Source organism: Tachyglossus aculeatus, chromosome 25 (genome assembly GCF_015852505.1).
Source record: "Tachyglossus aculeatus isolate mTacAcu1 chromosome 25, mTacAcu1.pri, whole genome shotgun sequence".
In the NCBI taxonomy this organism is placed as follows: domain Eukaryota; kingdom Metazoa; phylum Chordata; class Mammalia; order Monotremata; family Tachyglossidae; genus Tachyglossus; species Tachyglossus aculeatus.
Window position 1 is genome coordinate 7,071,189 of NC_052090.1, and position 113,406 is coordinate 7,184,594.

A 113,406-nucleotide genomic window follows, 5' to 3' on the forward strand; every position below is an offset into this window, starting at 1 on the left:
CTTTCCGCGGCTCAATCCGTTTCATTTCCCACCCCACCCCCCCCGCGCACCTGCTAATGGTACGGTCCGGCTGCGGAGGACGAGGAAATGGTTCCGCCGCCCGCGGGGGGGGACGGCTGAAAAAAGAGGGTTTTCCTGAGGGGCAGGAAAAGTCAGAAGCCAAATACCATCAGGATCCTTTTTTATAATAGAATTGATCATTAAATCGATCAGATCGGCCCTTCAATCCTGTCCCTGCGGGACGCCTCCCTCTTGCGCTTAGGGTGCACCCCCCCGCGGAGTCCCCGGAGTGGTACGGTCCGAGGGGGGCGGGGCCCGCGCGCCGCCAGGACCACGCATTCATTCATTCATTCAGCCGTATTTCTGGGGCGCTTACTGCGTGCGCAGCATTCATTCATTCAGTCGTATTTATCATCATCAATCAATCAATCGTATTTATTGAGCGCTTACTATGTGCAGAGCGCTGTACTAAGCGCTTGGGAAGTACAAATTGGCAACATAGAGAGACAGTCCCTACCCAACGGTGGGCTCACAGTCTAAAAGGGGGAGACAGAGAACAAAACCAAACATACTAACAAAATAAAATAAATAGAATTGATATGTACAAGTAAAATAAATAAATAGAGTAATAATCATCATCAATCGTATTTATTGAGCGCTTACTATGTGCAGAGCGCTGTACTAAGCGCTTGGGAAGTATTAGTCATTCATTCAATCGTATTTATTGAGCGCTTTCTACGGGCAGAGCACTGTACTAAGCGCTTGGGAAGTACAAGTCATTCATTCATTAAACCGTATTTATTGAGCGCTTACTGCGTGAAGAGCACTGTACTAAGCGCTTGGGAAGTAGAAGTCATTCATTCAATCGTATTTATTGAGCGCTTACTGCGTGCAGAGCATTCATTCATTCAATCCTTTTTATTGAGCGCTTACTGCGTGCAGAGCACTGTACTAAGCGCTTGGGAAGTGCAAGTTATTCATTCATTCAATCGTATTTATTGAGCGCTTACTGCGTGCAGAGCATTCATTCATTCAATCGTATTGAGCGCTTACTGCGTGCAAAGTGCTGTACTAAGCGCTTGGGAAATACAAGTCATTCATTCATTCAATCGTATTTATTGAGCACTTACTGAGTGAAGAGCACTGTACTAAGCGCTTGGGAAGTACAAGTCATTCATTCAATCGTATTTATTGAGCGCTTACTGCGTGCAGAGCATTCATTCATTCAATCGTATTTAGTGAGCACTTACTGCGTGCAGAGCACTGTACTAAGCGCTTGGGAAGTACAAGTTATTCATTCATTCAATCGTATTTATGGAGCGCTTACTGTGTGCAGAGCACTGTACTAGGCGCTTGGGGAGTACAAGTCATTCATTCATTCAATCGTGTTTATGGAGCGTTTATGGTGTGCAGAGCACTGTAGTAAGCGCTTGGGAAGTACAAGTAATTCATTCAATCGTATTTATTGAGCACTTACTGCGTGCAGAGCATTCATTCATTCAATCTATTGAGCGCTTACTGCGTGCAAAGCGCTGTACTAAGCGCTTGGGAAGTACAAGTCATTCATTCATTCAACCGTATTTATTGAGCGCTTACTGCGTGCAGAGCACTCTACTAAGCGCTCGGGAAGGACAAGTCATTCATTCAATCGTATTTTTGAGCGCTTACTGCGTGCAGAGCATTCATTCATTCAATCGTATTTATTGAGCGCTTACTGCGTGCAGAGCGCTGTACTAAGCGCTTGGGAAGTACAAGTCATTCATTCATTCAATCGTATTTATTGAACGCTTACTGCGTGCAGATCATTCATTCATTCAATCATATTTATTGAGCGCTTACTGCGTGCAAAGCGCTGTACTAAGCGCTTGGGAAGTACAAGTCATTCATTCATTCAATCGTATTTATTGAGCGCTTACTGAGTGAAGAGCACTGTACTAAGCGCTTGGGAAGTACAAGTCATTCATTCAATCGTATTTATTGAGCGCTTACTGCGTGCAGATCATTCATTCATTCAATCGTATTTATTGAGCGTTTACTGCGTGCAGAGCACTGTACTAAGCGCTTGGGAAGTACAAGTCATTCGGTCATTCAACCATATTTATTGAGCGCTTACTGCGTGCAGAGCATTCATTCATTCAACCGTATTTACTGAGCGCTTACTGCGTGCAGAGCACTGTACTAAGCGCTTGGGAAGTACAAGTCATTCATTCATTCAATCGTATTAATTGAATGCTCCTGCGTGCAGAGCACTGTACTAAGCGCTCGGGAAGTACAAGTCATTCATTCAATCGTATTTATTGAGCGCATACTGCGTGCTGAGCATTCATTCATTCAATCGTATTTATTGAGCGCTTACTGCGTGCAGAGCACTGTACTAAGCGCTTGGGAAGTACAAGTCATTCATTCATTCAATCGTATTAATTGAATGCTCCTGCATGCAGAGCACTGTACTAAGCGCTTGGGAAGTACAAGTCATTCATTCAATCGTATTTATTGAGCGCTTACTGCATGCAGAGCATTCATTCATTCAATCGTATTTAGTGAGCGCTTACTGCGTGCAGAGCGCTGTACTAAGCGCTTGGGAAGTACAAGTCATTCATTCATTCAATCGTATTTATTGAATGCTTACTGCGTGCAGAGCACTGTACTAAGCGCTTGGGAAGTACAAGTCATTCATTCAATTGTATTTATTCAGCGCTTACTGCGTGCAGAGCATTCATTCATTCAATCGTATTTAGTGAGCGCTTACTGCGTGCAGAGCGCTGTACTAAGTGCTTGGGAAGTACAAGTCATTCATTCATTCAATCGTATTAATTGAATGCTCCTGCGTGCAGAGCACTGTACTAAGCGCTCGGGAAGTACAAGTCATTCATTCAATCGTATTTATTGAGCGCATACTGCGTGCAGAGCATTCATTCATTCAATCGTATTTATTGAGCGCTTACTGCATGCAGAGCGCTGTACTAAGCGCTTGGGAAGTCCAAGTTGGCAAGATATAGAGACAGTCCCTACCCAACAGTGGGCTCACAGTCTGAAAGGGGGAGACAAAGAACAAAACCAAACATACTAACAAAATAGATAGGTACAAGTAAAATAAAATAGCCCTAAAATTCTAGGAAATGCCCTAGAAGTAACTCAAGTTTCACACCGCTCCCATAAAAGCATACGCTCCTGTTGTATTTCAGAAGCATTTAGTACAGTAGAGAAGCAGCGTGGCTCAGGGGAAAGAGCCCGGGCTTTGGAGTCAGAGGTCATGGGTTCGAATCCCGGCTCTGCCAGTTGTCAGCTGGGTGACTTTGGGCAAGTCACTTCACTTCTCTGGGCCTCAGTTACCGCATCTGTAAAATGGGGATTCAGACTGTGAGCCCCCTGTGGGACAACCTGATCACCTTGTAACCCCCACAGCGCTTAGAACAGTGCTTTGCACATAGTAAGCGCTTAATAAATGCCATCATTATTATTATTATTTAGTGCAGTGCCTGGCACACAGTAAGCACTTAACAAATGCCATGATAATAATAATAATAAAAGGGGCAGAGGCAGGATTAGAACCCTGGTCCTCAGCCCTCAAGCCACCAGCACATGCCCGGATGCCTACAGGACTTCAGCAGGGAACCTAGAAGAGAGAGTCCTTAACCACCCAAGGACCTGGAAATTCAGGAAATCAATCAATCAATCAATCAATCGTATTTATTGAGCGCTTACTGTGTGCAGAGCACTGGACTAAGCGCTTGGGAAGTCCAAGTTGGCAACATATAGAGACAGTCCCTACCCAACAGTGGGCTCACAGTCTAAAAGGGGGAGACAGAGAACAAAACCAAACATACTAACAAAATAAAATAAATAGATATGTACAAGTAAAATAAAATAGCCCTAAAATTCTAGGAAATGCCCTAGAAGTAACTAAAGTTTCACACCTCTCCCATAAAAGCGTACGCTCCTATTGTATTTCAGAAGCATTTAGTACAGTCCCCCACACTTTATTCAATAATTGAGATTGTGCTCGATAAATACAGCCTCTGCTATTGCCGCCACACAACAGTTCGGAGAAACAAAGAGGAGACTTTCATGCTGCATGCGCTTTGAGGAGAGCGTTTCCCAAATCCGGCTTCTGGATCAATTAATAAAATCCTGGTTCAGCCCTGTACCGGTGATTTACTTATTGGCGGGCCTGTGCGGTGCCTTAAATTCCTCGGGGTCCAGTGCAAAGACACGGGCCTTCCTGTCCGTTCTTAATTGGGCTCAGAGCAAATCCCCGCAGGTAAAATCCTTCAAAATACATTTGCTCCGCGTCTCTGTGGCATTTGATAAGTCACTTTGAGTTGCGACTTCCACAGACTTTGAGACAGCGAGAAGAGCAGCAGGCATCATTATTCCTGGCAAGAACAAATCCCCTTTCCTCCTTCTCTGGGAAGAATGTCATTAGCATGTACATATACGTGTATATACATGTATATGTATATATGTTTGTACATATTTATTACTCTATTTATTTTACTTGTACATATCTATTCTATTTATTTTATTTTGTTAGTATGTTTGGTTTGGTTCTCTGTCTCCCCCTTTTAGACTGTGAGCCCACTGTTGGGTAGGGACTGTCTCTATATGTTGCCAATTTGTACTTCCCAAGCGCTTAGTACAGTGCTCTGCACATAGTAAGCGCTCAATAAATACGATTGATGATGATGATGATGATTAACGGCATTCCACGCTAAAGCTACCGTGGGCATTCGGGGTCTGTTGCAGCTAATTCAAACCCTGTGTGCAGTGGAGATGGGACAAATCGATTAACTGGGTTAATTGATCAAACTCCGATGAAGGTGATCTTAAGTTCGTGGAGTTCTTTTTAATAATGTTGGTATTTGTGAAGCGCTTACTATGTGCCAAGCCCTGTTCTAAGCACTGGGGTAGATACAAGGTGATCAGGTTGTCCCACGTGGGGCTCACAGTCTTAATCCCCATTTTACAGAGGGGGTAACTGAGGCCCAGAGAAGTGAAGTGACTTGCCCAAAGTCACACAGCTGACAATTGGTAGAGCCGGGGTTTGAACCCATGACCTCTGACTCCAAAGCCCGGGCTCTTCCCACTGAGCCACGCTGCTTCTCTTCTTTTTGTTTTGTTTCGTTTTTTAAAAGTTCAAAACGAAACTCTATTCTATCCATTCCGGGTTCGCTGCGGTCAAAGCAATCAACCGTATCAAGTAATCAAGTAATCAGTGACTGCTTATCATGTGCGGAGCACTGCGCTAAGCACTTGGGACTTTTAGACTGTGAGCCCACTGTTGGGTAGGGACTGTCTCTAGATGTTGCCAACTTGTACTTCCCAAGCGCTTAGTACAGTGCTCTGCCCACAGTAAGCGCTCAAGAAATACGATTGATTGATTGATTGATTAAAAGCAGACCCTCTCTCAGGAATCTGTGCTAGAGGTTCGCTTCTGAACTCCGGTGTTCATTCATTCATTCAATCGTATTTCTTGAGCACTTACTGTGAGCAGAGCGCTGTACTAAGCGCTTGGGAAGTACTAACTGTCAACATATAGAGACGGGCCCTACCCGATGGTGGGCTCACAGGCTAGAAGGGGGAGACAGACAACAAAACAAAATGTATTAACAAAATAAAATAAATAGAATAAATATGTGCAAGTAAAATAAATAGAGTAATATTTATAATATATAATTTATAATATAATATATAGCTCATGTATCATATGTTATATAATACATAATAATATAAAATGCTATGATATGATATGATATGATATGGTGTGATATAATATAATATAATATGATAATATAATACAATATAATATAATATATGATATGGTGTTATGATATAATATAAAATGACATGATATGACATAATATAATATGATATAATATAATGTAATGTAATGTAATATTTATGTATTATGTGTTATGTAATATATAATATATATGATATGATGTAATATGATATGGTATGATATGATGTAATATAATATAATATAATATATGATATAATATAATATAATATATAATATAATAGAGTGATATCTTCTTCCAAGATGGCCAAGACCCTCCCCATCTCCTGCTCCCACCCCATATCTCATGGTCCGTCATAAATGAAGCTGAAAGCTACTAGGGAGGACTTTGAAATGCCAGGGATGTAGAGAAGCATCCTAAATCCTCAATTGTATTTATTGAGCGCTTACTATGTGAAGAGCACTGTATTAAATGGGAGAGTACAATATAATGCAAAACAGACACATTCCCTGCCCACGATGAGCTTACAGTTTAGAGCGGAAGACAGACGTTAAGAGAAATAAATAAATTACAGATGTGGACATAAGTGCTGTGGGACTCGAAGGCGGGGGGGGGATGAATAAAAGTAGCAAGTCAGGGCGTTGCAGTAGAGAGTGGGAGAAGAGGAAAGGAGGACTTAGTCAGGGAAGGCCTCTTGGAGGAGACGGGCCTTCAATAATTCTCTGATGCTCAGAGAATCATTGTTAGTATTAATAATAATAATAATAATAATAAAGGCATTTGTTAAGTGCTTACTATGTACAAAGCACTGTTCTAAGCGCTGGGGGGATACAAGGTGATCAGGTTGTCCCAGGTGGGGCTCACCGTTTTAATCCACAGTTTAATCCACCCGTCCACAAAGTCAGCATTAATGGAAGCCAGCGGTCGAGACGATGTCTTCCAGGGCCGGGTTTAGTTTTTTGACTGGAAACCACCGACTCGCGACGGTCTGTAACACAGAGAAAAAGCCGTCTTAGTTAATTCCCCCTGGAGTTGACAATCTGATCGGAATGCCTCCAGGGAAAGGTGTGATTTCAGAACTCCAAAGCCATTCCCACGGATCAAACGAGATGTGCACAGGAAGAAATACGGCCCAGGAAACCTAGCGAGGAGGAAGAAGGAGTCTTTTAGACTGTGAGCCCACTGTTGGGTAGGGACTGTCTCTATATGTTGCCAACTTGTACTTCCCAAGCGCTTAGTACAGTGTTCTGCACACAGTAAGCGCTCAATAAATACGATTGATTGATTGAGAGAGCCGAAGGTGCTGCCCTCACTCCCATCCTCCTTAGAGATGTTCCTAATGAAAAATACAAGCTCTCGCACTTTCCTCACAAGATCTCATTCTCCTCAGCCAGCCTCTTGGCTTCCTGGACACCCACGCCCGAATTTATACCCAAAGTCACCCCCCTCAACCACAGTGTTGAGAGGAGCAGCGTGGAATAATGGATAGAACGAAGGCCTGGGCGTCAGAAGGACCTGGGTTCTAATCCTGGCTCCGCCACCTGTCCGCTGAATGACCTTAGGAAAGTCACTTCACCTCCCTGGGCCTCAGTGACCTCATCTGTAAAATGGAGGTTAAGACTGAGAGCCCTGTGTAGGACAGGCGTTGTGTCCAACTCGGTTTGCCTGTATCCACCCCAGTACTTAGTACAGTGCCTGGCACACAGTAACTGCTTAGCAAGAAAGTGCTCAATAAATACGATTGAATGAACGAACAAATTAATATCATTATTATTATTAATGTTACTCTGCTTTTCCTCCCAGCTGAGGAAACACATAGCTGGAGAGGGGCCCTTTACAGAGATAAAGCTGGCAGTCAAAAGGGTAAGCAAAATCATCAAAGTGAAGGTTGATCCCATCTCGGATGATTTTACAGAGATAAAGCTGGCAGTCAAAAGGGTAAGCAAAATCATCAAAGTGAAGGTTGATCCCATCTCTAATGATTTTACAGATTTCAGGCTTGACATGGTGATAACCACCCCCCAAAAATCTAGTTTCTCTGGAACAGCATTCTCTGCTCTAGGTCTTAGGGCACTGATTAGAGTGCATAGTACGGTGCTTTGCAGGCAGTAAGCGTTCAATAAATATGATTGAATGAATGAATTAGAGAAGCCGCATGGTCTAGTAGATAAGCACGGGCCTGAGGGTCACAAGGACCTGGGTTCTAATGCTGACTCTGCCACATGTCTACTGTGTGACCTTGGGCGAGTCACATCACTTCCCTGGGACTCAGTTCCCTCATCTGTAAAATGAGGATTAGACCTGTGAGCCCCATGTGGGACAGGGATTGTGTCCAACCCAATTATCTTGCATCTACCCCAGCACTTAAAGTATTGCCTGGCATGTCATTCATTCAATCATATTTATTGAGCGCTTACTGCCTGCAAAGCACCGTACTACGCACTCTAATCAGTGCCCTAGACTGTGAGCCCGCTGTTGGGTAGGGACTGTCTCTATGTGTTGCCAACCTGTACTTCCCAAGCGCTTAGTACAGTGCTCTGCACACAGTAAGCGCTCAATAAATGCGATTGATTGATTGATTGATTGCCCTAAGACCTAGAACAGAGAATGCTGTTCCAGATAAACTAGATTTTTGGGGGGAGGTTATCACCATGTCAAGCCTGAAATCTGTAAAATCATCAGAGATGGGATCAACCTTCACTTTGATGATTTTGCTTACCCTTTTGACTGCCAGCTTTATCTCTGTAAAGGGCCCCTCTCCGGCTATGTGTTTCCTCAGCTGGGAGGAAAAGCAGAGGAACGTTAATAATAATAATGATATTCATTCGTTCATTCATTCAATCGTATTTATTGAGCGCTTACTTGTTAAGCAGTTACTGTGTGCCAGGCACTGTACTAAGTACTGGGGTGGATACAGGCAAACTGAGTTGGACACAATGCCTGTCCTTACTATAATAATAATAATGATGGCATTTGTTAAGCGCTTACTATGTGCAAAGCACTGTTCTAAGTGCTGGGGGGGATACAAGATGATCAGGTTACCCCACGTGGGGCTCACAGTCTTAATCCCCATTTCACAGATGAGGGAACTGAGGCTCAGAGAAGTTAAGTGACTTACCCAAGGTCACCCAGCTGACAAGCGGCGGAGCCGGGATTTGAACCCACAACCTCTGACTCCCCAACTGTCAGCTGTGTGACAGCTGTGTGTGTATTTATTTTTTAGCTGTGTGTATTTATTGACCACTCACTGTGTGCAGAGCACTGTTACTAAGCGCTTGTGAGAGTACACTATAACGATAGACACATTCGAGAGCAGACTCACGTATGATGCATTTAGCAAAAAGTTTGAAGACCATAAACGGCCATAAGGTGTATTCTCTAAACGTTGAAAAGAGATTTCCTCAAAAGTTTTCTTTAGGGAAATCAATCAATCAATCAATCAATTGTATTTATTGAGCACTTACTGTGTGCAGAGCACTGTACTAAGCGCTTGGGAAGTGCAAGTTGGCAACATATATAGACGGTCCCTACCCAACAGTGGGCTCACAGTCTAGAAGGGGGAGACAGAGAACTAAACCAAACACATTAACAAAATAAAATAAATAGAATAGATATGTAAAAGTAAAATAAATAAATAAATAAATAGAGTAATAAATATGTACAAACATATATACATATATACAGGTGCTATGGGGAAGGGAAGGAGGTAAGGCGGGGGGGACAGAGAGGGGGAGGAGGAAAGTTTTTAATAGGCCAAAGGACAACGATATAAAAGGTGTTAGCAAGTGTAGCACCAACCAAACAGCCAAACTACCTACAAGGAAGAATAGGGATAAAAAAAGCTGTCTTTTTCCAACTTTCAAATTATTCCAACTCTCAAACTGTGTAACGAAACTCGCAGGGGCTGCATTTTTCAAACCAAAGCCAACTCATTTCCACATTTTAATCCCTTCTGTATCCATCAAATGGAAGCAATATTAATATCGAGCTTAATACCGCTTACATAATCCCTTTCATTCAGGAACCGCAGAGTCCTTCACAATTAATTAGGAACGTCTCACAGTATTGCCGTGAGTTTTTATTACCCTTTTATTGAATCCAATTCTTCCTCCAGCATCTGGTGGGTGTGTTAATCTCCTTCAAGTGCAGTTTCTGTCTCCTCCTTCTCCCCCTCCTCCTGTTCCTCTTTCTCCTCCTCCTTCTCCTTCCAACATTTCATCCGTCATTAGACTCTCTCCCACCTCTCCAGCTCCGGCAGGTAGAAGTATCCAAACTCCTCTCCCGCCCGAAGCAGTGAGAGAGTGAAAAGCGAAGCTGAAAGTTACTGGGGAGGACTTTGAAATGCCGGGGACGTAGAGAAGCATCCTAAATCCTCAATTGGATTTATTGAGTGCTTACTTTGACAGTATTCCTTTAATAGGATATTAAAGCTCTTTTTTTCCGGTTTTTGTTAAGCACTTACTATGTGCGAGGTGCTGTTCTAAGCGCTGTGGTAGATATAAGCTAATCAGGTTGGACTCAGTCCCTGTCCCACACGGGGCTCGCAGTCTCAATCCCCACTTTACAGATGAGGTAACTGAGGCCCAGAGAAGTGTAGTGATTTGCCCCGGGTCACACAGCAGACAAGTGACAGAGTCAGGATTAGAACCCAGGTCCTTCTGACTCCCAAGCCTGTGCTCTATCCACTAGGCAATGCTGCTTCTCATCCCTTACTATTTTTATGGTTGCCCTTGTTCTTGGGTTGATTTTACTTTTTCATGTTATTTTCTAGGAGACGGAGCCTGACCGACTGAATGGTATGCAGGACCTGGGTTCTAGTCCCGCCTTCACCACTTTCCACCGTGTGACCCTGAGCAAGTCACAACTTCTATGGGCCTCAGTTTCCTTGTCTCATAAGTTATTTATTTATAGTAACGTCTGTCCCCCTGGCTAGACCGTAAGTTCACTGCGGGCAGGAAACATGTCCACCGACCCTGTGGTAGTGTACTCTCCCAAGTGCCTAGTGCAGTGCTCTGAGCACAGTAAGCGCTCAATAAATATCTTTGATGTTTGTGACAATGATGATGATAGAATGGGATGAAATATCTATTCACCCACCCCATTAGACTGAGAGCTACATTGTTGGGTAGGGATCGTCTCTATATGTTGCCGACTTGTACTTCCCAAGCGCTTAGTACAGTGTTCTGCACATAGTAAGAGCTCAATAAACACGACTGAATGAATAAACAGAATCTGTGTCCAATCTGATTGCTTCGGCCCTTGTGCTTAGCACTTAGCGCTGAACAAATATAATTGTTGTGTCTGTTGTAAGTTACCAACCAATCAATCATTCGGTGACATTTATTGAGTGCTCACTGTTGTGCAGAGCACTGCACTAAGCATTAATGACCGGACATTAAGTCAATCGTATTTACCTAGCACATTCTGTTTCCCGAGAGTAGCAGTAGCTGTACAAATACCATTATTCGTGGTATTTATTGAGCACTTACTCTGTGCAGAGCACAATACTAAGCGCTTCCCTGTCCCACATTGGGTTCAAAGTCTTAAGAAGCAGTGTGGCTCAGTGGAAAGAGCCCGGGCTTTGGAGTCAGTGGTCAGGGGTTCAAATCCCAGCTCCGCCAATTGTCAGCTGTGTGACAATTTGGGCAAGTCACTTAACTTCTCTGGGCCTCAGTTACCTCATCTGTACAATGGGGATTGACTGTGAGCCCCCCGTGGGACAACCTGATCACCTTGTAACCTCCCCAGCCCTTAGAACAGTGCCTTGCACATAGTAAGCGCTTGATAAATGCCATCATTATTAATCCCCATTTTATGGGTGAGGTAACAGGCACAGAGAAGTTAAGGCAAGAAATGTGTCTGTAAATTTGTTATATTCATTCATTCAATCGTATTTATTGAGCGCTTACTGTGTGCAGAGCACTATACTAAGCGCTTGGGAAGAACAAGTCGACAACATATAGAGACGGTCCCTACCCATATTGTGTTCTAGTGGCTAGGACACGGGCCTGCAGTCAGAAGGACCTGGGTTCTAATCCCCGCTCCGCCTGCTGTGTGACTTGGAGCAAGTCACTTCACTTCTCTGGGCCTCAGTTACCTCCTCTGTCAAATGGGAGTTTAGACAGTGAGTACTATGCGGGAACCCGATTGTCTTGTATCTGCCCCTTCGGTTAGAAGAGTGCCTGACACATAATAAGTGCTTAACAAATGCCATTTAAAAATAAAATACATTAAAATAAAATAAAATAAAATAAAATAAAATAAAATAAAATAAAATAAAATGAAAAACTTTCCCTCTCTTCTGTACTTGTAGGCTCCGGCCGCCCTCTGGTGGGAGCCGAGAATCAGGCACCTTGAACAGCGCCTAGGAAACTCCTGAGGAAAGAGGCTCAGATCCATTCCTACAAACTGTTTTTTTTAAATCTTCCGAGAATAAGCATATTTTCCTTTTCTTCTATGATCCTTCCTCCTCTGCTTCCTCCTCGTCCTCCCTCAGATCCCTCGATTCTTTTGACTTTCAAATTCAGAAATGGCTATCCATCCTAATCTCTTCTGAGTAGTAAAACCGAAAAAGCGGGCCTTTAATTTTCACTTGAGGAGCTTGCTGGGCTTGAATATCGTAAGCCAGATCAATCAATCAATCAATCAATCAATCAATCAATCAATCGTATTTATTGAGCACTTACTGTGTGCAGAGCACTGTGCTAAGCGCTTGGGAAGTACAAGTTGGCAACATATAGAGACGGTCCCTACCCAACAGTGGGCTCACAGTCTAGAAACCCAGGACCCCCCGCTACCCAGCCAGCTCAGAATTTTGGCTCTCCCCAACTTCAAAGCTCTGTGAGCCCACTGTTGGGTAGGGACCGTCTCTATATGTTGCCAACTTGTACTTCCCAAGCGCTTAGTACAGTGCTCTGCACACAGTAAGCGCTCAATAAATACAATTGAATGAATGAATGAAAGCACATCTCCTCCAAGAGGCCTTCCCTGACTGAGCCTTCCTTCCCTCTTTTCCCACTCCCTTCTGCATCGCCCTGATTTGCTCCCTTTGTTCTTCCCCCCTCCCAGCCTCGCAGCACTGATGTACGTATGTGTAATTTTATTTATTTCTATTTCATTTTTATTTTATTTTATTTATTCAGTGCCAACTTGTACTTCCCAAGCGCTTAGTACAGTGCTCTGCACACAGTAAGCGCTCAATAAATACGATTGATTGATTGATTGATTAATAGATCGCTCTCCCTCTAGACTGCAAGCTTGTACTGGGCAAGGAATGTGTCTGTTATTTTCATTCATGCATTTATTCAATTACGGATCTGGTCATAAGGGCTTTGGGGCTGTGGGTAGGGAGGGAGTAAATAAGGGGAGTAAATCACTCATTCATTCAATCAGTCATATTTATTGAGCGCTTACTGTGTGCAGAGCACTGTCCTAAGCACTTTGTACTCTCCCAAGCATTTAGTACAGTGCTCTGCACACAGTTAGCACTTAATAAATACGATCGACTGACTATCTCTGGCAGAAACCTTGCCGGAAATCAGCTGGAACCCTGATTTGCTGAATTGCTGTTGTACTTTCCAAATGCTTAGTATAATGCTCCGTACACAGTAAGCGCTCAATAAATATGATTGAATGAATGAATGAGTGATTTACTCCTTTCATTTACACCCTCCCTACCCCCAGCCCCAAAGCCCTTATGACCAGATCCGTAATTGATTTATTTATATTAATGTCTGTCTCCCCCTCTAGACTGTAAGCTTATTGTAGGCAGGGGTTGTGATTACTGTGTTATATTTGTGCTCTCCCAAGTGCTTAGTACAATGTTCTGCACACAATAAGCACTAAATAAATACCACTGATTTACTGATTGATTGGAGGATCAATTCAATTCCATATTTTTCTCTACGTTCAGAGAGCAAATACGAACGTATGACAGTTCTGATCCTCCAAAATATCTGGGCTGCTATTGATTTACCTCTGGAGGTAAATGGTGGCTCATTTTCTAATTGCTGAGATGGGGCCTGTATAATTGCCATCCTCATCTCGTGTTTAATTTTTCAAGGCAAACGCACTCCTGAAACTGCCTCTCAGTTTCGGGAAAAGAATTCCGCAGAAGACTCAGCAGCAACTGACAATGAAGCGATCAAATTAACGTTAAAAACCTTGCTGGAAATAACCGATCCAGTACAATGCGTACAGTAAATGCTTGGCGAAAAATGTGTTGGGTTTTTTTTTCCCCCTCCCCACTTAGTTACTTTATTAAAGCTTAAAACGCTGTGTGGACAGGCTGGTAATGTTACGCTTGTTCTAATCCAGGTTGTGCAGTCTGATGGAAAAAACATTGAACTTGCTATAATAAAAAGAAACCAGCCATTGACCGTGCAAATGATTGATTAGCTAAGGAATAAACAGGGAATTAAAAGATATCTGCTGAATAAAATCTTCTGACAAAATTGATCCTCGTTGACACCTGTGCATATCAATCAGAGGCTTGAGGTGTCCCCGACCATCTGTTGTTTCATGTTCCTGATTTTTGTTGTTGTCTCTCTAGGCTGATAATGTTCTTAGAAACGGCTGCTAATATATAAGGAGCTCAATTCCATTAGGGCCTAGTGGCTCTCCGATTCCATCTTAAGGTATTTGGGAGGGACACCTTTGGACAACTAGGGGACATCCTTAATCTTAATTATTTTTTTAATGGTATTTGGTTTTTGGGTTTTTTGGTGGGTTTTTTTTACGGCATTTGTTAAGTCTTTACTAAGTGCCAGACACTGTATTAAGGATTGGAGTAGCTACAAGATAGGTTGGAAACAGTCCGGGTTCCATAATGGGTTCACAGTTTTAACCCCCATTTTTCCAATGAGGTAACTGAGGCACACAGAAGGGAAATGACTTGCCCAAGTTCATTCATTCATTCATTCAATCCTATTTATTGAGCGCTTACTGTGTGCAGAGCACTGTACTAAGAGCTTGGGAAGTACAAGTTGGCAATTTATGGGAACGGTCCCTACCCAACAGCGGGCTCACAGTCTAGAAGGGGGAGACAGACAACAAAACAAAACATTTTAACAAAATAAAATAAATAGAATAGTAATCAGGTACAGACAGCCGGCAGTTGGCAGAGCCGGGATTAGGATGCAGGTCCTCTGATTCCCAGGCCAATGCTCTGTCCGCTAGAGTACTATTGCTCAATAGTACTTTCTAAGTGCTTAGTACAGTGCTCTGCACACAGTAAGCGCTCAATAAATATGATTGAATGAACTAGGCCACGCTTCTTCTCTGACATCAGTAGTGCTCTGACATCTCACGTGGCAAAGCTGAACCTGTTTCCCTCTCCCACGATAATGACTGTGGTATTTCTTCAGCAGCGTGGCTCAGTGGAAAGAGCCCGGGCTTTGGAGTCAGAGGTTATGGGTTCGAATCCCAGCTCTGCCAATTGTCAGCTGGGTGACTTTGGGCAAGTCACTTCACTTATCTGGGCCTCAGTTACCTCATCTGGAAAATGGGGATTAAGACTGTGAGCCCCCCTGTGAGACAACCTGATCACCTTGTAACCTCCTCAGCACTTAGAACGGTGCTTTGCACATAGTAAGCACTTAATAAGTGCTATTATTATTATTATTAGAACCCATATCACTTATTTTTGTTAGGGATGTTGTAAAACCCTTCATGTCTTTCTTAATCTTTTCTCTGGTTCCAGTAGTGACCAGTTGGCAGATTGTAGCATTTTTTTATGTTATTTGTTAAGCACTCACTATGTGTCAAACACTTTTCTAAAAGCTGGGGGAGATACAAGCTAATCAAGTCAGACACAGTCCCTGTCCCACATGGGGCTCGCTTTTTTTAATCCCCATTTTCCAGTTGAGGTAACTGAGGCCCAGGGAGGGAAGTGAAGTGACTTGCCCAAGGTCACATGACTGACAAGTGGCGGAGGCAGGATTAGAATCCAGGTCCTTCTGATTCCCAGGCCCAGGCTCTATCCACAAGGCCACTGTGACGGTGACTGTGACGTCTAGACTGTGAGCCCACTGTTGGGTAGGGACTGTCTCTATATGTTGCCAACTTGTACTTCTCAAGCGCTTAGTACAGTGCTCTGCACACAGTAAGCGCTCAGTAAATACGATTGATTGATTGAGGCCACACTGCTTTTCCTTCCGGCCAACTGCTCTTTATGGATGACATTTCCAAACTGAGGAAACGTCTGGAGAGCAGACTCATCTCTGGATGCTGCCACCTCCATCCTTGGTTTGCCTGGTCGGACACAGTCCTTAACAGTAATAATAATAATAATAATAATTATTATTATTATTGTTATAGCCTTTGCTGAACTCTTCCGATGCACCAGGCACTGTAGTGAGCACTGGGGTGGATACAAGCAAATTGGGTCGGACGCTGTCCCTGTCCCACGTGGGGCTCGCGATCTCAATCCCCATTTTACAGAGGAGGTAACTGAGGCCCAGAGAACTGAAGCGACTTGCCCAGGGCCACACAGCAGCAGCGTGGCTCAGTGGAAAGAGCATGGGCTTTGGAGTCAGAGGTCATGGGTTCTATTTATTTTATTTTGTTAGTATGTTTGGTTTTGTTCTCTGTCTTCCTCTTTTAGACTGTGAGCCCACTGTTGGGTAGGGACTGTCTCTATATGCTGCCAATTTGTACTTCCCAAGCGCTTAGTACAGTGCTCTGCACATAGTAAGAGCTCAATAAATACGATTGATGATGATGATGATGGGTTCGATTCCCAGCTCCACCACGTCGGCTGTGTGACCTTGGGTGAGTTACTTAACTTCTCTGTGCCTCAGTGACCTCATTTGTAAAATGGAGATTAAGACTGTGAGCCCCCCATGGGACAACCTGATCACCTTGTATCCCCCCCAGCGCTTAGAACAGTGCTCTGCACATAGTAAGCGCTTAACAAATGCCATCATCATTATTATTATTAACTGACGGAGCTGGGATTAGAACCCACCGCCTTCTGATTCCCAGGTCCATGCTGTACCCACTACACCATGCTGCTTCCGCATCCCTCCCGGGGCTCGCAGACTAAGTCAGAAGGAGAACGGCAATCCCCACTTTACCGTCGAGGAAACTGAGGCACAGAGGAGTTCCGTGACAGCAAGCACTTGGCAGAGCCGGGATTAGAACCCAGGTCCTTCTGATTCCGAGGCCCGTGCTCTATCCAAAGGCCAGGCTGCTTCCTTCAGACACACATAATGAACGTTGATAGCTTGGGCTGCTCAGTCCAAAAGACAGATGGAAGAAGAAAAAACTTCTAATTCTACCCAAGTGCTTCTCGAATCATTGGGCAGAGCAGCAACTTGAAGAGATCGTTAACTGGGTTGTTAGCTCCTAAACAGGAAGTACCTTTAAATTATCTAGGTAATTACAGAGCCCGACACTTCTGTAAGAGTAGACAGATCCAGCCAAATGGAGAGTGTGTCAGAAGGATAAATTGAAAATTCATTTCCTGGCGCGTTTTCTTGGCCTGCCTTTAGAGAAACAGAGCAGAGAAACAAGAAAAATTTAAGCAAGAGTAGATTATTTTGTGACTTGCTTTGGGTCAGTGATAGGTAGGAATTGCTAGCCAGATAGGGGATCTTTCATTCATTCATTCAATCGTATTTATTGAGCGCTTACGATGTGCGGAGCACTGTTCTAACAGCTTGGATGAGCACAATATAACAATAAACAAGCGCTTAGTACAGTGCTCTTTACACAGTAAGCGCTCAATAAATATGATTGAATGAATGAATAAATGGACACATTCCCTGCCCACAATGAACTTACAGTCTAGAGCACCAGTCTAGTCGTTTCATGTCTTCTAACTCTATTGCACTCTCCTAAGCGCTTAGTACAGTGCCCGGCACAGAGTAAGCACTCAGTACATACTACTGATAGATTGACTGATTCCAAAAAGACCCTTCAGAGATAAGAGGAGGCAGCAGGATAGTACACGGACCTCTAGACTGAAAACTCCTTGTGGGCAGGGAACGTGTCTTCCAGCCTTGGCGTACTGAACTCTCCCAAGTGCTTATTACAGTGCTTTGCATACATTAAGTGCTCAATAAAAGGGTCATTTACATTTCCCCACCCCTCCACCAATTTTACCTCTCCCACGATGCTTGAGGGTGTAGCCTGGAATCAAGTTCGATTTAGATGTCAACTAGATTCATAATCGTGATCTCCCTGCCATCAAAACTGACAGGAGTCTTTGAAGCCACCAAAATGGGATTTCAGAAATTTGAGAGAGACAGAGTACAATAATAAAAATAATAATAATGGCATTTATTAAGCGCTTACTATGTGCAAAGCACTGTTCTAAGCGCTGGGGAGGTTACAAGGTGACCAGGTTGTCCCACGTGGGGCTCACAGGGTTAATCCCCACTTTACAGATGAGGTCACTGAGGCACAGAGAAGTTAAGTGACTTGCCCAAAGTCACCCAGCTGACAGTTGGCGGAGCCGGGATTTGAACCCCTGACCTCTGACTCCAAAGCCCGGGCTCTTTCCACTGAGCCACGCTGCTTCTCCAAGGGAGGAGAAACATGAGCAGAAGAGAAATAATGAGTTCAGCCGGGCACTGTCTATAAAACCTCCCATTTGGACCAGACCAAATGTCCCCCACAAATTAATTAATTGTCAATCAATCTTATTTATTGAGCACTTACTGTATGCAGAGCACTGTACAAATGATAATAGTTTGTCAATTTAGGCTCTTCCAGAGGGCACAGGCAGGGAACGTGTCTGCCAAGTCTATCATACTGTACTTTCCCAGGCACTTAATACAGTGCTCTGCTATAATAAGCGCTCAATAAACACCATCGTTTGATTGAAAAAGCGAAGAAGCCACAAAAGAGATGTTCCTTTAAGGTAGACAATAAGAAGTGGCTTTTGTGTTTCAGTACTTGGAGAATTGCCACCTGCCAATCATTTACCCAGTGCTTAGAACAGTGCTTTGCACATAGTAAGCCCTTAATAAATGCCATTATTATTATTCTTTACTGCACATTTTTCTAGAACAAATAAATCAACATATTGTAGAACCTCACAGGTTGCTTTATTGAGTCTGTTCATTTTCCGATGCCTTTGTTCTAACGCTTTGGAGTTTGTCTTTAATCCCACAAATCAGACCCAGGTAGAGATTGTCATTGTCATTCCCAAACAGGACATTTCAGGGACAGTTGATGACAGGCATAATCTACCCCTTGAGCTAATTATTTTTGGTGGTCTGTGATGGATTTAAATCAGGTTGAAACTATCTACACGTGTTTCCGTGTTAATAACTTTGCAATGTCTGTTTGAGCTTAATAGGGAAAAGGTTCATACTTGGAAGTGTAATAGTATTTGTTGGAAGGCCATTTAGTACAGTGCTCTTTAATAAACTTTAGGAAAATACAAAAAGATACTCTAATGATGGAGACAGATATGAAAATGTTTACCCGCAGAATTGTCGAGATAAATAATTGAACGTACAATTGAATGAATGAATACACTAAAGTGCTTATCTCCTCTAGGCTGTAAGCTCGGTGTGGAGAGGGCAAGTGTTTTTTGTGGGGGGTTTTTTTAATGGCATTTGCTAAATGCTTCCTATGTGCCAGGCACTGTACTAAGCGCTGGAGTGGATACAGGCAAATCAGGTTGGACACAGTCCCTGTCATTCACTCAGTCAATCTTATTTATTGAGTGCTTACTATGTGCAGAACACTGTACAAAGCACTTGAGAAGTACAATTCAGCAATAAAGAGAGACAATCCTGCCCACACTGGGCTTACAGGGGCTCACAGTCTCAATCACCATTTTACAGATGAGGTCACTGAGGCACAGAGAAGTGAAGTGATTTGCCCAAGGCCACACAGCAGACAGAGCCGGGATTAGAACCCACACCTTCTGATTCCCAGGCCGATGTTCATGGCCCAAACCAAAGTGGGCTGTGGGAATTTTATGGCATAAGTCTGAAGACAAGGCAACGTGCCGGGGGTGGCGGCATCCAGAGATGAGTCCGCTCCAGGGGTTTCTTCAGAGTGGAAATGTCGGCCATTCGGAGCAGCCGGGGGGAAGAAAAAGCAGTGGGACCCTGTGGATACAGCACAGGCCTGGGAGTCCGAAGGACCTGGGTTCTAATCCCGGCTCTGCCACATGTCTCCTGGGTGATCTTGGGCAAGTCACTTTGTTTCTCTGTGCCTCAGTTACCTCGTCTTTAAAATGGGGATTAAGACTGAGAGTCCCATGTGGGATATGGACTGTGTCCAACCAGATTAGTTTGTGTCTGCCCCAGTGCTTAGTATAGTGCCTTGCAATCAATCAATCAATCAATCATATTTATTGAGCGCTTACTGTGTGCAGAGCACTGTACTAAGCGCTTGGGAAGCACAAGTCGGCAACATATAGAGACAGTCCCTACCCAACAGCAGGCTCACAGTCTAGGAGGGGGAGACAGAGAACAAAACCAAACACACTAACAAAATAAAATAAATAGAATAGATATGTACAAGTAAGATAAATAAATAGAGTAATAAATATGTACAAACATACATACATATATACAGGTGCTGTGGGGAAGGGAAGGAGGTAAGATGGGGGGGATTGAGAGGGGGACGAGGGGGAGAGGAAGGAAGGGGCTCAGTCTGGGAAGGCCTCCTGGAGGAGGTGAGCTCTCAGTAGGGCCTTGAAGGGAGGAAGAGAGCTAGCTTGGCGGATGGGCAGAGGGAGGACATTCCAGGCCCGGGGGATGACGTGGGCCGGGGGTCGATGGCGGGACAGGCGAGAACGAGGCACGGTGAGGAGATTGTCTTGCACATAGTAAGCACTTAACAAATGCCATTAATAATAATAATAATGGCATTTATTAAGAGTTTACTATGTGCAAAGCACTGTTCTAAGTGCTGGGGAGGTTACAAGGTGATGAGGTTGTCCCATGGGGGGCTCACAGTCTTAATCCCCATTTTACAGATGAGGTAACTGAGGCCCAGAGAAGTTAAGTGGCAGAGTCGGGATGTGTGCCCAAAGTCCCACAGCAGACAATTGGCAGAGCCGGAATTTGAACCCATGACCTCTGACTCCAAAGCCCATGCTGTTTTCCACTGAGCCACGCTGCTTCACTCCTTGGAAAAAAAGGAACAGATTTTGTTGCTTTTCAGTGGCCCATTGTAAAAGATGCAGAAGGATGAGTCTTAAGGAGATTCCGTGTGGCCAGGGAATGTGTTTACCAATGCTGTTAAATTACACTCCCCCAAGAGCTTAGTACAGTGCTCTGCAAAGAGTAGGTACTTAGTAAATACCACTGATTGATTAATTCTGGAGTGGCAAAAACAGATAACATCAATGGATCTCAGAGGTGAACAGATTAAAACAGCTTCACCTTCTCAATAACAATAATAGTAACTGTAGTATTTGTTAAGTGCTGACTATATGCCCAGCACTATGGTAAATGCTGGGGTAGACACCAGACAAAGAGGTGGGATACAGTCCCTCTCCCCACTTGGGCCTTACAGTCTAAGTAGGAGGTAGAATAAGTATTGAATTTCTATTTAACAGTTGAGGAAACTGAGGCACAGAGAAGTTAAGTGACTTGCCTAGGGTCACACAGCAGGAAAGTGACAGAGCCGAGATTAGAACCCAGGTTCTGTTATTCCCAGGCTCATACTTTTTCCACTAGGCCATGCTGCTTCCCTTCTCAAGACAGCATTGTCTTGGTTTTAACATATAACATAATATATATATATAACACAATATATATACATTAACATAACATAACATAATTTAACATGTTAAATTATATATATGGTTTTAACATATACCATAATATATATAACATAATATATATACATTAACACAACATAACATAATTTAATATGTTAAATTATATATTATAATATATATAATTTAACATAACATAACATTATATATAAATATATAAAACGTATATATGTTATATGTATATAACATACATACATAGAGTGAAGTAATCTTATTATTCAGCCCACCTTTAGCTCCACAGTCCTTAGGTACATATCTGTAATGGATTTATTCATATTAATGTATTCTCCCTGCCTGGACTGTAAGCACCTTCTGGGAATGTGCCTACCAACTCTATTCCATTCTACTCTTCCAAGCATTTAGTACAGTGCTCTGCACATAGTAAGCATTTAATGAATACCGTTTATTGATTAGTAGTATTAGTAATAGTAATAATTGTGGTATTTGTTACAATAAGTCAAGCATTAAGAGCTGGGGTAAATCCAAGTTAATAATAATGATGGCATTTGTTAAGCGCTTGCTACATGTGAAGCAGTGTTAATCATGCCTGGAAGCTCTAGAAAAATAACCTTTGGATCTTTTTCCCAAGGGGGTCTAAGAAATTCATTCATTCAATTCATTCAATAGTATTTATTGAGCGCTTTCTGTGTGCAGAGCACTGTACTAAGCAGTGCTTTGCAAGTCGAAACTCTTCCTTCTCGGGGAAGCAATCTAACATTTCATTTAGCTAAATTGAAGCTGTGGTGTTGCTATGTTGTCTCAGAGCCTCTTGAATTTCTTCCAAGTTCTCACTAGCCTCGACTCATCTATCAAAGACATTAGCTGGTTTGCAGAAAAACCTGATATTCCCATCTTTAGGGAGTGAATTAAAAAATATTTTGAAAAATACCGGCTCATCTTATTTTCTCATCCTCGTTCTGAGGCAGCTCTTCCAGGCTCTGTTGTCATCGAGATTTGAAATTACCCTAGACTTTCTCCCCATCTAGACTGTAAGATCCTTGTGGGTAGAATAAGTGCAATCGACTCGTATTGTACACTCCCAAGTGCTCAGTACAGTGCTCTGCACAGAGTAAGCGCTCAATAAATACCATTGATTGACTGCTTGGTTGGAAAGTTAAATTGCTCCTCTTGTGTTTTCAGTTTTTAGTTTGCTACGGCAACTTTTTTGGAGTGTAAATGGGAAAATGTGTAATGTTATAAACAAAAGGAACCTTGACATGTTGGAACGGATAACAAGGCAAGGGCCTGGATTGGTTTAGTGTGAAAATCAAGAAACTGCACTTTTAAGAAAAACAATGATAATAATAATAAAAGGATTTGTTAGGGGCCTATTATGCGCCAAGCACTCTGGTAGACACAATACAATCGTATAATAATAATACCATTTGTTAAGTGCTGACTGTGCTCCGAGCACTCTGGTAGATACAATGGATTTGTATCATCATAATAATGACGTCTCTTAAAGCGCTTACCATCTGCCAAACTGATTCAGTACAATCAGATCAGGCACAGTCTCTGTCCCAAATGGGGATTGGTATTAAGGAACACACAGCGGCACTTGGATTATGTTAAGGGTTGGAAAACGTGGTCTGCTCTGAGTAAAATTTGTGAGATGGAATAGCGGGGAAGAGACTGCCTAATAACAACACAGCCTTATCTTGAAATAAAAAGAATAGCTGTGTACCAGAATGAGTGCTTCTCATCACCTTGCCTCCTCCTGCTCTCCTGCACCCTTCGCTCCTGTAGTACTAACCTTCTCACTGAGCCTCCATCTCTTCTATCTCACCCCCGACTCCTAGCCCACATCCTGTCTCTGGCCTGGAAGTCCCTGCCTCCTCAAATCCGACACACAATTACTCTCCCCTTCTTCACAGCCTTATTGAAGACACATCTTCCCGGACTAATCAATCAATCAATCAATCAATCGTATTTATTGAGCGCTTACTATGTGCAGAGCTTGGGAAGTACAAGTTGGCAACATGTCGAGACAGTCCCTACCCAACAGTGGGCTCACAGTCTTAAAGGGGGAGACAGAGAACAAAACCAAACATACTAACAAAATAAAATAAATAGAATAGATATGTACAAGTAAAATAAATAAATAGAGTAATAAATATGTACAAACATATATACATATATACAGGTGCTGTGGGGACTAAGCCCCCTTTTGCTCTTCTCCCACTCCCTTCTACATCACTTGGACTTGATCCCCCTCCCCACTCCCAGCCCCATAGCACTTATGTCCAATCTGTAGTTTTTATATATATATATATATATATTTCTCCCCCTTCTAGACTGTGAGCCCGCTGTTGGGTAGGGGCCGCCTCTATATGTTGCCAACTTGTACTTCCCAAGCGCTTAGTACGGTGCTCTGCACACAGTAAGCGCTCCATAAATACAATTGAATAAATGAATAATAATAATAATGGCATTTATTAAGCGCTTACTATGTGCAAAGCACTGTTCTAAGCGCTGGGGAAGTTACAAGGTGATCAGGTTGTCCCACGGGGGGCTCACAGTCTTACTCCCCGTTTTACAGATGAGGGAACTGGGGCGCAGAGAAGTGAAGTGACTTGCCCAAAGTCACACAGCTGACAAGTGGCGGAGTGGGATTTGAACCCATGACCTCAGACGCCAAAGCCCGGGCTCTTTCCACTGAGCCATAATATCTGTCTCCTCCCTCTCCCCCCACAAGACTGTAAACTAGTTGTGGGCAGGGAAGCAGCGTGGCTCAGTGGAAAGAGCCCAGGCTTTGAAGTCAGAAGTCGTGGCTTCATTCATTCAATAGCATTTATTGAGCACTTACTGTGTGCAGAGCACGCGGGTTCAAATCCCTTTGAACTTTGGAGTCCCTCTGGAGTCAGAGGTCATGGGTTCAAATCCCACTCTGCCACTTGTCAGCTGTGTGACTTTGGGCAATCACTTCACTTCTCTGGGCCTCAGTTACCTCATCAGTAAAACAGGGATTAAGACTGTAACCCCCCCCGTGGGACAACCTGATCACCTTGTAACCTCCCCAGCGCTTAGAACAGTGCTTTGCACATAGTAAGCGATTAATAAATGCTATTAAAAAAATCCCAGCTCCACCATTTGTCAGCTGTGTGACTTTGGGCAAGTCATTTAACTTCTCTGGACCTCAGTTCCCTCATCTGTAAAATGGGGATTAAGACTGTGAGCCCCCCCTGAGACAACCTGATCACCTTGTAACCTCCTCAGAGTTTAGAACAGTGCTTTGCACATAGTCAGTGCTTAATAAATGCTATAAAAAAATCCCAGCTCCGCCATTTGTCAGCTGTGTGACTTTGGGCAAGTCATTGAACTTCTCTGGGCCTCAGTTCCCTCATCTGTAAATGGGGATGAAGACCGTGAACCCCCTATGGGACAACCCGATCACCTTGTATTCCCCCCAGCGCTTAGAACAGTGTTAAGCATTGAGTGCTTAACAAATTTGTTAATTTGTTAACAAATTATTTGGTACTTGTTAAGCGCTTACTATGTGCAAAGCACTGTTCTAAGTGCTCTCCCAAGCGCTTACTACAGTGCTCTGTGCACAGTAACCACTCAATAAATGAATGAATAAAGCTCTGAACTGAAATTTGGAATCATATGACCTGAGGGAAAGAAAAAAATCAGAGAAGGAGCAGGGAATTTATCTACCAACTCTGTTGTAGTGTACTCTCTCTAACGCTTAGTTCAGTGTGCAGCACACGGTAAGCGCTCAATAGATCCCGTGGTGAGCAGGGAGAGTGTCCATTTATTGTTGTTTTGTCCTTTCCTAGGCGCTTAGTACGGTGCTCTGCACACAATAATCGCTCAATTAATACGGTTGTGAGCAGGGAAAGTGTGTTTATTGTTGTTTTGTCCTTTCCCAGGCGCTTAGTACGGTGCTCTGCACACAGTAAGCGCTCAGTAAATACGGTGGTGAGCAGGGAAAGTGTCTGTTTATTGTTGTGTTGTCCTTTTCCAGGTGCTCTGCACACGGTAGGCGCTCAATAAATACGATTGAATGAATGATTGATTGATTGATTGATTGTTTGGGACCAGGTGCGGACGTTTGCAGCTGAATTAGATTAGCCCAATTTCTAGGCTGTGAGCACGTTGTAGGCAGGGTCTGTCTCTATTTTTTGCTGTGTTGTCCTTTCCCAAGCGCTTAGTATAGTGCTCTGCACACAACAAGTGCTCAGTAAATGTATCTGTTACGAAATTGTACTTTCCAAGGGCTTTGTACAGTGCTCTGCACACAGTAAGCACTCAATACGGTTGTGAGCAGGGAAAGTGTGTTTATTGTTGTTTTATCCTTTCCCAGGCGCTTAGTACGGTGCTCTGCACACAGTAAGCGCTCAATTAATACAGTTGTGAGCAGGGAAAGTGTGTTTATTGTTGTTTTGTCCTTTCCCAGGCGCTTAGTACGGTGCTCTGCACACAGTAAGCGCTCAGTAACTACGGTGGTGAGCAGGGAAAGTGTCTGTTAATTGTTTGTATTGTCCTTTTCCAGGTGCTCTGCACACGGTAGGTGCTCAATAAATACGATTGAATGACATTGATTGATTGATTGTTTGGGACCAGGTGGCAACGTTTGCAGCTGAATTAGATTAGCCTAATTTCTAGGCTGTGAGCACGTTGTGGGCAGGGACTGTCTCTATTTTTTGCTGTGTTGTCCTTTCCCAAGCGCTTAGTATAGTGCTCTGAACACAAGCACTCAGTAAATGTATCTGTTACCAAATTGTACTTTCCAAGGGCTTTGTACAGTGCTCTGCACACAGTAAGCACTCAATACGGTTGTGAGCAGGGAAAGTGTGTTTATTGTTGTTTTGTCCTTTCCCAGGCACTTAGTACGGTGCTCTGCACACAGTAAGCACTCAGTAAATACGGTGGTGAGCAGGGAAATGTCTGTTTATTGTTGTATTGTCCTTTTCCAGGTGCTCTGTACACGGTAGGCGCTCAATAAATATGATTGATTGATTGATTGTTTGGGATGAGGTGGCGGCGTTTGCAGCTGAATTAGATCAGCCCAATTTCTAGGCTATGAGCACGTTGTGGGCAGGGACTGTCTCTATTTTTTGCTGTGTTGTTGTCCTTTCCCAAGCGCTTAGTATAGTGCTCTGCACACAACAAGCGCTCAGTAAATGTATCCATTACCAGATTGTACTTTCCAAGCACTTTGTACAGTGCTGTGCACACAGTAAGCGCTCAAAAAACACCCCCTTTTTCCTCTCTTCCCCATCGCCCCCTTCCCACAGCACTTGTGTTCATACTTATAACCCTATTTATATTATTAATCATGTGCATATAGCTATAATTCTGTTTATGATGGTATTTTGAGAAGCAGCGTGGCTCTGTGAAAAGAGCCCGGGTTTGGGAGTCAAAGGTCGTGGGTTCTAATCCCGCCTTTGCCACGAGTCAGCTGTGCGACTTTGGGCAAGTCACTTCACTTCTCTGTGCCTCAGTGACCTCATCTGGACAATGGGGATTAAGACTGTGAGCCCCACATAGGACAACCTGGTTACCTTGTAATAATAATAACAAGATTATATTCTATCCCCCCAGCACTTAGAACAGTGCTTTGCACAGAGTAAGCGCTTGACAAATACCATCATCATTATTATTATTATTATTGACACCTGAATCCTGACTCCTCCTCGTATCAGCTGTGTGACCTTGGGCAAGTCACTTAACTTCTCTGTGCTTCAGTTCCCTCATCTGTGAAATGGGGATGAAGACTATGAGCTCCCCGTGGGACAACCTGATTACCTTCTATCTACCCCAGCGCTTAGAACAGTGCTTGGCACAATAGTAAGTGGTTAACAAATACAATCATTATTATTATTGTTTTGTGTTGTTGTCTGTCTCCCCGTTCTAGACTGTGAGCCTGTTGTTGGGTAGGGACCGGCTCTATATGTTGCAGATCTGTACTTTCCCAAGCGCTTAGCACACAGTCAGTGCTCAATAAATACGATTGAATGGATGAATGAATAAATACAGAGAAACAGCATGGCTCAGTGGAAAGAACACGGGCTTTGGAGTCAGAGGTCATGGGTTCAAATCCTGACTTTGCCAATTGTCAGCTGTGTGACTTTGGGCAAGTCACTTAACTTCTCTGTGCCTCAGTTCCCTTCTCTGTAACATGGGGATGAAGACTGGAAGCCCCACGGGGGACAACCTGATCACCTTGTATCCCCCCAGCGCTTAGAACAGTGGTTGGCACATAGTAAGTGCTTAATAAATGCCATCATCATTATTATTATGATTATTATTATTATTATTACAATTGAATGAATGAATGAATGAATGCTCTGCACAGTGCTGTCAATACGATTGAATGAATGAATGAATGCTCTGCACACAGTGCTCAATCAATACGATTGAATGAACGAATGCCATGTACACAGTGCTCAATCAATATGATTGAATGAATGTATGAATGCTCTGCAGAGCACTCAATCAATACGATTGAATGAATGAATGCTCTGCACACAGCGCACAATCAATAGGATTGATTGAATGAATGCTCTGCAGTCAGTGCTCAATCAATATGATTGAATGAATGAATGAATGCATGCTGTGCACAGTCAGCGCTCAATCAATACGGTTGAATGAATGAATGCTCTGCACAGTCAGTGCTCAATCAATACTATTGAATGAATGTTCTGCACAGTCAGCTCTCAATCAATACAATTGAATGATGAATGCATGCTCTGTACACAGTCAGTGCTCAATCAATACGATTGAATGAATGAATGCTCTGCACAGCCAGCGCTCAATCAATACGATTGAATGAATGAATGAATGCTCTGCACACAGAGCGCTCAATCAATACGATTGAATGAATAAATGCATGCTGTGCACACAGTCAGCGCTCTATCAATGCGATTGAATGAATGCTCTGCATAGTCAGCGCTAATCAATACGATTGAATGAATGAATACATGCTCTGCACACAGCCAGGGCTCAAGCAATACGATTGACTGAATGAATGAATGCTCTGCACACAGTCAGCAATCATCAATACGATTGAATGAATGAATGCATGCCCTGCACACAGTCAGCGCTCAATCAATACGATTGAACGAATGCTCTGCACAGTCAGCGCTCAATCAATACGACAGAATGAATGAATGCATGCCCTGCACGCAGCCAGCGCTCAATGCATACCCATGTCCTCCCCCGGGCCTGGAATGGCCTCCCTCTGCCCATCCGCCAAGCTCGCTCTCTTCCTCCCTTCAAGGCCCTCCTGAGAGCTTACCTCCTCCAGGAGGCCTTCCCACACTGAGCCCCTTCCTTCCTCTCCCCCTCGTCCCCCTCTCCATCCCCCCGTCTTACCTCCTTCCCTTCCCCACAGCACCTGTAAATATGTATATATGTTTGTGCATATTTGTTACTCTATTTATTTATTTATTTTACTTGTACCTATCTATTCTATTTATTTTATTTTGTTGGTATGTTTGGTTCTGTTCTCTGTCTCCCCCTTTCAGACTGTGAGCCCACTGTTGGGTAGGGACCGTCTCTAGATGTTGCCAACTTGGACTTCCCAAGCGCTTAGTCCAGTGCTCTGCACACAGTAAGCGCTCAATAAATACGATTGATGATGTAGATATGTTTGTACATATTTATTTATTTATTTATTTTACTTGTACACACCTATTCTATTTGTTTTATTTTGTTGGTATGTTTGGTTTTGTTCTCTGTCTCCCCCTTCTAGACTGTGAGCCCACTGTTGGGTAGGGACCATCTCTAGATGTTGCCAGCTTGTACTTCCCAAGCGCTTAGTCCAGTGCTCTGCACACAGTAAGAGCTCAATAAATACGATTGATGATGTATATGTTTGTACATATTTATTTATTTATTTATTTTACTTGTACACACCTATTCTATTTGATTTATTTTGTTAGTATGTTTGGTTCTGTTCTCTGTCTCCCCGTTTTAGACTGTGAGCCCACTGTTGGATAGGGACTGTCTCCTAGATGTTGCCAACTTGTACTTCCCAAGCTCTTAGTCCAGTGCTCTGCACACAGTAAGCGCTCAATAAAGACGATTGATGATGTATATATGTTTGTACATATTTATTTATTTTACTTGTACACACCTATTCTATTTGTTTTATTTTGTGGGCATGTTTGGTTTTGTTCTCTGTCTCCCCCTTCTAGACTGTGAGCCCACTGTTGGGTAGGGACTGTCTCTAGATGTTGCCAACTTGGACTTCCCAAGCGCTTAGTCCAGTGCTCTGCACACAGTAAGTGCTCAATAAATACGATTGACGATGTATATATGTTTGTACGTATTTATTTATTTATTTATTTTACTTGTACACACCTATTCTGTTTTATTTTGTTGGTACGTTTGGTTTTCATCATCATCATCATCAGTCGTATTTATTGAGCGCTTACTATGTGCAGAGCACTGTACTAAGCGCTTGGGAAGTACAAATTGGCAACGTATAGAGACAGTCCCTACCCAACAGTGGGCTCACACTCTAAAAGGGGGAGACAGAGAACAAAACCAAACATACTAACAAATTAAAATAAATAGAATAGATATGTACAAGTAAGATAAATAAATAGAGTAATAAATATGTACAAACATATATACACATATACAGGTGCTGTGGTATGTTTGGTTCTGTTCTCTGTCTCCCCCTTTTAGACTGTGAGCCCAGTGTTGGGCAGGGACCGTCTCTAGATGTTGCCAACTTGGACTTCCCAAGCGCTTAGTCCAGTGCTCTGCGCTCAATAAATACGATTGATTGATTGACTGAATGAATGAATGAAGCAGGGGGCGGGTCCGGGGAGCCCCTCCAGGCCCCGGCGGCCCCGCCCGGCGCACGTGTCCCCGGGGGCCCGTGACGTCACGCCGCCCTCGGCCAATGGCGGGGCCCGGCGGCCCGGGCGCGTGCGCGGGCTCCGCGCGCCCCCTATAAACCGCCCCCCTCCCCCCCGCCCCCGACGCGTGTGCGCCTGCGCGGAGCGGCCCGGAGAGGAGCGCGGCGCGGCGGGCACGTGGGGCACCCCGCCGGGCACACCCGGGACAAGGTGGCAGCCTCCTCCTCTTCCTCCTTTTCCTTCTCTTCCTCCTCCTCCTCCTCTTTCTCCTGCTTCTCCTGCTGCTCCTCCTCCCACGTGCGGGTGCGGGGAGCATGCGGGAGCCCCTGGCACCATCACCACCAGCAGCAGCAGCAGCATCCTCGGGCAGCCCCCTGCCATCTCCCTGCCCACGGTGCAGCGGCGGATAATCCGACTCCTCTGAGCGGCAGCAGCAGCCTCGTGCAGCCCAGCAGCGGAGCCGCCCCCGGGCCTGACCCCTGACCCCTGGACAGCCCAGCCCGCGTTGCAACGGGGGTCCACCTGCCCCTTATGAGCAGGAGCAACCAAGCAGCGGAGCTTGGGTTGCCCTTGTTCCCTGCCCTCCTGCCAGCCAAGCCTTCCATGCAGCGGGGGACGATCTGCTCCCTTTGAGCAGGAACAGCAGCAGCGGCAATCTCGTGTAGCAGCCTCCTTGAGTAGCTACTCGGCCTGTCCCTGCCCCCTGGTCCTTGTCCATTCCTTGATCTGCCCCTGGGCCAGCCCTTGCCCCCTGCCTTCTGGTCCTTGCCCTGTTACTGAGCTACTCCCTGGTCCTTACCAGCTCCTTAAGCTGCCCCTGGGCCAGCCCTTGCCCCCCGTCCCCTGGTCCTTGCCCAGTTATTGAGCTGCCCCCTGGTCCTTACCAGCTCCTTAAGCTGCCCCTGGGCCTCCCCTTGCCCCCTGGTCCTTGCCTGCTTATTGAGCTGACCCCTGGTCCTTACCAGCTCCTTAAACTCCTCCTGGGCCTGCCCTTGTCCCCTGCCTCCTGGCCCTTGCCCGCTTATTGAGCTGTTCCCTGGTCCTTACCAGCTCCTTAAGCTGCCCCTGGGCCTGCCCTTGCCCCCTGGTCCTTGCCTGCTCCTTAAGCTGACCCTGGGCCAGCCCTTGTCCCCTGCCCCCCTGGTCCTTGTCCGCTTATTGAGCTGCCCCCTGGTCCTTAGCTCCTTAAGCTGCCCCTGGGCCAGCCCTTGCCCCCTGCCCCCTGGTACTTGCCCACCCCTTGAGCTGCCCCCTGGGCCTTACCAGCTCCTAAAGCTGCCCCTGGGCCAGCCCTTGCCCCCTGCCCCCTGGCCCTTGCCCGCTTATTGAGCTGCCCCCTGGTCCTTACCAGCTCCTTAAGCTGGGCCTGCTCTTGCCCCCCGTCCCCTGGTCCTTGCCCCTTGGCCAGCCCAGCCCGTGATGCAGCGGGGGACGATCCGCCCCCTGTGAGCCGGTCCTTGCCCCCTGGTCCTTGCCCCCCAGCCCCCCTGGCCAGCCCAGCCCGCGATGCAGCGGGGGTGGATCCGGCCCCCATGAGCAGCAGCAGCAACAGTAGCAGCAGGAGCAGCAGCCTGGCCCCCTCCTCTGCCCCGGGGCCGCCGGCCAACGCGACCCCCCGTGCCCCCGCGACGGCCGGCCGGGCACTGCCCACCACCACCACCACCACCACCATCCAGCTGCCCGCCAACTTCCACATCCCTCCAGGTAAGGCCCCGGCCCCAGGGGGAGCGACAGCGGGACCCCCCCTGCCCTGCTCTGCCCTGCCCACCCCTCTAAAACCCATGGCCTGAGAAGCAGCAATAATAATAGATAATAATAATGGCATTTATTAAGCGCTTACTATGTGCAAAGCACTGTTCTAACCTCTGGGGAGGTTACAAGGTGATCAGGTTGTCCCTCGTGGGGCAGCCCACTGTTGGGTAGGGACTGTCTCTATATGTTGCCAACTTGTACTTCACAAGCGCTTAGTACAGTGCTCTGCACATAGCGCTCAGTAAATACGATTGATTGATTGGGAGTCAGAGGTCGTGGGTTCTAATCCCACCACCGCCCCTCGTCAGCTGGGTGACTGGGCAAGTCGCTTCTCTGAGCCTCAATAATGATAATAATAATGGCATTTATTAAGCGCTTGCTACGTGCAAAGCACTGTTCTAATCGCTGGGGAGGTTGCAAGGTGATCAGGTTGTCCCCCGGGGGGCTCACAGTCTTCATCCCCATTTTACAGATGAGGGAAGTGAGGCACAGAGAAGTTAAGTGACTTGCCCGAAGTCACACAGCTGACAAGTGGCAGAGCCGGGATTTGAACCCCTGACCTCTGACTCCTAAAGCCCCTGCTCTTTCCACTGAGCCATGCTGCTTCTCCAGGTTCCCCCATCTGTAAAATGGGGATTAAGACTGTGGGCCCCACGTGGGACAACCTGATCACCTTGTATCCCCCCAGCACTTAGAACAGTGCTTGGCACGTAGTAAGCGCTTAACAAATGCCATCATTATTATTATAGTGGGTAGACCATGGGCCTGGGAGTCAGAAGGTCATGGGTTTTAGTACCAGCACTTCTCTGCTGTGTGACCTTGGCCAAGTCACTTCCCTGGGACTCAGTTTCCTCATCTGGGAAACAAGGTCAGAGACTCTGACCCCCACGTGGGACAGGGACTGTTCCCAAACCTATTTGCTTAGATGATGATGATGATGATGGGATTTAAGTGCCTACTATGTGCCAAGCGCTTGTGGGGATACAGGGTAATCAGGTTGTCCCACATGGGGCTCACAGTATTCACCCCCATTTTACAGATGAGAGAACTGAGGCACACAAGTTGTCACAGAGTCAGAGCTGACAAGTGGCAGAGCAGCATGGGTCATGGGTTCTAATCCCGCTGCCGCCACTTCCCGGCCGTGTGACCTTGCCCAAGTCACTTCCCTGGGCCTCAGTTTCCTCATCTGGGAAACAAAGACAGAGACTCTGAGCCCCACGTGGGACAGGGACTGTGCCCGACCCGATTTGCTTTAACGATGATGATAATTGTTAAGCGCTTACTGTGTGCCTAGCACTGTTCTTAGCGCTGGGATAGGTACCGGGTTGTTCCACGTGGGACTCAGTCTTAACCCCCATTTTGCAGATGAGGTAACTGAGGCACACAGAAGTTAAGTGACTTGCCCAAAGTCACACAGCTGACGAGTGGCAGAGCAGGGATTAGAATCTATGACCTCCGACTCCCAAACCTGAGCTCTTTCCACTAAGCCACGCTGCCTGGCACATAATGAGCGCTTAATAAATGCCATTATCATTAAAGCGCGCTGAGGGTTTGGGGCTCTGTACTGGCTGCTTTTTGCAAAGGGAGGTGGATTCCGCCCCCGAGTAACTCAGGGAGAGTGGGAGCCACCCATGCTGGGCCTTGCCCACCCGGACCTTAGTAATAATAATAGTAATAATAATTGTGGTATTTAAGCACTTACTATGTTCCAGGCACTCTACTAAGTGCTGGGGTGGTTGGACACAGTCCCTGTCCCATCTGCGGTTCGCAGTTTTAATCCTCATTTGACAGATGAGGGAACTGAGGTACAGAGAAGTTAAGTGATTTGCCCAAGGCCACACAGCAGACAAGTGGCAGAGACTGTGAGCCCGTTGTTGGGTAGGGATTGTCTGTTGCCGAACTGTACTTTCCAAGCACTTAGTACAGTGCTCCCCATGTAGTAAGCGCTCAGTAAATAAGAATGAATGAATAAACCCATGACTTTATGAATCCCAGGCCTGTGCTCTAGCCACTACACCATGCTAATTGACCACCCAGACCTGCCCCAGCCCCAGGGAAAATGGGGTGGTCACCTGTTGGTGTGGTGGGGGGCCAAACAGACTGTGAGCCCGTTGTTGGGTAGGGACCACCTCTATATGTTGCTGACTTGTACTTCCCAAGCACTTAGTACAGTGCTCTGCACACAGTAAGCGCTCAATAAATACGATTGAATGAACGAACGGACCGGGCCTGCCGGGGGTCCACCGGGAGCCGGTCAAGTTCTCCATCAGTCCATTAATCGAATGTACTGAGCACTCTCTGTATGCAGACCACTGTAGTAAGCGCTTGGGAGAATTCAGTAAAATAGTCGGTAGACAGTGTGAGGCGGGCTGGGGGTGGGGGGGAGACAGACCTTAATAGGAAAAATGAAGTTACAGCTCTGCAGATCAGTGCTGTGGTGCTGAAGAAAGGGGCAAATCCAGATGCAAGGGTGACACAGAACCCGTGCAACTTGGCAACGTGATGGGCCCCAAGTTAGCCCTGGGGAGAAAACGTTTCTTCGTAACAGTTTCTGGATCCTCTCCAAACGAACGATCAATTGATGGTGCGTGCGGAACTGATTTGTCCAAGTAGGCCTGGAGTTTTCTTTAGGACGGCGGTGGCGTTTAGGTTTTACAGCAGGCTGGCAATTGCTTTTATTTAAACTTACGGTAGTACTGGCAGAATTAAGCATCACTCTTCTCCAGGGAATCAGGCCACTGGGGGATTCCAGGTGCTCTGCTGCAGTTTGTGGGCAATAATAATAATGGCATTTGTTAAGTGCTTACTATGTGCAAAGCACTGTTCTAAGCGCTGGGGAGGATACAAGGTGGTCAGGTTGTCCCTCGTGGGGCTCACAGTCTTCATCCCCATTTTGCAGATGAGGGAACTGAGGCCCAGAGAAGTTAAGTGACTTGCCCAAAATCACACAGCTGACATTTGGCGGAGCCGGGATTTGAATCCATGACCTCTGACTCCAAAGCCCGTGCTCTTTCCACTGAGCCACACTGCAGGACCAACACCGCCCCCCCCGCCCTGTGATATCATTCATTCATTCGTATTGAGCACTTACTGTGTGCAGAGCACTGCATTCAGTCATTCAATTGTATTTATTGAGCACTTACTGTGTGCAGAGCATTGGACTAAGCTCTTGGGAAGTACAAGTTAGCAACATATAGAGATGGTCCCTACCCAACAATGGGCTCACAGTCTAGAAGGGGGAGACCTACAACAAAACAAAACAAGTGGACAGGTGTCAAGACGTCAGAACAAATAGAATTAAAGCTAAATGCACATCATTAACAAAATAAATAGAATAATATGTGCAGTGTTTATCAGCAGGGGTGGAAGGGCACCCTCCCTCTGGGTAACCTGGAAGTTGGGAATGCTCAGGAGCTTTCTCTTCCAGCCACCTGGAGTTGAGGCACCAACGAAGAAGCAGTTAAGATCTCTCAGGACTTGGGACCGGGCAGAACAGAGAGTTCTGTTCTTGTCCTGCCGGTGTCTGGGAAGACGCATGCTGCCCAGGTCTCTCTTGAGCATGGGACGTGTTAGCCTCTTCCTCGGGGGAAGAAATGAGCTTGGAGAGACGGGAAGGGGAGAGGAGAGAATTGTAGGCAGAGAGAGAAAACCTTAGGTGGGTTAGAGAAGCAGTGTGACTTTGGGGGAGAGAGTCGAGTTTGGCTTGGGAGTCAAAAGGACTTGGGTTCTAATACTCATCTGTAAAATGCAGATCAATCAATCAGTCATATTTATTGAGCGCTTACTGTGTGCAGAGCACTGTACTAAGCGCTTGGGAAGTACAAGTTGGCAACATATAGAGATGGTCCCTACCCAGCAGTGGGCTCACAGTCTAGAAGGGGGAGACAGAGAACAAAACAAAACATATTAACAAAATAAAATAAATAGAATTAATATGTACAAGTAAAATAAATAGTGTAAGACTGAGCCGCATCTGGGACATGCTTGTTTTGCTTTATGGTATTAGTTAAGCACTTACTATGCGACAAGCACTCTTCCAAGCACTGGGTTTCTATTTTTAGCTTTTATTGTCAAAGCTCCTTACATTAGTTATTTTTATTTACTTATTACTGTATTTATTTAGAGAAGCAGCGTGGCTCAATGGAAAGAACCTGGGCTTGGGAGTCAGAGGTCATGGGTTCTAATCCCGGCTCTGCCACTTGTCAGCTGTGTGACTTTGGGCAAATCACATAACTTCTCTGGGCCTCAGTTCCCTCATCTGTAACATGGGGATTGACTGTGAGCCCCACGTGGGACAACCTGATCACCTTATATCCCCCCCAGTGCTTAGAACAGTGCTTTGCATAGTAAGCGTTTAACAAATACCATCATCATCATTTACTCCCTACAACACCCCTGTGAGGTCTTCTTCAGATATTACTATCCCCATTTTACAGCTAGGGAAACTGAGGTAGAGAGAGGTAAAATGGCTTGCCCAAGACCACAAAGTATCAGGTGGCAGAGCTGGGACTAGAACCCAGGACCTTCGACCTCTGGGGCTGCATTTCTCACCCTACACCATACTACCTCCTCATGCACTGTGCCCCACTCGATAAGCTTGTATCTACCCCCAGTGCTTAGAACAGTGCCCGGCACTGTAATGGAAACTGTAGAACAAATTTTCCCGTGATGTAGAGCATACAGTGAAAATGATCTCTTATTAACTCTCTCCTCCCTTCCCACCCCTGTCCGATTCAACTCTTTCCCCCCGACCCAGCACGTAAGTACATAACTGTAATTCATCTTGAAATCTGTCTTCCCATCTTGACTGTAAGCTCCTGGTGGTTAGGGAATGGGTCTACCAACTGTTGTATAAATCAGTGGTGTTTGAGTGCTTACTAGGACACCTGGGGGAGTAAAATACCAGAGTTGATAGATCAGGGGTCATAAAATGTCTTTCTCTTCCCTTGACAAGAGTGGAGATTTTGACAATTCCCCAAATATGCTCCATTGACTCAAGTGGCTTTTCCGTTCTGACAGGGTAAGTGTCAAGAAACACGCATCGGTAGCCAGATTCTTGTAGTTTTACTTGATCCACTTTAGTGTCTCAGTTTAGCTTCCTGACATTTACATAACACTTTTTTCCTGGACAAAGGTAGTCGTTGTGGTGTTGCGGTGTTGCCCCCAAGTGAACGGCAACCCCCTCTAGGCTGTAAGTTCAATGTGGGTAGAGAATGTGTCTACCAACTCTGGTTATAATTGTATTCTCCCAAGCGCTCAATACGGTGCTCTGTACACGGTAAGTGCTCAGTAAATTCATTCAATCGTATTTGAGTGCTTACTGTATGCAGAGCACTGTACTAAGCGCTTGGGAAGTACAAGTCGGCAACGTATAGAGACGGTCCCTACCCAACAGTGGGCTCACAGTCTAGAAGAGGGAGCCAGACAGCAAAACAAGTAAGCAGGTGTCGATCGTCAGAACAAATGGAATTAAAGCTATATAGGATTGACTGAAAGCAGCAAGCGACAGATGAACCCAGGGGTCAGGCATCTGGTGGGAAAGGGTTGCTTTTTGCCCAGGCTGGGTTCTCTCTCCTCGCAGCTGGATCTCACGGTGCTCTCTCGTCCAACAGGAACGGTTCTGATCCGAAGTAACAATGGTCAGCTGATGCTAGTGACCCAACAAGCTCTGACGCGTGCCGAGACCCCGAGCCCTGTGAATGGACGCCCGGCGGCCGCGACGGGCACGGCCCCGGTCAGGCTCTGTGCCGTGCAGGTAACCCACCCACCACCCACGCGACCTGTGAGGATCGCCTCCTTCCTTAGCTACCATGCCGTCTGCGGAGCCGATCCTAGTCAAACTCTCCACTGGGACCATTCTTGTCTCTTTTTTTTAACGTGCCAGTCAATGTTCTAAGCGCTGGGGGAGTTACAAGGCAATCAGTTTGGACACAGTCCGTGTCCCACGTAATATAATAATAATTATGGCACTCGTGAAGCACTTACTATGTGTCAAGCACTGTTCTACACTCTGGGGTAGATACAAGTTAATCAGGTTGGACACAGTCCCTGTCCCACATGGGGCTCACAGTCTTATTAATCACCATTTTGTGTTGTGTTATCAAGTCATCTCTCACCCATAGCGACTCCATGGACATGTCTGTCCCAGAACGCCCCACCTCTACCTGCAGTTGTTCTGGTAGTGGATCCATAGAGTTTTCTTGGGTAAAAGAATGGAAGTGGTTTGCCAATCCCTTCTTCCACGCAGTAAACTTGAGTCTCCACCCTTGCTCGACTCAGTCCCATGCCTCAAATGGGGTTCACAGTTGTAATCCCCATTTTGCAGATGATGTAACTGAGGCCCAGAGAAGTGAAGTGGCTTGCCCAAAGTCACAGAGCAGACAAGTGGCAGAGCCAGGATTAGAACTCATGACCTTCTGGCTCCTAGGCCCGTGCTTTATTCACTAGACCATGCTGCTTCTGCTCACCACTGACCTCTTGCTCACTCTCTCCTTCCTGACTTGAACTCCCTCCACCTTCACCTCCAACAGACGAGCATTCTCCCCATCTTCAAAGCCCTCCAAAAAAGATCAAATCTAATAATAATGATGATGGTATTTGTTAAGCGCTTACTATGTCAAGCACTGTTCTAAGCACTGGGGTAGATACAAATTAATCAGGTTGGACACAGTTCCTATCCCACATGGCACTCACAGTCTCAATCCCCATTTCTTAGCTGAGGTAGCTGAGGCACAGAGAAATGACTTGACCAAGGTCACAAAGCTGATGAACCACGGAGGCAGGAGACAGACAGTAGTATAAATAAATGAATTACAGATACATGTTGTGGGGCTGAGGGAGGGGTGAACAAAGGATGCATTGTCTTTGAATAATGCTAATGATATAGTGCTTGACTTGGAATAGAGAGCTATTCTGCACTCCCCCTGCCCTGGGGTGTTACTTGGGAGGATAGGGTGGAAGAATGCTAAAACTTTATCTGATTCTCCTCCTCCTGTCTCCTGCCATTTTCTGTTACTTCCAATCTTCCTGGTGTTTTATGTCTCCTGGTGGACCTTGGATTGGCTATGGAGTGTGAGCTGTGGGGCTGCTTTGTGACAGTGGGTGTGGGTCAGCTCTTCAGGACCCACAGTCAAATAGTTTTGTTTATGGAGTGCTTACTACACTGTACTAAGTGCTTGGGGAGAGTACAGTTATACATTATAACGCACATTCCCTGCCCACAGCGAGTTTACAGTCTAGAGGAATGTAAGTGGTCACCCAGGAACTACACTCGGCAAGTGCCTGTTGCTAGCCTGTGTAGGAAGATGCAGGGTGTGTTAGACCCATCAGATAATGGGGGAATGAATGAGGGGATGCCTCCCCCTTCTTCCCCCTCCATTTCTGGGAAGCTGTACATTGGTTGGGTAGTGAAAGCCACCAAGAAATTTCCTAGTTTGGCACATCTGATTACCTAAGTTTGTGTTTAAAAACCTAACTGAGGCCCAGAGAAGTGAAGTGACTTGCCCAAGGTCACCCAGAAGGCATATGGCAGAGCAGGATCAGAACCCAGGGCCTTCTGAATTCCAGGCCCATGCTTTATCCACTAGCCCATGCTGCTTCTCATTGTATATTTACATTAATGTCTGTCTCCCTCTCTATCCTGCAGGCTCTTCGTGGGCAAGAAATGTGGCTCCGAGCTCTACTCCTCCAAGTGCTTAATACACTATTTTGCACATAGTAAACACTCAATAAATGATTTTTTTTTTTAAATGTAAAGCAAGCTTGTTGAGAACTTAGCCCTCTCACTAGTTCCTCCCTCACCTGTCGGTTTTTAGGCACAAAGTGCAGTAATAAGGAGTGTCTCTATATTTTCTCTTCAAGAACTCTGGCTCTCAGTTAATCAAGAAAGTGGCAGCACCCATCAGGACGGTATCTCCTTTGGGAAGCGCCGAGACTCCACCTGTTCAGAAACCTTCTGCCGTTCAAGTAAGTTGTATTCTTTCTCTTCTAGCCATTTATTTGTCGTTGTCTATATCTGCTCTAGACCGTAGGGAACATGTCTCCCGGCTCTGTCGTATTGTACTTTTGGTGGCAAGCTTTTAGTTCAGTGCTCTGCACATGGAAAGCACTCAATAAATACTCCTGATTGATTGGTTTTGTCATCCTCAGCTCTTCCCTAATTTCCCCTCTGTCCAAATTGAAAAGGAAAGAGCAGGGCACGTCACGTTTGGCCTGGGGAGCAAGTTTCTCCGGCTCAGAAACAGGGCACTTTGGATACCTTTTGACGCCAGGCCCATGAGAGGAGCCATTCAGTTTGAGAGAAGCAGCATTCCCTAGTGGAAAGAGCCTGGGAGTTAGAGACTCTGGGCTCTAAACCTGGCTCTGCCTCTCATCTGCTGAGAGACTTGGGGCAAGTCACTTCATTTCTCTGTGCATCAGTTCTCTTATCTGCCAAATGGGGACTCAAACCCTGTTCTTCCTCCTATTTAAGCTTTATCTTGCATCTACCCCAGTGCTTAGTACAGTGCTTGACACATAACATGCACTCAACATACCGTTATCATCATTATTATTACTATCCCCCCCCAACACACACTCTCTCTCTCTCTCTCTCTCTCTCTCTCTCTCTCTCCCTCTCCCTCCCCCTCTCCCCCGCCCCCCCGATCTTTTATTGCTTCCTCTTCATTCATTCATTTTATTACTTCCTCTTCATTCATTCACTCAAGTGTATTTATTGAGTGTTTACTGTGTGCAGCACTGTGAGAGTACAATGCAACAGTAAGCAGACATATACCTTGTCCTCAATGAGCTTACAGTTTGTTTGCAGGAAGACAGACATCAATATAAATACATAAATTACAGATCTGGACGTAAGTGTTGTGGGGCTGGGAAGGCGGAAGAACAAAGGGAGCAAGTCAGGGTGACTCAGAAGGGGGTGGGAGAAGAAGGAAGGAGGGCTTAGTCTGGGAAGGCTTCTTGGAGGAGATGTGTTTTCAATAAGGCTCTGAACTGGGGAGAGTCTGTCGGATTTGTGGAGGGAGGGCGTGAGGGTGTGCCAGGCCAGAGGCAGGATATGGGTGAGGGGTCGGTGCAAGATAGATGAGCTGGATGCACAGTGAAAAGTTAGCATTAGAGGAGTAAAAGCTGGGTTTTAGGAAAGTAGCAGATGAGGAAGGAGGGAGCAAGGTGATTAAGTGCTTTAAAATCCAGTGGTGAGGAGTTTTTGTTTGATTTGGAGGTGGATGGGCAACCACTGGAGTTTCTTGAGGAATGGGGAAACATGTCCTGAACATTTGTTTTTAGAAAAATAATCAGCACAGCAGAGTGAAGAATGGACTGGAGTGGGGAGAGGCAGGAGGCTGGGAGGTCAGCAAGAGGCTGATTTATTCATTCAATCATATTTATTAAGCAATTACTATGTGCAGAGCACTCTATTGAGCGCTTGGGAAAGTACAATGCAATAATAAACAGTGACATTCCCTGCCCGCAACGAGCTCATAGTCTAGATGGGGGGAGACCGACGTCAATACAAAGAAATAAAATTACAGATCTATACATTAGTGCTGAGGAGCTGGGGTTTGTGGGGAGAGGAAAGAGAGTAAGACAGGGGAACACAGAAGAGAGTGGAAGATGAGGTAAAGTGAGGCTTAGTCTGGGAAGGCCTCTTGGAAGAGATGTGCCTTCAGTCAGGCATTGAAGGGGGAGAAAGTAATTGTCGGATTTGAGGAAGGAGGACGCGGGCCAGGGGTCGGTGGAGAGACAGGTGAGATGGAGGCACAGTGAAAAGGTTAGCACTAGAGAAGCGAAGTAAGCGTGCTGTGTTGTAGAAGGAGATGAGCGGGTGAGGTGGAGCAGGGAAGGAGATGGAGGGCTTTAAAGCTAATGGTGAGGAGTCTTTGATACAGAGTTGTATAGGCACCCACTGGAGATTTTTGAGAAGGGGGATGACAAGTCCTGAATGGTTTTTGTAGAAAGATGATCCGGGCAGCGGAGTGAAGTAGAAGCAGTGAAGCGAGAAGCACCATGGGTCAGTGGAAAAGAGCCCGGGCTTTGGAGTCAGTGGTCATGGGTTCAAATTCCCGCTCTGCCAGCTGTCAGCTGTGTGACTTTGGGCAAGTCACTTCACTTCTCTGTGCCTCAGTTCCCTCATCTGTAAAATGGGGATTGACTGTGAGCCTCCCATGGGACAACCTGATCACCTTGTATCCCCCCAGCGCTTAGAACAGTGCTTTGCACATAGTGCTTAATAAATGCCATTATTATTATTATTAAGTAAGGACTGGAGTGGAGAGAGAGCAGGTGGTTGGGAGGTCAGCAGCGAGGCTGATGCAGTAATCTAGGCGGGATAGGATGAGTGATTGTATTAATGTGGTAGCAGTTTGGGTGGAGAGGAAAGGGCAGATTTTAGCGATGTTGTGAAGGTGGGACCGACAGGATTTGGTGATTGAATATGTGGGTGGAATGAGAGAGGAGTCAAGGATAACATTAAGGTTTCTGGCTTGAGACATGAAGGATGGTGGTGCCATATATAGTGATGGGAAAGTCATGGGGAGGACAGGGTTTGGTTGGGAAGATAAGGAGTTCTGTTTTGGATATGTTAAGCTTGAAGTGACAGGAAGGCATCCAAGTGGAGATGTCTTGAAGGCAAGAGGAAATGCGAGAGTGTAGAGAGGCAGTATTATTACTGCTTTTACTACTAATAATTATTTTTATGGTATTTAAGTGTTGTGTGTTGAGCATTTTTCAGTCACTGGGGGAGATACAAAGTATTTCTTACCCCATATTATGCTCACAGTCTAAATCAAAGGGAGGAGGATTGATTTCCCCATTTTACAAATGAGGTAACTGAGGCAAGGGACGTGATTTACCCAAGGACACGCGGTAGCGTGGCAGTGGAACTGGGAAATGTCCTTATCTGTCCTCCAAAAGCTTTTTGTGTGTACAGTTTGCCTGGCTTAATATAGGAAGAAAGGCTTACTGTTATTGTTCAGGACTGAGCATATTGAAGGAACGGCCTAATGTAAAGTGGAAAGACCTGGGTTCTAATCCTAGGTCTTCCACTTGCCCGCTGTAGGACTCTGGGCAACTCACTCCGGGCCTCAGTTTCCTCATCTGAAATGTGAGGATTCAATATCTGTTCTCCCGCCACTTAGACTGAACCCCATGTGGGGCAGGGATTCTATCCAACCTGATTATCCTGTGTGTACCCCCATCATTTAATACAGCACTTAGACCGTAGTAAATGTTTAACAAATGCCACTATTATTATTCTTAATATTTTTATTAATCTTAGAAAATCAAATGCTCCATCAAGCTTTACTCCAGGAGGCCTTCCCAGACTGAGCCCCTTCCTTCCTCTCCCCCTTGTCCCCCCTCCATCCCCCCCATCTTACCTCCTTCCCTTCCCCACAGCACCTGTATATATGTTTGTACATATTTGTTACTCTATTTATTTATTTATTTTACTTGTACATATCTATTCTATTTATTTTATTTTGTTAGTATGTTTGGTTTTGTTCTGTGTCTCCCCCTTTTAGACTGTGAGCATACTGTTGGGTAGGGACTGTCTCTATAGGTTGCCAACTTGTACTTCCCAAGCACTTAGTACAGTGGTCTGCACACAGTAAGCGCTCAATAAATACGATTGATGATGATGATGAACGATCACAAGCTTCTTGAGGGCAGGAAATGGGCATCTCCCCCAGGCTCTTAGCCCGGTGTTCTTGAATCAAGGCTCAAATTCTCCTGAATAAAGCATGCGTTTGTTATAGAAAATGAATCCACTCTTTTCTCTCTTCTCAGCCCGTGGCCACCCCCAAAAGCATCGTGTCGGTTACTCCGGTCACCCCGCTGAGTACCGTGGCTCCGTTAAAATCTTCCGCCCCTGGAATGCCCCCCGCCCCCTCAGCTCTGCCCTCCGCCAACGCCCTCAAAGCCGACGTTCCCGGAGCAGCCCCGACTGACTTCTCCACAGTAAGGCCCAAATGCTCCCCGTTTTTCTTCAGTCGGGGGCCACCGGGATGGATGGGGTGGGCACCAGAGCTCACGGGCTTTCTTGACTTCCGTCCCTAGGAGATGCTGGAGAACGTGAAGAAGTGTAAGAACTTCCTAGCCATGTTAATCAAACTGGCCTGCAGTGGCGTCCAGTCACCGGAAATGGGGCAGAACGTGAAGAATCTGGTCCAGAATCTGTTGGTGAGTGGTGGCTGTGGACCCTGGGTGCCTGTGCAGAGAGCAGACCATGCATGGATGCTCGATAACTCGGTGACTTCTCAGGAACTGCCTGAGAAGTTGGGCATTGGCGGCGGGTGAAGGGTGCAGAGAAGGGGTCACGCTGGAAGAGGAGAGTAATAACTCACCTTCGTACCGCCTCCCGCGACTGTGATGGTCCTCAAGTGAAAATCGTCCCCCTCTCCATCCCCCCCATCTTACCTCCTTCCCTTCCCCACAGCACCTGTATATATGTTTGTACATATTTATTACTCTATTTATTATTTTACTTGTACATATCTATTCTATTTATTTTATTTTGTTAGTATGTTTGGTTTTGTTCTCTCTCCCCCTTTTAGACTGTGAGCCCACTGTTGGGTAGGGACTGTATATATTGCCAACTTGTACTTCCCAAGCACTTAGTACAGTGCTCTGCACACAGTAAGCGCTCAATACGATTGATTGAAAAGTAACCAACACCGGACAGTAGATCTCTAGGAAATAATGTTGGAATGGAACCTGGTAATTTCAGGTTGACTTCTGCATTTTTAGAATTGGATTGACACTTCCTTTCATCCCCCTGAGAGTTGTTAAATTATGGGGAAAGGTGTGTTCATTTTAAACCTTCTAGGGAAAATATCCTTTTGACCTATGCTCATATTTTTCCCCAGATGAAGCCATTTCTATTTGTACATTAACATCCCTCCCCCCAAAACAGCCCCACATCATTACTTACTGATGTTTCATTAATTCCCATTAGTGTATTTGGTTTTCCAAAGAGTCTGTTGAAAGTTGGGGTCATTCTCTTCTAAGAAAGCCAAGGGATTCTGTGATTTTTTTTTTTTTTTTTTTTTTGGAGTAGTTCATCTCTGGTTTTTTTTTTTCCCATGTCTTGCATTTAAAAAAAAAATCCATTGTCCCAAGCTTAGCTGGCTTGTGATCCTTTTGTGTGAAAATCTAGGTCCAAGGAGAGTTGAAGGGGGTAAGGTGGGTCTAAGATCGATGGGAACACAAAATAATTTTTGAAATCTAGATATAAGATTTGGGTGGCTTTTCAAACTCATAGAAGCGGTCAAAGAACTTGATTAAATGCTTCTCTGCTATCTTAATGAGATCCTTTTAGCTGAGTGCATTGCCGTTTGTTCTGTTAACTCTTTGTTGAATGGGCCCCAATCCACAAGGGCAGAAGTACAAATTCAGGCCACCTAAAAACACCACCTCAATTTGGCTGATGAAACATTTTTATTCAGTCACTTTTCTTTCACACAAGTCAGGGGAGCTCCAGACCCTTCTCTAAACCAGACTCAACTCTGGAGAACTGTCATGGCTTATGAAGGCTCGAGAAGCAGTGTGGCCTCGTAGATAGAGCCCGGGCTCGGGAGTCAGGAGGACCCGGGTTCTAATCTTGGCTCTGTTACTTTTCTGCTATGCGACCTTGGGTAAGTCACTTCAGTGGGCCACAGTTGCCTCATCTGTGAAATGGGGATTGACTGTGAGCCTCATGTGGGACAGGGACTGTGTCCAACCTAATTAGCTTGTGTCTATCACAGTGCTTAGTACAACGCCTGGCACGTAGTAAGCACTTAACAAATACCATAAAAAAGAAAACTTCTTGCCTTCATTTCATGTTGTGCCAGTTTGGGGGCACAACTGCAATAAAATGGCTTGGAGCTTTGGGACTAACAAGCCTAGTTTCCTTCCTGGGCCTTGAGGGATGTGAACTGTGCTTTTGGAGTTCTCCTATATCTAGGAGTGAGATGGTGTCTGCTTTTTCTTCCCTCAGGAAGCAAAAATCGAGCCAGAGGAATTCACCAAAGAACTGTATATTGAACTCAAGTCATCTCCTCAACCTCACCTGGCCCCTTTCCTGAAGGTAGGGCTGGATCGCACATTATCACAACCAATAACGGCAACTGTGGTAAATCAACCACAGAGGTGGGCCTCCAATATAACAGGTCTAGGGGCAAGACCAGACCTATGTTGTAATCCCAGCTCCACTGTTTGCCTGCTGAAGGACCGTGGGCAAATCACTTAACCTCTCTGGGCCTCTGTTTCCTCATCTGTAAAATGGGGAAAAGAGTGAGCCTCGTGTGGGACAGGTACTGTGTCTGATCTGATAAACCTGTCTTTATCCTAACATTTATCAATTGACCAATCAAAGTGATCATTGATGGTTTGATCGTTTCCTGTGTGCAGAGCATTGGTATTAAGCACTTGGGAAGAATGCAGTAAAGTAAGCATGATCGCAGCCCTAAAAGAATGTGTCTAGGAGGGCTCATAGTAAATCCTTAAGTATCCTAAGTAATGTATTTTTTTTTTTTACCATGCAACGAGATAAAGGCATTGTTGTGATTGTTACTTATGTATTAGATGAGGAGCATTTCCTTTGGTTATAAATTTTCATTTGTTGAGTCAGAGCACCTCCAAGATGAATTGCTTATGCCAAATTCCGTTTCAGAAGTTGAGATAACACTATCTTGGGCAAAAGTCACCCAGCTAGTGGTAGAGCAAATAATAATTGTAGTATTGCAGTATGGAGAAGCAGCGTGGCTCAGTGAAAAGAGCCTGGGCTTTGGAGTCAGAGGTCGTGGGTTCAAATCCCTGCTCCGACAGTTGTCAGCTGCGTGATTTTGGGCAAGTCACTTAACTTCTCTGGGCCTCAGTTCCCTCATCTGTAAAATGGGGATTAAGACTGTGAGCCCCCCGTGGGACAACCTGATCACCTTGTAACCTCCCCAGCACTTAGAACAGTGCTTTGCACATAGTAAGTGCTTAATAAATGCCATTATTATTATTGGTGTACTTACTATGTGCCAAGCACTGAGGTAGATACAGGATATTTAGCTCAGTCACAGTCCCTGTTGTACAACATCTGGAGTGCGAGTATTGAATCCCCATCTTATAGATGACGAAACTGAAGCACTGAGGGAAAAGACTTGCCCTAGGTCAGGAGATAAGTGGAAGAGTGGGATTAGAACTCAGATCCTCTGACTCGTGGTCCCATTCTTTGCCCACTAAGCCATGCTGGGAATAGGATCACCATTTCTTTAATCCCAGATCCGTGCTTTTTCGCTTTGACTTTTAGGGGGTGGAGACAGCTAAATTTGGTCCCTGAAGGAACCCAGCAAAGAGACCAGCATGGCTCAGTGGAAAGAGCATGGGCTTTGAAGTCAGAGGTCATGGGTTCATATCCCGGCTACGCCACTTGTCAGCTGTGTGACTTTGGGCAAGTCACTTAACTTCTCTGTGCCTCAGTTACCTCATCTGTAAAATGGGGTTTAAGACTGTGAGCCCCATGTGGGACAACCTGATCACCTTGTAACCTCCCCAGTGCTTAAAACAGTGCTTTGCACATAATAAGTGCTTAATAAATGCCATTATTATTATTATTATTATTATTATTGTTATTATATCCACTTCTTAAAGTGCTGTTGGTCCTTCTACCATAGGAGGAGGCAGGATAGGAACGTTTGAGAAAGTGAACTGGATTGGCAGTGACTGTGTTCCTGGTTTGGGACTATACCTGACAGGTGTTCATTCAGTTGTATTTATTGAGCGGTTACCGTGTGCAGAGCAGTGTACTAAGCTCTTGGGAAGTACAAATTGGCAACATATAGAGACGGTCCCTACCCAACAGTTTTGTGGGAAGAACTAACTGAAATATCACTCTCTCTTCTGGGGGAGTTTTAAGGCTGACAGACTTGGACACCAGTTGGTGCCCAGTTAATGTGAGATGGATGACCTCTTGTTGACAGCTTAGGTTTCTTGGGTCAATATCTGGTGATCCACCTTAACGCATGCGTTTCTCAAGTTTCGTTCATCTGGGTAAGCTAGTCCCCTGAAAATCCTGAACTGGAGGCTTCCATAGTTGTTCCAAGCTGCTCAGTAAGGACCTTAATCTGGCATTTCTCAGTTCTCAATAGCCATGCGATTGATTTCTCAATTTCTGTAGTTTGACAGCTTTTTTTTTTTCTCTCCCAAGTTAATTCAAGCCTTCATAGGCCAGATGAAAGGTGTGGTGTCTTGGGGTTCAGCCTGATTCTAGTAGTCTCAAAGCATATTTAGCTTCAGTCTTTTTGGCTGGAGGAAGAGAGGAAGCCCTGAGTCAGCATGGTGAATCAGAGTCAGTGACGAGTCTGAATGAGTGAAATTTTGGAGCCATTGGATTTCTTATTAATAGATCACAACCTCTGCCTTTGTGATTTTTTTTTTTTCTTCAGAAAAGTATGATGGCCCTCCGCCAGCTAATGCCCAACTGTCAGGGTTTTATTCAGGAGTGTGCCCAGCAGCCCACGCATTTAGCCGTCTCCACAAGTGCCCAGACCGTGGTCTCGCCCACTCCTCCAGTGACCCTGGCTGTGACCCCGCGACAGTCTGAAAAGACGGCAGTCATCTCCGGAGTCGATCCTTGCGGACCTGCCTCCCTCCAAGCTGCAAGACCAGGGGCGGCTTCTCAAGGAACGGTTGCTGTGCCCGCCTCTCTTCAGCCCGTGAGACCAGGGGTGACCACTGTAATGGCCCCGTCTCTTCAGCCCGGGAAGCCAGCCGTCTCTTCCGGAGCTGCGCCGTCCACGACTGGGTCGCTCCAGCCTGGGAGAGCCGCCGTGGTTTCCGGGCCGGGCGCTCCTCCGGCGACAAGGCCCCTCCAGCCCGTGAGAGCCACGGTGGTTTCTGGGACAGCCACTCCTCCCGTGACCGTGTCCCTTCAGCCCCTGAAACCTGTGGCGGCTCCTGGGACAGTCACTCCTGCCACCTTGGCCCTCCAGCCGGTTAGACACATCGGGACGTCGGGGATGGCAACTCCCATGACTCTGTCCCTACAGACGCTGAGACCCGTGGTGGCTTCTGGGCCGGGTTCTTCTCCCGTGACCGTGGTGAAACCGGTGGTGGCTTCTGGGACGGCCACACCCCCAGTGACCGTGTCCCTCCCACCGGTGAAACCGGTGGTGGCTTCTGGGATGGCCACGCCCCCAGTGACCATCTCCCTCCCACCGGTGAAACCCATAGTGGCTTCTGGGGCGGCCACACCCCCAGTGACCGTCTCTCTCCAGCCCGTGAAACCCTTGGTGGCTTCTGGGACGGCATCTTCTCCCGGGACGGCCTCCGTTCCACCGGTGAAATCCATGGTGGCTTCGGGGACGGCCGTGCCCCCAGTGACCGTGGCTCTCCAGCCCGTAAAACCCATGGCGGCTCCTGGGACGGTCACACCCCCAATTACGGTGTCCCTCCAGTCCGTGAAACCCGTGGCGGCTTCTGGGATGACCGCTTCTCCGCTGACCGTGCCCCTCCAGCCCACAAAACCGGTGGTGACTTCCGGGATGGCTCCTCCCACAGCTGTGTCTCTCCAACCCGTGAGGCCTGTGGCGACGACTCCTCTCACGACTGTGTCACTCCAAACTGTGAGACCCATGGTGGCCTCTGGGACAGCCGCTTCTCCAGCGACCGTGTCCCTCCAGCCAGTGAAACCCGCGGTGGCTCCCGGGACAGCAGCTGCTCCCACGACAGTGTCCTTCCAGCCCGTGAAGCTAGGTACCGCCCCTCAAGTGGCCACCACCGACCCTTCGAAGCCCGTCCTGGGGGCCCCGATTCGCATTAGACTTGCACAGCCCAATTGCCTGCTTGCACAGCCAGCCGCTACTCCACAGACTGTCAAAGTGAAACAACTCGTGAGTACTGCCTCTCTCTACTTGGAATACACGGGAAGGACGTTTTTGGGTTGGGCATCAGACTAATAATAGCGGTATTTTGTGACGTGCTTACTACGTGCTAGATACAGGGTAATCAGGTTGGACACAGTCCCTGTCCCACATGGTGCTCTGTCATAATCCCCACTTTATAGGTGAGGTAATTGAGTCACAGAGAAGTTAAGTGACTTGCCCCAGGTCACCTAGCAGACAAGTGGCAGAGCTGGGATTAGAACCCAGTACCTTCGGACTCCCGGGCCCGTGCTGTGTCGACAAGGCCACAATGCTTCAAGTTAAATCCCTCCTTTCTTGCCTCTCCTCCTAAACAATAACAACAACAATAATAATAATAATGATGGCATTTGTTAAGTGCTTATTATGTGTAAAGCATTGTTCTAAGCGCTGGGGAGGTTACAAGGTGATCAGGTTGTCCCACGGGGGGCTCACAGTCTTAATCCCCATTTTACAAATGCGGTAACTGAGGCACAGGAAAGTTAAGTGACTTGCCCAAAGTCACACAGCTGGCAATTGGCTGGGATTTGAACCCATGACTTCTGACTCCAAATCCCATGCTCTTTCCACAGAGCCACACTGCTTCTCTAAATGTGAAATCAACTCCACAAGTAGGGGGAATGGTGGCCTGGGGGGGTGGTCTCGCGGTAAAAGTGGGGTAGGGTCTAGTGGAGCTTGTGAGTACGGAAAACAGGGAGAAGGAGCATTTAAACCTTATGAGCCATAGCTCGCTTCTAGTTCAGCCTTATTGGCTGCCGCATTGTGGCAAGCTTGGCTACCCGCTTGCTGTAAGAACAGCTTTAAAAGCTCCAGCACATCATAGACTTCCCTTGTAACATTCCTTCAAAAGCATCATGTGGAAAAAGTCAAGTGGCTTGATTTACGGTTTTGCTTCTCACCCCTTTAGCTTCATCTCGGCCCCTCCCCTTTCCGAAAGTAATATGCTCTCTGGGAGGGAAATTGTCTCCTCGGGCTCTAGGGTTCTGCCTTTGCATTAGGAGTGGAGAAGCACTTTTTGTCTCACATCCACGTGGGGTTGCGTAAAAAAGATTGAATTAGCCAAGTCCGGAATAGTTAAACATTAGTCGTGGAGTCCCATATTTGTAATTCGCTTTTGAACAGTGCTGTTGGAGGAACAGGCTACCATGAGCCCCTCTGGGCGGTTGTGCCTTAGAGATAAATTTTGTGCTCAGCACTAGATAATTCCAATCGAATGGTTCACCGATGTTCTAAATTACCGTTAATTACTTGAATGAATAATTAAAATCTCTCTCAAATGAGCTCGTTTCAGAGCAGACTTAGTACTCAGTCTGAAGCGGCGGGGGGGATTTGAAGTTGACAAAATTCGGTCGGAGGGGTGGGCAGGGCTAATGGTTCCCCCTCCCCTGCACCCATTGAAGCGGGAAAGTAGTGAAATCCTGTCGGTGCAGTTTTGAGTGGGGTTCAGGCCAATTCATAATAATAATAATGATGGTATTTAAGGGCTTACTATGTGCAAAGCAGTGGCTGGGGGGATACAAGGTGATCAGGTTGTCCCACGTGGGGCTCACAGCCTTAATCCCGGGAAGCAGCGTGGCTCAATGGAAAGAGCATGGGCTTTGGAGTCAGAGGTCATGGGTTCAAATCCCAGCTCCGCCAACTGTCAGCTGTGTGACTTTAGGCAAGTCACTTAACTTCTCTGTTCCTCAGTTACCTCATCTGTAAAATGGGGATTAAAACTGTGAGCCCCCCATGGGACAACCTGATCAGCTTGTAAACTCCCCAGCACTTAGAACAGTACTTTGCACATAGTAAGCGCTTAAGAAATACCATCATCATTATTATTATTATTAATCCCCATTTTACAGATGAGGGAACTGAGGCATAGAGAAATGAACTGACTTGCCCAAAGTCACACAGTTAACAGTTGGCAGAGCTGAGATTTGAACCCATGACCTGACTCCAAAACCCGTGCTCTTTCCACTGAGCCCGTGCTCTTTCCACTGAGCCATGCTGCTTCTCTGGAAATTCATGGAATTCATGGAAAAAGAGGTCCACAGTGGGTTAGTTGTTGCCAACTTGTACTTCCCAAGCGCTTAGTACAGTGCTCTGCACACAGTAAGCACTCAATAAATACGATTGATGGTTAGTAGAGGGGAAATTAGCTGTTATCCCATGTCTTTGGGGGCTGGGGGTGCCTTGTCAGATGGAATGCTGGAGTGTAATGTACTCTCCTAAGTGCTTAGTACAGTGCTTTGCACACAGTAAGTGCTGAATAAATCTGATTGACTGACTGAATCTACCATGGGCTTGCCACAGTACTGATGTGGTCATTTACTGGGGATCCTGGCACCCGGCAGGTGCCAGAGATAAACCCGTAGCAGGCATTAAGCTATGCCTGTCTCACCGGCTCAAGTCCTTGATTGACCTGATAAACCTTCTCAAGCAGGCAGAGCATTAGAACTGAGAAGCCAAGGGCTGAGGTACAGCTACTTGTCTTTTTTTTAAGGTATTCGTTAGATGCCTATTATGTACTAGGCACTGCGCTGAGGTAGATAGAAGTTCATCGGGTTGGACACAGTCCCCGTCCCAGTACAGTGCCCTGCACCCAGTGAGCGCTCAATAAATACGATTGAATGAATAGGGGGCTCAGACTTAATCCCCATTTTACAAATGAGGTAACTGAGGCCCAGAGAAGTTAAGTGACTTGCCCAAAGTCACACAGTAGACAAGGGGCAGAGCGGGAATTAGAACATGGTCCTTGTGTCCCCCACCGTAACTCCCCCAAAGGCCCATGCGCTATCAACTTGTTCATTCATTCAGTCGTATTAAAGTGCTTACTGTGTGCAGAGCATTTAGGCCATGCTGCTTCTCTTTTACTTGAAATATGTTTCCCTGAGCACTACTTTTTGGGTCAATTGGTGATTGAATCGATTTCCAACCACAGCTGTTCAGATGTTACTGGTCTGTGGCTCTGTATTCTCCCAGGCGCTTAGTACAGTGCTTTGCACACAGTAAGTGCTCAATAAATGTCATTGATTAATTGTGGATAACTCATTTTGGAAGAAATCTATTGGACTGTGGGTTGGATTAGTGTCCTAAGTTTCTATACTAATCATCAATCTTTGTTTTAAAGCAGTTCTCTGTGCCCAGAATGAGTCTAGTGAGTTTGAGAGCTGTAAGATATTTTTTTTGGACTGGTACTTGTTCTGTACTTAATATGTGCCAGGCACTGTACTAAGCGCTGGGGTAGATGGAAGCTAATCAGGTTGGACACAGTTCCTATCCCACATGGGGCTCACAGTGTAAGTAGAAGGGAGAACAGGTATTGAATCCCCCTTTTACAGATGTGAGAACTGAGGCACAGAAAAATTGTGACTTCTTCAAGGTCACACAGCGGACATGTGGCAGAGTTGGGATTAGAACCCAGGGCTTCTGATTCTCCAGATCCATGCTCCTTCCACTAGACCACACTGCTACTCTATAGCTTTCTTTAAAATAGTAGTAATAGTATTCATTAAGCATTTATCGTGTTCCAAGCACGCATGTGTGTGTGAGCCCTACAGGGAACAGGGACTATGTCCAACCTGATTATCTTGTATCTACCCCAACAATTACTACAATACCTGGCACATAGTAAGCGCTTAACAAATACAATAAAGAAAGGGAGTTAGAGGAGCCGAATTTCCAGTTCTATGCAGAACTGTCATGATAGTCACAGTCATGGTCTTCCTCTCATTGTTCTAAAAGTCGAGAAGGGCACACGCTTAGTGAGGCCTTCCTGGGCTCGAGCAGGGGCCTCTGGGAGTCCAAATAGTATGCATTTGGGGGCCATGGAGAGGAAACCTTCTCTCAATTTTGCTTCTGCACTGACTCTGATTTCTGGTCACCTTTGCTGGGAAGGTAGCACCTGTACTGAAAAAACTGAATTGGGCAGCTCTAATTCACCTCTTGGAAATGTGATCCAAGGTGAGAGGGGCATCCCTGAACTTAAGAATGTCTAGGCCAAGTCGTTTTCCCAGGCAGAAATTTAAAAGATGGGTGGGTCCTAAGGCAAGAATAGTGTGAACACTGCGACAGGCTGTTCAAATGGAACCGTAGGCATTCTGGGCTTCCAGCAGGGTGGATTTGAGGGACGTTGGGGTGCCTTTTTCAGAATGTGGAACTGCTCTTGGTTTGGTGGCAGAGGTTGTGCTGATCTGTTCAATGTGGGGCTGTTGTTTTTAGGTGGTCCACCCCCCCGCAGCGGGCTCCGTGAAACCAGTGGTCACAGCACCAAATTCCTCAGTGTTGACCGTTCAGAAGTCGGGACAAAAGAGGGTACCGCTGAACACCCTAATCCAGGCCAATCAGTTTCCTGCAGGTAGGCCTGGCGTCTCCCCCGGGATGCCCCTTTCCTCCATGGAGTGAGCCCTTTCACTGGGGGGGAGTGGGGGGAGGTAGTACAGTGTGGCTCAGTGGAGGAATTGAGGGGACAAGAAGGAAGAGGGAGCTGTGTGGGCCATACCATTTGATTGTATTTATTGAGCACTTTTGTGTGCAAAGCATTGTACTAAAAGCTCGGGGAGAGTACAATATAGCAGACACATTCCTGCCCACAACGAGCTCATGGTCTAGTCGGGGAGACAGAAGTTACAAATATACACATATGTGTTTTGGGAATGGGAGGGAGGATGAATGAAGGAGCGAGTCAGAGCGGCACAGAAGGGAGTGGGGGTTGATTGCAGGGTAGCCCCCATCCCAGAGAAGCTGAGGGGAAAGGAGGGACCTTATCCTGTGTGGGTTGTCCCATTCTACATATTTATTACTTTATTTATTTTACTTGTACATATCTATTCTATTTTATTTTGTTAGTATGTTGGGTTTTGTTCTCTGTCTCCCCCTTCTAGACTGTGAGCCCACTGTTGCATAGGGACTGTCTCTATATGTTGCCAACTTGTACTTCCCAAGCGCTTAGTACAGTCCTCTGCACACAGTAAGTGCTCAATAAATACGATTGATTGATTCTGCTGTAGGGGATGGATTTCCTCTCTACCCAGGCATTATTTCCCAGGTCTTCTTGACCCACGGCCCAACACCCGGCTGGCAAAGACATGGCTTTTTGATGAAGCTCGACTTCCAGCCTTCTGCTGTCTCTTCTCCCATCAGTGTTTGGAGCTAGCTTACACTTTTCCAACTCCCTCTGGATGTGGGGAAAAAGTGGTCAGTGGACTTCAAATATTGTACTAGACACCTCTTAGCATGAGAACAGCATCCTAAGCTCTGCCTAAAGTCTTGTTGGAAGGGAAAGTGGGATCTGTTTCAAGCCCGCATCACCAGATTTTCCCTCCCTGGTGTTTCTGTCTTTGGTTCATTCAGTCGTAGTTGAGTGCTTAGTATGTGCAAAGCACATACAGTGCAGTATGTACTGAGTACAGAGTACAGTAGGATTCAAAAACAAGACTCTTGTGGAATCATTGGTTATTTTAAATGTCTCCTGTCATGGCTTGTTCTGTGCGTCTATTTTTTTAGCTTCCATTCTGAAGCAAATTACCCTACCAGGAAACAAAGTCCTGTCACTTCATGCATCTTCTGTGCCGAAAAATAAAATAAAAGAGAATGGAACAGCATCTTTCAGGTAAAAATTTTAACTCTTGGAACTTTAATGAAAGGAAACTAGATTTCAGTTGGGAGCAAAGGGGAACATGAGTTTGGAGAATGGTCAGTCTTAATATTTTAAGATTTTCCTAGGGCTCCAAACTCCATTTTTTTTTGTAGCCCATGAATCTTAATGTAGGAGAAGTAATTTTGTCCCCCAAAATTCTAATTGGAATCTTATTTCATAAAAATGTTTGCATCTATGGATTTGGGTTTTTTAATGCTTCAACCATGGCTTTCCTTTTCCCTAAAAAGCTCTGAATGCATTTTGATGTCAGCATTGAATTATGTGTTGAATGTAATCAGTCAATCAACAACTACCCTTCAGAGCATTATTAATCAGTCAGTGGTATTTTTGAGTATTTACTGTGTGCAGAGCACTGTACTAAGCTTTTGGGAAAGTGCTAATTCTGCTATATTATAGACACATTCCCTGACCACTGTAAGTTTATAGTCTAGAGGGGGAGACAGATGTTAATATGAATAAATGAGTAATTTATAATATGTAATTTAAAGACATGTACATAAGTGCTGTGGGATTAGGGGTTGGGTGACTATCAAATATCCAAAAGTCACCAAACCAAGTGCATAGATGACACAGAAGGGAAAGCGAGCTGGGGAAAAGAGGGGTTAATCAAGGAAGGCCTCTTGGAGGAGATGTAACCTTGATAATGCTTTGAAGGTGGTGAGAGCGATGGCTCCGTGTGAGTGGAGCAGGAGAGAATTCCAGACTGGCAGGAGGATGTGGGAAGGGGGTTAGCGGCAAGATAGACGAGATTAGGGCACAGGAGTAAATGGACGTTAAAGGAACGGAGAGTGTGGGCTGGGCTGGAGTAGATCAGTGAAGTGAGGTAGGAGGTTCTTGAGGAGTGGGGGGACATGGGCCGAATGGTTTTTGTTGTTTCACGATTCATGCGGCAGAGTGAAGTGTGGACTGAAGTGAGGAGAGACAGGAGGCAGGGAGGTCAGCAAGGAGGCCAATCTCTGGAAGATTGAGTGGAAATGGCTTGTTAAACGGGAGATGGGAGTCCCTCTAAGCTTCCTGGAGTGACTGGATAACAGTCTGGATGGGATGTGGAGCTGAGCCAGTAATCCATCAGTCGGTCGTATTTTATTGAGCACTTACTGTGTGCAGTGCACTGGAATAAGCACTTGGAAATACCATAGAGTAAGTATAGACAATCCCTGCCCACAAGGAGTCTACAGACAAGAGGAGGAAGCAGACGTTGTAGTTGGCCAGGTACATTCAGTGCTTTGTTCATTCATTCATTCAACAGTATTTATTGAGCGCTTACTGTGTGCAGAGCACTGTACTAAGCGCTTGGGAAGTACAAGTTGGCAACATATAGAGACGGTCCCTACCCAACAACGGGTTCACAGTCTAGAACGGGGAGACAGACAACAAAACATGTAGACAGGTGTCAAAAGGTGCCTCCCTTAGAAAGGATTTGTGGCTGGAGGAATATCCAAGTGCTTAAAGGGAAACAGACCCAGGTGCATTATTCTTTCGACTTTCTCCTGCACAAGTGTTTGTGCAAAATTTATTTTACTCGTACATATTTATTCTATTTAATTTTGTTAATACATTCTGTTTTGTTCTCTGTCTCCCCCTTCTAGACTGTGAGCCCACGGTTGGGTAGGGGCCGTCTCTATATGTTGCCAACTTGGACTTCCCAAGCGCTTAGTCCAGTGCTGTGCACACAGTAAGCGCTCAATAAATACGATTGATTGATTGTACTTCCCAAGCGCTTAGTACAGTGCTCTGCACACAGTAAGCGCTCAATAAGTCCGATTGAATGAATGAATGAAAGTAACTCAGGGGGCAATTGAAATAGGACATTCCACGTTTAAACAGCAGAGGGCGCCAGAGGTTCATTTTTTTCCCATCACCAAGCAGATTAGGAGGGAAGAAAATGCCAAGCATTTGCACAAGTTTGGAATGGGATGCTGAACTGAATCTTTGAATAGTATTTGCTAGGGGAATGTGTATTAATTTTCAGTGAGTGAGGAAAATATTAATGGCAAAATATATTTGTCTCAGAGGGTTCAGTAACTGGCTTAAAAATGAAAAATGGAAAAATACTGCCTCATGTTCACGAAGGGCTTCATTACAAACCAGAACACTGTAAAGCGTTAACGTCTTTATGCTTAAAGAAATGCCCCGCAGAAACACTCTGTCAGTATTGGTAAATGAAATATCTGCCTCTTAATTTCTACCTGAATTGATAATGGAATGCTTTAATGTGACTGTAATAATAATAATAATGGCATTTATTAAGCACTTACTGTGTGCAAAGCACTGTTCTAAGCGCTGGGGAGGTTACAGGGTGATCAGGTTGTCCCACAGGGGGCTCACAGTATTAATCCCCATTTTACAGTTGAGGTAACTGAGGCACAGAGAAGTTCAGTGACTTGCCCAAAGTCACACAGCTGACAATTGGCAGACCCGGGATTTGAACCCATGACCTCTGACTCCAAAGTCCGGGCTCTTTCCACTGAGCCACGCTGCTTCTCTAATCTCTGTAGATTGCTCCTATGCCCATACTGTATGTCAGTTAGTATTCTGCTCCAAAAAAAAGCCCGGTTTCATTTGAATTCAAAGACTCTTATGGTTTGTAGCAACAGATCCGTTCTTTAGCCGTTCTTTAGCCGCACTCCCAGGCAATGGTGAGATTAGAGCAAACTGCCAGGTGTGAGAATTGTTTGCACCATTTGTGGTTCAGTATAGGTGGCCGGTTGTTTCGGAGGTGGCTCCGGGCTCTCGGTGGTTCAGGAGGAAGAATGGCCTGGCAAGGAGCAGTGTGGCCTAATGGAGAGAGCGCTAGCCTGGGAGTCAGGAGGACCTGGGTTCTAATCCCGGTTCTGCCACTGTCTGCTGTGTGACCTTGAGCAAGTCACCTAACTTCTCTGGGCTTCAGTTCCCTCATCTGTAAAAAGGGGGATTGAGTGCGAGCCCCATGGGGGATAGGGACTGTGTTCAATATGATTAACTTTTATCTACCCAAGTGCTTAGAACAGTGCTCGGCACATAGCACTTAACAAGTAGCATAATCAATCAATCAATCGTATTGAGCGCTTACTGTGTGCAGAGCACTGTACTAAGCGCTTGGGATGTACAAGCTGGCAACATGTAGAGACAGTCCCTACCCAACAGTGGGCTCACAGTCTAGAAGGGGGAGACAGAGTACAAAACCAAACATACTAACAAAATAAAATGAATAGAATAGGTAGGTACAAGTAAAATAAATAGAGTAATAAATATGTACAAACATATAGACAGGTGCTGTGGGTAAGGGAAGGAGGTAAGATGTGGGGGATGGAGAGGGGGTCGAGGGGGAGAGGAAGGAAGGGGCTCAGTCTGGGAAGGCCTCCTGGAGGAGGGGAGCTCTCAGTAGGGCCTTGAAGGGAGGAAGAGAGCTAGCTTGGCGGATGGGCAGAGGGAGGGCATTCCAGGCCCGGGGGAGGACGTGGGCCGGGTCGACAGAAGGGCTGAGTAAGTGCGAATGAGGCTGTCATTACTGTAACTTGGTGATAACAAGGGCCTTTTTCCTGTGGTGGGGGGCGGGGAGGGGGAGAATCAGTCAGGACCGGACCCGGAAGGGGGGTTGGGGGGCACTCTAAGGAAGATCGCTTTAGTGGGGGTGGGGGGTGGAAGCAGGGGGCATCTATGGCGGCGCTCTGAGGAGAGGATCCTTCTGGGAGCAGCGAGGGCCACGAGGTGTGATGGCGGGCGGGCCTCTCAGGAACGGAGTCCCGGGCGTCCATGGAGGGCCTCTCTGGCGCTGTGAGGAGAGGATCCTTACGGAAGCAGAGGGGTCCATGCGATGTGATGGCGGGCGGGCCTCTCGGGAACGGAGTCCCGGGTGTCTGTGGCAGCGCTCTGAGGAGAGGAGCCTTCCTGGAGCAGCGGGGGCCACGCGGTGTGATGGCGGGAGTGCGGGCCTCTTGGGAACGGAGTCCCGGGCGTCTATGGCGGCGCGCTTTGAGAAGAGCATCCTTCCGAGTGCAGAAGGCCGCGCGGTGTGATGGCGGGCGGGCCTCTCGGGAACGGAGTCCCGGGCATCTGTGGCGGCGCTCTGAGGAGAGGAGCCTTCCGGGAGCAGCGGGGGCCACGCGGTGTGATGGCGGGCGGGTGGGCCTCACGGGAACGGAGTCCCGGGTGTCTATGGCGGCGCTCTGAGGAGAGGAGCCTTCCGGGAGCAGCGGGGGCCACGCGGTGTGATGGCGGGCGGGCCTCTTGGGAACGGAGTCCCGGGCGTCTATGGCGGTGCTCTGAGGAGAAGATCCTTCCGGGAGCAGTGAGGGCCACGAGGTGGAGGTCAAGTCCTGGAGGTCCAGGCGGTCTAATCCTGGCTCTGCCACTTGTCTGCTGTATGACCTTGGCCAAGTCATTCTCTGCGTCTCAGTTGCCTCACCTTTTCCAAGATGTATGGTCTTGATTTGTGCTCTCCTTTCTCCTCCACTTAATTTTAAGCTCCCAGAGGGCAGTAATTCCTCACAGTGTTTGGGTCGGTGTTCTCCAGCGTAATGATACGTACAGCAAAATCAATCTGATTTATTTACAGACAAGTGGGGGAGACAGACATTAATGTAAATGACAGATACGTAGCTTGCAGTCTAGAGTGCTTGGGAGAGTATAGTATAACAGACATGTTCCCTGCCCACAAGGAGCTTACAGTCTAGAGGGGAGACAGACATTAATATAAATAAATTATGGATATGGGCATAAACTCCATGGAGGGAACTGTGCTGATTTCCCCACCACCCCTCAGTTCATATCAACATTTCAGCTTGCAACCTGATAGCGGTTGAGGGAGGTCTTCCTGTTGACCTCCAAGTTAAGGGATGCATCCCTTCATTAAACCAAGTTTTTGAATTGGTGGACAGTGAAGCCGTATTTTGGGGAGAGATTGTGAGTAATAATTGTGGTAGTTGAAGCGATTGTGATACTCTAAGCACTGGGCTAGGTGCAACGTAAGCAGATCACCAACCCGTTAGTGGTATTTATTGAGCACTTACTATGGTGCAGAGCACCGTACTAAGGTCTTGGGCGGGTACAGCCCAGGTCATATCGGCAGCCGTCTCCTGTCCCAGCTGAAGTAGCCGTCAGAGCCTTAAGTGTTTTGTGTAGTGACTTTTGCTCACTGCCTGGGCCCACAGAGTGGGAAGTCCTCTTTCCTTTTGGTTGGGTTCAAATCCCGGCTCTGCCGCTTGTCTGCTGTGAGACCGTGGGTAAGTCACTTCACTTCTCTGGACCTCAGTTCCCTCATCTGTAAAATGGGGATTAAGACACAAAGGAGCCCTTTGTGGGACTGTGTAGAAAGTCCCATGGTAGAAAGAAAAGTTGGGGAATAAATCACTGGGCACAGAGAGGTGAGCCCTCTGAATTCTCTTGATCTAAATCACTAAGGGGTTTGATGCAAGAGACTAATTCTCTATGACAGTTACAACATGACTTCCGTGGACTGTGTCCCACCCGATTAACTTGTATCTACCCCAGCGCTTAGTACGATGCCTGGCACGTCGTAAGCATTTAACAAATGCCATAAATGAAAAAGGAAAAAAACCAAAACAGGCCTGAACCAGCATGTCCTTTATTTAAAGCCTCTCTCTGCCTCAGTTACCTCACCTGTAAGATGGGGATTAAGACTGTGAGTCCCACGTGGGACATAGTCTGTGTCCAATCTGATTAGATTAGTGCACTGCCTGGCACATAGGAGCCACTTAACAAAAACCATTAAAAAAAAAAAAAAGAAAAAAAACAGGTTCTAATCCCGGCTCTATCACAGGCCTGCTGCATGACTTGAGGAATAAATTTTGGCTTCTCTGTCTCATTCCTCTTCTGTAAAATGGGGATTTATTATTTAATTCTTCCCACTCCTTAGACTCCCACTCCCACTTCTCAATGGACTACACTACTCGGACCTGTGGTTTCATAGCTGCCGTGGTGATGATGTACAGAGATGAAGAACCTAAAGTTGTTTCAGGGGAATAAATTGTGAGGAATCAATAATAATAATAATGGCATTTATTAAGCGCTTACTATATGCAAAGCACTGTTCTGAGCGCTGGGGAGGTTACAAGGTGATCAGGTTGTCCCACATGGGGCTCACAGTTTTAATCCCCATTTTACAGATGAGGTAACTGAGGCCCAGAGAAGTTAAGTGACTTGCCCAAAGTCACACAGCTGACAATTGGCGGAGCTGGGATTTGAACCCATGACCTCTGACTCCAAAGCCCGTTCTATAATAGCCATGGCCAGAGGCTTGGGAGGTTGGAATGTCAGTTCATTCAGGGGGATTTCCCGTGGTAGAAAGGGAAGTTGGGGGGAAAACACTGGACACAGAGAGGTGAGCCCTCTGAATGTCTCTTGTTCTAAATCAGTAAGCGGTTCGATGCGAGAGACTAATTCTCTTTGGCAGCTATGAAGATGACATCAATGATGTGACTTCCATGGCCGGGGTCAACCTCAGTGAAGAAAACGCCTGCATCTTAGCAACCAATGCCAAGCTGGTCGGCACGCTGGTTCGATCGTGCAAAGAAGAGCCTTTCCTCTTGCCGGCCGTCTTACAGAGGAGAATTTTGGATACGGGTAGGTGCCTCCTTGTTTCCCGTTTTGCATTGTTGTGTTGATTTGAATTAGGGTACATCTCACTGTGTTTGGGGGGGGGGGGGGGGGGGGGTCAGGGTGGTGTCCAACTTGATTGTCCTATAACCGTCTCAGCGCTTAATACAGTGCTTAGCAAATAACATTGGAAAAATAGCAAGTGTTCCACTGGACAGGTATGAAGCGAAGACCTGCAACCCATCTTTGAAATGTAGATTGGTTTCCCCATTGGTCTACTACTGGGGGGTATTTGGGGGCACAAGCAGCTTCTGTTAAATGGGGAGGAGCAGTGTCCACTGCATGTACAAGTCTAGGTGCTGCCCCTTGCACCCACCTGCCTCTGAAGTAATCGGAGTAAACATCATGAATTGTTAAGCACAGTGTCAGGCAGAGCGAAATTTAATTCTCTGTTTTTTTAATTACTGAAATTAACAGAATATGGCCCTAATTTCTCCAGCTCCCGTTCTCCCCTATGAACAGCAAGGTTGGATTCGTGTTCTTATTAACTTTGTCCTATAAATGACCTTGCAAGACGAATGATTCCAGAGGCTAAGCGAAACAATGTCTATACTTTCTGAAGCTCCAGGCGAAGTTTTATTAATGCAATGTCTACGATCTTTGAAGTTGTGACTTTACCAGGAAAATCATAATCTCCAACCCTTTATTCATAATGGGTATGACTTCCAGGGGGAACAGAATGCCTGCTGTGCTAATTATTTCAATTATCAGCTCCTGCTAAAACCCGTAATGGATTTTCTGCGCCTCCACAGGTAGAAGGCATGACATTACGGAACTTAGCTCCGAAGTGGTGAACTTGATCTCCCTAGCGACCCAGGAGCGATTACGAGGTCTTCTAGAAAAACTGACTGTAATAGCCCAGCATCGCATGACAAGTTACAAGGTAAAGGAAGCCATAAACCAGCTGAGAGCACACACTTCTCTTTGCAACGGCCAAAGTGGCTTTTTGGGGATCTAGCGTTTTGAGCCGTGAGGAGTGGACGGGGTTTCGGGTGGGGTAATGGCTGTCTGTTTCCCTGTTGAAGGGACAAAACTGTCATGTAACTGTTCCTCGGAGCCCTCGCGGTAGCAGCAATGGAAGCCCACCCTCGTTATTTTCCAGACTGCACCTGGTTAGGCTTTCAATTGAAAGGAAAGCATGAGAGATGGGAGTCTCACGAATTACCTTTGTGTTCTGGGGTAATGGAAATAATAATCAATCAGGTGTACTCATTGAGTGCTCACTACATGCAGAGCACTGTACTAAGTGCTTGGGAGGGTACAACAGGGTTAGCAGGCATGTTCCCTGCCCACAGTGAGCTTACAGTTTAAGGGGGAGACAGACAATAATATAAATGAGGAATTTGTAATACATGTTTTAACGATACGTTCGTAAGTGCTGTGGGGTGTTAATGGTGTTTTGGTGCTTACTATGTGCTAAGCATTGGGGTAGATCCAAGATAGGTCCCACATACGACTTGTAGTCTGAGGAGGGAAAACAGGAATTGCATCCCCATTTACCGATGAAGAAACTGAGGAACAGAGCGGTGAAGTTACTTGCCCAAAGTTGGCTGAGCAGGGATTAGAACTCAGGGTCTGTAACACCCAGACCTGGGCCCTTTCCACCCTGCTTCTATGCAGTAGCACATAGTTGGCAGTCACCTTGCTAATTAAGCTCAGGACTTCATCAGGGGAGAGGAGTGGTCCATACAATAATCGTCAGAACCCGGTGCAGGTGTGCTATCATATCGAGAGGAAGGTGGTCAAAGCGCTAGACTTGTAGCGAGAAATTAGCCGAGAGCGTGTCTAGATCACCTGGATTTCTCACCCCACCGGGAGAAGCACATGAAGGGAGCTGGCCACAGAAGAAGGTTCAGAAAGGTTAAGGAAAGGGTGGGCGTTAGCCAGGGAATAAAGGGAATCCTGGGAAACGAGATGTCATAGGTGACTTCTGGCAAGCTTACCTTCTTAATAAGCCCTCTCCAGAATAACAGGGCTAATAATCATGATGGTGGCTAAGCGGTTACCATGGGCCAAGTACTGGAGTGGGTACAAGATAATGGGTTGGACGTGGGGAGATGGTCATTCCGGCATCTTTGGAAAGGAAAGTTGTCTGGAGAATCCTCAACCCTCTCCTAATCCCCTCCCCGCTACCTCACCCTGACCAGGAAGAGAATTCAGGGAATAATATTAGTAATTCCAGTATTTGTTGAGCCCTTACCATGTGTTGAGCACAGGGATCGATAAAAGATAATCAGGTCAGGAATCAGGCCGCGCAGTCTGAGGGAGAACGTATTGAATCCCCATTTTACAGGTGAGGAAACTGAAGCACAGAGAAGTGACTTGCCCAAGGTAACACAACAGGCAAGCGGCGGAGCTGGGATTAGAACCCAGGTCCTTTTACTCCCAATCTGGCACTCTTCCCAAAAGGCCCCACTGCTTTGAGGTGCTTCAAGAGGAGTGACTTCCATTTTCCCCAAACCCCTCCGATGGATGAGTTGTATTTACTGAGCTCCTACTGTGCTAAGTGCTGAGCACTTGGGAGAGTACAGTAGAGCAGATAGACGTAATCCCAGCCCACAAGGAGTTTACGGTCTAGAAGGGGAAATGGAAATTAAAATAAATTCGAGAGGGGAAGCAGCAGAGAATAAGGATATGGGCATAGGTGCTGTGGGGCTGAAGGATAGAGGCAGGGAGACTAGAGAGATGGCTGACCCCATAGTCATAACTGCGACAGACAAGAACTTGGACCAGGGTGGTGACTGTTTGAGAAGAGAGGAAGGAGCGTATTTGGAAAATGTTCTGGAGAAAGAAACCTCAGGTGTTAGCAGTTGACTGTGGAAAATGAGGGCTATAAGACAGGAGTCCCCACAGCACTTATTTACATATCTGCAATTTATAGTGATGTCTATCTCTCTAGATAATTATAATTATGGTATTTGTTAAGCACTTACTATGTGCCAGGCACTGTACTAAATGCTGGACTAAATACAAGCAAATCAGGCTGGACACAGTCCTTGTCCCACAAGGAGCTCACCATCTCAATCCCCATTTTCCAGATGAGGTAACTGAGGCATAGAGAAGTAAAGTGACTTGCCCAGGGTCACACAGCAGACAAGTGGCAGGGCCAGGATTAGAACTCATTACCTTCTAATACCCAGGCCCCATGCTGTCCACTTGAGAGCTTGCTTTGGGTGGGTAATGTCTGCCTAACTCTTGTCTTGTACTCTCCCAAGTGTTGAGTTTGGTGCTGTGCACACAGTGAGCGCTCAAGAAATACCACTGATTGAAGTTGAGGATGCCAAGGTTGCAGGCATTTGGAACAGGGAGGTTGGCAATGTTATCAGCAGAGCTGGGGAAGTTGCGGGCTTGGAGGGGGACTGCTTCTAGTAGGGGACGATAGGTAAGCGTAAGACTTGTTGAATATGAGGTGCTGGCAAGATCTCTGCTTGGCTATGTCCTGAAGGCGGAGGAAAAGCCAGATTGTAGGTTAGGTGAAGGGTTAGGGCAGGAGAGGTCTTCAAAAATTTAACATTCCAAATAGTGCCTCTGACACTCCTAAAAATCTAACCCCTCTTCCTGTGACATTAATCCCATTTCCTCTCACCTGCAAACGCTACCAACTTCAACCTCTCACCCTCGAACACATTCACATTTCCTCTGACTCCCAAGCCCTTGCTTTCCCCACTCTGCTCTGGGCCTCAGTTTCCTCAACTCTAAAGTGAGGATGAATTACCTGTTCTACCTCCCATTTAGACCGCAGGCCCTGTGTGCGTGGCAGGGAATGGGTCTACCAGCTCTGCTATATTGTATTCTCTCCAGCACTGTAGAACAGAGCTCGTTAAATAGTAAGTGCTTGAACAACTACCAGAATAAAAGTCTTTTTCCTTGGCTTTCTAGGAGAGTGAGAAGTACACCCTGTCTAATGATACCAGATCACAGCTCCGCTTCCTCGAGAAGCTGGATCACCTAGAGAAGCAACGGAAGGATGAAGAAGAACGAGAAATGCTCTTCAGAGCTGCCAAGGTGAGGCCCAAGGGCTGTTGGTCGGTCAGCCTTCGCGGCGGTCAGGGCTCTGCGTGCCTAATAAACTCACTACTTGGCACCAAGGATCGTGTGCCAGGCACGGACACGACTCCGCTGACAAATCCCCTTGTCCTCGGGGCTTCAGATGCACTTCCATCCTCCCAACTGCTCCGTCTCCTTCTTCCTCTTCAGTCTCCACCCCGCGACATCTTGCCATTTCTAATCTCCCTCTCTGGGCATTTTGGATGGAGGGGAGAGGAGCAGTAGGGGAGAGGCGGAATTCTGTGGAAGGAAGATTTGGGAGCGGGTCCACTGGGTGGAAAACTCTTAAGCTCTCAGGAAAATGCCGTCAGGATCGATGATGTCATTGTGCTATTATGATAGAGGATAAGGATAAAAGTCTCTAACCTAATTTAGGATCAAGTTTTGAATTAGACAAAGAACTTAGACCCCTTTGAAGTCTAAGACCATAGTGAAACTGCCGTCCCAAGTTTTTTTCTCTAGTGCCTATTAATTTCTATATTTGTGATTTATTTTAATGTCTGTCTAACCCCTGAAGCCTATAAGGTCTTTGTGGGCGAGTATCACGTCTACTGACTCAATTGTACTGGACTTTTCTAAGCGCTTAGTGCAGTGCTGTGCACATAGGAAGCCCTCTGTAGATATCATTGATTGTTGGTGAGTGAGAATCGCCAGAGTCCCGGAGTGGTGCATTTGGGTTATTTCCTGTCCCCAGATCATAAACCACACCTACAGCACTGAAGAGTCCTTATTCCCACCCTTGTGGCCTCCTTGTTTCTCCCAACTCCACTGTGTCGTCTTCTCCCAAGCGCTTAGTACAGTGCTCTGCAATCAGTAAATATCAGTGATTGATTTGGGTGACCACAGTCCATGGAGATGTGACAATGCCCACACCTGACACTAGCAACTTGGCGAATTGTAGGATCCCTTTGTACTCCAGAATGGACATGACTCCTTCTAGCCTGCAAGTGGTTTGAAGAGCATCCTAAACCCAGGGGAGTGACACAGTGTTTCCCAGTGAGGGACTTGAGTAGTTGGAACTCAAAGGGGAATTTACCCACAGGGTAACTCTATAAGGAAGGAGGATAGTTCAGGGCGTGGTGTTTAAGTGCTAACTATGTGCCAGGCACTGTACTAAGTGCTGGGGTAGATACAAGATAATCGGGTTGGACACAGTCCCTGTCCCACATGGGACTCACGGTCTTAATCCCCATTTTATGAATCAGGTCACTGAGGCCCAGAGAAGTGACATGACTTGCCCAAAGTCACACAGCAGGCAACTGGCAGAGCTGGGATTAGGTCCCAGGTCCTCCTGACTTCCAAGACCCGTCTCTTTCCACTAGGCTACATTGCTTAATCGACTTTTGAAATCGGAAAGTCACAAAGTTGAGCTGTCACCTGACACTCCAACAGGAAAACACAGTCACACAGGGGCCGGATAATAATTGCTGTTTTTGTTCATTCAGTCATATTTATTGAGCGCTTAGTGTGCGGAGAACTGTACTAAGCCTTTGGGAGAGGACAGTATAATGCAGGCACATTCCCTACCCACCATGAGCTAACAAGTTTAGAGGGGGAAACAGACATTAGTATAAAGAAATAAATCACATTGTTCACCTTGTGCCAGACATGATGCTGATCAATCCATGGTATTTATCAAGCACTCTGTGTGCAGAGCAATGGACTAGCTACTTGGGAGAGTACAGCATGGTAGAGTTGGTAATCGTGCGGAAGCAGCATGGTGTAGTGGATAGAGAATGAGCTTGGGAGCCAAAAGGTCATGGGTTCTGATCCCGGCTTTGCCACTTGTATGCAGTGTGACTTTGGACAAGTCGCTTCACTTCTCTGTTCCTCAGTTGCCTCACCTCTAAAATGGAGGTTGAGACTGTGAGCCCCACGTGGGACAGGGACTGCGTCCAACCAGATTTGCTTGTATCCACCCCAATGCTTAGTATGTATATGTTTGGCACGTAGTAAACGCTTAACAAATACCATATTTTTATGATTCCCTGCCCTCAAGGAGCTTACAGTCTAGATGGCAAGACGGACATTAAAATGAATTAGTTAACTTTATAGAAGCAGCGTGGCTTGGTGGAAAGAGCCCGGGCTTGGGAATCTCGGCTCTGCCACTTGTCAGCTGTGTGACCTTGGGCAAGTCACTTAACTTCTGTGCCTGTTACCCCATCTGTAAAATGGGGATTAAGACTGAGCCCCATGTGGGACAACCTAATTACCTTGTATCTCCCCCAGCACTTAGAACAGTGCTTGGCACATAGTAAGCGCTTAACAAATACCATTATTATTATTATTAGAATCCAGTTCGGGGCTTAAGGTGAGAGACTGGTGGCTACTTCAGGTAGGATGAGTCCTTTTCTGCTGTGCCACTATGACTTTGGAAGGTCCTTCGCTTGTCTCTCTCTCCTCCCCCCCGCCTCCCCTTTTTTGTGGCAAACTGTAGACTTGGACAAGCACTGACTCGAATCGATATCGAAAGCTTATTTCCCTGTTAGACAGGAATGCATCTTGCTTCGGGCTGTAGCCCTCTTAGTCTAAGAATGCGCCCCTGTGGGCCAGGAGATCTTCTTTACAGTAGCCAACCTTCCCGAACTCACTCAATCCATCACTGGTATTTATTGTGCACTTGTGTGCAAAGCACTGACTAAGCCCTTGGGAGAGTATACCAGAGCTGACAGATCCGACTCCTGCCTTCAAGAAGCAGTGTGGCTCAGTGGAAGGAGTATGGGCTTTGGAGCCAGAGGTTATGGGTTCAAATCCCGGCTCCACCACTTGGCAGCTGTGTGACTTCGGGCAAGTCACTTAACTTCTGTGGGCCTCAGTTACCTCATCTGTGAAATGGGGATTAAGACTGTGAGCCCCCTGTGGGACAACCTGATCACCTTGTAACCTCCCCAGCACTTAGAACAGTGTTTTGCACATAGTAAGCACTTCATAAATGCCATCAAAAAAAAAAAAGCTTACAGTCCAGCAGGTTCCACAGTGCGGTATTTGCCCTCGTCTTTTTCCGCTTCCAGGGTGGCTGGCCTTCTCTTCTGTCCACCCCTTCCCCCTCACCTCCAACTCCCACCATGGACCACATCATGGCCAGAATGGACCTGACTCCCAGTGTTAGCATCACTTTTAGCATAAGATTCCCCCAGGCTAGAACAGTGGCAGCTGCCCTAGATGAGATGAGGGAGAGGGGGAAGGAGCGAGAGAAAGGAACACCAGCCTTGATTCGGGCATCTGCCCCCGGACCTAAGGCTTTTGTTTCCCCCCTCTCCCCCGACCCGCGAAAATGGTCACTTATGAAATATTTAATGGCCATGGAGGTGTTTTAGAGGCCGGTGATTTCTCACACAAATTTTTCTCTGCCTTTTGATAGAGCCGTTCCAATAAAGAAGACCCAGAGCAGCTGCGATTGAAGCAGAAGGCCAAAGAGGTAAGGTTCTCACAAGTTAGCTCGCCTGGGTAACTGAGGAGAGGCTGGCGGCTCTCTCCTGGCAATTAGGTCAGGGTTGATTATTTTTTATTGTTGTCCATTGCATTCCATTTGTCGGGGGCCTAGGAGGGGAGCAGGAAGCTCTTTGGGCCAGGGAAGTGCTTCAGTGAGCTCAGCATATTGGAGCCCTCTCTGAAGTGCGTTTCCAAGGCCTCGGCCGGACTAGAAACGGATCTCTGTCAACTGTCTCTGTCTACTTGGTCGGAATAGAGTGCGGGATTAAGAAGGAAGAAACAAAAAAAAAAAAGCGGGGGTCGGGGAGGTGGTGGGGAGAACTTTCTGGAGACTTAGCATCTAGGACTGTACAATAGGCTACATTTTCCAGGGTAATTGTTCGTTTTGTAAATCTGATACTGCTTATAATTCTTTGGCTGGGAGGCGGGACTGGGATTTAGTTTTAAATGGAAAGCGCCTCTGGCTTTTCATTTTCTGGGCCCAGCAGTTTTCTGTTTTGGAATGGAGCCCCTGTCTCTCACAGTTCATGTTTAGCTGCAGGGGTTTTAGTTTATAGCTTAGACTGGTTAAGCTTTTACTCCCAGAGGCCTCTGCATAGCAACTGTAGAAATCAACAAATAAGCTCATTTATGTCTGCAGCCTCCTCTCAGTAGCTGACTTTTTACATTTCCCAATATCCATTTCCTGACTCCTCTAGCCTCCGAGAAAAAAGCTCCACTAATTGGAGCTTATTTTAATTGAGCCTTAATATTGGATCTCACTGGAGTTGGGCCCCTCAGCTACCGGGGAACAGAATGAAATGAAAGTAGCGGAGGTTGAAGATGTGTGCGTAGGGGCGTGTGTGAAATTTTTCACTTGACCTACAGATTCGTTTCCCTGCTGAATAAATCATCAAGCCTGCTCACATTTCTGATTAAGGATCTGACAGCAGACGAGAATAAAGACAATCGAGGGGTGAGATGTAGGATCTGGAGCTGAAAAAATTGGTTTCTATAGTTACTTGACTGATTTCCTGCAATTTTTTAAGGATCTTTGTGCTAAATGAGCGAGCAACCTTTCTCCTTAACTGTGCCTCTTGAACTATGAAATTTGTTGTTGCTTAACATTGCTGCGCTTGGCTTCCAGGTGCTGGCAGCAGGTAATTTATGAAGGTTTCAAAGGCCCTTATTGTTTGGATTAATGTAGGAGCTGAGTCTAAACAAATGGAAATCTACTGTAAGATAGTCCTGTAATCAGTGTGCTGAATTTTTACTAAATGGAGGACCGAGGTGGGCCGAGGAGGCTTGAAGCTAGGTGTGAGGAAAAGAGGAGGATGGGGAAGAAAACATCGGGGTCAAAATCTTGTCAGACTAATTCCTATCTGGAAATTGTTTGCCCAGAAATCTCAGCAGCATCGGTAGGCAGCAGGCAGCTATTTCACCTCGGTGGATTTCCATATCATTGTGGCAGGCCTTTCTGCCCCAGCTTTAGACTGGAAGAGTGTTCTCTGTTTGCAATGGGTCATTTGGGTGGAATCCTTTTGGGAGAATGAGGCAGTGCCCCCGCTTCACGGGATCGGTGGTGACCATCAGATCTTGGACGAGACCCGGGAGTTTCCAGTGGGGTTGAAACGATCCGGAATGGCGGTTCCCTGACCCATTAGCTCTTTGTACCCTGTATCCCCTGCCTCCACTAAAGACTTTGGCCTGCTTTCCCTCCAACCTCCACTCAGTGACATTGGCAGTTTCCATTTTTAGAAGCCCTAAGGTCTGAAGGTGAGATGTTTAAAAACAATAATCTGTTCATGTGAGTTTGCCTTGTCCCTTCCCTGGGTCACAGGAGAATAGCCAGAGGAAGTGATTGGAGCTGTGGAAAGCATGAGAGAAGTCGGCAGAAATTCTCACGTGGCATGTGTGCTTTTCAATCAATCAACCATATTTATTGAGCGCTTACTGTGTGCAGAGCACTGTACTAAGCGCTTGGGAAGGACAAGTTGGCAAAATAGAGATGGTCCCTACCCAACAATGGGTTCACAGTCTAGAAGATGATTGCAACTTTACCACTGAAGCACCTCCTGAAGAAGGCTCAGAGCAACAAAAAGTTAATAGTGAACTCTATAAAGGAGGAGCAGTGTGGTCCAGTGGGAAGAGCGAGGACCTGGGTTATAATTGTAGCTCTGCCACCTGCCTGTGGTGTGGCCTTGGGCAAGTCACTTAACTTCTGTGCCTCAGTTCCTTCATTTGTAAAATGGGAATGAAGATTGAGCCCCATGTGGGACAGTGACTGTGTGCAACTCCAATTTGCTTGTATCTACCCCAGTGCTTAACACAGTGCCTGCCAGAAAGTAAGCACTTAACAGATACCACTGTTATTACTGTTAGTGATGAGAGTTATTGTGGCATTTATGAAGCATTTGATGCTAAGCACTGGCATAAATGCACATTAAGAGAAAGGATCCCTGATCCACAAGGGACTCAGTCTACCATATCCCCATTTTACAGGGGAGGGAACTGAAGCCCTGGGAGGCCATGTTGTCTCCAGGATCAACCCAATAGTCCAGTGGCAGAGCTGAGACTTAAACCCGGGTCTCCCCACTCTGTCCCATGCCCTTTCCACTAGGATACACTGCCTCCCTTAAGGAACTCTTCAAAGGGAATAACACCAAGTGCCTTAAACTTCAGCCTTGGCTGTTGTGCTCTCCCAACTGCTTAGAACAGTGCTCTGCACATGGCAGATGCTCACCAAATAACGTCGATTGGTAGAAGGAAACAAGCCCAGGCCCAAGTCAAAAGATCCCTCTGATAATTGTGGTATTTGTTAAACATTTACTGTGTGCCATGGACTGCACTAAGTGCTGGGGGAAATACAAGTTAATCAAGTTGCACACAGCCCTGATTCACAGAGGGCTCACAGTCTAAGAGGGAAGGAGAACACATATTGAATCCCCATTTTACAGATAAGGATATTAGGAGCGGAGAAGTTCGGCAATTTGCCCAAGGTCACACAGCAAGCAAGTGGCATCGATGCTGTGTTTGTTCTTTGAATAGCAGCTGGCTATGGTTCCTCAGCCCCAAACTCTTGACCTTCTTTTTGGAAGAAGTGGCCGAGGACCCCGGTGACTCACTGAAGTCTCACGGCCGTTTCCACCACTCTGTCTCAGATAATGGGAAGCAATATTGCCTGGTGGTTAGGGCAGCCTGCTGGCCAGAGGATCTGGGTTTTAGTCCCAGCTCTGCCACTCACCTGCTCTGTGACCTCGGGCGAGTCCCTAAGTCCTGGATCTGTTTCCTCCTCTCTGAAAATGGGGCAGAGACACCTGCTCTCGTCCTTCTGACTTCTGTGAGCTCCAGGCAGGACAGGGTTGGTGTCTTACCTGACTTTACTGAATCTATCCCAGCTCTTAGCACAGCACTCAACAACTGCCTTACTGTGCGTTATTTCCAACTGTTGGGTGGGTGACCTTCTCAAAACAGTTTTTCAGATGTTCATTAAACGGCAAAGACAGGTGGTACTTTGTCCCATCTTCCTGCTCCCACTTCCTTAGACCCTCAGAGGAGGGAGTATCTTGGCCTTCCCCCTAGCTATTTTCTTCAAATGAGTGCTGGCCCTTCTCCTAGGGCTCCAGGACCTCCTGTTTTCCAAGAGTTTGAAACCGATCTGCTAATTGGCAACTTCTCTTGCCAGATGAACTTGTACTTCCCAAGCTCTTAGTACAGTGCTCTGCACACAGTAAGCTCTCCAATAAATATGATTGAGAGAGAGATGAAGAGATGCATAGGCCCCTTCCATTAGGACCCGGGTGTGGATGTTTACCTCTGTGGCCCCGTCTCCCAGGATTAATTCTGGGGGGGCCCTGCCATCTGGCCTTGTAACCCAGACGTCCTAATTCCTTAATCGTTGTCTCTGTTGTCATCCTGATTTATGCTTGAATTTCCTCTCCCTTCCCTGGGAAACACCTTTTCTGGGCCTCCCTTTCTTCATCTGTAAAATGAGGATTGGATAGCAATTCTCCCTCCTACTTAGACTGTGAGGGACTGTGTCCAACCTGATTAATTTGTAGCGAGCACCAAGCCAGCACTTAACAAATACCATAATAACAATGATTAGTAGTTATTATTATTACAGAGATTTAGGTCACCCTGAATGCTAAATAAACAGAAGATTCACAACAAGAGTGGCCGGGGGGCTGTTTGGCCGAGAAGAAAGGAGAAGCGAATCTTGAAGATGGGATTATGGACTTATTGAAATACAGTTGATTCTGAAGTCCAGCTATTAAATTGGAACAATTGGTGTTTAAACTACACTGGTTCTGCGTGGGCCTAAAACCATGGAACATTGAAGGGGGGAAGTGAAATTTTTCATTAAAAACTAAATTCCAGCACATAGGCTTAATGTACTATGGAGGGGAATTTTGAGACCAAGGGCTATGACAGTTGATCGTGGGGGGAGATGCGGAGTAGAGCAGATGAAAAGGCTTCAGAAAACTGGCTCTTGGCAAGTGAGGAGGGCCTCTCTGATTAGAGTCGCCATTTTTACTTTCCCTTTTTACTTTCACCTGAAGTGCGAAGGAAAGTGGTCGACTGTTTTGGAATCCTGGATGGGGTCTTTGGAATAAGGTTCCCTGCCCATATCATTCAGCCAATCGATGGTATTAATCGAATGCTGTCTGTGTGCAGACCATTGTACTAAGCACTTGGGAAATTTCAATTAAGTAGGTAGACAAGAACTCTCCCCTCGGGGAGCTTACGATCTCGTGGAAGAAGACAGGCAGTGAACTACAATAAGGATTAACTGACCTTGTCTGTAGGTTTCTCTGAAGTAACACCAGGACAGGAGATGAAGTGATTTGCTGTAGGTCACCCAATAAGCAGGATTAGAACCCCGGTCCTCCCACGCCTATGTCTGTGAAGCCTATTCGAATTAGAGAGAAACAGCACGTCCTAGTGGATAGACCCCAGTCCTGAGAGTCAGATAGACCTGGGTTCTAATTCCGCCTCAGCCAGTTGTCTGCTGGGTGACCTTGGGCAAGTCACTTCACTTCTGTATGCCTCAGTTACCTCATCTGTAAAATGGGGAATGAGATTGTGGGCCCCTGTGGGACAGGGACTGTATCCAACCCAATTTGCTTGTATGCACCTCAGCACTTAGTACGTGCTTGCCACACAATAAGCACTTAACCAATACCATTATTATTATTATTATTATTATTATTATTATTATTATTATTATTACTCTGGCTGGAACCTTTCCTGGGGGGCCATTTGCAGTGACTTATGTCTAAGGGGTCAGTGTTCATCGTACAGGATCACAACACATCTTCCACTTACCCGCCAATCCGCAAACTACACCGCACGGTGGCATACACACCTTTGTGAAGGACAGACACGTAACTTGCCCAGGTGGGGTGTGGGGGGAAAAATTGGATTCGGGGCAAAGAACAGCAGTCTGTTTTCAAACCTTTCATGTTGGGTAATCTTCGGCGAGCCTGCAGATGTCATTTGCTGGAGAAAAGAAAGAGCTCCTTTTGGATTTGTGCTGCAGGTCAGATTAACTGAAATAGTTATTTTGTCACCTATGGATTTTGGACTGTGGCAACACCCGGATTTTAAGACCCTATTTTTTTATTATTAAAAAAGCCAGGAGCAACGGAGAATGTTGCTGTTTCTGAGGGCTTTTCCTAGCTACTTGGTGTTGGGCTGTTTTTATAAAGTACTGGAATTTGTGGCACAAAATGGAAAACAAACTTTCCCTCATTCCTAGTTTTCTGTAGCCATTTTTCTGCTGTCCTAAAACCATTGAGCTTCTAGCTATTGCAGTGATATGGCTTTTAGGATCACTCCTATGAATTCCGTATTTCAGAATCCTTACTGTTGATCCAAAACCATACTCGGGGGGTTATTTGGCTTGTGGTTTTTTAATATTCTTATGTGGTTCCCTATATTCTGAGGGGTACAACCACAATCTCTTCATGTCCAGGAAATAATGGAAGGAAAAGATTTCTTTTTCAAACAGTCAGTGGCAGAGGTGAGTGAGTTCGAAACACAGTTCCAAGGACTTGAGAAAGTACAACAGAAGTAAATTTCATATCTCCTTCCCCGAAGCAGCTTGTGATCTGCCACTGTCGAGTCCCAAACCTTCCTGCCGCAAAGTAATTTTCTTCAGCTCAGGATGCTGTGGAGCAGAATGGCCTAGTGGATAGAGCACAGGTCTGGAAGTAGAAAGGCATTTGTCTGCTTGTGTGATCTGGGGCAAGTCACTTCACTTCTCTGGGCCTCAGTTACCTCATCTGCAAAATGGGGATTAAGAGTGTGAGCCCCAGTGGGGACTGGGACTGTGTCTGATATGATTAACTTGTATCTACCCCAGCACTTAGAACAGTGCTGAGCATATAGTAAGCATATAACAAGTATTATTATCAGTAGTAGTAGTATTATGCTAGAAATGACCAGTACAGTGTGTGAAATTGCTCCCTGTTCTGTCGTGGCTTTGGCTTCTTGCCTCCTCAGTCAGTCCAGTGTGTTTCTTGTTCAGATGTGACCAGCTGATCCCATCAGAGCTTCATTAGAAGAGAAGCGGCATAGCCCAGTGGGATGAGCACATGCCTGAGGGGCAGGACACCTGACTTCCAAGCTTGCCTCTCTTCTTTTTGTGTGTTTGTTTCTTTAAGGGGTATATGTGCCTGTCACTGTCTGAAGCACTAGGGTAGGTACAAGATAATCGGGTTGGACACATTCTCTGTCCCACATGCGGCCCACGCTCTTAATCCCCATTTTACAGATGAGGTAGCCGAGGACTGAGAAGTTAAACGACTTACCCAAGGTTGCACAGCAGAAAAGTGGCAGAGCTGGGATTCGAACCTTGGACTCCCGGGCCTGTGCTCTTCCCACTAGGCCATGCTGCTCTTTTCTTGCCTGCTGTGACTGCTTGGGCAAGTCATTTTGACTTCTCTGGGCCTTACTTCCCCATCTATCCAAGGGCATTCAATTTGTGTTCACCCTCCCCCTTTGATGGTCAGTACCGTAAGGAACAGGACCTGTCTGATCTGATGGTGTTGACTCCACGCCAGCACTTAGCACAGTGTGTGGCACATGGTAAGTGGTTAACAAAGGCCATGATTTTTATTGATTATATTATCTGGTTCTGCTATCTCTATTCTGTCTGTTGTAGCAGTAGTGAAATAACTGGCTCCGTCTGTAGTTTACTTGCGGTTTCCTGAAAACACCTCTGCTGAAGCACTCAATTCTGTGGTATACGTGTGCGATTGGATGTAAAGCATCCAGTGAATAATATTCAAAAGTCAGCATCCCCGGACTGTCTCTAGGCTTGGAATAGATTAATTTTATTTTCGTCCTCAATGCAAGATGCCTGTTAGATGGATGTTGGAAGAAGAGGCCGGGAAATGCAACTAAGGCAGATGGGGGAGGAGGAAGAGGCAGGCAATGGACTAAACTCTTCAGGCAGAGAGAAAGAGAGACTGATGAGGAGACACCTTATTCACCTACAAGGGGAAAGTGACTGGGGTCTTGGGTGTAATGGCACAGTGCTCCATGTGATATGAATTTGTTTCAGTTTCAGCAAATGGCTCTGGCGCAAATGCAACAAAGAGACGCGAACATCACAGCTCTGGCGGCGATCGGACCCAGAAAGAAAAGACCGCTGGGCTCAAGCGTCGGACCTGGGAGCGAGGTATGGGAGATAACATTGCGTCTGCTTCTCCTGGGGAGCAACCCCCAAGGAGTCACCAAGTACTTAGATGCCCCTTACCTTCCAATCAGTCAATTGTATTCATTGAGCTCTTACTGTATGCAGAACACTGTACTGACCGCTTGGGAGAGGACAGTATAACAGACTTGGTAGAGATGGTCTCTGCCCATAATGAGCTTATGGTCTAGAGGGTCGTACAGGTATGCTCACTATATTTATTTTTAACCATTCTTACAAGTATTTTTAGGGTCCTCTCCCACTCCCTGCCCCCAATTTAGAGTGAAGTTTCTTATGATGATGATGATGATGATGGTATTTAAGCGCTTACTATGTGCAAAGCACTGTTCTAAGCACTGGGGAGGTTACAAGGTGATCAGGTTGTCCCTCATGGGGCTCACAGTTTAATCACCATTTTCCAGATGAGGGAACTGAGGCCCAGAGAAGTGAAGTGACTTGCCCAAAGTCACCCAGCTGACAGTTGGTGGAGCCGGGATTTGAACCCATGACCTCTGGCTCCAAAGCCCAGGCTCTTGCCACTGAGCCACACTTATGGACAGGAAGCTTGCCATTTTATTCTCTCCAAGCGCTTAGTACAGTGCACTTCAACAAGTCGACCCCCAGTAATAACAGTTATGGTATTTGTTAAAGGCTTACCCTGTGCCAGGCACTGTACTGAGCACTACTGCCTACTGTGTGCCAAGCACTGAATTCTTAGATAAGCATAATAGAGGTAAAAGGTAAACTTTAGTCGTACATTTTGTTCTTTCCCAGTGCTTAGCTCTAAACACAGTAAGTGTTTCAATATTAATATTATGATACTAAAGAACTAATGAGGGGGATGACTTTTTTTACAGTTGGGGGGGACAGGTGGTGGAAAGATGGATGAGATACGTAGTTAATGGAGTATTAATTGGTCAGTTGTATTTGAGTGCTTATTCATTCAGTCATTTATTGAGCGCTTACTGAGTGCAGATCACTGTACTAAGTGAAGATATGAAAATCTAAATGGATTGGGGTGCTGAAATGTCTGCTGAGAAGCATAGGGAGGGGGTAACCCCAATTTATAATGCTGCTGATTTAGAACGAGGCTGGGGTCCCGGGGGTCTGCATTTGTGGGGAGAAGCGTGTTTCTTACTGCACAGGACACCCCAGGCAGGGCCACGCCAAAAGCCCCCTCTAGAACCTTGTCGGAGGGAGTGGAGAACTGAGGCCCGGCCTGGGTTGGGGAGGAACAAAAATCCATATCTTCCCTTGGTATGGAATGACCGGCCGGTTGGAAAGGCAGCGGGTTGCGTGAGTGGGGCTTAGTCAGTGGTATTTAGTGAGTACTTACTGTGTGCAGAGCACTGTAGTAAGCACTTGGGAGAGTACAGTACAACAGACACATTTCCTGCCCCCTACGAGCTTAGAGTCTAGAGTCTGGCTTAGTTGCCTCTGCACTGGAAACTCATTGTGGGCAGGGAACGTATCTACCAATTCTGTGGTATTGCAGGCTCCCAAGCACTTAGTACAGTGATCTGCACACAGGCAACACTCAATCAGTACCATTTAATTAACCGGGGCCTCCTGGGGAGATACTGTGGTTCATCCTAAACTGACTCGGAAAACCAGCTTCCTTCCTTGGGATCTGTGTTTTTTGGACTTGCATTCCATCTGCGACGGTCATTAACATGGCCCCTCTGGGGCCCTCTTGGTAGAACAGGATAGTCAATAGGGTGATTGCTCTTTCTTTCCAGTTCAAAACCGATCGCCAAATTAGCAACCTCTTCTCTTAGGGTAACGAGTTCTTTGCGTGCGCTGGCATCCTCTGACAAGGATACAGCCTGAAATTTTCCTCCTTGAGGTGGGGTAGACCGATGTGTCCTTGAACCACTGGTTTCTCCTCAGTCTGTGCCTTCGGGGGTTTTTGAGGTCACAGTCTAATGTCCAAGAACTTTTCTGGCTGTGAGAAACGGCGCTTAATGGGTGTCTGCCCGTGCTGTTTCCATAGCCCTTGTTGTTTGTGATGAGTTTCAGTTCTCAGACTCTGGTCTCTCAGGTCTTTTTGCCAACTAACCTCAGTGTTGGTTATTGATAACTCACTGGGCCCATCAGAGTTTCTGTCATTCGGGGAGCATCTCCCTACCATTTCAACCCCCAAGGGTCATGGGTTCTAATCCCGGCTCTGCTGCTTACATACTGTGTGACTTTGGACAGGTCACTTTACTTCTGTGCCTCAGTTACTTCATCTGTAAAATGGGGATTAAGAGTGTGTGCCCAATGTGGGACAGGGACTGTGTCCAACCTGATAAACTTTTATCTACCCCAGTGCTTAGAACAGCGCTTGGCACATAGTAGGCACTTAGTAAGAACCATAATAATAATAATTTAAATTACAGCATGTCTAGAGAACTATGTAATTTTGGGTGACGTTTACTCTAGTGACTTGTGGAATGTGAGCTCCCCTGTAAGTTGTGAGCTCGTTATGCGTAGGGAACATATATGCTAATTCTGTTGTACTCTCCCAAGAGCTTTGTACAGTGTTCTGCACATAGTAAGCGCTCAATAAAAACCATTGATTGAAAGGCCAAATTGTGGAATGCCAACATGCCTTTTTTTTTTAATGTGCCCTATTTCATGTATGAACAATCAAGCCTACCAAGAAGATGATACTATTCAAGTGACCATCAAATCTGGATGCTTAAAATAAAGGACGCAGAAATACTTCAGTTCTAAATCAGAGTTTGATTGTAATTACTACAGCTTTGCTATCATGGCTATATTAAAATAGGGATTGCATATTTGAAACCAATTGTAGCAGTCAAATGAGCTTGTGTTCTTTCTGGAATCACTCGTCTAGTTGGTTTCATCCATGAAAATAAATTGTAAGCTCTGATTAGGCAGGGACTATATATTTGAACTCCAAAGGCTTATTGCAGTACCTGGCACAAAGTAAGGGCTCAGTAAGTACCTGTCAATCAATCATATTTATTGAGTGCTTACTTTGTGCAGGGCACTGTACGAAGTACTTGGGAGAGTTCAGTGTAACAGTTGGAAGGCACGTTCCCTGCCCATGACGAGCTTACAGTCTAGAGGGGGAGGCAGACATATCAATAAATGATGGATGTGTATTAAGTGCCGTGGGGCTGAGGGTGGGGTGAATAAAGGGTTTGAATCCAAGGGCAATGCGGAAGGAAGTAGGAGAAGGGGAAATGGCTTGGTCAGGGAAGACCTCTTGGAGATGTATTTAATAAGGTTTTAAAAGTGGGGAGAGCGATTGTCTGATGGATGAGAAAAGGGGAGGGCATTCCAGCCCAGAGACCTGGTGTGAGCCAAGGGGTCAAGCAGCCAGATAGGTGATATCGAGGTACAGTGAACAGGCTGGAATTAGAGGAGCCAAGGATGGTAGTACCATCAGTTGGTTGTTTACATTGAATGCCTTCTGGATGCAGGATGCCATAGTAATTTGGAAGAGTAGACTAGGGTGAGTAGATGTGGTTAAAAGTACCTAAGTGACTGGGGGTTGAGGGCTCAAATGAATGGATGATAGTGGGGAGAGGAAACATTAGTCAGGGAAGACTTCCTGGAGGAGATGGGATTTGAGAGGAGCTTTGAAGTTGAGGGGAGTGGTGGTCTACCAGATGGGAAGGGGGAGGAAGTTCCGGAGTAAGGGGAGAGGGATATTGATCGATTGATCAATCGATCATATTTATTGATTGCTTACTGCCTATAGAGCACTGTACTAAGGGCTTGGAAGAGTACAATATAACGAGTTGATAGACACTAGAGCACTGTACTAAGGGATTGGAAGAGTACAATATAACAAGAGTTGATAGACACGTTCCCTGCCGACAAGGAGCTTACAGCCAAGAGGGGGAGGCAGACATTAATATAAATAAATAATGGATATGCATGTAAGTGCCGAGGAGCGATGGATAAAGGATGCAAATCCAAGTGTGAGGGTGACACAGAAGGCTGGGGGAGAAGAGGAAATAATGGCCTAGTAGAAGGATAAGGACAGGAGCAAGAGGTTGGCAGTGAGAGATGAGAGCAAGGCACAGGGGGTAATATTGGCCCAAGCATCTGTTCCTCTCTTTCTCACTTGTGCAGTTTCCCAGCTTAGTCCAGGAAGCTTGAGACCCTCAGTTCAAAGTTGTGGGTCACTGGGTATGGGTGACATCCTAAGTAACTCCAAGTCCCCTCGGTGTGAGGTGGTCTCCAGTCTCAATGCTCTTTCTTTCTTTCATAGTTATTGTAATCATATCTGACAGATAATTGCTCTCCCCACCTTCAAAACCTTAATGAAGGCACGTCTTTTCCAAGAGGCCTTCCCTGATTAAGCCCTCCTTTCCTCTTCTCCCACTGCCTTCTGCATTACTCTGATTTGCTCTTTTGCTCACCCTTCCCTCAGCCTCACATCACCTACATATATAATCTGCAATTTATTTATATTAATGTCTGTCTCCTACTAGACTGTTAGCTCATTGTGAGCAGGGAATGTGTTTACAACATATTGTTACATTGTACTCTCCCAAGTGCTTAGTACAGTGTTCAGCACACAGTAAGTATGCAACAAATATGATTGATCAGTTGAGTGCCCGCTGGGTGCCATGCTCTGTACTAAGTGCTCCAGCCTGCCAGTGGTGGAAGAGCTGGTGTGTGTTGACACACCACAGACTATGTTAATGTGATGTGTTCCCCTCTACCAACTAATACCTGCCCCCATCTTTTCATGCTTCTCTTTTTCCCCTGTGTCCCTCTGTGCGTTGTCACCAAGAGGGAGTCATTAAATGGTAGGCTGGCCCGTGATTTGGTTTTGTGGGAGTCCTTCGGGATGAAAGAATGACCACAGATTTATGTTTGCTGCTGCTATCAATTTGCTTCCAGCTGTCAAAATAGCACCTCACTTTAATATGGTTAAAAATCAAAGGGCATTATGTTAGAACATCTCATAATTGCCTTCATGTCTCAAAATTACTCAAGCCAGGGCACACGGCTGGATTATTATCTAAATACCAGGCTTCAGATTTGCCCAGGCCAGAGGCTCACTTTCTGCCAACCGAGCTTTCGCCGGGATGAATCGAGTTCCTCCGAGGTGACCATGTCTGTCAGATTCCCGCTCCCGGGATAGATAATTCCCGTTCCCCGGGAGATTGCACAACTGCTATGGGGCAGCAAAGCTTTGTTTTAGCCTCTTCTTTTAGGCAGGGCTTGCCTGGAGTGGTCTGTGTTGTGGTCTTGTCTGGTGATCCCACTGGGTTTAGCTCCTGGCAAGGGGCAGGGAAAGAGGAAGAGAGAGAGGAGAAAGGTAGGGGGAGTGGGAAAGGGGGAGAGACACTCTGTGTTTCTCTCTCTCTCTCTCTCTCTCTCTCTCTCTCTCTCTCTCTCCCCACACACACACACACACTCCACACCATATGGCAGGTGGAAAGCCCTCAGTAAGAGTCCAAGTGTGACCAGACAATTCCTGACTGGAGGGAAGTTGAGTGTTTTAAGGGGCCTGTGGGAGTTGCTTGCTTGGACGTTATTATTGGTCAGTTTCCCAGCAGCATTCCAGAGAGGGGTTGTACAGCATTCTTAGGAAGGGAGAGAAAGGGATGACTTGCTGAGCTCTTACCTGGCCCGACCCAGAAAAACGCTCATCCCAGTCAGTGATCTCAGGGGATGTGGCCAAGGCTTTTTGTGTCTTTGTCAAAAAAAATGCAGAGGGGAGGGAGAGAGAGAGATGGTTCTGTCTGGAGGGAGGTGAGCTCCCAGTCCAGAGGAAAGCTAGTGCTTTTGGGGGGCCTCTCAGTCCAGTTTTAATTTGTCCTGCTTTGGGGAAGCCCTAGTAGTCCCAAGCTCACAGGTTCAATCAACCAATGGTATTTGAGTGCTTATGGGGTGCAGAGCATGGTGTGAAGCGCTTGGGAGAAGACAGTCCAAAAGAATTGGTAGGCATGGGCCTGTCCACAAGGAGCTTGTAATCTAGTGGGAGATACAGACATTTAAATACATGACAGAGGGGAAGTATAAGCGTGTAAGGATAAGGACATAATTTTGGGGTGGGGTTGAGTATCCAAGGGCTCGGGGTGCACAGACCTAGGCGATGCAGAAGTTGGGGGCGGGGGGGAAGAGTGGAGAGATGAGGTGAGCCAGGGAAGGCTTCCTGGAGGCGATGCAATTTTAGTAGGGCTCTGATGTGAACACTTTTGTGCCAGACACCGTTCCAAGTGCCGGAGTAGATACAAGATATACAAGGTAATCAGATTGGACACAGTCTGTGTCCCACGTGGGGTTCACAGTCTTAGTCTCCATTTTCAGATGTGGTAACTGAGGCACAGAGAAGTAAACTTATTTGCCCAAGGCCACACAGCAGACAGGTAGGGGATCTGGGATTAGAACCCAGGTCCTTCTGACTCCCGGGCTAGTGCTCTATCCACTAGGCTATGCTGCTTCTTTGCTTTCCTTAGATCCTTTGCATGTAAAAAAAAAATCCAACCATTTTTGGGTGCTTCCTCTGTATAGACAGTGTAATACATTACCCTGATATAGCTCTTTCCACGTTCTGATGAGCTGAAAATTACTTTCTTCATCCGGGAAAGACGTTTTGCAATTTAAATGACTAATTGCATCGTACCTTTAGGCTGAACATATTGGTAACACGAAGACGCTGATGATATGTGAAGGGGTCAAAAGTTTTGTCATTTGGTTGAGGATAACATGCTGAAAATGAGGTGGCGAAGAGCCAGGAAATTCAGCTTAATAATTGTCTATTAACTAATGTGGCATTTGTACAGAATTTATTTCCTTAAGGTATAGTGTAAGGATGAAGTCATAGGAAGTGACATACTTCTCTGGATAAGGGAGATAAAAAGGGACTTAAAATGACAACATGCACCTAGCGAATTGTTTCTAATCAATCATATTGAGCACTTTCTATGTGCAGAGCATTGCACTAAGCACCTGGGAAACTACAATATAACTGAGTAGGTAGTTCCCTTGCCCACAGTGGGTTTACAGAAGTAAAACTCATTGCTGCCATTGTTGGACAGAAATAATGGCAGCAAGAGATTAATAATAATGGTGGTATTTGTTAAGGGCTTACTATGTGCAAAGCACTGTTCTAAGCGCTGGGGGGGTTACAAGGTGATCAGGTTGTCCCACAGGGGGCTCACAGTTTTAATCCCCTTCTTACAGATGAGGTAACTGAGGCACAGAGAAGTTGTGACTTGCCCAAAGTCACATACCTGACAGTTGGCGGAGCTGGGATTTGAACCCATGACCTCTGACTCCAAAGCCCGGCCTCTTTCCACTGAGCCATGCTGCTTCTCCTACTGGCAGATTACTTCTGCCGTGACTCAGAACTCGTGACCTAATGGATAGAGCATGGGCCTGGGACTCAAAAGGACCTGGGTTCTAATCCCAGCTCCGCCACATGTCTGCTGTGTGACCTTGGGCAAGTCGCTTCCCTTCTCTGGGCCTCAGTGACCTCATCTATAAAATGGCGATTAAGACTGTGAGCCCGATGTGGGACATGGGCTGTGTCCAACCTGATTATCTTGCATCCACCCCAGCGCTTAGTACAGTGCCTGGCTCAGAATAAGAGCTTAACAAATATCCTTTAAAAAAAAAAAAAAACCAAAAGACTATCCAGCAGTTGAGATCGAAGACCATGTTAGAAGCATAAACCCTTAGTTCCTGCCCCAAAGGGAATAGTCTGGGGGCCGAGCTCTGAGCTGTTCAATGTTGAATAGGCCGACAGAGCGGGAGGGAACCCCATCGGCCAGTGTCCCATTGCCCAGGAGTTCTGTTTTGATGATTTGAGAGAGATGAGAGATGATCTCTGCCTAGCAGTAGCGACAGAAGGGTCTCTACCCCAAAGGGGGAGTGCAAATGACTCCCACCTGCTCCCCTTTCTAGGCTGTCCAGCTCCTGAGGGCAGGAAACTTGTCTACCAAGTGTCAGGTGCTTAGTACAGTTCTCTGCACGCAGTCAGCGCTCAGAAAGTAACATTTATGGTCTGCCTTTTCAGTACAATTATTGGGAAATTTGGCAGAACTGCTGGTTTTGGCGGTCCAGGTTAATGAGGATGATAGTTGTGGTATTGTCTAAGGGCTTACTATGTGCCAAGCACTGTGCTGGGCTTGGTTGTCTAGTGTCAGATCCCTGTCCCTCACTGAGCTCCCGGTAAAGGGGAGTGGGGGAGCATCATCATTTAGTCCCTGTTTTTTATAGGTGAGGAACCTGAAACACGGAGGAAGTGACTTGCCCAAGGTGGTACGACAGGCAGGTGGCTGAACTGGAATTAGAACTCCGGCCTCCTGACTTCCACGCTTTTGTCTCCACTGGGCGATTTGGGTTCTCAACATGAGATAGCCTTGGTGGGAGGGGGCTGAAATCAAAGCCTCTGTGATAGACCTAGAGCCACTTGTAGGTGCAGGCTGAGGGAGGGAGGATAGGCTTCTTCCCCCCCACCCTTTCATTCCTTCAGTGGTATTGAGCACTCATTGTGGGCAGAACACTGTACTAATCACTTGGGAGAGTACAATATAACAGACACATTCCCTGCCCACAATGAGCTTACAGTCCAGGGCGAGATACAAGCATTAAATAAATTACAGATATGGGCATAAGTGCTGTGGGGCTTGCGGGGGGGGGGGCGGTGGGGATGAATAAAGGGAGCAGGTAAGGGCAATGGAGAAGAGGAAAGGAGGGCTTAGTCAGGGAAGACCTCTTGGAGGAGGAGGCTTTGAGGGGGTGGAGGAAGGAATTGTTCTCCTCTCCTTCCCCCCTCCTCCCTGCCCCATTTTCCAGGTGAGGGAAGTGGGGCCCAGAGAATTTAAGTGACTTGGCCGAGGTCACCCAGCAGGCAAGCGGCCAAGCCTTGACCCGAGTTGGGCTTGACCCAAGTCCTGGCCCCATGATCTTGCCACTGGGCCTGGGCTGCAGTCGGGCACCCGGCCTCCTCGAGACGAAGGTGGGACCTCATGTGCCCCTTGCTTGCGGGGCAAGGCAGCTCGGCCCCTTTGCCCTCCTGACCTCAGCAGGCCTTCCCCCTCCACGCCCTGGTGTCCAGCCACATTTCAGGGGGCTGCAGCTGCTCGGTAGCCCCAGGCCCCGTGGCTTCCCCCTGCTATCCTGTGCCAGGGCGGGGGGAAGGGGCATGTGGCACTTAGCAGGGTGGCATTTCCGCCCACAGGTCACTGGCCACCATGTGTGCAGGCCGGGAAAGGAACATACCCATCTCAGCCCCAATTTGGCTCATGTGTCATTTTTAGAGTTAGTCTTATTTTTTTTTTTAAACGGTATCTGCTAATTCTGTCATTGTGCTCTCCCAAGCACTTACTACAGTGCTCTGCACATAGTAAGCATAAAATAAATATGATTAAGCTAATTCTGTCATTGTACTCTCCCAAGCACTTCCTACAGTGCTCTGCACATAGTAAGCATAAAATAAATATGATTATTTAAGCTAATTCTGTCATTGTACTCTCCCAAGCACTTCCTACAGTGCTCTGCACATAGTAAGCATAAAATAAATATGATTATTTAAGCTAATTCTGTCATTGTACTCTCCCAAGCATTTACTACAGTGCTCTGCACAAAGTAAGCATAAAATAAATATGATTATTTAAGCACTGTACTCAGCACTAGAGTCCTATGTGGGGCTTAGCTTTACACCCCATTTTACATAGGAGGAAACCAAGGCACAGAGAAGTGAAGTGACTTACCCAAGATCACACAGCAGATGAGTGGTAATGCCGGGATTAAAACTCCGGACTCCCAGGCGTGTGTTCTATCAGTGAGGCCATGCTGCTTCTCGTTTCCCCCATTTCTGCTTTGTGGGGGGAACAGATCCTTCCTGGTATCATAGCCATAATTCTTCCACAAGGACCGATTCGTTTCCCCCATTTCTGCTTTGTGGGGGGAACAGAGCCTTCCTGGTATCGTAGCCATAATTCCTCCACAAGGACCAAGAGTTGCTGCCATGGAGGAAGCAGAGGGCACCGTGAGCTCTAGCAAAAAGATCACAGGACTGGGATTTAAGGGACCTAGGTTCTGATTCCAGCCGCTGCTTGACCCCTGGCAAGTCCCTGAACTTTTGTGTGCCCCAGTGACCTCATCTGTAAAATGGGGTTTAAATCCCCATTCTTCTCCCCATTAGACTGTTAACCCCACGTGAGACAGGGACTGTGTTGGATCTGAGCACATTTAATCTACCCCAGTGTTTAGCGCGGTGCTCGCCTGCAAACAAATACCAATCACCATCATCATCATTTACTGGGGACCCCGTTTCTTGGAGTTTTTGGAAAGCAGGTGGAAGGTCAACTCAGTCGTACCAGGAGGGGAAAGAGAGAAGGCTGATCCCAGACTTACACCGGAGGCTTGTTGGCTCTCGTCGCTTTCAGTAGGAAGCAGAGTTGGGCCTTAAAGTCCACCTTTAGCTTAGGAGAGAAAGAAGCAGAAGGATGTTTTGTCTTCCCTTCTGCGATGTCTGTACTGATTTAGAAGTAGCGTGGCTTAGTGGAAAGTGCACGGGCTGGGGAGTCGAAGGACATGGGTTCCAATTCCTCATCCACTTGTCTGCTGTGACCTTGGGTGAGCCACTTAACTTCTCTGTGCCTGTTACCTCATCTGGAAAATGAGGATTTAGACTGTGAGCCCCACGTGGGACAACCTGATTACCTTGTACCTACCCCAGTGCTTGGAATCAATCAATCAATCAATCATATTTATTGAGCGCTTACTATGTGCAGAGCATTGTACTAAGCACTTGGGAAGTACAAATTGGCAACGTAACATTGGAACATAGGAAGTGCTTAACAAATACCGTAATAATAATAGTAATGAATAATAAAGTCATATTTATTGAGCACTTACTATGTGCAGAGCACTGTCCTAAGCGCTTGGGAGAGTACAATATAACAATAAACACATTCCCTGCCCACAATGAAGTTTTTGGATCTTTACCCCTTGAGCACTTGGTTTTTGCACCACAGAACTTATGTCCATATCCCTAGTTGATTTCTTTATCTTAATGTCTGTCTCCCCTCGTTTTGGGAAGGAGTGTTGTCTACCAACTGTGTACTATAGAGAAGTGGGGTAGTCTGGTGGTTAGAGCTCGGGCCCGGAAGTCAGAAGGACATGGGTTCTCATCCTGGCTCCACCACTTCTCTGCTGTGTGATCTTGGGCAAGTCACTTCACTTCTTTCTCTGTGCCTCAGTTACCTTGTCTGTAAAATGGCGATTAAGGCTGTGAACCCCATGTGGGACAGGGACTGTGTCCAACCTGATTAGCTTGTATCTCCCCCAGCAATTAGAACAGTGCCTAGAACATAGTAAGGGCTTAACAAATACCATAAAAAAAATTATACACTCTGAAGCACCTAGTACAGCGCTCTGCACATGGTAAGCACTCAATTCATAATAATAATAACAATAATAATAAATGCCATTGATTGATTGTATCTGTGTCCTTGGGCACTTGGTAATCACCCCACAGCACTTACGTCCTTATCCATAACTTATTTATAGTAATGTCCATGTCTAGGCTGTAAAGAGCTGACAATCTTCTGGAGACGAAGGGCATTGTTGAATGCCCTTTAGAAGTGGGTGAAATAATGGGAAAAATCTTACGTGCTCACATGTCCACTCCCATTCCCCAACCTGGTAAAACGGGCCCCCTCTCCACTGGTTCCCGTGGTTGTTTGGATGTGGACGACTCTTGTGGTCAGCCCTTTCAAAGTTTTTGATAACTTTGAAGGATATGGCCTCTCCCAGATCTGTCTAGCTAGGTTAGAGACAAGCTAACCAGGTTGGTCACAGTCCCTGTCCCACATGGGGCACACAGCCTTAATCACCATTTTGCTGATGAGGTAACTGAGGGATAGAGAAGTTACTTGCCCAAAGTTACACAGCAGGCAAGCGGCGGAGCCATGATGAGAGCCCAGGGCCTTCTGACTCCCCAGCCTGATAGATCAGTGGTATTTATTGAGCACTTACTGTGTGCAGCTTCAGGAAAGTTCCCTTCCTAGTGCTCAAGGGTGGGAGTTGTGGGGGCGGGAGGGGGAGGGTCACCAGCATCATGTAAACAACCAATCAGTGGTATTTACTGAGCACTAATCAATCAATCAATCGTATTTATTGAGCGCTTACTGTGTGCAGAGCACTGTACTAAGCGCTTGGTGCTAAGTGCTTGGGAGAGTAGAGAAGCGGCGTGGCTCAGTGGAAAGAGTGTGGGTTTGGGAGTCAGAGGTCATGGGTTCTAATCCCAGCTCCACCACACGTCTGCTGTGTGACCTTGGCAAGTCACTTAATTTCTCTGAGCCTAACCCATTTGTAAAATGGGGATTAAGATTACGAGCCCCACGTGGGACAACCTGATCACCTTGTATCCCCCCCCCCCAGCGCTTAGAACAGTGCTTTGCACATAGTAAGCGCTTAACAAATGCCATCATTATTATTATTATTATTATTACAATATAATGCACATTCCCTGTCCACAGTGAGCTTACAGTGTAGAGATAGCATCTGTACGTTCTGTTTCTCCACCTCCCAAGCTGAGATTAGAACCCAGAGTTCAGACCCCTGGAGCCGCCTCCTACACCTCTCTCTGTCATCACTGCCGGACCCCCTCATGGCAAAAAACATCCAGGTGCTGAATTTCCAGAGGCTGAATGATTGCCGTCCAGGTGGGTCTCTGACCCAGTTAAGTCTCTGTCTATCGTCATCTCCCACCAGTTCATTTATTCATTTATTCAATCGTATTTATTGAGTGCTTACTGTGTGCACAGCATAGCGTGGCTCAGTGGAAAGAGCCTGGGCTTGGGAGTCAGAGGTCATGGGTTCTAATCCTGTTTCCTTCAATTAATAATAATAATAATTTTGGTATTTGTTAAGCGCTTACTATGTGCAAAGCACTGTTCTAAGCGCTGGGGAGGATACAAGGTGATTAGGTTGTCCCCCATGTAGGGCTCACAATCTTAATCCCCATTTTACAGGTGAGGTAACTGAGGCACAGAGAAGTTAAGTGACTTGCCCAAAGTCACACAGCTAACAAGCAGCAGAGCTGGGATTTGAACCCATGACCTTTGACTCCCAAGCCCATGCTCTTTCCACTGAGCCACGCTGCACTTGTGCGCTGTGTGCCTTTGGGCAAGTCACTTCTCTGTGCCTCAGTTACCTCATCTGAAAAATGGGGATTAAGACTGTGAGCCCCCCGTGGGACAACCTGATTATCTTGTATCCCCTGGTGCTTAGAACAGTGCTTTGCACATAGTAAGCGCTTAACAAATGCCATTCATTCATTCAATCATATTTATAGAGCGCTTACTGTGTGCAGAGCACTGTACTAAGCACTTGGGAAGTACAAGTTCGCAACATATAGAGATGGTCCCTACCCAACAGCAGGCTTACAGTCTATCATCATTATTATTGTTATTCTTATTATTATTACTCCAACTTCAGCGGGGCCGGGCCCCTCTAGACTCTCAGCTCTATGTGGGCAGGAAATGTCTGTTATATTGTTATATCGTACTCTCCCAAGCACCTAGTCCAGTGCTCTTGAGCCTGTTGTTGGGTAGGGACCGTCTCTGTATGTTGCCGACTTCTACTTCCCAAGCGCTTAGTACAGTGCTCTGCACACAGTAAGAGCTCAGTAAAAGCGATTGGATGAATCAATGCTCTGCGCACAGTCAGCGCTCAGTAAATAGCATTGATGGATTGATTGGACCCGCTCCATCTCGGAGGGCTGAAGCACTGCTAACGGGCCAGCAGAGGGCGCCTGGCGCTCCCCAGAGCAGGAGCCCAACTGACTGTCAATCAGTGCTATTTATTGAGCGCCGTATTGAGCATTTGGGAGACTGCAATGCATCAGAATTGGCAACGCTTCCCTCCTGAAGAATGCCAGTTCATTCATTCATTCAATCGTATTTATTGAGCGCTTACTGTGTGCAGAGCATTGTACTAAGCGCTTGGGAAGTCCAAATTGCCAGTGAGGCTGTCACTTCTGCAGACCCTCAGCGTGCGGTTGCGTTCTGTTGTCGCATTAGCTTTATTTTATTCTCCCCCTGCACCCCCCTCAATTCTTAAGGCCGTAGGCCTAGAAACCCCCAAACTGGAGGAAGCTCTAAGAAAGCAGGCTTTCATTCATTCAATCGTACTTATTGAGCGCTTACTGTGTGCAGAGCACTGTATTAAGTGCTTGGGAAGTACAAATTGGCAACATATAGAGACAGTCCCTACCCAACAATGGGTGCTCAGTCTGCCCACCCAACCCCAGGGTTAGAGAAGCAGCGTGGCTCAGTGGAAAGAGCACAGGCTTGGGAGTCGGGAATCATAGGTTCTAATCCCGGCTCCACCACTTGTCAGCTGTGTGGCTTTGGGCAAGTCACTTAAATTCTCTGGGCCTCAGTTACCTCATCTGTAAAATGGGGATTAAGACTGTGAGCCCAATATGGGACGAACTGATTACTTTGTATCCCCCCCCCCCCCCCCCAGTGCTTAGAACAGTGCTTGGCACATAGTAGGAGCTTAACAAATGTATTATTATTATTGGGTTTGGGGTGGGTACCAGTGTGGGCCAGCTGAGGACTAGCAACAGAGAAGTGTAGGTGGCAAAGTAGATCAGTGGAATGTATTGAGTGCTTACTATGTGCCTGGTACTGTACTCGGCGTTTGGGGGAGTACAATACAACAGAGTTGGGAGATGTATTCCCTGCCCACAAGGAGCTAACAGTTATGGGGAACCTGCACTTGGATCGCTGTGGGAGCCTCTTATTGTGCATGGAAAAAGATAACCGAAAAGTAAGGCACAGAAAATGTGAGGGGAGGAAGAGAGTGTGTGGGGAAAACTATGTGCAAAGCACTGTTCTAAGCGCTGGGGAGGTTACAAGGTGATCAGGTTGTCCCGCGGGGGGCTCGCAGTCTTAATCCTCACTTTACAGATGAGGGAACTGAGGCCCAGAAAAGTTAAGTGACTTGCCCAAAGTCACACAGCTGACAATTGGAGCAGAGATTTGAACCCATGACCTCTGACTCCAAAGCCCGTGCTCTTTCCATTGAGCCACGCTGCTTCTCTTTTTCCATTAGGACACGCGGCTTCTCCGACTGCTGACGGGCCCTCTCGGGATTCACCTTCCCAGAGGGCCCTAGTGTCCCGCGGGGTTTGATTGATTCTAATGTTTGCCATGGGGCTTCAGCTGCTTACTCATGGAGTGACCTCCTTTCCAGCCCTCTGCCCTGCCAAGCACATGCTGTCTGGCTGGCCCCCTCCTGCAGCCCCCACCAGATCTATCAGCAGTTGGTCCTGTAACAACTTGAACCCCGACCCCCTCCATGCCTTACCCGGGGTGGCTGAAACCTCTCTGTTGGTTGAGGTCCTTTTCCCGAGCTGTTTTCCCAACCAGAGCTGTTTTCCCAACCAGAGCGTTTTAAATAAGCGCGGGCTGGGAGTTGGAAGGACCTGGGTTCTAATCCCGGCTCCGCCACTTGTTTGCTGGGTGACTGTGGGCAAATCACTTCTCTGTGCTTCAGTTACCTCATCTGTAAAATGGGGAACAAGACTGTGAACCCCTGTGGGACAGGGACTGTGTCCAACCTTATATCGATCCCAGAACTTAGAACAGTACCTGGAACACAGTAAGCACTTAACAAATGTCAGAAACAACCAGGTCCCTTCACTTCTCAGAGAAGCAGCATGGCCTAGTGGGCCTCAGTTATCTCAACCATAAAATGGGGATTGAGACTGTGAGCCCCATGTGGGACAGGGACTGTGTCCAACTTGATTACCTTGGATCTACCCCAGCACTTAGTGCTTGGCACATAGTAAGGACTTAACAGATACCATAATCATTACTTATTTTTTGGGCTTCAGTTTTCCTGTTCTCCCTCCTGCCTTGACCGTGAGCCCCATACAGGTCAGGGACTGTGTCCAATCTAATTAGCTTGTATCTACCCCAGTGCCTAGAATCTTGCTTGACACATAGTCAGCGCTTAACAAATGCCATAAAATTAGTGGCCATGTTGTGTTGGCTTTGGTCCTGGCAACCATGCCAGCCCTGCTTGTGAGGGTCAGAGGGTAACTATTTACAATGCTAAGCCCCCCTCCAAGTCCTCTCTTCTTCCCCACCATGCCGGTGGTGCCCACACTGGCAGAGAAGTACCAAACTCCAGAGCTTGTCTCTGTCAAGAAGCTCGAGGTCCACGGGCTGAACCTAATCGCATCCGTTGCCCCACATACTGCAGGGGTGGTGAGGGATTGACAAGAGCATGGAGATTCACCCCAACCGAGAGACCCAGGATGACCCACTGAATTTCTGTCCCCCAGTGAAGCCGTGAGCTTTTATGAAACCCACCGGGTATGTGACGTGAGCGATGTTGAGATAACCAAACTGGAATTAGCTCAGTCAGCTGCATTATCCCCTGAAAACCAGGGGCAGCCTTTTGGGAGACCCTGCTTTTCTGGGAGATGCTCCTGAACCATGGATCACTCCCAAGCCCCACAGGTGCTTGGGTTGGTGTGCAGGGTCATCCGGAATTCCGGCTCCATCCATCTGGATACACTCCTGGCCAAGTTGCGTACAATACCAACTTGCCGGGAAATCGCCTCTTCCAGAGCTGAATGAAGGTCACTTGAGAGTGGAGATTGGAGTAGGGGCTGGGGTCGCCACACCCACCTTCCCTGGAGCCCTGGCAATCAGTGCTATTTATTGAGTACTTACCATGTGCAGAACACTGTACTAAGCACTTGAGAGAGTACTGTACAGCAGTTTGTTAGAAACATTGCCTGCCCGCAAGGAGCTTACGACCAAAGCAGCATGGCATAGTGGATAGAACACGGGCCTGGGGGTCAGAAGGTCATGGGTTCTGATTCTGGCTCTACCACTTGTGTGCTGTGACCTTGGGCAAGTCACTGTACTTCTCTGGGCCTCAGTTACCTCATCTGTAAAATGGGGATTGAGACTGTGAGCCCCACATGGGACAGGGACTTTGTCCATTTCAATTTGCTTGTGTCCACCCCAGCACTTAGTACAGTGTGGCTTACTGTCAAGAGCACGGGCTTGGGAGTCAGAGGACATGTGTTCTAATCCCGGCTCCGCCATGACCTTGGGCAAGGCACTTCACTTTTCTTTGCCTGTTCCGTCATCTGTAAAATGAGGATTAAGACTGTTAGCCCCATCTAGGACAACCTGATTACCTTGTATCTACCCCAGCACTTAGAACAATGCTTTGCACATAGTAAGCGCTTAACAAATACCATTACTATCATTATTGTTATTGATATTATTATTATTACAGTGTCTGGCACATGTTAAGTGCATAATAACATCACTTTTATTATTAGAGGGGGAGATATACTTTAGAATAAATCCCAGATATGTACATAAGTGCCACGAGGCTGTTTGGGTTGAATATCAAGTGTTCAAAGGGGTCAGATCCCAGTGTTTAGGCAACACTGAAGGTGGGGGCATGCTATTCCCCCCCCTGCCCCGCCATCCCAGCAGGGACACCCTGAATCCCGGCTCCGACGCTTTCAGGACTGAAGGGGGTTCAGCTGCATCGTTCCGGTTTGTTGTTCTGACTCGTCCTGGTGGCCATACAGTCCTCGGCCCACTTCGTCCTTCCCACCACACCTGCAGCCGTGGCTCCGCTTGAGGGGAATGGTGCCCGTCCCAGGGCCCACGAAGCCTCCGCTTAACTGATGATGGTGGCACGGGACTGTGGATGGCATGGAAGATGGCTCGACATACCGGCCCGCCATGCCCCTGCTTAGTACACTGCGCTCACCCTCTCCCTCTCCTTCCTGGCCTGCCATTTTTAGACAGCCTCTGGCCTGGTCATCTCCCCGGTGACTCGGAAAGCTAGACAACAGAGGTCAGGAGTGGGGTGATGTAGTAACATCAGCCCACCGGGATTTATGGGAAAAGCTGGCTTCTGAGATGGGGTATCTTTAACCGGCGTCCTCTCTGTGTGTCTCGTTTTTTTTCTTTTGTTTGTTTTGTTTTATTCTGTTTAGTGCTCAAATGGCACCGCGTTCGGCTCTGGGCTGTCCAGTGGGACGGTTGTCAAACATTTGCTTCGTCCGAGAGTGACACGAGTCTGTCTCAGGGACCTGATCTTCTGCATGGAGCAAGAGAAGGAGACCAAGCACTCCTTAGCCTTGTACCAAGCTTTTCTGAAGTGAGCCTGGACCCCCGCCACCACCCCCAGCCCGACGCGGGCTGGCTCCTTCCAAAGACACGGCCGACCCCAGAAGCCCGGCCACCCTGCTCTGCCCTGAAGTGGCCAGGTGTGGAGAAGCTGGGCCCCTAGAAGGATCCTTCGGCTGCGCAGCCCGGGGTGCCTATTAGATGGCAGGCTCAGCACCCGTTGGGTGTTCGAACCTGAGATCGTGACATCGAGGCTTCCTGTCGGTGAGGAAGTGGCATGCCCCCTCGGTCTCCCTGTCTGGGGGACTTCCCTCTAGCCGATCACCAAGCTTAAGGTTGCCGCTTGCTTCGCGATTCCCAAACCCAGTTTGCCCATGATGTGTGTGGCACCTTCCTCTGGTTCAGCTTTCGACGGGAGTGCTTAGCATATCACATGTCTTTAACCCCCACACCACCCGGAATCTATCTCCTGGTGCTGAGCCCAGCCCGGGAACTGCATCACAGGTCCAGGGGGAGGGTCTCTCCGGGTCTGTTGAAACGGAGGCCATCAAGGTTCCGTTTCAGAAGGGGCAAGCGGCACCAGTCCTTCCACAACTGACAAGGTCTGAGGCGTCAACCTCGGCCCCGGAAGCCGGGACGTGGGAACTGCGAAGATACCTCATGGTACTGGGAGAGATGGAGCCCTAGAGCCCGGCCCGACAGAGAGAAGAGGAGGATGGAATAACAGCAGAGCGGGAAACTGCCCGTGGACGCCGGAGGGGAGCATGGGGAATCCAGAGCAGCCTGCATGTTTTGTGCCAAGGGCAGGGTGGGTTAAAACTCATCTGTCAGATGAAAAATTTTCTCTGTTCTGGAAAGGCGGCACCCATTTGAGGAGGAAATGGGCCAGCAGGATGAATAGCTTCCTCTTCGGGCTGCGCCTCGACGCTTCCCTCAGCAGCTGCCTGGAATCGGCATCGGAGATGGGGCACTCTGGGGCGGTCAGAGCTACTTGATTATTTTTTATTATTATTATTTCTTCCCCTCCGCGGACTACAACCCAGAAACGTGTTTTCGGTGTGTCTGGGCCTCTAGTGGGTTTGAAGCATCTTTCTCCAACAGACGAGGGTAGCTGCAGCCAAAGTCCTCTCCTACACTCCTCCCCCCTACCCCCCAACCCTTTTCCAACCAAACCCCCAATCCAGTGGACCCCCGTGGCACGAGGCTACTGGCCCCTCTGCCAGGGAAAGCAGTAACAGGGAAGGCCTGGAATTATCCCTTATGGGGAGAATGGGTTTCCCCAAAAGCTTGAAGAGGAGGGGAAAACTCATTAGCTCAAGGAGCCTATTTTTATATACAATGCAAAAAGCTTACTCTTAACCCGATCCTTCCCGACTGGAACATGCAGCCGTAGACCGCAGCAATCTTCCGATCAGTCCCATTTTTTTTGGCTTTCTTTTGTTTCAGAAATTATAAGATAAAGAAGCCAGTACCGGTATGCTGTACAAGACTGAAATGAATGTGTAGAAGAGGGTAGAGCTGGACTGGGGCCTGTGTTGGCAGGATTCCGACACCACCCAAGCAAAGTTATTTTGTATAATGAAATGCTTACCTTTTACTTTATTCGTAAAAGTACGGCATTTTTTTCCATATTTGTGTACCATATCTTATTGACCAGATGCTTAAAATTATTTTAAATATGTCATTAAAGGAATTATTTTATTAGAAATGAGCACAGAGTGGACCCCGTGACTGACTCCGTGGAACCCCCTCCCCCTCGTCCCCCCTGGAAGATTGGAGCCTCCCTTTCTCAAAGCGTCAGCCTGTCAGTCAGTTTATTGAGTGCTTACTGTGTGCCAGGGCACTGCACTAAGCACTTAGGAGAGTGCAGTAAAACAATATAGTAGACACGTTCCATGCCCACAGCAAGTTTACATCCAGAGAGGGAGGTGGACATTAATATAAATAAATAAAATTACAGATGTGTATATAAGTGCTGGGTGGCGGGGATTGGGGGGAATGAATAAAGGGACAAGTCAGGGTGACACAGAGAGGGTAGGAAAAGACAAAAGGAGGGCTTAGGGAAGACCTCTTGGAGGAGATGTGCCTTCAATATTGCTTCAGTGAGGTGGGGGAATAGTTGTCGGATATGAAGAGAGAGGGCATTGCGGGCCAGAGGCGGGATGTGGGTGAGTGGTCAACGGCAAGACAGGTGAGATTGAGGTGCAGCGAGAAGGTTGGTCTGCCTTGCACCCCAGAATAACGGGGTGACTGGGGCCCAATTGCACCACTTCTGACTCTCAATTTCCAGAGCGGTTTTGATTTAAACAGGTGGCTGAGAAGTTCCCCAAGTGCATCTCTTCAGGGGTTGTGGGGGGAGTCAACATCTGTGGGTGAAGAGCAGGGAACCCCTTGCCTTCAGATCAGGTTCTGGCTTAAGTGGAATGGGTGGGGACCTCCCATCATCAATTGATAGAATCTGCTGAACGTATCCTGTGTGTAAAGCACTGTACTAAAGTGTTTGGGTGGCTCAATCCCTGCGCTGAAGGAGTTTGCAATATGGTGGGGAGACAGATGGGCCCTTAGAAGAGATTACAGACAGGAAGAGATATTATCGTATTTACTCGTGTAATTGTCCCACTAGGTAATTTCGGCAACCCAGAACAGGAGAGGGGCTACCTGGGGAATTAAGTCTAGCAATAAAGGGAGTGGGGAAAATAGAAGAGGAGGAAGATAAGAGGACATTTGAGATTGTGCCTCTTTTGCTCTCTCCCAAGTGCTACCTAAAATAGTCACTAGGTGACTTAACTTCTTCCCTTCTCTTCCTACTGCAGAGATCATGATCCCTATCTGTGACGATCTGACCCTATTTCTCTTTATACCCCATGTGTGCCGCTATTAATGCTTCCAAAACTAATCTTTTATTTTCTCAAATTGGGGGAAGAAGACGGAAATTATGAAGCGGAGGCAATTATGATCATGAATTCGATACCTCTTCTCTAACTATTGTTGTTTTTCTTTTCTCTCTCTGCCTCTGTCCACTTCCTCTCTCCCCCTTCCAGATCAAGGGACACGGAGATTTGTTTTATTCTTTTAACCGCACGTGAGTTGTCTGGGGGCAATGTTGGACCAAGGCCTTTCCCACTGAGGGTTAAGGTTTGTCCTCTGATATCCTCTCAGTCTGCTTTTGGATGGTATTAGGGACTTACCATTTCACCAGCCTGAACTTCTGATAACCATTGGAGCCCGCGAGCCCTGGTGACCTATCAAAAGTTGGAAACGCAGATCTTGCTCCTTTTGGGCATCTGTTAGTCACCCCCTTTCCAGGGCTGCTCAAGCCCTGGGCCTGCTCGCCGGCTAAACTGGTCAAGGAGAACGATTCCCGAAGGACCGTTCACATCTTTCTCGGGCTCAGAGGCCTCTGGTCTGTTGGCCTTTGTGTTTCCGACTTTCCCAAAACCTGCCTCTCAATTCTCCCTGGGTCCCAGTGTCTCCTCATTATGTGTCAAGTGCTGAGAGTAGTTTGCAGTTTCTCCCGTAGAAATGAGACCAAATCTGGTGGTTTGATTCCCTGCTGGCACACAAAAAAAGCATTTATGAATGATAATTGTGCTATTTAAGTGTTTACTATGGAATAAGCACTGCACTAAGCACTTGGGTAGATACAAGAAAATGAGATGCAGTTCCTTGTCCCACATGGGGCTCACATTCTAATCGGGAGAGCGGGCAGGTATTTTACAGATAAGGAAATGGGCACAGAAGTTGTGACCTGCTTAAGGTCACACAGCAGGCGAGTGATGGAGCTGGGATTAGAATTCAGGTTTCCTGACTCTCGGCCTTTGTTCTTTCCACTGGGCCCTGCTGCTTCTCACGATGGTTTCTCCTTCAGACTCCTGAGATCTGGGTCTTGGGAATTTTCCAAGGTGATGCAAATCCACAATGCTTTGCAGTGTTTTGGAATACTGGTTAGTGGTGGAAGAGGAAGTTATAATGATGGAAGAGGTTGGTATCTTATCCCTGGCGAAAGAACTTAGGCATAGTCAGATTGTTTTGAAGGAAGGTTGTCCCTTTAAAAGAGTGAAAGAGAAATGTTCTTAGCTTAATAATAATAATTGTGGTATTAAGCACTTGCTGTGTGATAGTCAGTGTATTGAGCACTGGGGTGGTTACAAGCAGATTGGGTTAGACACAGTCCCTGTCCCACCTGGCGCCCAGTGTCTCTAGCCCCATTTTACAGAGGAGGTAACAGGCACGGAGTCCTGCTGCTTCTCCTTTTCCATTGCTTCTGCGACAGGAGGGAAGGGAGCTGATGGGATTCTTTGGCTCGTTTCCTGGAAGGAATTGAGGATTTCTGAGGAAGGCCAGATCAGGGAAAGGAGGTGACATATAGGGCTGGGTAGTGCCCTCTTGAAGGGTTTCCCTCTATGCTGTAAGCTTCTTGTGGCAGGGAACAAGTCTACCAACTCTGTTGTATATTATACTCTCCCACTTGCTTAGTACAGTTCCCCTCACACAGTAAGTGCTCCGTAAATACGATGATGAAGTGATTCTCATCTGCATAAAAAAACTGATCCCAGCAGCCATTACTGACCTCCTTTTTCCGCTAGTAGAAATGGATGGAACGAAGACCGGGCTTCTCCCAACTTCCCCGAGTTTGGAAGTGCCTCCATTAGATTATAAGCACCTCGAGGTAAGGGAGCATCTTTCTGCTTTTTGCTGTACTCTCCCAGGGGTTGGCCTTGCTGAGGTAGCAGAATTTCAGTTCTGGGTTAAACAGATTGGGATCCGGGGCTGCCCCTAGGGTTTCTCAGACAAGCTGAGACGTGAGGTGGATTGCCGTGGGGTTTATTGCTCCATCCGTGGCTCTGTGCTGACGCCCAGGAGAGCCGTCATCTATTGCCTAGTGTCTTGGGTGTGTACTTGCGGAGCCCAGTCATCGCCACAGGATGGTTCCCGGTCACAGCTCAAGGACTTGGTTAAGCCGGAGGAGATTCCCAAAGGACCGGAAGTGGAGACGAGGCTTGGCAGATGTCATGATGTGTCCCAATTCAATCTGCCTCAAGCCCTTGGCCAGAAATCCCCAGCTCTGGCTGAAACTAAGGGCAAACCGGACTTGGATAATCCCTCAGGGCATGAGTCACCTGCTTGTTTAATTATAATCATTTTGGGACTTTTATCGCTTTCCCAAGAGAATCCCGTTCCTGCTGATGCTGTCGGCCTCATTCGCCCAAGAGGGAGAGCCAAGAATAATAATAATATGATGATGATGGTATTTGCTAAGCGCTTACTATATGTCAAGCGCTGTTCTAAGTGCTGGGGTAGATGGAAACTAATCAGGTCGGACGTAGTCCCTGTCCCACATGGGGCTCACAGTCTTAATCCCCATTTTAGAGAAGCAGCTTGGCCCAGTGGAAAGAGCACGGGCTTGGGAGTCAGAGGTGATGGGTTCAAATCCTGGCTCTGCCAATTGTCAGCTGTGTGACTTTGGGCAAGTCACTTAACTTCTCTGTGCCAGTTACCTTATCTGTAAAATGGGGATGAAGACTGAGCCCCCCGTGGGACAACCTGATCACCTTGTAACCTCCCCAGCTCTTAGAACAGTGCTTTGTGCATAGTAAGCACTTAATAAATGCCATCATTATTATCACTATTATTATTTTAGAGATGAGGGAACTGAGATATAGAGAAGTGAAGTGACTTGCCCACACAGCAGGCAAGTGGCGGAGGCAGGATTAGAACCCTGGCCCTTCTGACTCCTAGTCCTGTGCTCTGTCCACTGGGCCAAGCAGACTGACCTTGATGGGGCAGCCTGGGTGAAGAGGACAGGTGGCGGCTTTCTGTCCAAGCCAGGGTGAGGCCAGGCCCCTCCTCGGAGTTGGAGTGGGAACGAGCCAGGCGAGGACCGTCACAGCTCTCTGTCTTGCTCTTGTTTGCTGAGGGTGGTGGGGATGTGGATCTGCCGACCAAAGGGATGGATGGTATTTGAGCGTGGACGGGGCTCAGACCTCCCCCAGAGTGGGCAGCTTTGCCAAGTTGTTGTCAGCGCCTGCTCAGCTGGGGGCCAAGTGGCATCAACTCAGTGGCGGAATCCTTTTAGCCAAAGCGGGATCCCCTCCCCAGCTGGCTTTCAAGGTCTCAAAACGCTTAGTACAGTACTCTCCACTCAGTCTGTGCTCGGTACAGACTGCTGACTGACCGCTGGACCCACGTGTTGGCGGCTCTCCCAGCTGGCCTGCCGGAAGGGCACCTGGACGTTTCACAATGGAACTGCACCCTAAGAGGCTGCTACTCTGAGTGCCGTCCCTCCTGGGGCTCTCCCTGGGGCTCTGCCTTTCTACCATCTCTGTCTCACTGGATCTCTCTCCCCACATCTCTGTTTCTCTCCCCAGGTCTCTTTCCCCCATCTCTGTCTCTCTACCCAGGTCTCTCTCTACCCCCATCTCTGTGCCTCTCCCCAGGTTTCTCTCTCCTTGGGTTCCCCCCTTCATCTGTCTCTTTACTCTCTTTTCCCCATCTGTCTCTCTACCCGGGTCTCTCTCTCTCCCCAGGTTTCTCTCTACCCATCTCTGTCTCTCTCCCTGGGTTGCCCCCCGACCCTCATCTGTCTCCCTAGCTCTCCCGGCATCCCTGACTCCCTCCTTGGTTCTCTCCCATCTCTGCTTCTCTCCCCAGGTCTCTCTCTTCCATCTTTGTTTCTGTCCCCAGGTCTCTCCCCCATCTCTGTCTCCCTCCTCGGATCTCTCCCATCTGTTTCTCTCCCCAGGTCTCTCTCTCTGTCTCTGTCCATGGGTTTCTCTTCCCCCCGTCTCTTCTCTCCCCAGGTGTCTCTCTTCCATCTCTTTCTCTCCCCAGGTCTCTCCCCAAGTCTCTCCTATCTCTGTCGTTTTCTTGGTCTCTCTCCCCATCTGGGTCTTTCTCCTCATTTGGGGGTCTCTGTCTCTCTCTGCCCCCTCCCCCATTTATGAAACTGGGTGAGGCTCGGATGGTGTAGGATTCCGGCCAGCCTTTGACTCACTCTTCCTGCTCCATCGCAGCGAGCCTTTGAAGTCTGCTCTTCCCTCACTGTTCTGGTGGACTCCACCTCTCCTCCTTCCCTCCCAGGCTTTATGAGTTTTTAATTCCCTCACTGCCCACATTCTCTGAAAAGCCCCGGAGCGGCTCACCGTTTGCTTTCAGGCTTTTGCTGCTGGTTCCTGCAGGCCCAGGGAGCTGAGTTAAGGGCTGGAAACTGTAATTACTCTGGGAGTCTGAAAGGACTAGTGTTCCTGGGGCAGATTCAGGGTCTAGTCAGACTGGCCAAGGCCCGCCCTCCATCTTGGGCCTTGTCCTAGGGATAGGACCCATTTGACCCCCTTCTTTTGAACCAAGCTGTTAAAGAATCGGAAGGCCGCTTTTTTCTTTTTTTTTCTGGTATTTGTTAAGCACTTTCTATGCACCTGCACCGTACTAAATTAATCAGATTGGACACAGTCCCTGTCCCACATAAGGCTCATAGTCTTAATCCCCATTTTACAGGCACAGTGAAATGGCTTGCCCAAGGTCACACAGCAGACAAATGGCAGAGCAGGGATTAGAACCCAGGTCCTTCTCACTCCCAGGCCTGGGTTTTTCCCACTGGACCATGCTGCTTCTTAAGTGGAGTTACTAGAGAGTTGATTTGGGTCCTTCCACCCCACAAAGAAGGGGCTTTTCGACCCACCACGTTCTCAGAGTAGCCCAGATAAGGAAAGTCGAAAAGTGACCTAGGACAACTCACTTCAACATCATCCAGGAACGGCCCCTCCCCTTCGGACCTCCTCTTCCCCTTCCTTCCATCTCCACCTTCTCCCTTTTTCCCCTACCTCCTCCCCACTTTTTCCAAGTCCTCCCTTTTTTCTCCCCAACCGTGTTCTCAAAGGACCACTAGAGTCCCGAGAAGTGATTGACGACATTCTCTGATGCTGAACTTCAGCATGCCCGGAGAGGTGACTGGTATCACGTTGGAAAGTGTAAGGTAATTGGCTGAAGTGGGTCCTGGGAGATAATTTTTCACCTAAGCCATCCTGCTGACGTACCTGCTTGCTATACTGAACGTGTCTCTGCTAAACATGCCTTCCAAATTTCTCCAACAGCACAGGAGGCAGTGTTACCAAGTGGAAAGAGCATCAGGGACCCAAGTCCTAATCCTGGCCCTGCCTCTTGTGTCCTGTATCATCTTGGGCAAGTCACTTAATTTTTTTGTATTTAAGTGCTTACTGTGTGCCAGGCACTGTTCCCGTTAGTGCAGGCTTATTGTGGGCAGGGACTATGTCTCATTTTACTTCAGGTGCCTTTTCTCAAGTACGGAGAATTACAGTACAGTACTTCTCAAGTACAGAGAAGTACAGAGAACTGGGTGCCCACATTCAGTGGGCACCCAATAAATACCAGTTCTGTTAGTACTATGCATCTGATTATTCATGAGCAAAATATTAGGTGCACTAGTGTCTTGAGGGGAGTCAGATGGAACTGAAAATGTGCCAGCTTTCTTTGCATCATCGCTAACCGACACCTTAATTAAGCATCTGGTCATGTTGGTTTCCACATAGCTAATTTATTGCTTCAGTGATGAGCTTCAAAAATGTGTCTTCCTCATCTTTTGAATTTCCTTTTTTTTTTTTTTTTTTTTTGAGGTATTTGTTAAGCACTTAGTCTGTGCCAGGTACTGTACAAAGTACTGGGGTAAGACACAAGCTAATCAGTCTGGACCCAGTCCATGGCCCACATGGGGCTCACGGTTTTAATTGTCATTTTACAGATTACATTTTACAGATGAGATAACCGAGGCACAGAGAAGTGAAGTGACTTGTCCAAGGTCACACAGCAGACACGTGGCGGAGTCAAGATTTGAACCCAGGTCTTCTGACTTCCAGGCTTATGTTCTTCCCACTAGGCCATGCTGCTTCCCAAGATTCTTCTGGTGAGTTGTTGTGGATCCAGGGAACAGGGCCTCTTAAGTAGCAGTTCAGTCAACCAAGCAGTAGTAATTTATTTAGTGCCTAATGTATGCAGAGCACTGTACTAAGTGCTAGTTCTACTTCATTTTGTAAATGCAAAGTCACTTTCCCTGAGGGTAACTGAATGGAAAATGACATCAGTTTCCCCTCTTCAACAAGTTCAGTTCCAACCTGTGTTGCCTCTCCCGGCACTTAGTATAGTGTTCTGCTCACAGTAACCATTTAATAAATATTACTGCTATGATTGGTGGCCTAGTGGAAAAAACATGGGCTTGGGAGTCTGAGGACCTGGGTTCTAATCCCAACTCCTGTAGTTGTCTATTGTTGTGACCCTGGGCAAGTCACTTCACTTCTCTGTGCCTCAGTTACCTCGTCTGTAAAATGGGAATTCAATATCTGTTCTCCTTTCTACTTAGACTCTGAGCCCTGTAACCTCCATGTGAACGTGACTATCAACTCTGTTATATTGTACTCTCCCAAGCACTTAATACAGTGCTGTGCACACAGGGCTCAATAAATATGATTAATTTCAGGGGCAGGGACTGACGGTCCCAATTAACTACTCCAACGCTTAGAACAGTGGTTGACATGTAAACACAGAAACTGTTATTATTATTATTATTGCAACTTTAAACTCTCCTGTCTCCTGTCTTCGCTAATTTGGAGCTCAAATTGAGTGTCTGTAAGGCATTTGGTAATGTCTTCTCCACAAGTTTTCTTTATTTGAAGTTTTGTTCTCTGGAGGGAAGGGTGCATTTTAAACCTCCTCTACCTCCTTGATACCATGGCAACAACTTTTAGGCTGGTAGTAGGCTAGGAATCCGTCCCTTTCTTATGTGCTCAGCGCTAAGTTCCAAAACTCTGGAGGACAGGCAGACCAAGAGCAGTCAGTCGTATTTATTGAACGCTTACTGTGTACAGACCACCGTACTAAGCGCTTGGGAGAGTACAACATAACAGTACCACTGACACACTAGTCTCTAGGCTTTGGGGAGAAAGTATAGTTTTTTGTTTCTGTTCAGTTTTTAATGGTATTTAGTAAGTTCTTTCTATGTGCCAGGCACATACTAAGCGCTGGCACGGATTTTTTTTTTTTAATGGTGCTTGTTCAGTGCTGACTATGAGAAGCAGCGTGGCTGAGCAGCAAGAGCACGGGCTTGGGAGTCAGAGGTCATGGGTTCTAATCCTGGCTCCGCCACATGTCTGCTGTGTGACCTTGGGCAAGTCACTTAACTTTTCTGAGCCTCAGTTTCCTCATCTTAAAATGGGGATGAAGACTGTGAGCCCCACGTGGGACAACCTGATCACCTCGTATTCCCCCCCCAGCGCTTAGAACAGTGCTTTGCACATAGTAAGTGCTTAACAAATGCCATCATCATTATTATTATTATTATTATTACTATGTACTGTACTGTACGTAACCCAGGCACTGTACTCATCACTGTGGTAGATAGGAACCAATCAGGTTCATGTTCTACACGGGGCTCACAGTCTTAATCCCGGTTTTTAGATGAGGGAACTCAGACATAGGGGAAGTGAAGTGACTTGCCCGAGGTCACACGGCAAACAAGGGGCAGAGCTGGGATTAGAACCCAGGTCCTGACTCCCAGGACCATGTTCTGGGTGGATACAAGATACGTTGGGCAGAGCCCCTGTCACACATGGGTGCACAGTCTAAATAGGAGGGAGTAGGATTTAATTCCCATTTAGCAGATGAAGACGCTGAAGCCCAGAGAAGTTGAGTGACTTGTCCAGGGTCACACAGCAGGCAAGTGTATAATTCTATTTATTCCGACGGTTTTGACATCCGTTTACATGTTTTGTTTTGTTGGCTGCCTCCCCATTCTAGACTGTGAGCCCGTTGTTGGGTAGGGACCGTCTCTATATGTTGCGGACTTGTACTTCCCAAGCGCTTAGTACAATGCTCTGCACACAGTAAGCGGTCAATAAATACGATTGAATGAATAAATGAAGTGGGGGAGCTGGGTTCAGAACCAGGACCTCTGACTCCCGGAACCTTTTCTCTTCCCTCTTGGCCACACTGCTTCTCAAATTTCCCAGATACTTCGTCTCTAAAGGCGGAATGGAGCGACACTGGAAAATAGCAGCCATAACTGGTGAAGCTGAGGATTCCGGAGAGAGCCGCGAATACGACAGGAGAATTCCCAGAGTCAGTAGCAGTTTCACCGGATTATGAATCGGGTACATTTTTTTTTCCTCTAAGCCCTTATCTCAAAATGTTTTGTGAGTCAAAATCGTGTCACGGGGGCGGGTTGGGTTGCGCAGAACTGCTTCTCTCGCTGCAAATGATTTGTCGGAGGTGAATTATGGCCAGGTAGCGAAGCCTCCTGCTCGCTGATATAGTTGCCATGATTGATTGGGCAAGACACGCTGACATGTTCCCCGTCGCTCTGTTGCCTCTTAATGCACCGACTTGGCCCTGCTTCCCAACTCCGGACCGGCCCCTGCTGGGCTTTGCCCACTTGAGAGGAAGGGGAGGGCCGGGCCCCTGAAGGGGAGGGGCGTCATTTTCGTCCTGAGGGGCCCCCGTCGGCCCTCTGGACCTCACCCAGCAGCCTCTGGACTCACTCTCTCCCACTCGACCCGAGAGTTGAGAGGACCAGGGCCCGCGAGATTGGGGAAGAACTGTGGATGACCCATGGGAGGGAGTGTAGCCTAGTGGACAGAGCACAGGCTTGGCTGTCAGGAGACCTGGTCTCTGATCCTGGAGAAGCAGCCTGGCTTAGTAGATGGAGCACGGACCTGGGAGTTGGAAGGAGCTGGGTTCTAATGCTGGCTCGGCCACATTCGATCGAATGAATGAATGAATGTCTGCTGTGTGACCTTGGGCAAGTCACTTAACTTCTCTGGGCTTCAGTTGCCGCATCTGTAAAAAGTGGGGATTAAGAGTACGAGCCCAATTTGGAACAGGGACTGTGTCCAACCTGATACTCTTGCATCTGCCCCACCACTTAGAACAGTGCTTGACACATAATAAGCACCATTATTATTATTATTATTATTATCCTGGCTCTGCCACTTGCCTGTTTTGGGACCTCGGGAAAGTCAGTAAATTATATTTTTTGAGCGCTTACTGTCTGTACAGCACTGTACTAAGCAGTTGGGAGTGTGTTATAACAATATAACACGCATTCCCTGCCCTCAACAAACGTACAGTCTAGAGGATGAGCTTAGTCATTTCAGACCCCTGGGCCTCAGTTTCCTCATCTGGGAATGAAATACCTGTTCTCCCTTCTAGCCCCGAGTGAAACGGACTGTGTCTGGAGCTGCCTATCTTGTACCTAAGCCAGTGCTCAGCACAGTGCTTGGCACCTAAGTGCCGAAAGAATAGCATTATGAAGCTCAGTCACTTGTCTGCCGTGTGGCCTTGGTTAAGTCACTTCTCTGAGGCTCAGTTACCTCATCTGCAGAATGACGATTAAGACTGTGAGCCCCATGCAGGACATGGACCGTGTCCAACCCCATTAGCTTGCGTCTTCCCCAAGCACTTAGTATAGTGCCTGGCACAGTAAGCGCTTAACACATACCACACATCAAAAAAATTCTGGACCGTGTGGCCATTGTAAGAACTAGTGGCTTAATGTTCTTTAGTGGTATTTGCTAGGCACCAAGCGATGGGTTAGAATCAAAAGTAAGAGTCCCCCCCCAGGATGACCCAGGCGCAAAGGGCCCTTAGCTTTGCCTGCATTGTCCCACTACCGGATACAGTTGCCGATTGTTTATGGGGCTGATGACGTAACTTTTGTATTACCCGTGCTCTCTGTTGATTCCCATCCTCTCCCCTTCCTTGTCTTAATAATAATAATGACATTTATTAAGCGCTTACTATGTGCAAATTCTGCTATTACCTTTGAGTCGTTTCATTGGCCCTGAGCATCTCCCTGAGGTGAACAGGGTTAGGGAGAGGAGGCGAACCCCAGCCAATAGGTCCTATCATCCTGAGCGCAGTCGGCGAGGAGGCACCAACGGGACAGTGCTCTAGACTAGAAGCTCGTTGTGGGCAGGGAGTGTGTCTGTTGTATTCTCCCAAGAGTTTAGTATAGTGCTCTGCACACAGTAAGCACTCAGTAAATCCGATTGAATGAACTAGTGACTGGTGTGGGAGTGGTGGATTTGGGTCCACTGGGCTTTGACTAAATAGGAGGCAGTTTGGGAGGCATCTAGGGAATTGGGACACGGGGTGTGGCAGATCTTGCAGCATGTTCTGTGGGAGCAGGGGAGGAACAGAAGGAGATTCTAGGAAAAGCCCAGTCAAGAGAGGCCGGATCCCTTCGGGAGGAAACGCGAGGCCTGCGTCTCCCAAAACAACTGCTAAGTGTTGTCCTCCCGGCTCTCCCTGCTCTCTGAGCTCTTGAGTCTCATGATTTTTCGCTCCTCTGCCCACTAACCATGATGCCCCAGAGGGACAGGAGGTGCTTGCCTAATACTCTCCACACTCCCAGATGCCTTGTGGGATTCCCGCCTTGGGGCTTGAGAGGTGCAGGTGGCGTTACCCACACACCCACCCTTTTCCCCCCACCCGCCACACACTCCTTTCCTCAGGATAGGGTGAGATTTAAAAATGGCCTCCCTCTCCCCCTCCCCCGTCTCCAGTTTCCCAGCTGGCAGCTCCTCAGGAGCGTTGCCCAAGGCTCCCGGGCCAAAGTGGAAAGACCTGTTTGGTTTAAGAGCGCTGCCGCTTGGGTTTCAGACCCTCAGCCCCTCCTTCTCCGGGAGCCCGTTGACAACCGGGCCTCCTTGAGGGGTGGCGAGAAGGGGCGGGAGGGGAGCCGGGGCCGGCGGCTGCCCCCGTCCAAAGCTCTGTTGGGAAACTCTTTGTCGTGCCTTGGGGAGATCGTGTCGAACTGGATGTGCAGTAGTGGGTGCGAGGGAGATCATTATCTCCAGCCGAGACTCTCCCTGGCGCTAATGTGCTGCCACGGCCACCGCAAGGCCTGCACCACAAGGCCGGCTGGGAGATAGGCATCTCTGGCACTGGCTGGCAGGGGTTACGACAGGCTCTAAGTGACTATTACTCCACTGGCAGACGCTGGGAGAGGTGCCAAGCCCCTCCCTGGCCAGGGAAAGAGCGGGCCCCCACCAGGGCTCGGCTCTTCTGTGCCCACCGAGGAGGGAAGATCCCGACCTGGCTACCGACTCCCCGAAGGAGGGGGCGACGGGGCTTGTCTCCCACCCTTCCCTGCACAGGCCCCCACAGGGAGGAAAATAGGGTTCTATTAGCCCTCCACGCTGGAGCTTGAGATGGTGACAGGCGTATCCCTCATCCTGTGGCTTGGGTGTATGTGTAAAAGTGTGCGTGTGTTTGTGTGCGAGGGGCTTGAGGTGTTCCATGGTGCCCCAAGGTCTTCCGGGAAGATGGAGGGTGGGTCAGGGAAAACCAATCAGTCAATGCTATTTATTGAGCGCTTATGATGAGCAGAGCACTGGTACTAACTGCTTGGGAAGGTACAGTATAACAGAGCCGATAGGCACGCTCCCTGACCACAGCGAGCTCGCCGTCTAGAGGTGGAGCTCAATCAGTGGTATTTAGGGAGCGCTTACTATGTGCAGAGCACTGTACTAAGTGCTCGGAAAAGCACAGTACAATGGTGGAGTTAGACACAATCCTGGCCCTCAAGAAGCCGATCGTCTAACCAGAGAGACAGACAATAAAATAAGCAAACAAGTGAGTGTAAGGATATGTCAGTAAGTGGTATGTTGGATTAAATAATAATAATAATAATGGCATTTGTTAAGCACTTACTGTGTGCCAAGCACTATTCTAAGTGCTAGAGTAGATACAAGGTCATCAGGTTGTCCCACGTGGGGTTCACAGTCTTCATCCCCATTTTACAGATGAGGGAATTGAGGCCCAGAGAAGTCAAGTGACTTGCCCGAAGTCACATAGCTGACAAGTGGCGGAGCCGGGATTAGAATTCATTCATTCATTCAATCGTATTTATTGAGCGCTTACTGTGTGCAGAGCACTGTACTAAGCACTTGGGAAGTACAAATTGGCAACGTATAGAGACAGTCCTTACCCAACAACGGGCTCACAGTCTAGAAGGGGGAGACAGACAACAAAACAAAACATGTGGACGGGTGTCAAGTCATCAGAATAAATAGAAGTAAAGCTAGATGCACATCATTAACAAAATAAATAGAAGAGTAAATACGTACAAGTAAAATAAACAGAGTAATAAATCTGAACAAACATATACACAAGTGCAGTGGGGAGAGGAAGGAGGTATGAGGAGGAGAGGATAAAGTCTGGGAAGGTGACCTCTGACTCCCAAGCCCAGGTTCTACCCAGAGAAGCAGCGTGGCTTAGTGGAAAGAGCCCGGGCTTTGGAGTCAGAGGTCATGGGTTCAAGCCCCAGCTCCACCAAGTGTCAGCTGTGTGACTTTGGGCGAGTCACTTCACTTCTCTGTGCCTCAGTTCCCTCAATGGGGATTAAAACTGTGAGTCCCCCGTGGGACAACCTGATCACCTTGTACCCTCCCCAGCGCTTAGAACAGTGATTTGCACATAGTAAGCGCTTAATAAATGCCATCATTATCATTACCCACTGAGCAACGCTGCTTCTCTGGGTGGGTAGTTCTGTTGCCGAGTGCTCACTGTCTTGAGGAATAATAAGAAACACACCCGCACCCTCCGCCCCATGCTGATATATGGGGTGGGATCTTGAAGAGAGGAGACTCTAGCCTAATTGTCTGTCAGCCTCACTGCAGTCAGGCGGCTGAGTTGATGAGATTCCATGGAAAGTGTCCACTTCGGCAACAGAAAGAACACCGGCCTGGGAATCAGAGGACCTGGCTTCTCATCCTGCCTCTGCCGCTTGCCCACCGGGTGCCCTTGTGCAGGCCACTTCACTTCTCTGTGCTTCTCTTTTGTCCTCGATAAAATGGGGGTTCAATACCTCTTCTTCCTCCTACTTAGAAGCAGCATGGCTTAGTGGGTAGAGCCCTGGGAGTCTGAAGAATCTGGGTCCTAATCCCGCTGCCTCCTCGTGTCTGCTGTGTGACCGTGGGCAAGTCCCTTCACTTCTCTGGGCCTCAGTTACCTCATCTGTAAAATGGGGGTTAATAGTGTGAGCCCCCTGTAGGACAGGTAGGACTGGGACCAACCTGATTAGCTTGTATCTACCCCGGGGCTTAGAACAGTGCTTGGCACATAGTAAGTGCTTAACAAGTGCTATTATTATAATTATTGGATGGTAAGCCCCATGCAGGGCAGGGACTGCGCCTGACATGATGCTCTACGCCGGTGTTTAGAACAATGTTTGGCCCAGAGTAAGCACTTAATAAATAGCACAGTTGTCATCGTCGTCATCATGAGAACATTCCTGGGAATCGCAAACCAAGACCTCCCCACCCTTGTTTGTCGTACCCCTCCTAGGCTGGTCAGGTGGGGAGGGGCTGGAACATTTTCCCCAAGACACTCAGAAGGCCCCTGCCTAGTCCGTTCCCGAGCCCGGAGGTGGGAGAGTACGGGGGGGGGGGGCAGGTAAACATTGGTCTTCCTGCCATGCCTGGCCCACCTCTCCCTGCCCCGGCCCCAGTCAGCCGGGCAGAACATCACCGAGGTATTTTTAATTGGAGTTGGAACTGGGCCGGGATAAGCTTCCTTCCCCCTTCCCAGGTACCCATTTAGTAAGTGGGATTTGTCGGGTGCATCCCGAAGGGCACCGTGCAGTCTGCCCAGTGGCGTTTTTCCTTGGGCTCCTGCCTGGATCAAACTGGTCTCATCCAGCTGGTGGCGTGGAGCTCTGCGGGCGGGAACCGGAGGATCGGGCACTAATCCCCGCCTGCGCCTTTGGGTGCCGAAGTGAACTTTCTCACCACCCGGCCTCTGGGGCAGGTCTTGGGTGGAGTGGGGAAAGAAATCAACCTCTCCAGCCCGACCAACTCCCTGCCTCCCCTCTGTCCCCCTGGCACAAGCTCTCATGAAATGTGGAGGAGACCATCTGAAGCAGGGCACAGTGACAACCCCAATAGTGTGTGCATTGGATCGAGGGGCACGGTGAGAGGGGGACGGGAAGGGGAAACCTCATTTTAAAGCGTGGAGGATTGTCTTGCTTTATAATAATAATAATAACGGCAATTATTAAGCGCTTACTATGTGCAAAACACTGTTCTAAGTGCTGGGGAGGTTACAAGGTGATCAGGTTGTCCCATGGGGGCTCACAGTCTTAATCCCCATTTTACAGATGAGGTAACTGAGGCACAGAGAAGTGAAGTGACTTGCCCAAAGCCACACAGCTGACAATTGGCGGAGCCGGGATTTGAACCCATGACCTCTGACTCCAAAGCCCAGGCTCTTTCCACTGAGCCATGCTGCTTCTCTGCTGCTTTAGGGGCGCTGCACCTCTCTCCATTCATTCTGTCATATTTATTGAGTGCTTGCAGTGTGCAAAGCACTGTACTAACCGCTAATTGGCAAAGTACAACTCAACAATATGCAGGCACATTCCCTGCCCACAAGGAGCTCACAGTCTAGATGAGGAGACCTCCCAGGAGACTTCCTGTGGAACTGCACTGATAAGCATGAAATCATCATCACTGGTATTTATTGGGCGCTTACAGTGTGCAAAGCACTGTACGAAGCCTTTGGGGGAGTACAGTTTAACAGACATATTCCTGCCCACAACGTGCTCACTGTCTAGATTAACTTGCCAGTGCTTAGAACAGTGCTTGGCACATAGTAAGCAGGGAATCCCACCATCAAAGGGCAGTCGGGCATCTTCCAATCACTAGATTGTGACTATAAGCTCCTTGAGAGCAGGGATCGTGTCTACTTCCTGTACTCTCCAAAGCGCTTAGTCCAGTGCTCTGCACACCATGAGGGATCGCTGAAGGCTGGTTGGATTCGTTGATGGGGCCTACTGACAGCCTTTCTTTGTGCCCCGCTGGCCTGGGCAGAGAAAGCCCAGTTTCCCAGACAGGGTAAGCTTCCCGAGACCCGAGGGGATTTGGCTCAGAATGAAAGCAGG

General features: G+C 47.3%; 1 protein-coding gene across 1 annotated transcript; it reads left to right on the forward strand.

Moving 5' to 3' along the window:
- Positions 1-31,891: 31,891 nt before the first annotated feature.
- On the forward strand, positions 31,892-96,494 carry TAF4B (TATA-box binding protein associated factor 4b; the record flags this gene model as incomplete). Its single annotated transcript, XM_038766514.1, has 15 exons — positions 31,892-32,012; positions 37,673-37,815; positions 39,921-40,025; positions 43,842-44,012; positions 44,112-44,234; positions 46,033-46,122; positions 48,470-49,915; positions 54,152-54,287; positions 55,436-55,541; positions 61,984-62,153; positions 62,939-63,069; positions 66,066-66,191; positions 69,595-69,651; positions 77,215-77,331; positions 95,327-96,494. Coding segments are annotated over 15 exons (3,210 nt in total), but the record flags the coding sequence as incomplete, so codon positions are not given.
- Between the last annotated feature and the right edge of the window lie 16,912 nt (positions 96,495-113,406).